General features: G+C 42.5%; 2 protein-coding genes across 2 annotated transcripts; one reads left to right on the forward strand and one right to left on the reverse strand.

The window, feature by feature from the left end:
- Positions 1 to 42,947: 42,947 nt before the first annotated feature.
- Positions 42,948 to 53,136, reverse strand: LOC142674894 (gastrula zinc finger protein XlCGF66.1-like). The gene is made up of 6 exons (XM_075847223.1): positions 52,992 to 53,136; positions 52,343 to 52,510; positions 52,135 to 52,258; positions 44,589 to 44,648; positions 43,819 to 44,176; positions 42,948 to 43,184 (listed from the first exon to the last, which is right to left on the reverse strand). Exons 1-4 carry the CDS (start codon positions 53,067 to 53,069, stop codon positions 44,641 to 44,643), a joined length of 378 nt encoding a protein of 125 aa, XP_075703338.1. The 5' UTR covers positions 53,070 to 53,136; the 3' UTR covers positions 42,948 to 43,184; positions 43,819 to 44,176; positions 44,589 to 44,640.
- Positions 53,137 to 55,227: 2,091 nt separating this feature from the next.
- On the forward strand, positions 55,228 to 113,573 carry LOC142657031 (uncharacterized). The gene is made up of 9 exons (XM_075832110.1): positions 55,228 to 55,322; positions 72,217 to 72,371; positions 72,852 to 73,031; positions 73,108 to 73,231; positions 80,196 to 80,293; positions 80,460 to 80,574; positions 82,582 to 82,679; positions 82,845 to 82,959; positions 111,244 to 113,573. Exons 2-9 carry the CDS (start codon positions 72,294 to 72,296, stop codon positions 113,058 to 113,060), a joined length of 2,625 nt encoding a protein of 874 aa, XP_075688225.1. The 5' UTR covers positions 55,228 to 55,322; positions 72,217 to 72,293; the 3' UTR covers positions 113,061 to 113,573.
- The last annotated feature ends 30,606 nt before the right edge of the window (positions 113,574 to 144,179 follow it).

A 144,179-nucleotide genomic window follows, 5' to 3' on the forward strand; every position in this document is an offset into this window, starting at 1 on the left:
TGTAATAATTTATACGCAATTTTTAATAAAGTTTATTAATAAAGTTTATTATTTTATTATTTAAAAAAATAAAATAATTAAAAAACATTTTTTTTCAACTGAACCACAATCCTTATCCCCCTTTGCCCTTTCCCGAATCATTATCAGAGATCAGTAGAGAACATACACATACTTGTATTCCTGTACTCAATACTAACTATACAATAAATATCACATAAGACAGTGATCAGTAGAGAACATACACATACTTGTAGTCCTATACTCAATACAAACTATACAATAAATATCACATAAGACAGTGATCAGTAGAGAACATGCACATACTTGTATTCCCGTACTCCTCCTTCTATACAATAAATATCACATAAGATAGCGATCAGTAGAGAACATACACATACTTGTATTCCTGTAATCAATACTAACTATACAATAAATATCACATAAGACAGTGATCAGTAGAGAACATGCACATACTTGTATTACTGTACTTACATCTAACTATACAATAAATATCACATAAGACAGTGATCAGTAGAGAACATGCACATACTTCCCGTACTCAAACTTACTACACAACCAAGTTATGGTATCAATGTTAATTGCAACCCCTAAAAAACGAATCGCATTAAAAACAGGGCCTTTAAATATCTAAGTAGTCTAAGGCCCTATTCACACAACAGTTTTTCTCGAATGTCACATGGCTGCATTAAAAACTGCTCACCCCAACAGGGCTATTCATACGGCCAGTTTTTGTGACGATCCATATTATTACCATGCCGTCAAAAAATGGAAATTGCCCTATTTCTGGCCGTTTCAATGGCCACACAGCTCCCATACAACTCTATGGGGCCGTGTAAAACACGACCGTCACTTGGATGTCATCCAAATGACGGGCGTTAAAATGGTTTCCTGCCCTGGAGTCCCCGAGCAGAGCATCAGCTAGTGCTGTGCCCCGGCACTCCTGTACTGCCCCTGACATCACTGTCCTTTTATGGATAGTTATATATAAACAAAAAAGAAACACAAAGCCCATATAGTGCTTCAAACGATACAAAGGTGGAGGTGTTCAAGGGTGGTCAAATCTGCTGACCTGGTTGTGTTGTGCTGGGAGCACAACATCCAAAGGGACCGAGAGTATATTAACTTGATGAGTTGTCGGTCTTGGAGATTTGCAGCCTAGGCTCCGGACTGGATCAGGAATTGGTCCAGAATCAGCATAGAGAAGAGAGAGGCAGAAAATCTGGATGATCGTGCTGGTGCAACCAACAAAAATTCTGATATCCGAAGAAACAAATGAAAAGGCTTTGTAATAGTTAAGATAATTGAATGAGTATTGTATATAAAAACAACACGTCCTCTTCCTCAGGTAAAGTACAAAGGATGGAGCAAATAGAAATATAAGCTGATGAATACCTATAAAATGATAGACCATTGGCATTCGCCAAAAAAATAATGCGTCCACACAGATCACGAGACAGAACTCAATACCTATAGAAGACTGTGAAGACAGCTGTAAAGGATCTGCCAGGCACAGCTTCGGGGTTAACTCCCAGAACTAATCAGTCAGCACCTGAGAATACATCCCTGAGACTGACTCCTGCTTCCACCATTCAGGCTGGCAGGCTTAGGAGTGGGAGAACCTATCGTAACCTGGCCAGACTCAGCTGGCTCCCGCCCTCGGTCTATTTAAGCCTGCACTTCCTGTCCCTCGGTGCTTGTGATTCTTTCCTTGTGGTTTCCTGGCCCAGCTACAGCTCCTGCTATTTTTGATCCTGCTCCATACAGACCCTGGCTTACCGACTACTCTTCTGCTTTTCGTTTTGTACCTCGCACACTCCTGGCTTGACTCGGCTCGTTCACCACTCTGGTTGCTCACGGTGTTGCCGTGGGCAACGGCCCCTTTTTCTTGCTTGTGTTCCTTTGTATGTTGTCGTGTTTGTCGTGCACTTACTGAGCGCAGGGACCGCCGCCCAGTTGTACCCCGTCGCCTAGGGCGGGTCGTTGCAAGTAGGCAGGGACAGAGTGGCGGGTAGATTAGGGCTCACTTGTCCGTCTCCCTACCCCCTGCCATTACAACAGCTAGCATATCCATAAAATAAGCGACACATAGCACAAATTATGTACCATGACAATAAAAAATAAACTTTATTATATTGCACATAACAGCATATTGGCCATCACAAAGATAAAAACAATAATACACAAAATTAAAAAGGAAAGTGTGGAGAAACAGCGTAAATAGTCCCAGTTATATGTTAACACAATATAAACATCATGTGATGTGGTATAGTACAGAAATCACTATCCAAAAGGATATATCATAAGCCAAATAATAAAACTAAAGAACAAAAAAAGGTTCTAGATGTATTATACACCTGGCCAGAAAGCACAAAATTGTGCCCACCTATGCACAGATAGACCAAAAAATGGCCCTATTTAATGGGCTAAGAGAACTGCACAAACCCGTGGATTGCATGATGGACCACAAACGAGATATCTCCACACAGACCGCCCCCAACGCGCGTTTCGCTGTCAGCTTTCTCAAGGGGTACTGACATGATGGAATAATGGTCACTTTAAGTATAGAACACAAGGGGAGGGGATTATAGCAACATCCAATGGATGCACAGTATACATAGCCTCTGAGTATTATAATCACAAAAGAGGATATCCGCCTACCATGCTGCAGAAGTCCAGGGATGTAAACAAGTAGCAGTAGTAGTAGTTCATATGTAATCTACTTAATGGAATGTACCTGCCAGTTGCAATATATAGGGAGAACTACACAATGTTTGCGATCTAGACTGAACAAACACAGATTTAATGTGAACACAGGCTTTCTAAAACACAGTGTGTCCCGTCACTTCACCCAGGTACACAATTATCAATTTAATCAAATTAACATCACACCAATTGAGGACATCCATCCAGATGTTCCCAACAGATTTAATAAACTCAAACAGAGGGAAAACTATTGGATTTTTAAATTACAAACATTACACCCAGGGGGTTGTGGCGGAACGGGTGACGGTTACAGGCATTGTACCCAGATAAAGGTTAAGACTGCCGCAAACCGTCGCACTCCCGCCATCCGGGTGCCATAGCTTAGATGGCGCCCGGTGCTAGATGGGGATATGTCCCCTAAAACTGCATTACGCTATGTTTGATAACCAGTTGTTTTATATTGTATTGTATTCAGTGCTGCTTCACTGTCCTCCCCCTCTAGGGTTAATCTTATACTGAAGGAGAATGAGTCACAGGCTGAGAGCGGGAACATGTGTAATGTAAATAAGAAAAAGGAGGGGGCCTGTTTCCTGAGTGAGGGATATAGCTGTGCTGGATGAGTTCTCAGTTGAGTTGCAGCCCAGGAGAGGATGAGATAGCAGTGTGAGCTGCAGGCAGGGGCTGTCTACCTCAGAGATGGTACCTGACCTAGGGACAGTAATAGAGGACAAGTGCTGGAGTCCCATCTAACTAAGGAGGATCTGGAGACACCCCAAAGGATGAAAGGTACAGTGGAGAGACCCCATAGTGAGGTAGCCTGTCCCATCCAGCCCAGAGGGGAGAAGCAGCGATGCATTGGTTCTGTGTGTGTCTGTCCCTGTTAATAAACGTGCCGCTGTGGCTTGTCCCCTGTTAATCTGTGTCGCCTGAATCTATCGCCCACATTCTCTTGGCGTAAACCGACCCCCACTGACCCGGTTTCGCCACAGGGGTCTTAACGACATCTCTGAGTCCACTTTAGATTAAAACATCCCGATTTCAGTGCGATCACCAAAAGCCACTGATAACATGATAATATATTCATAACATCCAAAATGAGAGTTAAACGAAAATAAGATCAATATTGTCTATGATGGGTATTCTTATTATTATAGGAAATCCTTGTATTCCACATAAAGTCTTTGCGTACCCAGGACTAATAGACAAATGCGTGTTACCATTCCCTTTGTCAGGAGTATGTGTCCTTACACAGTGTAATTCAGTCAGCGATGGTTGGAGACTGTCAGTATGTAGGGACACAGCCCTTTGACAAGAGGAATCGTAACACCCATTTGTCAATGCTCATACAAAAAGGTGGTGTTCACTATAGACACATCAGAGCGACGGTGGGGAAGGGGGGCACCAGTTTGTGGAAGAGCCCAGGGCCTATGGTCTACCTAATCCCCCACTGGTCACAGACATTAGGGCATGATCGTGGAGAGCCAGATTGGCTACATTGAAACAAATGGTAAAAATTGGTAAAAAAAACTTTAAAATGTAGCTGTTTGTCTCGCATAGCTAGGAGAATTGGAAGCAAAGTATGAAATAAAAAAAATAAAAAAACCAATTGAGCAAAGGGTTAGAGCACACTCTCAGAGGTAAGTGAGCCTGTACAGAGGGGTTCTGTTTATCTATTTTAATTGATGTAGAGTGGTGCATTCACCCCTCCCCCCCATATAAAAATAACAAAGTGGGATCAGTTTCCTGGAAAGTAAAAAAATAGTAAAAATACTTTCAAATGTGGTAGTTTTTCTCGCATAGCTAGATGAATTGGAAGAAAGGTATGAAATAAAAAAGAATTGCAATAATTATTTGGATATTAGGAAAATTTATGCTTCTGTTTGCAGCGAGTTTTGGGAAATACAATTGAGCAAAGGGTTAGAGCAAACTCTTAGATGCAAGTGAGCCTGTACATAGAGGGGTTCTGTTTGTCGATTTTAATTAATGTAGAATGGTGCATTCACCTCTATATAAAAATAAATATAAAAAAATATTTTTCCTCTTTTAAAGAAGATACCCCCTTCACTACTGAGTGGGAAACATATATGGAATTATGCACCAGAGGGATGATAGAGCGACTTCTATCAAAAAGACAGCAACTCTGTGACACTTTAACATCCCAAATCGAGTCTATAATCATTAGTCTGACAGAATTTAATCAACATCCCGACTTTCATTTTATCAACCAGAAAATCACTAATCGTATTTTTAAACTAGAAAAGGACCTAGTTGAGAAGAAAGCACTGAAATTAGCCAGAGACAGATTAGACTACCTCACCAACCAAATCAGATCATGAACAAATCCGACCTCCCCAGAAACAACCCACCCAAACCAAATACGCAACTACCTACACCCTCCCGTAGTAAAACTACACACCAACATCGGACAGAATCTATAACCCATACATACAGGAACAAACACAATGACCCTGGGTTTGAGCACAACAGACAGAAAAGGCTTTTTCTCAATAGCAAATATAAAATCTAAGAATGAACACACTAACCCGTCTGAACCAGTTCAAGCAGCCCCTCACACTCCTCTCCTCCACCTAAGCACCCTACACCCCTGACAGACTACATTTTACCAGAAACTTCAAGCCCAACTAATTTATCTATTCTTACGGTACATGACATTTTCCCCACTCAACGACCCCTAACCCCCGGCATCCACGAGGACGTCAGCTGCTTAACACATGCCCTCAAGTCCCTTGCCCTTCTCCCTGAGCTTACCCACCTCTCCAACCACTACTATAGATAACACCTTAGCTGGCAACAATGTCTCAGTACCCTTTCTAAATTCAATACTACAATCCACACCCCCAAAGGATAATTTTTGTTATGGCTCATCCGAAGTATCCCTCCTAAAAAAAATGGTGATCTTTCTGCCCCACTGCTACAGCCAAGTGCTTTGATTTATTTCTGCACCGATTTACAAGAAAACTTACACTCAAGAGACATTTTTAACTACTAGCAGGGAATACAAATATAAGTATAAACACCGTATCATAGACCGATCCACCAGACCCCTTTAATCACACTGATCTCAAACCCCCATCTAAATTTTATCCCCTTGCCAATCATGGGAATTTCATCAGTACATTCCACCATCTAGTAATCAAAGATCTAGAAACACTAGCTTGGTGGTTTAAGTGGCTTGTGAACTAAGTGGAGTTCTAAAACCGGATTGTGTTGCTGTACTTCTGTATTGTGTTGCTGTATTTCTGTGTTTGTGAATCTGTTTTGATTGCTAGCAAATAGAAGATAGCAAAAACTCACACAATTTAAAAAAAAAAATTTGTAAATTTTTTTTTTTTTTTTTTTTCCCTTGCAGATTCGTTCCAGCTGAACAGCTGACGAGGGGGAAGGGGTTAACTGGACACAGATTCGTTCCAGCTGAACAGCTGACGAGGGGGAAGGGGTTAACTGGACACAGATTCGTTCCAGCTGAACAGCTGACGAGGGGGAAGGGGTTAACTGGACACAGGTGGTATAAATTAGTCAGCAGACCTCATTTTGAGCTTGCTCTTTCTGAGCTTGGTGGTTTAAGTGGCTTGTGAACTAAGTGGAGTTCTAAAACCGGAGTTGAAAAGAGGAGTTGAAGCCCCAGTAAGTACTCTTCTTTTTCTTTGACAATTGTTCGCTGTTTTGGTGTAACTTGGATAATGGATAGCAAGATTGGAGGTTTTCTTCAGTGCACAGTTTGTCATATGTATACACGACTGGAGCCGGAGTTCCAGGGTGAATATCTCTGTGGCAGATGTGAGCATGTTGTTCACCTGGAAGCTCGTATTAGAGATCTGGAGGAGCAAAATGCAACACTGAGGAGGATAGACAATTTTGAGCGGAGCTTGCTGCTCACAGAGCATGCAGTTAGTGGGTTAGAACTGGAGGGTGAAGACATGGGTGAGCAGGATCAGGTAAGTAGCTGGGTTAATGTAGTTAGGGGCAGTAGAAAGGGGTCAAAGACAAGGAAGGCCGATCCGGTTTCTGACATTCCAGGTAAAATTGCCAAGTTGGGTGATGATGCAAGGGTGTCAGTCTCAGAAAAGGCAGCCCTAGTGGATACTGATCTCCCTAACAGCCGGGAGAACAGCCCAGCTAGTAGTCGGCGGGATGGTAATGCAGGCAAGCCAAGACAATTGATAGTTGTAGGGGATTCTATAATCAGGAAGACGGATAGAATAATTTGTCGCCAAGACCGCCTCAACCGAATGGTTTGCTGTCTCCCTGGTGCCAGGGTTCGGCATGTGGTGGAACGGGTGGACAAATTGCTGGGAGGGGCTGGTGATGATCCAGCTGTCGTGGTCCATGTCGGTACCAACGACAGAATAAATGGTAGGTGGAGGAGCCTTAAGAATAATTTTAAAGAACTAGGCTACAAGCTGAAGGGAAGGACCTCCAAGGTTGTATTCTCAGGAATACTGCCTGTGCCATGCGCATCACAGGAAAGACAGCGGGAGCTTAGGGAGTTAAATGCATGGCTGAAGTCTTGGTGTAGAGGAGAAGGATTTGGGTTCCTAGAGCACTGGGCTGACTTTTCATTGGGGTACAAACTGTATTCTGCAGATGATTTGCACCTAAATGGAAGGGGGTCCGCTGTGCTGGGGGAGAGAATTCTAGCTGGGGTGGCGGAGTATTTAAACTAGGGCTGAGGAGGGAGGTCAATGTAGAAAAAAAAGGGGTAGCCAGGTTAGAGAGGGGTCAGACTATATTGGTGGGGGGAGAAACAGAATGTGGGGAGAGGACTAGACAACAAGATAAGGAGATCCTTTCGTTACAAAACATCAGTGTAAATAAAAAGGACCGATTAATGTCAAATCACATTTCTGATAATAAAAGTGAACAACTGACAGGCAAGTTAAAGTGTATGTTCACAAATGCCAGAAGTCTAGCAAGCAAAATGGGGGAGCTGGAGGCCTTGATACTGGAAGAAAATATAGATATAGTTGGTGTTGCTGAAACATGGCTGGACTCTTCACATGACTGGGCTGTAAATCTACAGGGTTTTACACTTTTTCGGAAAGACAGGACAAATAGGAAAGGTGGTGGTGTATGTCTGTATGTGAGAAGTGATATGAAGGCGAGTGTGAAAGAGACAATAGTGGGTGAAGACTGTGAGGAGGTTGAAACCTTGTGGGTGGAACTAGAAAGGGAGGTAAACACTGAAAAAATTACTTTTGGTGTAATCTATAGACCCCCCAATATAACTGAGGAGATGGAAGGTCAGATATATAAACAGATGGAGCGGGCTGCACAGGCGGGTACTGTAGTGATAATGGGAGATTTTAATTTCCGGGATATTAATTGGTGTCATGGTTCGGCTTCAACTGCAAAGGGGAGACATTTCCTCAACCTGTTGCAGGAAAATTTTATGGGCCAGTTTGTGGAAGACCCGACTAGAGGTGAAGCTCTGTTGGATCTGGTCATTTCTAATAATGCAGATCTTGTTGGGAATGTCAATGTTCGTGAAAACCTCGGTAACAGTGATCATAATATAGTTACATTTTACCTATACTGTAAAAAACAAACGCAGGCTGGGAGGGCAAAAACATTTAATTTTAAGAAAGCCAATTTCCCCAGGATGAGGGCTGCAATTCAGGATATAGACTGGGAAGAACTAATGTCAAATAATGGAACAAATGATAAATGGGAGATTTTCAAATCTACTTTGAGTTATTATAGTGCAAAATTTATTCCTACAGGTAATAAGTATAAACGACTCAAATTAAACCCCACATGGCTTACACCTTCTGTGAAAGGGGCAATACATGACAAAAAAAGGGCATTTAAAAAATACAAATCTGAGGGTACAGCTGTAGCCTTTGTAAAATATAAAGAGCTTAATAAAATCTGTAAAAATGTAATAAAATTAGCAAAAATACAAAATGAAAGGCAGGTGGCCAAGGATAGTAAAACAAATCCTAAAAAATTCTTCAAGCATATAAATGCAAAAAAGCCAAGGTCTGAACATGTAGGACCCCTAGATAATGGTAATGGGGAGTTGATCACAGGGGATCAAGAGAAGGCAGAGTTACTAAATGGGTTCTTTAGCTCTGTATATACAACTGAAGAAAGAGCAGCTGATGTAGTCGGTGCCAGTGCTGTTAATATATCAGTTGATATACTGAATTGGATGAATGTAGATATGGTCCAAGCTAAATTAAATAAAATAAATGTGCACAAGGCTCCGGGACCAGATGGGTTACACCCTAGAATTCTTAAAGAGCTTAGTTCAGTTATTTCTGTCCCCCTTTTCATAATATTCAGAGAATCTCTAGTGACTGGTATAGTGCCTAGGGACTGGCGCAGGGCAAATGTGGTGCCTATTTTCAAAAAGGGCTCTAGGTCTTCCCCGGGTAATTATAGACCAGTAAGCTTAACATCAATTGTGGGGAAAATGTTTGAGGGGCTATTGAGGGACTATATACAGGATTATGTGACAATAAATAGCATTATAAGTGACAGCCAGCACGGTTTTACTAAGGACAGAAGTTGTCAAACTAACCTAATCTGTTTTTATGAAGAGGTGAGCAGAAGTCTAGACAGAGGGGCCGCTGTGGATTTAGTGTTTTTGGACTTTGCAAAGGCATTTGACACTGTCCCCCATAGACGCCTAATGGGTAAATTAAGGACTATAGGTTTAGAAAATATAGTTTGTAATTGGATTGAGAATTGGCTCAAGGACCGTATCCAGAGGGTTGTGGTCAATGATTCCTTCTCTGAATGGTCCCCGGTTATAAGTGGTGTACCCCAGGGTTCAGTGCTGGGACCACTATTATTCAACTTATTTATTAATGATATAGAGGAAGGGATTAATAGCACTATTTCTATTTTTGCAGATGACACCAAGCTATGTAATATAGTTCAGACTATGGAAGATGTTCATGAATTACAGGCAGATTTAAACAAACTAAGTGTTTGGGCGTCCACTTGGCAAATGAAGTTTAATGTAGATAAATGTAAAGTTATGCATCTTGGTACCAACAACCTGCATGCATCATATGTCCTAGGGGGCGCTACACTGGCGGATTCACTTGTTGAGAAGGATCTGGGTGTACTTGTAAATCATAAACTCAATAACAGCATGCAGTGTCAATCAGCTGCTTCAAAGGCCAGCAAGATATTGTCGTGTATTAAAAGAGGCATGGACTCGCGGGACAGAGATGTAATATTGCCACTTTACAAAGCATTAGTGAGGCCTCATCTAGAATATGCAGTTCAGTTCTGGGCTCCAGTTCATAGAAAGGATGCCCTGGAGTTGGAAAAAATACAAAGAAGAGCAACGAAGCTAATAAGGGGCATGGAGAATTTAAGTTATGAGGAAAGATTGAAAGAATTAAACCTATTTAGCCTTGAAAAAAGAAGACTAAGGGGGGACATGATTAACTTATATAAATATATTAATGGCACATACAAAAAATATGGTGAAATCCTGTTCCTTGTAAAACCCCCTCAAAAAACAAGGGGGCACTCCCTCCGTCTGGAGAAAAAAAGGTTCAAGCTGCAGAGGCGACAAGGCTTCTTTACAGTGAGAACTGTGAATTTATGGAATAGCCTACCGCAGGAGCTGGTCACAGCAGGGACAGTAGATGGCTTTAAAAAAGGGTTAGATAATTTCCTAGAACAAAAAAATATTAGCTCCTATGGGTAGAAATTTTTCCTTCCCTTTTCCCTTCCCTTGGTTGAACTTGATGGACATGTGTCTTTTTTCAGCCGTACTAACTATGTAACTATGTAACTAGAGACATACCGACTCCCAGTGAAAATAAATTATCCCACAATGAAAATTCAGCCTTAAAATGTCTGAAACAAAACAAACAAATTGTGATCCGCTCAGCAGACAAGGGTGGAGGTACGGTGATTCAAAATATTAATGACCATCATTCCGAAGCACAAATCTGAGGGTACATCTGTAGCCTTTTTAAATTATAAAGAGCGTAATAAAATCTGTAAAAATGTAATAAAATTAGCAAAAATACAAAATGAAAGGCAGGTGGCCAAGGATAGTAAAACAAATCCCCAAAAATTCTTCAAGTCTATAAATGCTAAAAAGCCAAGGTCTGAACATGTAGGACCCCTAGATAGTGGTAATGGGGAGTTGGTCACAGGGGATCAAGAGAAGGCAGAGTTACTAAATGGGTTCTTTAGCTCTGTATATACAACAGAAGAAAGAGCAGCCAATGTAGCCTGTGCCAGTGCTGTTAATACATCAGTTGATATAATGAATTGGATCAATGTAGACATGGTCCAAGCTAAATAAAATAAAATAAATGTGCACAAGGCCCCGGGACCAGATGGGATACACCCTAGAGTTCTTAAGGAGCTTAGTTCAGTTATTTCTGTCCCCCTTTTCATAATATTCAGAGAATCTCTAGTGACTGGTATAGTGCCAAGGGACTGGCGCAGCGCAAATGTGGTGCCTATTTTCAAAAAGGGCTCTAGGTCTTCCCCGGGTAATTATAGACCAGTAAGCTTAACATCCATTGTGGGGAAAATGTTTGAGGGGCTATTGAGGGACTATATACAGGATTATGTGACAATAAATAGCATTATAAGTGACAACCAGCACGGTTTTACTAAGGCCAGAAGTTGTCAAACTAACCTAATCTGTTTTTATGAAGAGGTGAGCAGAAGCCTAGACAGAGGGGCCGCTGTGGATTTAGTGTTTTTGGACTTTGCAAAGGTATTTGACACTGTCCCTCATAGACGTCTAATGGGTAAATTAAGGACTATAGGTTTAGAAAATATAGTTTGTAATTGGATTGAGAATTGGCTCAAGGACCGAATCCAGAGAGTTGTGGTCAATGATTCCTACTCTGAATGGTCCCCGGTTATAAGTGGTGTACCCCAGGGTTCAGTGCTGGGACCACTATTATTCAACTTATTTATTAATGATATAGAGGTTGGGATTAATAGCACTATTTCTATTTTTGCAGATGACACCAAGCTATGTAATATAGTTCAGTCTATGGAAGATGTTCATGAATTGCAAGCGGATTTAAAGAAACTGAGTGTTTGGGCATCCACTTGGCAGATGAAGTTTAATGTAGATAAATGCAAAGTTATGCATCTGGGTACGAACAACCTGCATGCATCATATGTCCTAGGGGGAGCTACACTGCGGGAGTCACTTGTTGAGAAGGATCTGGGTGTACTTGTAAATCATAAACTAAATAACAGCATGCAATGTCAATCAGCTGCTTCAAAGGCCAGCAGGATATTGTCGTGTATTAAAAGAGGCATGGACTCGCGGGACAGGGATGTAATATTGCCACTTTACAAAGCATTAGTGAGGCCTCATCTAGAATATGCAGTTCAGTTTTGGGCTCCAGTTCATAGAAAGGATGCCCTGGAGTTGGAAAAAATACAAAGAAGAGCAACGAAGCTAATTAGGGGCATGGAGAATTTAAGTTATGAGGAAAGATTAAAAGAATTAAACCTATTTAGCCTTGAAAAAAGACGACTAAGGGGGGACATGATTAATTTATATAAATATATTAATGGCACATACAAAAAATATGGTGAAATCTTGTTCCATGTAAAACCCCCTCAAAAAACAAGGGGGCACTCCCTCCGTCTGGAGAAAAAAAGGTTCAACCTGCAGAGGCGACAAGCCTTCTTTACTGTGAAAACTGTGAATCTATGGAATAGCCTACCGCAGGAGCTGGTCACAGCAGGGACAGTAGATGGCTTTAAAAAAGGGTTAGATAATTTCCTAGAACAAAAAAATATAACTCCTTTGTGTAGAAATTTTTTACTTCCCTTTTCCCCATCCCTTGGTTGAACTTGATGGACATGTGTCTTTTTTCAGCCGTACTAACTATGTAACTATGTAACTATGTAACCTTAACTGGCAACAATGTCTCAGTACCCTTTCTAAATTCAATACTACAATCCACACCCCCAAAGGATAATTTTTGTTATGGCTGACCGCTACACAGGTTCCCCCACCATCAATAATAATGGATTACTTCTATCCCACAAAAAGAAAAAACCTTACAGAGGTACCAGGGCAGGCAAAAAAAAAGAAAATAATGAAAACCACTACCTGACACCTCTATTTTTAATCTTTCGAATTATGCCCTTAACTCATCCAAAGTATCCCTCCTAAAAAAAAATGGTTATCTTTCTGCCCCACTGCTACAGCCAAGTGCTTTGATTTATTTCTGCACCGATTTACAAGAAAACTTACACTCAAGAGACATTTTTAACTACTAGCAGGGAATACAAATATAAGTATATACACTGTATCATAGACCGATCCACCAGACCCCTTTAATCACACTGATCTCAAACCCCCATCTAAATTTTATCCCCTTGCCAATCAAGGGAATTTCATCAGTACATTCCACCATCTAGTAATCAAAGATCTAGAAACACTAGAGACATGCCGACTGCCAGTGAAAATAAATTATCCCACAATGAAAATTCAGCCTTAAAATGTCTGAAACAAAACAAACAAATTGTGATCCGCTCAGCAGACAAGGGTGGAGGTACGGTGATTCAAAATATTAATGACCATCATTCCGAAGCACTCAGGATATTACAGGATAATAATTACTATATCAGTTTAACTGATAACCCTCTTACCAAAATTATAGAGGAATTACAAGCCCTAATCAACATAGCTCATAAAGCACTTATCCTCAATAAAAATGAAAAAAATTATCTAACACCTAAAAACATCCATATACCCTTTTATCATTTACCCAAAAAACACAAAGACCTCATGAACCCCCCCAGGAAACCTATCATCTCAGGTATGCAGACCCCCACATGTTACCTTTCACATTACTTATATCTAATACTACAAAAATACGTCATTAATCTTCCCAGTTACCTTAAAGAGGCTCTGTCACCACATTACAAGTGTTTGTTTTTTAAAAGAAAAAAACTGTATATTCCGAAACGCGCATCGGGGCGCTGTCTAATTCTTTCTGGGCCATATGACGACACCCATAGGTAAGGCATGCTTTATGCTGTGTTATCATTATTTTTCCACCCCTGTTTCTGGGGAGTGTTTGACACATGGTGTCTATTAGGCTAGTTATGCCTGGCTATTATGCTAGGTTCTATCCCTCTAGTCTATGAGCATACTCCCCATATACTGTTGTTGTAGTGGGTTTGAGAATGCACACTGTAAATACTCAGTCACTTAGACAGATACGCAGCATGTATTTAAGTCATTGGTATTTGCACTTTCAAACTATACTAAATGCTTGTTTTACCACTGTTAATTACATGGACTGTGCATTTCTATACTAAAAACATGTGTGGTGTTTATACTATTATATATATTTGGCCCTTATACAGCTCTGATTTTTGTTCCTCTGTAGTTTTTTATATGTCCTCATTTTTAAATTGATATAATAAAATTGATATTTTCTACTTTTTCAATAGTAGTGTTCGACTCCTTTTTCTCTGTGTTAATATACAGTATGTCATTGTGGAGTTTCTATTCCTGTAAGATTCTTTCTGAGACATTTTGGAGGTGGTAAACATTACATTGGTATCACCTAGCCATTCACTTGACCTGTGAGATTTGTTGTCTTTGTAATATACAGTACGTAGGAAGAACAATCCAGTGATTACACTATAGTTTGAATAAACACAGGTCGAATTGCCACAAAAAGCTTCCCCTACACAGTATTTCCAGACATTGCACTACAGCACACAGTGGTGTCTTCAAATGTTACACCCTTACACCTATCGACTCGATAGAAGAAAATTGCCCAGACAGATATAACCTTCTCTGTAAAAGAGAGGTATTTTGGATTTACAAACTGAATACACTTTATATTTTGGGTCTGAATAAAATAACAGAGGCGATTATTTGAAACTAGGTAAACAATACCTCCTAAGAATAATTTTGCCAACTTTGTGAACAACCATACCACAAAGAAAATACCATCACTCTCTGCCCCTATTTTAACCTACTATTAAAGAACTGTCATAGAATTCTTCTGTAATGATGGAGGTAGGGAAACGGACAAGTGAGCCCTAATCTACCCGCCACTCTGTCCCTGCCTACTTGCAACGACCCGCCCTAGGCGACGGGGTACAACTGGGCGGCGGTCCCTATGCTCAGTAAGTGCACGAGACAAACAGACAAGGGTACACAAAGCTAAGGGAAATGGGGCAGTTGCCCACGGCAACACCGTGAGCAACAAGAGTGGTGAACGAGCCGAGTCAAAGCAGGAGTGAACGAGGTACCAAACGCAGAGCAGGAGAGTAGTCAGTAAGCCAGGGTCAGTATGGAGCAGGATCAAATAGTCAGAAGCTGTAGCTGAGCCAGGAAACCACACGAGAAGAATCACAAGCAAAGGAGGAACAGGAAAGGCAGGTATAAATAGACAGAGGGCGGGAGCTAGCTCCGTCTGGCCAGGCTGCGATAGGCTCTCCCACTCCTAAGCCTGCCATCCTGAGTGGTGGAAGATGGAGTCAGTCTCAGAGGCATAGACTCAGGTGCAGACTGATTACCTATGGGCGTATACACAGAAGTTGTGCCTGGCAGATCCTTTACAGTACCCCCCCTTTTATGAGGGGCCACCGGACCCTTTCTAAGTGGACCTGGTTTATTGGGGAAACGAAGGTGGAACTTCCTGACCAATACCCCAGCGTGAACATCCCGGGCGGGTACCCAAGTCCTCTCCTCAGGCCCGTATACTCTCCAATGGACCAGGTACTGAAGGGAGCCTTGGACCATCTTGCTGTCCACAATCTTGGCCACCTCGAATTCCACCCCCTCAGGGGTGAGAACGGGAACAGGAGGTTTCCTCGAGGGAGCCAAGGACGGGGAGCAGCGTTTAAGGAGGGAGGCATGAAACACGTCGTGTATTCAAAAAGATGGGGGCAACTCCAGTCGGAAGGAGACAGGATTGAGGACTTCAATGACCTTATACGGCCCAATAAACCGGGGAGCAAACTTCTTGGACGGGACCTTAAGGCGCAAGTTCCCAGATGATAACCACACCAGATCCCCGACCATAAACAAGAGGTTAGCAGAACGTCTTCTATCAGCCTGAGTTTTTTGTACGCTCTGGGACGCCTCTAGGTTCTTCTGAACCTGGGCCCAGACTGTGCACAGTTCCCGATGAACGACATCTACCTCGGGATTGTTGGAACTACCAGGTGAAACGGAGGAGAACCGTGGATTAAACCCAAAATTACAGAAAAAGGGGGAGACCCCTGACGAGTTACTGACCCGGTTATTAAGGGAAAATTCGGTGAGGGGAATGAATGAGACCCAATCATATTGACAGTCAGAGACAAAACACCTTAAATATTGTTCTAGAGATTGATTAGTCCTCTCCGTTTGGCCATTAGTTTCAGGATGGAAGGCAGAGGAGAAGGACAGATCAATCTCCAACTTTTTACAGAAGGCTCTCCAAAACAATGAAACAAATTGTACCCCTCTGTCCGAAACAATATTGACAGGGGCCCCATGGAGACGCAGGATGTGTTTGACAAACAAGGTAGCTAACGTCTTGGCATTGGGTAGTTTCTTGAGGGGCACAAAGTGGCACATCTTACTGAAGCAGTCTACTACAACCCACACCACCGACTTGCCTTGAGATGGAGGCAAATCGGTGATAAAATCCATGAAGATATGGGTCCAAGGTCTCTGGGGAATGGGCAAAGAACGTAGTAAGCCTGCTGGTCGGGACCTGGGAGTCTTGGACCTAGCACAAACCTCACAAGCGGCGACGTAAGCCTTAACGTCTTTAGGCAACACAGGCCACCAATAGTTTCTGGCAATGAGGTGTTTGGTACCCAGGATGCCTGGATGACCCGATAGTGCGGAGTCATGATTCTCCCTAAGTACCCTTAGCCGGAATTGCAGGGAAACAAACAGCTTGTCCTCAGGAAGGTTCCCGGGAGCTGAACCTTGATCGGCCGCAATTTCAGAGACTAAATCAGAATCAATAGAAGAAATGATTATACCAGGAGGCAAAATACAAGCAGGATCCTCCTCCGAAGGAGGGCTGGCCATGAAGCTACGCGACAGAGCATCGGCCTTAATATTTTTAGACCCAGCCCTATAGGTAACCAAAAGTTGAATCTTGTAAAAAATTGCGCCCATCGAGCTTGTCTCGGGTTTAGCCTCCGGGCAGATTCTAGGAAAACCAGATTCTTGTGGTCGGTAAGGACCGTTACCTGGTGCCTAGCCCCCTCCAGGAAGTGGCGCAACTCTTCAAATGCCCATTTAATGGCTAAGAGTTTGCGGTTGCCAATATCATAGTTACTCTCAGTGGGCGAAAACTTCCTGGAGAAGTAGGCACAGGGACGGAGATGGGTGAGGGACCAGGTACCCTGGGACAAGACAGCCCCCACTCCCACCTCGGATGCGTCAACTTCCACGATAAATGGCTCCATTTGGTTGGGCTGAACCAGCACCGGGGCCGAGATAAAGCACTTCTTAAGGACCTCAAAAGCCTGGATAGCCTCAGGAGGCCAGTGGAGGAGATTAGCACCTTTGCGAGTGAGGTCCGTAAGAGGCTTAGTGATGACCGAGAAGTTAGCAATAAATCTCCTGTAATAATTAGCGAACCCCAAGAAACACTGTAATGCCTTCAGGGAGACAATACGTAGGAAGAACAATCCAGTGATTACACTATCGTTTGAATAAACACAGGTCGAATTGCCACAAAAAGCTTCCCCTACACAGTATTTCCAGACATTGCACTACAGCAGAAATAGTAAAGGGAGGAAACCTCCAGCTCACCAGTTTGATGCGTCTCCAGACTCTCCGCTCGGATCCCCGCTACGGCTGGCGGTATGTAATGGAAGAAACAGAAGAAATGATCCTACGCGTTTCGAGCACGTCCTGTGCTCTTAGTCATGGCAAAGAAATGTGTCACACATTTCTTTGCCATGACTAAGAGCACAGGACGTGCTCGAAACGCGTAGGCCAGGGCAGAACCGCCTACTACTCACATTCTTCTTGGGACTGCGTCTCCCTAAAATTTTAATCTACATCACCCCAATAAAGGTGGGAACATCGCTTCTTTTTTAACTCAATACACGACTTAGCGCTGGATCATTTCTTCTGTTTCTTCCATTGCACTACAGCACACAGTGGTGTCTTCAAATGTTACACCCTTACACCTATCGACTCGATAGAAGAAAACTGCCCAGACAGATATAACCTTCTCTGTAAAAGAGAGGTATTTTGGATTTACAAACTGAATACACTTTATATTTTGGGTCTGAATAAAATAACAGAGGCGATTATTTGAAACTAGGTAAACAATAGCTCCTAAGAATAATTTTGCCAACTTTGTGAACAACCATACCACAAAGAAAATACCATCACTCTTTGCCCCTATTTTAACCTACTATTAAAGAACTGTCATAGAATTCTTCTGTAATGATGGAGGTAGGGAAACGGACAAGTGAACCCTAATCTACCCGCCACTCTGTCCCTGCCTACTTGCAACGACCCGCCCTAGGCGACGGGGTACAACTGGGCGGCGGTCCCTACGCTCAGTAAGTGCACGAGACAAACAGACAAGGGTACACAAAGCTAAGGGAAATGGGGCAGTTGCCCACGGCAACACCGTGAGCAACAAGAGTGGTGAACGAGCCGAATCAAACCAGGAGTGAATGAGGTACCAAACGCAGAGCAGGAGAGTAGTCAGTAAGCCAGGGTCAGTATGGAGCAGGATCAAATAGTCAGAAGCTGTAGCTGAGCCAGGAAACCACACGAGAAGAATCACAAGCAAAGGAGGAACAGGAAAGGCAGGTATAAATAGACAGAGGGCGGGAGCTAGCTCCGTCTGGCCAGGCTGCGATAGGCTCTCCCACTCCTAAGCCTGCCATCCTGAGTGGTGGAAGATGGAGTCAGTCTCAGAGGCATAGACTCAGGTGCAGACTGATTACCTATGGGCGTATACACAGAAGTTCTGCCTGGCAGATCCTTTACACCTTCTATCTTACTCTTGGTACGTTTTAAAGCATTTTTACTATCTTTTACCATTTGTTTTGCTGTAGCCGATCCGGCTTTCCACGATTGTATCTAAATGTCTGTGAACCAGTCCAGTTACTATAGCAACAAATTAAATCCAATCGGCTCTCTGCCACTCTACTTTCCAGGATATTGATTCCACTTTGATGGTTTTTTTTTGTTTTTGTTTTTAATTTATTTTTATAGAGAGGTGAATGCACCACTCTACATGAATTAAAATAGACAAACAGAACCCCTCTATGTATAGGCTCACTTACCTCTGAGAGTTTGCTGTAACCGTTTGCTCAGTTGTATTTCCCAAAACCCACTGCAAACAGAAGCATAAATGTTCCTAATATCCAAATAATGAATGCAATTTTTATTTTTTATTTCATACCTTGCTTCCAATTCTTCTAGCTATGCGAGACAAACTGCTACATTTTAAAGTAGTTTACTAATTCTTACCATTTGTTTCACTGTAGCCAATCTGACTCTCAACGATTGTGCCCTAATGTCTGTGACCTGTGAGCCAGCAAGCCACACACCAATGATCGACTTATTCTTTCACCATTATAATCTGCTATTTAAACTGCTTATATTTCTAGTTGCTCCAGCTTTTGTACTTTACCTGAGGAAGAGGCCAGTTCGGCCTCGAAACACGTTGTTTTTGTGTACAAATACTCATTAAATTATCTTAACTATTACAAAGACTTTTCATCTGTTTCTACGGATTTCAGATTTTCTCAAAGTTGGTTGCACCAGGGCGATCATCATTATTTTATTACTCTCTCTTCTCCATATATGGATAGTGACGTCAGGAGTTTCCTATCGCTGGAGTTCCAGAGCAGAGCGTGAGCTAGCGCTCTGCCCGGGACTCTGTCGCTGGGGAAGCTACTGATGTCACTATCCATATTTGGATAATGACTTCAGTGGCTTTCCTAGCGCTGGGGTCCCGAGCAGAGCATCAGCTATCGCTCTGCCCTAGGGCTCCAGCGCTAGGGAAGCTCCTTAAGTCACTGTCAATATATGTACAGTGACGTCAGGAGTTTCCTGGCCCTGGAGTCCCTGAGCAGAGCATTAGCTAGCGCTCTGCCCAGGAACTCCAGCACTTCTCCTCATATCGCTGTCCATATATGGACAGTGACGTCAGGAGATTTCCCTGGACCATAGTCCCAAGACAGAGACTCTACTAGTGCTCTGCCGGGGGACACCAACACTGCTGCTGACGTCACTATCCATATAAGGGCAGTGACCTCAGGAGTTTCCCATCGCTCCAGTGCTGGACCCAGGAAAGGGAAGTATAATAATTGTTTTGCTTTATTATATGTTACTAATTATACATTTTTTTTGTTTTTTTTACAGGCTCGGTGATTGACTATTTTGGATTCGAGGACTACTTCGATGACGGCTTTTTTTAATTCTAAATAAAATGGTTAGCCTCTTGGCGCTCCACGACGTACTATTCCGTCGTGCTAAGTGCATCATTCGTGCTCAGTGACGTAATAGTACGTCACGGGAGGAACGTTCATTTCGGCCGTCCTCCTGACACATTCAGGTGCTGTGACAGCTGCTGTCTCGTACAGCAGTTGCCGCAGCTCCTTCAGCGGGGACCGGTTGCGGTGTCCCCGCTGATTAACCCCTTAGAAGCCGCGTTCAATAGCGATCACGGCTTCTTAGGGGTTAAACCACCATCGACGGCCCGCTAAATGATCGTGGGCGGTGATTGTTGCTATGGCAACCAGATGCCTAATAATGGCATCTGGCTATGCCATCTACGGAAGCCTAGTCAGGACACACTATGCTTGCTGTCAGCGAGCAGCTGACAGCTCTAATACACTGCAGTACGCATGTAGTGCAGTGTATTAGAATTGCGATCACGACCTCCTACCCTCAAGTCCCCTAGTGGGACAAAGTAATAACATTAACAAAAAGTAAAAAAAAAGTTGTCTAAAATTAAAAAAATAAAAGTTCTAAAAGTAATAAAAGTAAAAATCCCTTAGTCTTTTATTATTAACCCCTTTAGGACACAGCATGTTTTGGCCTTGTGGACACAGATGATTTTTTCAAATCTGACATGTGTCAATTTATGTGGTAATAACTCCGGAATGCTTTTACCTATCCAAGTGATTCTGAGATTGTTTTCTCGTGACATATTGTACTTTATGTTAGTGAAAAAAATGTGGTCGATAAATTCAATATTTATTTGTGAAAAACTTCAAATTTTAGCAAAAATTTGCATTTTTTTAAATGTATTTGCTTGTAAAACAGATAGTAATACCACACAAAATAGTTACAAGTTAACATCCCCCATATGTCTACTTTATGTTTGCATTGGTTTTTTCACGTCCTTTTATTTTTCAAGGACGTTACAAGGCTTAGAACTTTAGCAGCAATTTCTCATGTTTTCAATATGCAATGTTAAATACTTTTGTGTCAAAAAAGACAAAAGTATAGAAGGTATGATACCTTTATTGGCTAACCATAAAAGGCAGTGAATGGGTTAAGGGAGTCAGGAGGGGTGGTTAGGAGGTAGTAGGGGCGGAGGTTAGTGGGGCGAGGCATGGCATATTTAAGGGTGGGGAGAGAGGAAAGACGCCATTGCTGAGCAGAACAGTGCAGCTTGTCCCGCCCACCCTCCCTGAAGAAATTGTTATTAGTTTTGTATGTTTATCAAGTCGGTGATTTCTCTTTGTTGCTCGTTGTTTTTGCTTTTTTTGCAGGTCCAGGAGGATGCTGAGGAGCTGTTTTTGCAATGTCGCAGCAATAGCGGGGCGGATTGGGAGTCCTTGGAATTGGTTGGTATCATACCTTCTATACTTTTGTCTTTTTGACACAAAAGTATTTAACATTGCATATTGTTTCTGGCTAACACGGTACTACTACACTATTTTTTACTGTACCTCATATTTTCAAGAAAGTTTCAAAATGCTATATTTTCAGGGACTAGCTCAGTTCTGAAGTGGCTTTGAGGGCCTTCTATATTAGAAAGTCCCCATAAATCACCCCATTTTGAAAATTGTACCCCTCAAAGTATTCAAAACAACATTCAGAAAGTATTTGAACCCTTTAGGCGTTTCACAGGAATTAAGGCAAAGTTGAGGTGAAATTTGCAAATGTCATTTTTTTTGCCGAAATTCATTTGTAATAAAAAAAATTCTGTAACACAGAAGGTTTTACCAGAGTAACGCAACTCAATATTTATTGCCCAGATTCTGCAGTTTTTAGAAATATCCAACATGTGGCCCTAGTATCCTAATGGACTGAAGCACCGACCTCAGAAGTAAAGGAGCACCTAGTGGATTTTGGGGCCTCCTTTTTTAGGAATATATTTTAGGCACCATGTCAGGTTTGAAGAGGTCTTGTGGTACCTAAACAGTCGAAACCCCCCAAAAGTGACCCCACTTTAGAAACTACACCCCTCAAGGCATTTTTTTAGGCGTATAGTTAGCATTTTGACCACACAGTTTTTTGGCAGAATTTAGTGGAATTAGTCTGTGAAGATGAAAATCACCTTTTTTCTGTGGAAACATAGAATTTTTTCATTTTTACAAGGAATAAAGGAGAAAAAGCACCCCAACATTTGTAAAGCAATTGTTCCCGATTATGGCAATACCCCATATGTGGTAATAAACTGCTGTTTGGTCCCACTGCAGGGCTCAGAAGGGAAGGAGCGTCTTTTGGATTTTGGAGCGCAGATTTTGCTGGATTGGTTTTCAGTACCATGTAGGATTTACAATGCCCTGGAGGGGCCAAAACAGTGGAAACCCCCCAAAAGTGACCCTATTTTGGAAACTACAACCCTCAAGGAATTTTTCTAGGGCTATAGTGAGCATTTTGACACCACAGGTTTTTTGTAGAATTTTGTGGAATTAGGCCGTGAAAATGAATATCAACATTTTTGTCCAATAAAATGTTGATTTTTTAAATTTTCACAAGGGATAAAAGAGGAAAAGCACCCCAGCGTTTGTAAAGCAATTTCCCCCGATTACGGCAATACCCCATATGTGGTCATAAACTTTTTTTTTTATTAGAAGTTAACCCCTTCAGGACTGATCCTTTTTTACTTTTTCATTTTCGTTTTTCACTGCCTGCCTTGCAAGAGCCATCATTTTTTTTATTTTTCCTTCAATAGAGTGGTGTGAGGGCTTATTTTTTTTGGGAAGAGTTGTAGTTTTTGGGGTTTTGTTTTTAAGTCTTTCACCGTGCGGTAAAAACGACAACTTTATTTTTATTCTGCGTCTTAATACGATTACTGTGATACCAAATTTATATAGTTTTTTTTTTATATTTTACTACTTTTACAAAGAAAAGACTATTTGTTAAAAAAAGTTATTGTTTTGTATTATCACATTCTGACATCTAGAACTTTTTTATTTTTTGGTTGATTGAGCGGTGTGGGGCTTATTTTTGGCGGGACGAGCTGTAGCTTTTTTTGGTACCATTTTATGGTACATACATCTTTCTGATCACTTTTTATTACATATTTTTTAGCACTAAGGTGACAAAAAAACTGCGATTTTGGCGTTTTAAATTCTTTATTTCTTACAGCGTTCACCACGCGCAATAAATTACATTTTACTTTATTCTGCGGGTCGGTACGATTACGGCGATACCGTATGTATATAGTTTTTTTTAAGTTTTGCAGCGTTTGCACAATGAAATTACGTTTCTATAAAATAATTTATTTTCTGAGACACCATATTCTGAGTCGTAACTTTTTTATTTTTTAGTCAAAAAAGATGTGGGAGGTCTTGTGTATTCCGGGACGGGTTGTAGTTTTTATTGGTACTATTTCGTGTAAATGCGACATTTTGATCAGTTTTTATTCTATATCTTGGGATGGGTGGTGACCAAAAAATAGCGATGCTGACATAGTTTTCCGTTTAGTTTGTTTGCGGCGTTCACCGTGCGGAAAAGGCTTGAGAAAGGCTCTTGTGTTGAGATGAAACGTTGCACTGATGGACCAATAAACACCACCACTGTTTGTGCTTATACCTTGGAGTGCTGCCTGATTTTAGATCTATCTATCTCATATCTATCTATCAAATTCAAAGAAGCTTTATTGGCAAGACCAAATACATATTAGCATTGCCAAAGCAAGTGAGAATGAGGGATAGGGACTGAGAGGTTGGGGGGATAGGGACACATATATGGTCGGGGTATACAAGTCCATGGCATATCATGTCTCTCTCAGTCTGTGGCATGCAGTGACATATTGTACCGCTATGCCCACTGTTTTCCTCTTCACCCAGCAGGATGTACAGTTTCTCTTCCCCTTCCATGGAGCTGAAGTCTGGTAAGAGATCAGAGAGTGTCCTGAAGTGAGTGTCTCTCACTGCTGAGTATTTGGAGCAGTGTAGCAGGAAGTCGGCCTCATCCTCCACTGCCTCCTGGTCGCACTGTTGGCACAGTGTGTTGTCCATGGGCTCGTAAGTCTGTCTGTAGCGCCTGGATTCGATGGCCAGGTTGTGGGCGTTCAGTCTGTAGCAGCTCAGGATCTGTCTGTCTCTGGGGTTTGGCAGTTTCTCCAGATATGGCGCCAGTTTATATTCCCGCTGTAGACTCCGGTATATTGTCAGTTTCTGGGATGTCTTTATGTCGTTCCTCCAGTCACTGATATATTCCTCTTGGCCCTTGTTTATTGTCTTCTTGATTTCGGCTTTTGTGAGGCCACGCTGAGTGATATTTTCGTCAGGCTGGGTCAGGGTGAGATGGTTTACCTGGGACCCCTTGGTGCAGTAAGGCTTTATAGTGATAAGTACTTTGCCTGCTGCTATGTAGGTGGTCCCAGAATGATAGCGCCCTCTTCTGGAGGTGTAGTGTGAATCTGCCCAGTTCGGCTCGACAGGAACTATTTGAGGTACTCCGATGGACTTGGAGGTGTTTGCAGAATCCCAGGTGGAAAATTTCTGTTGGACTGGAATCCCACCTTGACCAGTCTGGGTATATCTCATATCTATCTATCTATCTATCTATCTATCTATCTATCTATCTATCTATCTATCTATCTATCTATCTATCTATCTATCTATCTATCTATCTATCATCTCATAACTATCTATCTATTATCGATCTACGTATCTATCCTCATACCTATCTCATATCTATCATCTCATATCTGTCTTTCATCACATAACTATCTATTATTGATCTACCTATCTATCTAATATCTATTATTGATCTACCTAACTATCCATCTCATATCTATTTTAAAACGATCTATTATCGATCTACCTATCACATATCTATCTATCTATCTATCTATCTATCTATCTATCTATCTATCTATCTATCTATCTATCTATCTATCTATCTATCTATCTATCTATCTATCTATCTATCTATCTATCTATCTCATATCTTTCTATCTTCATATGTAGCTGTCTATATCTTCAACTTTATCGCATTAAATACACAGTGGCAAGATCCTTTATCTTGACTTTTTCAATGTCTTTTGTTGTTTGATATCACGCTGCATCAAATTATCACAGTCAAGATAAAGACGGCTACATCCGTATCTATTATCGATCTACTTATCTAACTGATATCTATGTAAGGCCGGTGTCGGGCCCCACAACTGACACCGGTCCTCACCACCAGGTCTCATATCTCGCTCAGCGGCCTCTGTCTTTTGAAGCTCACGGCCAGTAGATCCCTAGTTCGCGTGTGCTCTGGCCGCCTTTTGAAATTCAAAAGATACCCAACCACTCCTGCTGCTTCCCAGGACTACTTAAGGCACCTTCACCATCTCCCAAGTGCCTGAGCAATGTTTTACTAACCCAGCATTAGCCTGCAAAGGTTCCTGTGTCCGGGACCAGTCCTGTATTCTGCATCTTGAATGCTGTGTCTGTGACCAGTCCGGTATCCTGCATCCTGTGTCTATGACCAGTCCGGCAGCTTGCTTCCAGTAATCTGACACCAGACTGCTACCATTAATCCGGCACCAGCCTGCTTTCAGTATTCTGGCACCAGCCTGCTTCCAGTAATCCGGCACCAACCTGCTTCCAGTAATCCAGCACCAACCTGTTACCAGTAATCCGGCACCAACCTGTTACCAGTAATTCGGCACCAGCCTGTATCCACTAGCTGCTATCTGTGTCCAGCTGCCACCAAGGTACCATCTATCAGTGACTGTATTACATCTGTTTGGCCAGCAGCTACTTTGTTGCGGCTGAGTAGCCGACTGGTTCCACAACCCCATTGGATGTTACTATCTATAAATCTCATATCTATTTCGTCACTATGACCTTCTTCAGACTAATAAGGACAAATAATAACACTGAAATTTATGTCCTACCATCTAGATTTATACATAAATCTCTGTACTGTACATAAATCTCATGGTACTTAATTCCTGCAGAAAGTGTTGTGTATGTCATCCTGACCCGTGGTTTGTCTATTTTAGTGTTTTATAGTGGTGCTGCACTTCTTCCTGGGTTAAAGGGGTTCTCCAGCCCCTAAAAATTGATGGCCTATCCATAGGATAAGCCATCAATAGCTGATGGGTCGAGTCCGACTCCCAGGACCCCCGCCATTCAGCTATTTTGAAAGGGATGCAGCGCTCATACAAGTGCTGCTTCCCCTTCATGTCTTCTTGCTCACTGTGAATCGCCGACACGCATTTAGTGGCGATTCACAGGTGCTGCAGCCTTCTTCTTCCATTCACTTCAATGAGAGAAAAGGCTACAGTACCTGTCAATCGCCACTAAATGCGTGACGGCGATTCACAATGAGCAAGACATGAAGGGGAACCAGCATCCCCTTCAAAACAGCTGAATGGCGGGGGTCCCGGGAGTAAATTTTTAGGGGCTGGATAACCCCTTTAAGCAGGTGTCATCTGTCATTACATTTCCCTGTGTAACTACAGTAGTGAATAAGACATTTAATAACTTGACCTTTTCTTCATCCTCCTCCACCATTACACAAGATTATTTGTGAGAGGACAACACTGTCAGTTTTAGGTTTCTTATTATTTATGCAGTTGGTTTTTTGACTTTCTGTGGTAATAAATCTCTGTTTCAATCTTTGCTCCTTTATTCTTCTTTCATACAATGTGTTTTTTTCTTTAGAATTATTTTATGCCTTTTAACCATCTTCTTGCTTTAGTGGTGTAAATGTTTTCTTTTTATCATTTATTCCCCCCCCCCCCCCTTACAGTTTAATTTAACCACATTGGTTTCCTCCTGTTTGTAACTCGCTCCACCTACAGTATATGACGGGGCCTGACGGGGCCTATTTTAAGCGTATTATTTATTCATTTTATCGTAAAATATATATATATATATATATATATATATATATATATATATATATATATATATATATACACTACCGTTCAAAAGTTTGGGGTCACCCAGACAATTTTGTGTTTTCCATGAAAACTCACACTTATATATATCAAATGAGCTGCAAAATGACTAGAAAATATAGTCAAGACATTGACAAGGTTAGAAATAATGATTTTTATTTGAAATAATAATTTTCTCCTTCAAACTTTGCTTTCGTCAAAGAATGCTCCATTTGCAGCAATTACAGCATTGCAGACCTTTGGCATTCTAGCTGTTAATTTGCTGAGGTAATCGGGAGAAATTTCACCCCATGCTTCCAGAAGCCCCTCCCACATGTTGGATTGGCTTGATGGGCACTTCTTGCGTACCATACGGTCAAGCTGCTCCCACAACAGCTCTATGGGGTTGAGATCTGGTGAATGCGCTGGCCACTCCATTACAGATAGAATACCAGCTGCCTGCTTCTTCCATAAATAGTTCTTGCATAACTTGGAGGTGTGCTTTGGGTCATTGTCCTGTTGTAGGATGAAATTGGCTCCAATCAAGCGCTGTCCACAGGGTATGGCATGGCATTGCAAAATGGAGTGATAGCCTTCCTTATTCAAAATCCCTTTTACCTTGTACAAATCTTCCACTTTACCAGCACCAAAGCAACCCCAGACCATCACATTACCTCCACCATGCTTGACAGATGGCGTCAGGCACTCTTCCAGCATCTTTTCAGTTGTTCTGCGTCTCACAAATGTTCTTCTCTGTGATCCAAACACCTCAAACTTCGATTCGTCTGTCCATAACACTTTTTTCCAATCTTCCTCTGTCCAATGTCTGTGTTCTTCTGCCCATATTAATCTTTTCCTTTTATTAGCCAGTCTCAGATATGGCTTTTTCTTTGCCACTCTGCCCTGAAGGCCAGCATCCCGGAGTCGCCTCTTCACTATAGACATTGACACTGGCGTTTTGCGGGTACTATTTAATGAAGCTGCCAGTTGAGGACCTGTGAGGCGTCTATTTCTCAAACTAGAGACTCTAATGTACTTGTCTTGTTGCTCAGTTGTGCAGCGGGGCCTCCCAGTTCTCTTTCTACTCTGGTTAGAGCCTGTTTGTGCTGTCCTCTGAAGGGAGTAGTACACACCGTTGTAGGAAATCTTCTGTTTCTTGGCAATTTCTCGCACGGAATAGCCTTAATTTCTAAGAACAAGAATAGACTGTCGAGTTTCACATGAAAGCTCTTTTTTTCTAGCCATTTTGAGAGTTTAATCGAACCCACAAATGTAATGCTCCAGATTCTCAACTAGCTCAAAGGAAGGTCAGTTTTATAGCTCTTCTAAACAGCAAAACTGTTTACAGCGGTGCTAACATAATTGCATAAGGGTTTTCAAGTGTTTTCTAATCATCTATTAGCCTTCTAACACAGCTAGCAAACACAATGTACCATTAGAACACTCGAGTGATGGTTGCTAGAAATGGGCCTCTATACACATATGTAGATATTGCATTAAAAACCAGATGTTTGCAGCTAGAATAGTCATTTACCACATTAACAATGTATAGAGTGTATTTCTGATTAATTTAATGTTATCTTCATTGAAAAAAACTGTGCTTTTCTTTCAAAAATAAGGAACTTTCTAAGTGACCCTAAACTTTTGAACGGTAGTGTATATATACACATTATACTTTTTATCTGTTTGAGTTTATTTAATGTGTTTTACGTATTTTATTAGTTCCTCTGAACTGCTGGCCACTCCCAGTTATGGCAAGAGTGACACCTGTAGGAAGCTGTTTTTGGTACCTTATCCTCTTTAAAGGAAATTATTTATATTTTTTTTACCTAATTAAAACATGAAACATTATTTTTTCTAATCTGTTTTATTTTTTTATTCTAGATTTTTTTTATTCTACATTCTGTACATGATTATGTGCAGCCATTCATAACCTTATTGATAGCATGCCAAGGAATGTTAGTGAGTGTATTTTTGCACGTGGGGCTCTTACTCGCTACTGAATAAATCAAGATGTTTGGTATTGATACTTGTTTCTACTTTTTCATCATTGGCATAGCCTTAAATTGTCTATCGATCCTGTGATTCAATATGGCTTTTATGCCCCTCCCACAGATTGGAGTTAGGTGCTTGAAAATTTTATCACCTGCAGATCTTAGAGACACCTGCTACTTCCTCGATTTGCATAACCTTATGGCTCCATTCTTGTTGCAATTTGAATGCTGAGGAGTGTATATATGTGTTACCTGACTTGACTGCTGAGAAGTGATCCCTACAGAACAGGAAGGATCTGTCTATTATGGATGGTGGATCCTGTGTGATCTATACTCCTCAACATTGAACTTGCAACATCAAGAAGGACACCATAAGGTTATGCAAATCAAGGAAGTTACAGGTGTTGCTAAAATCTGCAAATTATCAAGCACCTAGCTCCAATCTGTGGCATGTGGAAGGGGCATAAGTGTCAGATTGAACACAACATTTTTCAGCCACATGAAACCTCAAAAATCGGATAAAGTGATGCGAAATGATTGTGTGATGCCCCCAATTCGTCTAAGTGCCAATTATCGCCACTTGTTGCAAACTGAGAGGGACAAAATCCCTAAACCGACAGACCTTGGCACCTAGGCCGAGATGTCATAACTGTTTAATGTTGCGTGTCACGGAGGTTGGGGAAACAACGACAAACGGTAGTAACAGAAAGAGGTGCGCGGAGGCAACCCTCTCCACGGATGGATCGTCTGATTGGAAGAATAGCGCATAGTCAAAGGCTATAATGGTGCACAGCAAGATGGCAATGGAGGCTGGATGGCAATCTTCAGTGACGAGTCCCGCTTTTATCTCACACACAATGATAGTCAGAGATTGGTATGGAAACCACGTAGGCAATGCCATAAAGAGGCCTTCACAAGGGAACATCACACTGCTCCTACTCCTGGGATTATAGTGTGGGGTGGCATAACATACCGTAGCCAGACCCCTCTAGTCTTCATTTCATGTACACTAACAGCTTGGCGTTAGGGTACCTAAATGTACCTAATTTTAAACAGGATGCCAGGCCGCATGTTGCTCGTGCTTGTCATTGTCGTTCGCCTGCAGCGACTTGCTCTTATAGCATTTCCCACTTTCTAAAAAATATGGTTTCTATTGGATGTGAATTCTATGCAGAGTACCAAAATTAGATTTCTTTGTAAAACATCTTCCACATATAGAACTTCAAAATGGTTTCTCGCCTGTGTGGTTTCTTTGTTGAGCCCTAAATTTGCCTTTAGCAGCAAAACAATTCCCACATTTTGAACATAAATACGGCTTCACGCCTGTGTGAATTCTCTCATGTATAACAAGATATGATTTATCTATATAACATTTCCCACATTCTGAACATGAATACGGCTTCTCTCTTGTGTGACTTCTCTCATGCATAAAGATGCGATTTATCTATAAAACATTTCCCACATTCTAAATATGAATATGGCTTCTCCTCTGCGTGACTTCTCTCATGTGCAACAAGACTTGATTTTTGTGTAAAACATTTCCCACATTCTGAACATGAATATGGCTTCTCTCCTCTGTGACTTCTCTCATGTCTAACCAGATTTGATTTTTGTGTCTAATATTTCTCACATTCTAAACATGAAAATGGCTTCTCCCCTGTGTGTATTCTCTGATGATTCCTAAGTTTGGGTTTAGTAATAAAACATTTCCCACATTCTGAACATGAATATAGCTTCTCTCCTGTGTGAATTTTCTCATGTATAACTATATTTGATTTTCATGCAATACATTTCTCACATAGTGGACAGGAATACGGTTTCTCCCCTGTGTGAATTCTTCTGTTTGTAAAAAGACTTGAGATTTTTCTGAACTGTTTACCACATTGAAACATTTTACCACCTTTCTGAGCTGTACTTGTGGTAACAATCTGGGATTGGTCAGGAGAAGGATCCCCATAATTAGTGGAATTATATGCTAGATTTTTCTAAATATGCTAATTTGGCTCTAATTGCCAAATAGGAGATGACTCTTTCTTTTCACTCTGGGCAGTGTAATGTTTTCTGTATCACGCTGTCCCATCATCATACAGCTTCTCCGTCCCAGCAACACAACGTGATCATATAGAATACAGCTTCTATAACCGATTGTGTGTTTAACTGACGATATCTCGGGTTGTGGCACAGCGGTCCTGGTGTCATATGAAAGACTAGTATATCCTCTTTCATATGCCACCAGAAGCATTGGAGAGATGGCTGTTTGAAGTGATCCCCCTTCCCTCCAGCTTTAGTCATTTACACTATGTGCACTTACACATTTACACTTCATTTACACTTCATGCCGATAGGACAGTGTCAGAGGCTGTGAGGTAGCTCCACCTCAGGAGAATCGCTGGTGTTACCACCCAGTTGTCTAATAAAGGCTCATTTCCACATTTAGAAAAAAAAGCTCATAACTTTTAAGTTAATAAACCAGGTATTAGAAAACGTTCTTAGAAAATTCATTTCTCCCTTGCAAGATGATTGGACTAATCTCCTTCCATGGGCAGAATTTGTCTATAATAATTATACTGGGAAATCTACACAATCTTCTCCTTTCTTTCTGGTCTATTGGCAACATCTGAAAGTTGCTCTACCAGTCCCAACTTTATCTGAGGTCCCAGCAGCTAATCTGTCCCATGCTGACTTCCTGCGCATTTAAAAGGAGGCAAAGGAGGCTATTGTCAAAGCTGAAAGTCGCTTCAAGACAAACGCAGACAAATTTAGCAAAAAATTGCAAAAATTTGCATTTTTCTAAATTTAAAGCGTAACTAAACGTTCGATCAACTTTTTATTTTCTATCAGCACGTGTAATATAAATATATTTTGTAATATACTTTATTAATGAATTTGGGCTCCTTTTTGTGTTATATCTGTTTTAAATGGCCACTCTGACACTTTTCTACCACATTTTATTTCTTGTATTTCTCCTGTTGCTAGCAGAAATCCGTACACCGTTTGAATATATCGGTGTACAGATTCTGCTGCCTATGAGTACGGGTGGGTGGTGGCCCCATCCTGATGTCAGATGTGCACGCCCCCATCGTGACGTCAGGAAGGTCTCTCTGTCTCTATACACTACACAGTTCTCATTAGTGTAACCGTCAGTAGCAGAGCGCATAGAAGAGACTGTGATGAGCTCTGCTGCTGTCCGGACTATAGTATGTGTGAGGCCCCCCACTCCCTGTCCCCTCAGGGGACAGGGAGGGGGGGACAGAGCTGCTCTTCTGCTACTGAAGAGCCTCTCACACATACCATACATCGGACAGTAGCAGAGCGCAGGAAGGGGAATGACAGCTCTGTTAGTGTATGTGCACACGATAACTGCAATTACGTCTGAAATTACGGAGCTGTTTTCAGGAGAAAACAGCCCCTGAATTTCAGACGTAATTGCATGTACTCGCGTTTTGCGGGGCATCTTTTACGGACGTAATTTGGAGCTGTTCTTCATTGGAATCAATGAAAAACGGCTCAAATTACGTCCCAAGAAGTGTCCTGCACTTCTTTTGACAATGCTGTAATTTTACACGACGTCTTTTGACAGCGACGCGTAAAATGACAGGTCGTCGGCACAGTACATCGGCAAACCCATTGAAAGTAATGGGCAGATGTTTGCCGACGTATTGGAGCCATCTTTTCAGCCGTAATTCGAGGCGTAAAACGCCTCCATTACGTCTAAAAAGAGGTCGTGTGAACCCAGCCTTACTGTCCGGTGTATGGTATTTGTGAGAGGCGCTTCAGTAGCAGAAGCGCAGGTCTAGCCCCCCTCCCTGTCCCCTCTTCCCCCTGTGCACTGTACTATAACCGGCAGTAGCAGAGCGCAGGAAGGGGAACGACAGCTCTGTTACTGTCCGGTGTATGGTATGTGTGAGAGGCGCTTCAGTAGCAGATGCGCCTCTCACACACACTATAGTCCGGACAGTAGCAGAGCTGTCATTCCCCTCCCTGCGCTCTGCTACTGCCGGTTATAGTAGGAAGGGGAATGACAGCTCTGTTAATGTCCGGTCCATGGTATGTGTGAGAGGCGCTTCAGTAGCAGAAACGCCTCTCACACACACTATAGTCACACACACTGCCAGTTATAGTACAGTGCACATGGGGAAGAGGGGACAGGGAGGGGATGCCAGACCTGCGCTTCTTCTACTGAAGCGCCTCTCACACATACCATACACCGGACAGTAGCAGAGCTGTCATTCTCCTCCCTGCGCTCTGCTACTGCCAGTTACAGTACAGTGCACAGGGGGAAGAGGGGACAGGGAGGGGGCACCAGACCTGCACTTCTTCTCAAAGAGCAGTGCGCGCCTTTACAGCTCGTGCGCCCGCTGTAAAGAACCTGCACACATAGCAGGTTACAATATTTCAAATTGTACTGCTATACTCCTTCCAAATAGTCACAGCTCCCACAAACACTACAGTAGGTTATGAGAAATATATATATTTGTGTGTGTTTTATAGTGTGTGTGTTTATATATGTGTGTGTATATATATATGTTTGTGTATATGTGAATGTACAGTATATATATCTACATATATACACTACTGTTCAAAAGTTTGGGGTCACCCAGACAATTTTGTGTTTTCCATGAAAACTCACACTTATATTTATCAAATGAGTTGCAAAATGACTAGAAAATATAGTCAAGACATTGACAAGGTTAGAGATAATGATTTTTATTTGAAATAATAATTTTCTCCTTCAAACTTTGTTTTCGTCAAAGAATGCTCCATTTGCAGCAATTACAGCACTGCAGACCTTTGGCATTCTCGCTGTTAATTTGCTGAGGTAATCGGGAGAAATTTCACCCCATGCTTCCAGAAGCCCCTCCCACAAGTTGGATTGGCTTCATGGGCACCTCTTGCGTACCATACGGTCAAGCTGCTCCCACAACAGCTCTCTGGGGTTGAGATCTGGTGACTGCGCTGGCCACTTCATTAGAGATAGAATACCAGCTGCCTGCTTCTTCTCTAAATAGTTCTTGCATAATTTTGAGGTGTGCTTTGGGTCATTGTCCTGTTGTAGGATGAAATTGGCTCCAATGAAGTGCTGTCCACAGGATATGGCGTTGCAAAATGGAGTGATAGCCTTCCTTATTCAAAATCCCTTTTACCTTGTACAAATCTCCCACTTTACCAGCACCAAAGCAACCCCAGACCATCACATTACCTCCACCATGCTTGACAGATGGAGTCAGGCACTCTTCCAGCATGTTTTCAGTTGTTCTGCGTCTCACAAATGTTCTTCTGTGTGATCCAAACACCTCAAACTTCGATTCGTCTGTCCATAACACTTTTTTCCAATCTTCGTCTGTCCAATGTCTGTGTGCTTTTGCCCATATTAATATTTTCCTTTTATTAGCCAGTCTCAGATATGGCTTTTTCTTTGCCACTCTGCCCTGAAAGCCAGAATCCCGGAGTCGCCTCTTCAGTGTAGACGTTGACACTGGCATTTTGCGGGTACTATTTCATGTGAGGCGTCTATTTCTCAAACTAGAGACTCTAATGTACTTGTCCTGTTGCTCAGTTGTGCAGCGGGGCCTCCCACTTCTCTTTCTACTCTGGTTAGAGCCTGTTTGTGTTCTCCTCTGAAGGGAGTAGTACACACCGTTGTAGGAAATCTTCAGTTTCTTGGCAATTTCTCGCATGGAATAGCCTTAATTTCTAAGAACAAGAATAGACTGTCTAGTTTCACATGAAAGCTCTTTTTTTCTAGCCATTTGGAGAGTTTAATCGAACCCACAAATGTAATGCTCCAGATTCTCAACTAGATCAAAGGAAGGTCAGTTTTATAGCTCCTCTAAACAGCAAAACTGTTTACAGCGGTGCTAACATAATTGCACAAGGGTTTTCAAGTGTTTTCTAATCATCCATTAGCCTTCTAACACAGTTAGCAAACACAATGTACCATTAGAACACTGGAGTGATGGTTGTTGGATATGGGCCTCTATACACCTATGTAGATATTGCATTAAAAACCAGACGTTTGCAGCTAGAATAGTCATTTACCACATTAACAATGTATAGAGTGTATTTCTGATTAATTTAATGATATCTTCATTGAAAAAAAACTGTGCTTTTCTTTCAAAAATAAGGAAATTTCTAAGTGACCCTAAACTTTTGAACGGTAGTGTGTATATATATATATATATATATATATGTGTGTGTATGTGTGTGTGTGTGCGTGCGTGTGTGTGTGTGTATATGTAATAGCAAAAAAGGGCAGCATTCACAAAGAAGGCATGTGATGTCTGGGTGCCAAGCCAGTAATCCCGGTCCTAGGGATGATATATATACATGAAGAAAATCTTGCAGCACTCCAAGTTCAAAGTATAAAATTGGTTTATTCAGACAACTTCAAAAAGGTGCAACGTTTTAATCCCACATTGCTTGAGAAAGATCCCAATGTGGGATTGAAACGTTGCACCATTTTGAAGTTGTGAACATGTCCTATCTTTTCCACAGATCATGAACGGGACTCATGCAGCACACACGGTTGTGTGCATTAGGGCTAAGGGCACATTCAGACGTAGTTTTTCCGCTGCAAATGTTGGTGCAGATTTGGGGCAATTACTCAACGAATCTGCACCAAAATTTGCATATTTGACAGGTAATTCAGATGCAGATATCACAGCGGACTTGCCACATATTTCAGTTTTTGCATTGCAAAGGCTGAAATACGCAGTGAAATTCCGCTTCTTCTCCGCAACAGACCGTGCATGTTGCGGACTGAAAATTCTGCATCGCAACCTATGGTCCGCATTGGAGTTTTCCACAACGTCTGCACTAACTTTCCTAAAAATTTATAGATACGAATGTAAAAAACGGCCGATGCAGAATTCCATTGCGGACTGTCCGCAGCGGAATTCAACAGCAATTCCGCCACGTGTGAACGTGCCCTTAGGGTACCTCCACACACAGTGTATTTAGATGTGGAGACTCCACATCAAAATTCACAGGTATACACACTGAAATCTGTGCATAAAATCTGCACGGACCCTTGCATATTTTAGTTTGGATTTCAGTGCGTGGATATGCGTTTTTTGTGTTTATGTTTGACAGAATTTCAGCCTTTGCATTGAAAGAGGTGAAATACACAGGGAACATCCGCACAAAAAATTGGCATGCTGCAGATTGTAAAATCTGCTGCTTGTCAATTTACGCGCGTACAAAACAGCAGCGTGTACATGAGATTTTGAAAATCTCATGATCTAAAATGCTACTGTACTACGCAGTTGGTTTTCAAAAAGAAAATCCACATGTAATCCGCTACGTGTGCGTTTACCCTAGAGAGGGGGGGGGTGTGTGTGTGTGTGTGTGTGTGTGTGTGTGTGTACATACCCTATGGCATTTATATAAATATTTATTACAATCTGGAGCATGACCTATAGTTTAATAGACTACTAAATTATCAACTATTAAAATATTTCTGGCGCATCCCTAGGTCCTGTGCGCCACAATAGAAACTACAGTTCATCGACCTCTAGTTTCTATTGCAGCGCAGGGGAGAAGAAAGATGTAGGTGAGTATACGTTTTTTCCATACTGCTACCTTTTTGTTGTTTGTTTTGCAGGTTCCGCTGTATTGTTTGGACTACGTTGTAGATTTGGTGGATTACTTCAATGATCAGCGTTTTATTATGTAAATAAAATGGTTAAAAAGGTTTTTTTTTTATTTCAATAAAGTATTTTTATCTTATGTCTCTGTTGTATTTTTAATACTTTATTAGCACCTTAGTAATGGCTGCGGTCTCATTGACAGTGTCCATTACTAAGGCGGAGCTTAGCCAATGAAAAGGATTGCACTAACCCCCCATTATTACCCCGGTACCCACCACCAACAGGGGTACTGGGAAGATCTGGGTACGATCCAGTACCTGACAATCTAAATTGGGGGTCGGGTACAGGGACAACTGCAGACTGGTGTTATTAGGCTAGGAAAAACCATGGCCCTTCCCACCCTGGTAATGCTAGGCTGTGGCTGCTTTATTGTATCTGGCCGGTTGTGAAAATGGGGGAACCCCGAGTTTTTAAAAAAAATACAAATATTATTATTTGTTTAAAAAACAAAAAAATAACAATGAGTAGTCGCCCAGTTTTTCAGAACCAGCCTGATACAATAAAGCAGTCGCAGCCGTTAATGCGGTTGGAAGGGGCACGGTTTTTGTCTCTTTCCAGCCTAATAGCAGCTTGTGGCTGTCCCAGTACCCAACCGTCACTTCAGATGGTCGGGAACTGGATCATAACGGACTCTTCCTGCTACCCCTGGTGTTGGTGGGTACCAGGGTAATAATGGGTGGGTTAGTGCTAGCCTTTTTATTGGCTAACACTAAGCCCCGCCTTAGTAACGGACACGGTCAATGAGACAGCAGACATTACTAAGGCGCTAATAAAGTATTAAAAATAAAACCGAGACATAAGATAAAAATACTTTATTGAAATAAAAACACAACCCTTGTTGACAATTTAATTTAAAAAAAAAATAATCCAAAATAAACATTGATCACTGAAGTAATCCACCGAATCTACGACATAGTCCAAAGAGTCCAGCAGAACCTGCAAAACAAAAAATGTTGCAATATGAAAAATATTATATGCTATTAACCCCAAAGTGTTAGGTAGCAGTTGGAGCAGGAGGAGACAGCAATTCAAATTAATTGCCAGATGGTACTACATTCACAATGCGTGGGGATAGATTATATATATATATATATATATATATATATATATATGTCATTCTACCGGTTATGTTATACACTATATGCTATATAAATGTTTCAAAATAGTAAATAAAATAAAAAACAAAAATCCAACTTCTTTCATTTCAAAATACTTTAGGCTATGTTCAAATCCACATTCAGAAGGCTGCGCTATTGTCTCCAGTAAAATCACAGACACCCCGACGGAAAGCCTACATAACCCATTAAAGTCAATATGTTCCGTCGGCAACTGGCGGTATTCGTTGTGCAACGGAACCGTTGGTTCTGTCATTTCCTTGTTTTACTCCTCTGATCGAGCAGAACAACGGAACACACCAACGCAGGTTTAAACCCAGCCTTATTATATAAAAAAAAAAACGATGTAAAAAACAATACATACTTGCAGTGCTGCATCTGGTGTGTTGTTGTTTGGCAAAGCAAGCAGGGTAGCCCGCTCTATGAATTATCAAGGCGTCACAAATAGGCTTTTACCTGGCTATACACGTTGCGCCTCATGACTAACACACTATCCCTCCATGTTTCACACACTTGCACCCCATTATTCATTTATTTTTATTGAGGCACTTTACTCATTACTGCCCCCTATATTTCACTTATATTATTACACTTGCACATACACCATTTATTATTTTTTACTACACATCCCATGCACCACACGCACCTGCTCACTCTCCTTCATCAGTGTTTCTGACCTGGCTGTGTCCATTTGTAAGTATGGCCTTTTTCGGTGTTTTTGTATATATGTCCCCTTGCTTTTATCTGTTTTGTATTTTTCATACCGCAGCATGTCAATTCCTGCTGCATAAAGTGGCCTGAATTGTTGCGTTTTTCGGAGGAGATGTCACCATCTCCCAACTTTGAGAAAAAATCATTTAAATCCACACCATTTTCTGCAGTAAAAAGCTTAGGAAATGTTTTTTTTGCTGCGGAGTTGCTGCAGAAATTTTCTTCAGCAAATCTGTTATGTGTGGACAAGCCCTTATTTATCTGGCTTAATAAATGCTGTATAAAAATAGTCATATGTATCCCAGTAAGCTACACAGAAATTTTGGACATGTTGGGAGTTGCACAACCAAAGATTGCTTTGATGCCCTGTGACACCTGAACTAATGCAAATGAATGGAGTCTCATTGCAACCCCATGGTCGACATGACTGCAAATCGCAGTCTTTAAAAAAAATGGAGACATGCTCTGCACTGATTATTTGCGACTGAGAGATGCACTCACAGCGACCTGCATTAGTTCAGGGATGCAGGCCGATTTTTGTTCACGCAACTCCCATCTTGGCCAAAATCGCCATGTAGCTCCAGCCTAAGGCCCCATTGAGACGGCTGTGTTTGATCTGTGATATACATATATATATATATATAAGTTGATTAGAGCATTTTTTTAAATTATTATTATTATAGATCGTTTGGAATATCGAATACGATTCCATGTAAAATTGATAGATGTAATGGATTACATTTCTTTTACTAGGATGCCTTCCTGTGTTGTGCAAGGATGTACTTCTGGAAGTCGCTATAAATCACCAGGTGTCATTCTCCATGTGTTTCCAAAAGACAGAAAAAATTTGACTCGTTGGCTCTTGCAAACGAAGCAAGATTTTGGAGACCTTGACAAGTTTGCAAAAATTGTACACGAATCCCAAAAATTTGATATATATTGTATGTATTCCAGACATTTTAGAGAGGATTCATATGTTCTTAACCCAATTAAGCGAAAGTGTCTGCGAAAAGATGCTTTGCCAACAATTTTTAATAATACAGCAGCATCTACATCTACTGAGTTGCCATTACGCAATAGAAAGCGCAAAGGTTTTCAGCAAAAACTTGGGTAACACCGTCTTACAGGCTGGATTGCATTGTCCGACTTGTGGCCGCAGTTTTGATGTTGCAAGCACACCTTTGCCTGAGAGTCACAGGAATGAGGCTGGCGTAGAAGAAAGGGATGCTGTATGTCAAACTGACCGCAAATACTTCATGCGCACAAAATACACCCAATCCCGGGTTTCTAAATCAAATGTTAAAGTGCAATGTAGAGGATAAGACCAAAATGTAAAAAAAAAAAAAAAAAATAGCACACAAACCTGCACATTCATCTGTTCAAAAAAAAACAAAAAACGTGCTGACAACTGTTTTGACCCAAATCCTGCATACCAAGATATAAACAGTACTCTTGTAATCGAGCTGGATCTATTGTCACAAATTGTTGATTCTGTCCCAAACAATATGGAGATACAGTGTCATCTGGAGTCGGATAATTTTTCCTTTGATGGTGACTATGAAATGGCTTTACCTAACATACCATTGTTCCCATCAATCCAATCCATCCACACCCAAATCTTTGGAGGTATGTTCATCTCAGGAAAGTTCCATCACCACCCTGATAGATGAAGATTCCTCCTTTCACATCTCTGGTATGATTGGATCCACTAATGAAAGCGAGAATGACAGTTAATCTTGAAAATGATCTTACAACTGAAGAGTTACTCTCTGAAAGCTTATTCGAGGTAGAGCAGACCACTGATTGCCATCCAGTGCGAAGACAAATTCATTGTATTTGTGAGCTGCCCCAATAAACTTATTATGCAAGTTCAGTGTAAACGCAACTGCGGCCAGCCGTGGAAAAAAATTCTGAAAAAAAACGAGTCGGCACTTATATAGCAGTGTATGTCGAGTGTGCCAGTGGACATTATTATAGGCTCTGGGAGAGTCAACCAAAAATAAACAGAAAGCCATTGGGAAATTTGGTCATGTCAAGTGCAGTGCTAACCATATACTAAAACAAATAAACTATTCTTCAGGCATAATATTTATTTCCCATACTACTTTTTATCAGTATCAAAAAACAAGAAAAACATTTTCAGGCATTTGACCAGTCCCCTATTTGTGTGGCAGGTGATGGTCAATGTGACTCACCCGGCCACAATGCCAAATATTGTTGGTATACCTTTATGGACATAGACACTAACAAGATTTTGAGCTTTGATATCCAGCAAATTTGATCACGTGTATCCTCTGTCAGTTTTGAGAAAATTGTCTGTAGAAAAGCCCTGGAATAATTGATTTCCAAGAACGTAAATGTGGGTATCGTCTGCACCGACCGTCACCTGGCTATCCGCAAGATGCTAAAAGAAAAGTACCCAAATGTCAGCCACAAATTCGACGTCTGGCATGTGGCAACATCCATTGGAAACAAAATTGTTACTTTAAGCCACAAAAAGAACTGTGAGGGGTTATCAGATTGGGTTGGAGCCATAAAAAACCACCTGTGGTGGAGTGCCAGCACATCTGAACATGACCCACAACTCCTGAAAAATAAATGGAGCGACATACTATACCATCTGATCAATGTGCATTCGTGGGAGGATCCAACTTCTAACTACCTAAAATGTCAGCATGATGATCTGTCAGCAGACGTTGAACTTCGTCGAATGTGGCTGCGAAAAAAATTAAGTCTGGCTTACGAGGAAGTGAAAAAATTGGTCATGAATCCAAGACTGCAGAAGGATTTGTTACATCTATCCAACTTTTGCCATACAGGCAATCTTGAAGTTTATCACAGTGCTCTACTTATATATCGCACCAAAAGACAGCACTTTTTCATAGATGGCATGTATGCCAGGACGCAACTAGCTGCCATGGACCACAACTTTAATTCAGCCAAAATACATGCTCTTGTCAAACGTTGCACAACTGAGGAAGACAGAGTTGGTTCACCACGCTTTAACTTTGCGTACTCAAAAGCAAAGAGACTCGTGCAATTTATGAGCCGTCAAGTCAGATATTCCTTATTGATATAATTGAAGAGGCAGCGGAATTTGCAGCTGGGAATCGTTCCTTTGAGTGGTCAAGTCTAAAGGAATCCGTGTCAGAAAACATTGCTTCCGTTGAGAGACCAAGTAGAGAAATCTTGTTAGAAAGGCACCACTCACATTTCATAGTTCACTAAATATGAATTAATTACATGTAATCGTACTACGCTGGCTGACCCATTGCAATCAGATTGATGGATTTGTTGTCTCTTCCTTTTACAACATAGTAAAATTTGTTTGTTGTAGACATTTGTTTGCCATTTAATTTCTGCTTATTTTATGCAGGCCCTTTAGTTATTTATATCTTCCAGGTACCATATACTGTAGTTCATCTTTAACTTTTGACTGGCCTGTAAGGTTGCCCTTAAATGTTTTTTTCCCATGTGTATCCACCATGCGATAATGCTCGGTCTTTGCATCATTATTATGCTTGAATACAATAAAAGCAAACTGTCAGATGGAATGGTGCTGAATGCTATGTTTATCTGTGATAAACTTTAGGCCCTTTTACACTGGCCAATTATCGGGCAAACGAACGTTCACAAAACGCTCGTTCCTGATAATTGTAACCAGGGCAACGATCAGCAGATGAACGAGCGAATGTTTTAAAAACAAACTATAAGGGTATGTGCACACGATAACTGCATTTACGGCTGAAATTACGGAGCTGTTTTCAGGAGAAAACAGTTCCGTAATTTCAGACGTAAATGCTCGTACTCGCATTTTGCGAGGCATCAATGACGGACGTAATTTGGAGCTGTTCTTCATTGGATTCAATGAAAAACGGCTCCAATTATGTCCCAAGAAGTGTCCTGCACTTCTTTGCCGAGGCTGTTATTTTACGCGCCGTCTTTTGACAGCGACGCGTAAAATTACAGGTCGTCGGCACAGTACATCGGCAAATTCATTCAACTGAATGAGCAGATGTTTGCCGACGTATTGGAGCCGTGTTTTCAGGCGTAAAACGCCTAGTTTGCGCCTGAAAATAGGTTGTGTGAACCCAGCCTTATTGTTGTTGGCAGCACATCTCCCTGTGTAAAGGTAGACGTGCTGCTGCCACTATAGTAATGAATGGGGACTAGCGATCGGAGTAACGAGTGCTCGTCCCCATACTAGCTCCTTCTAAAAGGATTACCTTCAGAAGTCATTCAGAATACAGTGTTGTGGATCAGAGACCAGATACATGTGATGGCCAAAGTTGACATTTGTGTTTTGCAACAGTGATGGGAAGCCAAACCAGGATTGGGTCGCAAACACCAAGGAGGTCAAAATCGTTCCATTATATCTTATTTCTGTGTAGCATACGCTACTACTTTTAGCTTATAATCAATGATTGAAAACACTGAGCAAAACACTCACATAAGAATAAGGCGTAATTCGAAGTCTCATAGTGCATTGAAAACATATTTATTAATTAAGGGAATGGATGCAAAGATTAGACATCAAGCACCATGTCAGCAGCTCCATAATCTTCATCCCAGAAAAACCCCATGTATCTTTCATCTGGATCTGGAAACTTGGTCCTGATGAAGGATACAATGCACGACGGTATTGGGATACGTTTTTTCGGACCTAATGCCCCATGTACAAAAAGACTGATTGTTCGATAACAAGCTTTTCTACGGACCCTGTTGGAAAAAAGCAAGAAAACGTAGTCAACGTACAGAAATATGTCACACTAGCATAACTGTTATGGTGTGTGTGCGGGGGTTTGTGGACATGATGCAGACAAAAACATTCCTTTACTTCTATAAACAATACCATGTCAAAAGAAGGCAGTTGTTCATACCTTCTTACATAGACATACATACTTACTAAGGCGTCGTTCACATATGCGTCAGGGCTCCGTTCAGGCGTTCCGTCTGAGCTTTGCGACGGGGGAATCCATGAACGGAACCCTGACAAACAAACGGAAACACCAGGTTTCCGTTTGCATTACCATTGATTTCAATAGTGACGTATTCGATGCAAATGATTTACGTTTGTCTCCATTGTGCAAGGATTCCGTCGTTTTGACGGAATGAATAGGGTAGTAGACTACGGTATTACTTCCGTCAAAGAGACGGAACCCTTAAACACCGGTGACAAACGGAAACCATTTGCACCGGATCCGTCACCATTGAAATCAATGGTGATGCAAACGGAAACCTATGGTTTGTTTCAGTCAGGGCTCCATTCATGGGTTCCCCTGACAATGTTCCGACAGAACCCATGAACAGAGCCCTGAGGCAGATGTGAACGAAGCCTTACATACATACTTACCTATTTCTTTGTTTAGTCAACTCCCGTTGGGAAATTTGCGCTCTAAATTCAACCATAAGATCGATGATTTTTTTCTAAAAATCATTCTTCAGCAAGTTCCTCTATTTGCAAATTACAATGGATCCCCCGATCAAAAAATTGGTTGAGGGCATCTTCCTCCTGGCAGCATTTACTTTCGCCACGTGTCGACATTGGAACACAATTTCCATTTTTACACCACTGATTGTTTCCTATCCGCTCATGTGTATAATTGGTATTCTATATTTGGCCATTCAGGGTCGTTTTGAAAACACTGGATGCTATAGTTTTCTCATTCCCAAACTTTTTTCATTAATTTTTCCCGCAACAGTTGGATTTCCTATGGCAAAAAATACAAAACATTGTAATAATTATGCAATACAACATTACATCAGGCTATACCAATAGAATATGTATGCGATAAACTGTTTGCTTTTTGCTGTTTGTTGGGCCGAACATTGGGAGATGAGGATTGTTCAGTTAACAAGCTTGATCCATAGCTACTTTTGTAGATAAAGGGCTAACATACTGTTGAAGCCTAAAAGCGTCTTTGTAACCTCTTAAAAGTGAGAAAGGCCAAGCGTGTATGCGTGTGTAAGCTGTAGGTAGCCAAGATATCTGTGGGTTAAACAGATGTCCAAAGCAACAGATATGTATTTAGCCGTTTGTAAGCCAGGGTGTGTAAAAAGCTATTTGTAAAGTGTTGTGTAAAACTTAGATGGAATAATGATACTTAGCGGGTTAGTAGTAACCTTATTGGGCTCCTCATCTTCAGACTTGCTGCATTCAGATTGGGAGTATGCATCACTGTCCTGTTTCACATACAAAAAAAGCACATTAGTAATATTTATAATTAGGACATCCAGTTCTTAAAATTGTTTCAATAGCCTGTCTGGTAATAGTGAATTAGATTTATTATTGTTGTTACAGCTCGACTGTGGTGTAAGATGCAGCAATATTTAGCAGATCTTGGTGCCCAATGTGCATCAAATTGGAACAAACTGTTCTCACTAGACTAAAAAAAGGGGGGCATGTGGATAAAGAGGCCACAATCTGTGACAACAAAAATGTTATGCCATTTGTGTCAAATGCTAGCTCAAAGGCCTTATTCACACGAAAATCATTTTGCGAGGCGTCAATGACGGACGTAACTTGGAGCTGTCCACAGGTACGTTGTAGGCACTCTTGACTAGACAGTCAGAAGATGTAACAGAGTAAAATTCATGTCCAATTTGTAATTAAAAATGTATATATAATATGAACATGTTATATGTATCTTAGATGTAATGAGGTAGGAGTTAATTTTATAATAACTATTTATACAACTGGAAGAAAACATATCTTCTATTTCCGCATAGAGGAGTGCAGAATTAGCTGTATGGGCAGCCTAGTTTACAGAGAAAATATAAATGTCAGAAAAACGTTTTTTCAGACATTGCGAATAAGTAGTCAGTAGGGGACAGTCAACCAAATAAGCAGGACATTATTTTGAAGATGACTCTGAGAAACATTATTGTCAGAGGAGCATGGCAGCAGTAAGACAGCGTGTATATAGTGTTGTCCTTATAGTATATGTATTGTATACAGTGCTGTACACTGCTGTCCTTATAGTATGTAGTGTATACAGAGCTGTCTTTATAGTATATATACTGTATACAGTGCTGTACACTGCTGTCCTTATAGTATATAGTGTATACAGAGCTGTCTTTATAGTATATATACTGTATACAGTGCTGTACACTGCTGTCCTTATAGTATATCGTGTATACAGAGCTGTCTTTATAGTATATATACTGTATACAGTGCTGTACACTGCTGTCCTTATAGTATGTAGTGTATACAGAGCTGTCTTTATAGTATATATACTGTATACAGTGCTGTACACTGCTGTCCTTATAGTATGTAGTGTATACAGAGCTGTCTTTATAGTATATATACTGTATACAGTGCTGTACACTGCTGTCCTTATAGTATGTAGTGTATACAGAGCTGTCTTTATAGTATATATACTGTATACAGTGCTGTACACTGCTGTCCTTATAGTATATCGTGTATACAGAGCTGTCTTTATAGTATATATACTGTATACAGTGCTGTACACTGCTGTCCTTATAGTATATCGTGTATACAGAGCTGTCTTTATAGTATATATACTGTATACAGTGCTGTACACTGCTGTCCTTATAGTATGTAGTGTATACAGAGCTGTCTTTATAGTATATATACTGTATACAGTGCTGTACACTGCTGTCCTTATAGTATGTAGTGTATACAGAGCTGTCTTTATAGTATATATACTGTATACAGTGCTGTACACTGCTGTCCTTATAGTATATCGTGTATACAGAGCTGTCTTTATAGTATATATACTGTATACAGTGCTGTACACTGCTGTCCTTATAGTATATAGTGTATACAGAGCTGTCTTTATAGTATATATACTGTATACAGTGCTGTACACTGCTGTCCTTATAGTATATAGTGTATACAGAGCTGTCTTTATAGTATATGTACTGTATACAGTGCTGTACACTGCTGTCCTTATAGTATATAGTGTATACAGAGCTGTCTTTATAGTATATATACTGTATACAGTGCTGTACACTGCTGTCCTTATAGTATATAGTGTATACAGAGCGGTCTTTATAGTATATATACTGTATACAGTGCTGTACACTGCTGTCCTTATAGTATGTAGTGTATACAGAGCTGTCTTTATAGTATATATACTGTATACAGTGCTGTACACTGCTGTCCTTATAGTATATAGTGTATACAGAGCTGTCTTTATAGTATATATACTGTATACAGTGCTGTACACTGCTGTCCTTATAGTATGTAGTGTATACAGAGCTGTCTTTATAGTATATATACTGTATACAGTGCTGTACACTGCTGTCCTTATAGTATATCGTGTATACAGAGCTGTCTTTATAGTATATATACTGTATACAGTGCTGTACACTGCTGTCCTTATAGTATGTAGTGTATACAGAGCTGTCTTTATAGTATATATACTGTATACAGTGCTGTACACTGCTGTCCTTATAGTATGTAGTGTATACAGAGCTGTCTTTATAGTATATATACTGTATACAGTGCTGTACACTGCTGTCCTTATAGTATATCGTGTATACAGAGCTGTCTTTATAGTATATATACTGTATACAGTGCTGTACACTGCTGTCCTTATAGTATATAGTGTATACAGAGCTGTCTTTATAGTATATATACTGTATACAGTGCTGTACACTGCTGTCCTTATAGTATATAGTGTATACAGAGCTGTCTTTATAGTATATATACTGTATACAGTGCTGTACACTGCTGTCCTTATAGTATGTAGTGTATACAGAGCTGTCTTTATAGTATATATACTGTATACAGTAATGTGCACTGCGGTCCTTGTAGTATATAGTGTATATATACTGTATACAGTGCTGTACACTGCTGTCCTTCTAGTATATACTGTATAATGTATACAGAGCTGTCTTTATAGTATACTGTATACAGTGCTGTCCTTATAGTATATAGTGTATACAGTGATGTGCACTGAGGTGAGAGCAGGCAGGAATTAAAATGCAGGAATATGGAGGCAGAGGAGGATGCTGGAAGATGAGGTATTTATCCAAGTGTCAACAGATACTTAAATTGCCGCGAGTAATGTATTCACATAGAGGGACAAAATAGCAGTTTACATTTATGTTTTTTCTCGAAAGTTTAGCTACGCTTTAAATGTATCTGCTTGTAAGACAGGCAGTTATAACACACAAAATTGTTGCTAATTAATATGTCTACTTTATATTTGCATAGTTTTTTGAACATCATTTTATTTTTCTAGGACGTTACAAGACTTAGAACTTTAGCAGCAATTTCTCACATTTTTAAGAAAATTTCAAAAGGCTATTTTTACAGAGGCCAGTTCAGTTGTGAAGTGGCTTTTAGGGCCTTATATATTAAATCCCAAAAAGTCACCCCATTTTAAAAACCTTCACCCCTCAAAGTATTCAAAACAGCATTTAGAACGTTTCTTAACCCTTTAGACGTTTCACAGGAATTAAACCAAAGTAGAGGTGAAATTAATTTTTAATCCATTCTTTCTGTAACAAGTTTTACCAGAGAAATGCAACTCAATATTTATTGCCCAGGTGCTGCCGTTTTTAGAAATATCCCACATATGGCCCTAGTGTGCTACTGGACTGAAGCACCGGCCTCAGAAGCAAAGGAGCACCTGGTGGATTTTGAGGCCTCCTTTTTATTAGAATATATTTTAGCCACCATGTCGGGTTTGAAGGGCTCTTGCGGTGCCAAAACAGTGGAAATCCCCCAAAAGTGACCCCATTTGGGAAACTACACCCCTTAAGGAAATTATCTAGGGGTATAGTGAGCATTTTGACCCTACAGTTTTATTGCAGAAATTATTGGAAGTAGGCCATGAAAATATAAATCTACATTCTTTCAAAGAAAATGTTTATTCTCATTTCCACAAGGACTAAAGGAGAAAAATTACCGCAAAATTTGTAAAGCAATTTCTCCCGAGTAAATCAATACCCCACATGTGGTAATAAATGGCTGTTTGGACACACGGCAGGGCTCAGAATGGAAAGAGCGCCATTTGGCTTTTGGAGCTCAAATTTAGCAGGAATGGTTTGCGGAGGCCATGTCGCATTAACATAGCCCCTGAGGGGACAAAACAGTGAAAACGCCCAAAAAGTGACTCCATTTAGGAAACTACACTCCTTGAGGAATTCATCTAGCGATCATTTTGACCCCACAGATGTTTCATAGAATTTATTAGAGTTGGGCAGTAAAAATAAAAACAATCCTTTTTTTCCAATAAGACGTAGCTTTAGCGCAAAATTTTACATTTTCTCAAAAAAAAAAAGGAAAAAAAAAAAAGAACCCCAACATTTGTAAAGCAACTTCTCTGAAGTATTGAAATACCCCATATGTGGTCATAAACTGCTGTTTGGGCACATGGCAAGGAACAGAAGTGGCATTTGGCTTTTGGAGAACAGATTTTGCTGGATTGGTTTTTCTGCACCATGTCGCTTTTGCAAAGCCCCTTAGGTACCAGTACAGTGGAAACTCCCAAAAAGGGACTCCATTTGTGATACTACACCCCTTGAGGAATGAATCTAGGGGTGTAGTGAGCATTTTGACACCACAGGTGTTTCATAGATTTTATTTGAATTGGGCAGTGAAAATAAAAATGACATTTTTTTTTCCCAATAAGACGTAGCTTTAGCGCAAAATTTCTCATTTTCTCCAAAAAATAAAGCCAAAAAAGAACCACAACATTTGTTAAGCAATTTCTCCCGAGTACGGCAATACCCCATATTTGGATATAAACGAATTTTTGGGCAAAAGGCAGTGCTCAGAAGGGAAGGAGCGCCATTTGGCTTTTGGAGTACAGATTTTGCTGGATTGGTTTCTGGTCGCTACGTAGCATTTGAAAACCCCACCAGAAGTGACCCCCATTTTGGAAACTACACCCCTCAAGGTATTCACCTAGGGGTGTAGTGAGCATGTTAACCCCGCAGGTGTTTTGCATAAATTAGTGTGCACTCGATGTTGCAGAGTGAAAATTGGATTTTTGCCATAGATATGCCAATATGTGGTGCCCAGCTTGTGCCACCATAACAAGACAAGCTCTCTAATTATTATGTGGTGTTTCCCGGCTTTAGAAACACCCTACATGTGACCCTAATCTTTTGCCTGGACATTTGACAGGGCTCAGGAGTGAGAGAATACCATGCGAAATTGAGGCCTAATTTGGCAATTTACAAAGTATTGGTTCACAATTGCAGGGGCTCAGATGGGAAATAATAAAAGAAACCCCTGAGAAGTGACCTCATTTTAGAAACTGCACCCCTCAAGGCATTTATTAAGGGGTGTAGTGAGCATTTTCACCCCGCAGGTCTTTTCCATAAATAAATGCGCTGCGTATGGTGCAAAGTAAAAAATGTAAAATTTTCCCCAGATATGCCAATTCAGTAGCAAGTATGTAGTGCGCAGCTTATGCCACTGGAGACACACACCCTAAAAATTGTTAAAAGGGTTCTCCCGGGTAGGGCGGTGCCATATATGTGGAAGTAAACTGCTGTTTGGGCACACTGTAGCGCTCAGATGGGTGGGAGCGCCATTTGGCTTTTAAAGCGTAGATTTTGCTTGGTAGTAGTTTTGTTTGAGTATTGCTGATATTTCCATTTATAATGTGGGGGTACATGTAAGCTGGGCAGAGTATATAAGGGGCATAGTCAGGTGGTATAATAATGGGGTAAACAATAAAATAATCCATAGATGTGTGTTACGCTGTGAAGCATTCCTTTCTGCACAGGCCGGTGTCGCACTGATAAATGGTGTCCTTTCTTATCCCCCTTTTGGTCCACACTCTGCACCTTTGCAGTTTGGGGAATTTTGCTAGAAAGTGTTGTCCTGGTATAATGCGGGCACCCTCACTTCCAACGGATATGTTTGGGCCCTCCCCTTCCTGGTTCCCTAATTTTAGGGCCCCGATAAATCACCTCTTGAAACAGACAAAATGTTCCCCTCTGATCTGCACAACCGCATATTTTTTTATTTCCTGACTTATTGGAGCCATAACTAATTTTATTTTTTCATAGACGTAGTGGTATGAGGGCTGGTTTGTTGCGGGACGAGATGTAGTTATTATTGGTACCATTTTGGGGTACATGCAACTTTTTGATCACTTTTTATACTATTTTTTGGGATGCCAGGTAAACAAAAAAACGCAATTCTGGCACAGCTTTTTTAGGGGTTCTTTTTATACAGCGTTCACCATGCGTTATAAATGACATGTTAACTTTATTCTGCGGGTCAGTACGATTCCGGCAATACCTAATTTATAGGACTTTTTTATGTTTTACAACTTTTTGCACAATAAAATTACTTTTGTAAAAAGAATGGATTTTTTCTGTCGCCAAGTTGGGAGAGCCATAACGTTTGAATTTTTTCGTTGACGGAGCTGTATGAGGGCTTGTTTTTTGCGGGACGAGATATAGTTTTTATAGGTACCATTTTCTTTTTGATCACTTTTTATTTCAATTTTCGTAGGGCAAAGTGACCAAAAACCAGAAATACTGGCATTATTTTTTACGTTTTTTTTACGCCGTTCACCGCGTTGAATAAAGAACATAATATTTTTATAGTTTAGGCCGTTACGGTTGTGGCGATACCAAATATGTATAGTTTTTCTTTTTCAATAATAAAGGACTTGATAAGTGAAAAAGGGCGATTGTGTTTTATTTTATTACTTAAAACTTTTATTATATTTTTTTACAAATTTTTTTTCACACTTTACTTTAGTCCCACTAGGGGACTTGAAGGTCCAACTGTCTGTTTTTTTTCCTAATACATTGCACTACCTACGTAGTGCAATGTATTAGATCTGTCAGTTAGTCACTGACAGCAAGCCGATTAGGCTTCGCCTCCGAGTGGGACCTAATCGGATTCCGTAATGGCAAACAGGAGGCCATTGTTAGGTCTCCTGGTGTCATAATAGAAGTCGGCAGTCGTACGATTGCAGGGCACAGCTGGCCATCTGCTAGCAACCACAAAGATGCAGCGATCGCATCCGATCGCTGCATCTGAGGGGTTAATGGCAGGGATCAGAGCTAGCTCCGGTTCCTGCCGTTTCAGGTGGATGTCAGCTGTAACATACAGCTGATATCCACCGCTGGGGCTGGAAGTTTTCCGTGCTAGGCACAACGGGAGGCCAGTATTAGGCCTCCGGTTGCCATTGCAGCCACCGACACCCCAGCGAATTCACTGGATCCATCTGTAGGAAACACAGATTCCAGATGTGGGCGGGGGATGCAGGACTCACAGGATTTTCCTAGGAGTCCTGGCAGCATTTAGAAGGGAACCTGTCACAAGGTTTGCAGCCACTGAACCCCCAGCATGTTGTTACTTAGATGAAGTTTAGTGTTCCAAATCTGCCCACGTCAAAACCGTCAAATTCAGCAAAAGAACTTCCAAGTTACTGAGAGGAGTTCAGGAGAGGAGTCCGGCGGGAATGAGCATTACATACAAAAAGCTGAACATTTGTGGCAAAGGACACTTTTATAATCTGTCTGGTGAATGGAGCGCTGTGGATTGTTTGGACATATACAGAAAACGTAGGGATCTAACGTGAGCTGAAATTGCGGAGCTCCTACATTACATGTCATTGTACACACGTGTATATGTACTGCACATGACGCTATTAAGGCCTCAACATGGCGCCAGTGCCAGCCTGTGCCCACAGTAATGCCAAATATATCCGTCTCTTCTCACCTTGTGATGTGCGGGGCCGGTAGTCCTCCATCATGATCTCCTCGTACAGATCCTTGTGTCCTTCTAGATACTCCCACTCCTCCATGGAGAAATAGACCGCGAGATCCTGACACCTTATAGGAACCTGACACACACAATGATACAGTCATCACCCAGACACCTCCAGTGCTGTTACTGTAGAATTTCCCAGCATTCCCAGCAGTGTCACCTCTCCAGTCAGCAGCTCAGTCATCTTGTAGATCAGTTCTAAGATCTTCTTCTCATGTATCCGGGAGTGAGGGGGAGGCTCTGTGATGGGACTACTGCTCCATCCTCCTGACTCATGGATGATGGGAGTCGTACAGTCACCCGATGTCTTCTTCACTATTGTGTACTCCTGTGTATGGAGAGAGACACTTAGAGAACTGAACACAGTATTCCCCCCTCAGTAGAAAGAGGGAGATTGTGACCCCGCTGTATAGAGCTCTAGTGACCCCACATCTGTAATACTGGAGACCTCACCTACAAAAAGACATTGAGAAAATAGAACGAGGCCAAAACTAAAAAGGAAATAATATTGGGGGGACTAGATGGACCATGTGCTCTCCTCCTGCCGTCATCTTCTATGTTTCTATATAGATGTCATCCTGATCCTCCTGGTTCCTTGTCATTCTCATTGCTCTACAACATTACTATTGCTGCATTGGTGACATGTCACATAACGGACCATATTGGTGGCTGATCTTCAGATTTTCTGCTGTTGGATTCTTGACGTCACTTGGAAGGTCTGGACGCTGTTATACAGGACACTGGATTCTTCCTATTATGTATTGTCCCTTCCCTATGAGTGACTTGTTCTATAATGTAGAAAAGTTTACCTCTCCGCTCAACAGGTAGATGATCTCCAAGGTGAAGCCTAATATTCTTCTGCTCGTCTCATTCCTGTCCTTGTCCATCCTTGGTGGGTCATTCAGGAGAAGGAACGTTGTGGGGGAGAAGATGAGAAAACTGGAGGATCTAGTACTGCAGACGTCTTTATGAAGAAAGGAGAAGATGGAAATCATACAGGGGACAACATCATGTGTGACATACAGAACCTCACTTATTCATCATTGAGAGAAACATCTTCTCAGAGCCGTCACCACATGGAATAAAGGGGTATTCCCAACACGGACATTTCTCCCCAGGATAAGCCAGGAATGTCTGATGGATGCGGCTCCACCTCTGGCCGTGCTCGGCTGTTTCTGGACCTCCTATACAAGTGAATGGAGAGAGTCGTGCACATGTGTGGTCACCTCTCCATTCATTCTCCACCTGGATGTAGTCATCACCTCACCAGGCGGGTCGGGGGACCCCCGTTCTCCACATAGAGGTGGGACCCCCATATATCGGACATTTATGGCATATCTCTCAGGTGAGAAGACATTTCCCCCCAGACAATGAAGACCTGACTTCTGACAACCTGACACATGGCGGATACTGGGGAGACATTGCTGACATCTCACAAGACATGGTGTACGGGTAAAGTTTTTAGTCATGAACAAAAAATAAACACGATAAAAAAAAAAACTGAAAAAGGGGACGACAAGCCGTAACTCCGCTCCATCCACGGAAAATAAAAAAGTTCTGGCTGAGAATTTGGCGACACAAAACAATTTTTTTTTTAACAATTTGTGTTTTCTTTGTAAATGCCGCACATCAAGAAAAACTATAGAAATTTGGTGTCGCCGTAACCGTATTGACCTGCAAAATAATGAAAATGACGTTTTTACCAACACTGTGAACGCTATAAACTCTAAGGGTATGTTCACACGCTGAGAGGCAGTTACGTGTGAAAAGACAGACTGTTAACAGCTGCCTCGTTTCACACGTAAAAGCTCCTCCTCGTAATTTACGAGGCGTCTGAGACGCTCGTAAACCTTGAGCCGTGCTTCATTGATTTCAATGAAGAACGGCTCAAATTACGTGGCAAAGAAGTGCCCTGCACTTCTTTGCCGAGGCAGTAAATTTACGGGTCGTCGTTTGACAGCTGTCAAACGACGACTCGTAAATAACAGGTCGTCTGCACAGTACGTCGGCAAACCCATTCAAATGAATGGGCAGATGTTTGCCGACGTATTGTAGCCCTATTTTCAGACGTAAAACGAGGCATAATACGCCTCGTATACGTCTGAAATTTGGCCGTGTGAACATACCCTAAACCGAAAATACATTGGAGGAATCCCATTTCCCCCACATAGAGGTTTTGCAGTTGCAGTGAGATTATGTGATACTTTATATGACGCCCCGAAAAACTACAACTCGTCCGGCAGAATCTAATCCTCGCACCGCGAGACTGACAGAGAAACCAGAACGTTATAGATCTGAGAAGACGGAGAGGGAAACTAAACTGTCCTGGTGGTGAAGGGGTTAACCTGCGGTGCGGATTATAGACACGCAGGATATCGCATTGTTCCCAGAATCCTCTGCGGCTCCACCACGTGTTCACAGCAACGCTGCAGGTTACACATATATAAAAGAAGGCGTCATGTGACCCCTGCAGCCAATCACAGGCTGGAGAGGTCACATGTCATTATAGGGGTCACCTGGACACAGCTGGAAGAGCAGGGACGTGTTGCTATGGTAACGCTGGGAGAGGTGAGGATCGGCCTGGTTGTATTTCTGTAGTAGATATTCGGGAGGATTATACGTCCACCATTTTGGGTGAACATTCGGCCAGATTTCCTTGCTCAATGATTGACAGCTCTCTGTATACACACTCATACAGGGGTGACTGTCTGATAACAGAGAAAACACCCGACCAACACTGCTCTCAACCTCATACACGGCAATAGCGGAAGTACCTGTGATGACGTCACCACCACGTGACCAGGGCACGAGGGGTGGAGCTTATCAGTGGAGAGAAGTAGTGGATGAAGGACCTGTGACGATGATCACATGACATGGGGGCGGAGCTCCTGTTCTGCATAAAATTATGATGAACACGTTGCATTGAGGGGCGGAGTTCTATGAGGGGGCCGGGCTATTCATCCTCTCAACTGATAATCTTCTCCCCATGTCACATGGTGGTGACGTCATCATAGGTCCTTCAGCTGTTGCCGTGTATGAGGTAGAGAGCAGCGCTGGTCGGGTGTACATGACTTCCGGTCACCGCTGTTGTTTAGTATTCGCTCTATCAGTCAGGAGATTTCCCATGATGCAGTAGTAAGGTAAGGTTACATGAGGTCATTTCTGTCCGGTTTTGGTGCGTTTTTGTCCGGCACAGTGTTGGTGATTATTATTATTTATTTTAAGGGCTGTAAGTATGAAATACAGGAGGGTTTAACCCCTTGGTGACATCAGATCTATAGTATTATGTTGTACGTGCGCCGTCACACTAGAAGGAGCGGAGCCTGCACCGTACACGACTTCTCACAGCCGCCGGAAACTGCCAAGATCGGAGACGGCGCAAGCCCGGCAGCTTAACCCCTCAGATGCCGTGATTAATAGTGACCACGGTATCTGATCAGTTATAGATAGCGGCTTCCTCTGTCCTCCGAAGAAACTGTGCGATGCCGACCGGTTACCATAGTAATAAGTTTTTTTGTTTGTTTACAATAAGTGATGTAACCATTAAAAATAACGTAATCGCTACATCAGTTAATGTCCAAATTATTAAAATACCAAGTTATAACCCACATGTAAACGTCTCTGTTTTTGGTCGTCGCGCTTCTCCAACTTATGGAATAAAATGTCCCCAACAAAATCCACATCTCGCTCCATAAAACCCCTCACACCGCGCAATCACCGGAAATATAAACCCCCCTCACACCGCGCAATCACCGGAAATATAAACCCCTCACACCGCGCAATCACCGGAAATATAAAACCCCTCACACCGCGCAATCACCGGAAATATAAACCCCTCACACCGCGCAATCACCGGAAATATAAAACCCCTCACACCGCGCAATCACTGGAAATATAAAACCCCTCACACCGCGCAATCACCGGAAATATAAACCCCCTCACACCGCGCAATCACCGGGAATATAAAACCCCTCACACCGCGCAATCACCAGAAATATAAACCCCTCACACCCCGCAATCACCGGAAATAAAAAACCGCGCAATCACCGGAAATATAAACCCCTCACACCGCGCAATCACCGGGAATATAAAACCCCTCACACCGCGCAATCACCGGAAATATAAAACCGCGCAATCACCGGAAATATAAACCCCTCACACCGCGCAATCACCGGAAATATAAACCCCTCACACCGCGCAATCACTGGAAATATAAACCCCTCACACAGCGCAATTACCGGAAATATAAACCCCCCACACCGCGCAATCACCAGAAATATAAACCCCTCACACCGCGCAATCACCGGAAATATAAACCCCCCCACACCGCGCAATCACCGGAAATATAAACCCCTCACACCGCGCAATCACCGGAAATATAAACCCCCTCACACCGCGCAATCACCGGAAATATAAACCCCTCACACCGCGCAATCACCGGAAATATAAAACCCCTCACACCGCGCAATCACCAGAAATATAAACCCCTCACACCGCGCAATCACCGGAAATATAAAACCCCTCACACCGCGCAATCACTGGAAATATAAAACCCCTCACACCGCGCAATCACCGGAAATATAAACCCCCTCACACCGCGCAATCACCGGGAATATAAAACCCCTCACACCGCGCAATCACCAGAAATATAAACCCCTCACACCCCGCAATCACCGGAAATATAAAACCGCGCAATCACCGGAAATATAAACCCCTCACACCGCGCAATCACCGGGAATATAAAACCCCTCACACCGCGCAATCACCGGAAATATAAAACCGCGCAATCACCGGAAATATAAACCCCTCACACCGCGCAATCACCGGAAATATAAACCCCTCACACCGCGCAATCACCGGAAATATAAACCCCTCACACCGCGCAATCACCGGAAATATAAACCCCCTCACACCGCGCAATCACCGGAAATATAAACCCCCCCACACCGCGCAATCACGGGAAATATAAAACCCCTCACGCCGCGCAATCACCGGAAATATAAACCCCTCACACCGTGCAATCACCGGAAATATAAACCCCCTCACACCGCGCAATCACCGGAAATATAAAACCCTTCACACCGCGCAATCACCGGAAATATAAACCCCTCACACCGCGCAATCACCGGAAATATAAAACCCCTCACACCGCGCAATCACCGGAAATATAAACCCCTCACACCGCGCAATCACCGGAAATATAAAACCCCTCACACCGCGCAATCACCGGAAATATAAACCCCCTCACACCGCGCAATCACCAGAAATATAAACCCCCCCACACACCGCGCAATCACCTGAAATATAAACCCCTCACACCGCACAATCACCGGAAATATAAAACCCCCCACACCGCGCAATCACCGGAAATATAAACCCCCTCACACCGCGCAATCACCGGAAATATAAACCCCCTCACACCGCGCAATCACCGGAAATATAAAACCCCTCACACCGCGCAATCACCGGAAATATAAAACCCCTCACACCGGGCAATCACCGGAAATATAAACCCCTCACACCGCGCAATCATTGGAAATATAAAACCCCTCACACACCGAGCAATCACCGGAAATATAAACCCCCCACACCGCGCAATCACCGGAAATATAAACCCCCCACACCGCGCAATCACCGGAAATATAAAACCCGTCACACCGCGCATTCACCGGAAATATAAACCCCCTCACACCGCGCAATCACCGGAAATATAAAACCCCTCACACCGCGCAATCACCGGAAATATAAACCACTCACACCGCGCAATCACCGGAAATATAAATCCCCTCACACCGCGCATTCACCGGAAATATAAACCTCCTCACACCGCGCAATCACCGGAAATATAAACCTCCTCACACCGCGCAATCACCGGAAATATAAAACCCCTCACACCGCGCAATCACCGGAAATATAAACCCCCTCACGCCGCCCAGTCACCGGAAATGTAAAACCCCTCGCACCGCCCAGTCACCGGAAATGTAAAACCCCTCGCACCGCCCAGTCACCGGAAATGTAAAACCCCTCGCACCGCCCAGTCACCGGAAATGTAAAACCCCTCGCACCGCCCAGTCACCGGAAATGTAACCCCCCCCCCCACACCGCGCAATCACCGGAAATGTAACCCCCCCACCCACACTGCGCAATCACCGGAAATGTAACCCCCCCCCACACCGCGCAATCACCGGAAATGTAACCCCCCCCCCCCCACACCGCGCAATCACCGGAAATATAAAACCCCCTGTTCTTTCCTCGTAGAAGATAAATATATAAATTTGTTGTTGCCGTAATCGCCGGAGAATAAAGGTAATAAGTCATTTTTATCGCATGGTGAACGCGGCAAAATCGCGAAACCCAAAAAACAACAGGAGTCGCTGTTTTTTCCGCTGTTCCACCCCACAGTTTTTTTTGCTGTTTCCCAGTACATTATAGGGGACATAAAACGGGTTTTCTACGATCGGACAACTGATGACCTCCACCGGGTAGGTTATCAGAATATGATCTGTGGGGGTCCGACACCCGGACCCCGCACCGTACAGCTGCCTCCGGGCACCAGACATCCATGCTGAAAGCAGATTCTCCGGTCACGGAATAGCCATTCGCTTCCGGCTCCAACTACTGTATACCGTTCAAAACATCCGGCAGCCGGAGCAGCTGGTCGGTGCGGGGTCCGGGTGTCGGACCGCCGCAATCATATACTGATGACCTCATATCCCGCACAAGACTTGTACTCATACGGCTATGTCAAAATAAAAAAAAGTTCTGGCTTTTGGAAGGTGGGAGGGAAAATGAAAATTGGCTGTGTGTCCAAGGGGTTAAGTATATAACAAGAGACCATAAACATTAATGAATGACAGACTGGTTTAGAAGGAGAGACCCTGCCCGCGTAGACTACACTCTACAAGAGAAGGAGAGACCCTGCCCGCGTAGACTACACTCTACAAGAGAAGGAGAGACCCTGCCCGCGTAGACTACACTCTACAAGAGAAGGAGAGACCCTCCCCGCGTAGACTACACTCTACAAGAGAAGGAGACAGTAGGTGAGGGTAGAAGCTGGTCATCCGGTGGAGTAGTGGCAGCTGGGTTATTTCAGGGTGTAAGCTTTTCTGGAGAGGGGGTGTTCAGGTTACTAGTGAAGGTTTGGATAGTAGGAGAGATCTGCTGTGTTTATTTAAAGAGTACCAGAGTATGGGGGATGCACGGGAGAAATCTTCTCGACGATGATGTGAGGAACAGATAAAAGGCGAGCAAAAAAGATCTTGTGGGGACCGGAGATTAGGTGTGGGGAGGTGTCGGGAGATGAGGGCAGAGATGTATGGAGGGGACAGTTTCTGCATCTAATGTTTTCTGGTAGATTAGGGCACAGGTGTAAGGAGGGGACAGGTCGTGAACAGGAGATTACTTGTGGGTAGGTAACTGGAGATTAGAGCAGAGCTGTATGGATGGGCACATGTAGTGGACCGGAGATTACATGTGGGTAGGTATCGGGAGATTAGGGCAGAGATGTATGGAGGGGACAGGTTGTGGACAGGATATTACGTGTGGGTAGGTATCGCAATTAGGTCAGAGATGTATGGTGGGGACAGGATGTTGACAGCCTTGCATGTAATTTTTAAGATTTTGAACTTCATTTAGTAGGCTTTGGGTAGCCAGTGACCACAGAGGTGGAGTGAAGGGAGATGTAGATTTACCCTTAGGCTGGGTTCACATACCCTATTTACGGACGTAATTCGGGCGTTTTAGCCTCGAATTACGTCCGAAAATACGGCTCCAAAGCGTCGGCACACATCTGCCCATTCATTTTAAATGGGTTTTACGATGTACTGTGCCGACGGTCATTTTTTTTTTACGTGCCTGCGTCAAAGAAGTGCCTGTCACTTCTTGAGACGTAATTGGAGCCGTTTTCCATTGACTCCATGGAAAAACAGCTCCAATTACGTCCGCAATGGACGCTGCGAAAAACGCCTGCACATGCCATTACGTCTGAAATTCCGGAGCTGTTTTCTCCTGAAAATCGATTCGTAATTTCAGGCGTAACGGAGGCTGCCGTGTGAACGTACCCTTACAGCAAATTTGAGAATGGGCAGTGGTGCAATAGTGTTAGATGGGAAGCCACAGAGAAGGATGTTGAAGTTGTCTAGACAGTAGATGATGAGGGCATATATACTAGCATTTTTGTCTGTTCGAGGGTGAGGAAAGACTGACACCGACAGGGTTTTTGAGGTGGAGGCAGCAAGAAGTCGTATGCCCTTGGCTGTGCCGTTTGAAGTTAAGGGTTATCCCAATACAGCGGACCTGTGAGACGGGGAAAAGTGTGGAGCCATTAACGGTGATTGATAGTTCTGGTAAGGGTATGTGCACACGGTAGCAGGCTTTTACGTCTGAAATGACAGACTGTGTTCAGGAGAAAACAGCTGCCTCTATTCAGCCGTAATTGCTCCTCCTCGCATTTTGCGAGGCTTCTCTGACAGCCGTAAATTTTGAGCTGTGCTTCATTGAGTTCAATGAACGGCTCAAATTACGTCTGAAAGAAGTGTCCTGCACTTCTTTTGACGAGGCTGTATTTTTACGCGTCGTCGTTTGACAGCTGTCAAACGACGACGCGTAAATGACAGGTCTGTACGTCGGAAAACCCATTCAAATGAATGGGCAGATGTTTGCCGACGTATTGTAGCCTTATTTTCAGACGTAAAACGAGGCATAATACGCCTAGTTTACGTCTGAAAATAGGTCGTGTGAACCCAGCCTAAGAGGGTTGAGTGAAATGGGGTAAAGATGCGGTTTTTTTTCATGTTGATATTTAGGAAGCGGGAGGTGAAGGAGGAGATGACTGTTAGGGTATGTGCACACACACTAATTACGTCCGTAATTGACGGACGTATTTCGGCCGCAAGTAGTGGACCGAACTCAGTGCAGGGAGCCGGGCTCCTAGCATCATACATATGTACGATGCTAGGAGTCCCTGCCTCTCCGTGGAACTACTGTCCCGTACTGAAAACATGATTACAGTACGGGACAGTTGTCCTGCAGAGAGGCAGGGACTCCTAGCATCGTATATAACTATGATGCTAGGAGCCCGGCTCCCTGCACTGTGTGCGGTCCGGTACTTGCGGCCGAAATACGTCCGTAACTTACGGACGTAATTAGTGTGTGTGCACATACCCTTATACTCTCTAGTTAGCAGGGAGGTCACCAAGACCAGAAAAGTAAATCTGACCAAAGATACTGAGAACATTGAGGACACTAACAGAGGGAGGGTGGGACGAGGAGGAGGAGGAGGAGGTGGTGGTGTGTGAGTGGGAGATACTAAATAGTAAATAAAGATAATATTTGTTATTACAAACAGTAATCACTCTTAGGCTAGGTTCACACAGAGTTTTTTGCAGGAAGAAAATCTGCCTCAAAATTCAGTTTGGAATTTTGAGGCAGATTTTGCTCTGCCTGCACGCCGATTTTTCGCGTAGTTTTTCGCCCGTGGCAATTGAGCGCCTCTGGTAAAAAACGCTGCAAAATACACTTTCTCTGCCTCCCAATGATGTCAATGGGAGGTCAGAGACGTAAACGCCCGAAGATAGGGCATGTCGGAAAAAACGGCTCGCGGGAAAATCAAAATGGGAGGCATTTTCGGATGTTTTTTGACGCCTTTTCCGACGCAGTTTCCGTGTCAAAAAACTCAGTGTAATCTGACCCTAACATATAAAATACACCAAACACCTTAAATAATCACAGTATAATAGTGTATCCCAATACACATAACTTAATGTATACTAAATACACTGACACTACACATGGTACAGTATAAACAAGGTATTACAATCCTAATCTATACCACCACCTACTTACCTAAACATTACATATATACGTTGCGTTACAATACATACACAAGTTACGTTGTAATTCTTACACGCTAACTATTTCTGTCCCACTCCCTCCTAATATAACTGGCCCTGTACACTAAGCGTTAATCAGGTAAAGGGTTAACATTGGGAAGGGTTAAACGTAATGTGAGGGTTCAAGGGTTAACCAGGGATACAACGGGATGAGCAGGTCAGCAAGGGTTAAGTTAGGGACTTGGGGAAGCAAGGGATAACTCAGGGACTGCAAGGGTTATTCGGGGACAGCAAGGGGAGACGGAGAGAGAGGGTTAAGTGTAGCTATTGCTACACTTGATACTTAGTGTGTTATTGGTGAAGCAGGAGCCGGAGACTGGAGCAGGTGAGCTGACGGTGGTGTGGGAGGCAGGCAGGTCCCAGCTGCTCCTCGTCGGTGGAGTGGTGAGGTAGTTTGCTTTCGGTGGTATGGTAACAGGACCCAGCTACTGAGCGCACCGACGCAGGGCTATTTAAACCCTGCCGGTACACTCGTAGCGGGGCGAGAGGCGCTCGTACCCGGCTAGCATGGGTCGGCATGGTGATAACATCACACGAGAGCGCGTGTGCGGCGTGTGGGAAATTTAAAATCGACAGGAGATCAAAGCACTACCTCATGTTTCCATCACTTCCAAACAAAGCTGGACAATAACGAATTGTCCTCCCTTGTTGTGAAGCCGGCGCTCATGACCAGGACTGGCTCATGAGAAACGAAAACACACACACACACACACACACACACACACTGTTGCTCGCTAGCAGTGTGAATATAGTAGCCAAGGACACAGGGTAGCTTCAGTTGTCAAGGCTTAGTTTATTTAAGAAACCAGAAAAATAAAGTCCAACTTAAAGCAGCTTTCTTCATTAGAATATCATAAGCAGTAAATCATAACACAAACATCCTCACTCAGGCAAGCGGTTATAAATAAACCAGGTTGGTCTCACTGTTTGTGTGGTAGGGGTATAGCAGAAGTTCTCAGCTACAAAGCTTGTCCAGCCTGCAGCCAGCATAACATGTGCAGCTCTAGTACAACACACTCCTCCCTGTTACTCAGCTTCCAGTCCTCTCTCTCCACCTCACACACCATGCTCTATCTGTTTTCCTAGATTGAAGACAGGTGGAAAACCATCAATGGAGTATGGGATTGACCTTCCTACCCAAGTCAAACTTAAATCCTGGACCCCAAATACCAGGATCTACATCACTGAAGCAATCAACCTAAGTGACACATACACATTATCCAGGACTTTTCCTCCTGGATTATTACAATATATTAGGGGACAATTCCCTTTACAATCCCCCTTTTGTTGGGGACTCGACATTGCAATTTGGGGAAGTGTTTGTGTGGTTGTATTTACCCCCCTCAACCTCCCTGGTTACTGGTAATGGTCTGAGATTGAAGTAAGTATACTTTTGGACTTAGGTACTCGACATAACACATCCTCAAGCACACCCTCCTGCCAGTCCTCAGACTCAGGAGTCTAGTGTCCAAAGAAACTGAACCTCATAATAGTCCATAGAACGAAGTTGAAACAAAACCTCAAAGTCTGTAACAAACTCAAAGTTCTGGATCTTCTTCTTTCTTAGATCTTGATCTTTCTTTATGGATATTTTCCTCTTTAGCGGCGTCAGCAGGTCTTTCCAGATTCCGATCCAATTTTACCATGCCGACCCGTGTAAGGCTACTTGTGCCCTCACACGGTCAGCATTGGAATGGCTTAGCCCGCTTTTCGACAACTTTTGTATGTAATCCGTTACTTTTCCAAACCTTTCTAACATCTTAATTGAAGACAAAACAATCTTTGTGGGCCGATATGCAGATCTCTATCATGACAGGTTAACATCCCTGAGAGAGAGGTGATGTCTCAGTACCCAGGAATCTAATTATGGGGCGGAGCATCGCCTTCCATTTCCCCTCTAAAATTCAATCCATCATCGAATGGACCATACCAGTTCCAAGTTTGAGGTGGCAATTACCTACAAGGATGTGTGTGTACCTTACCTGTCCCTAAGGGTTCCTACACACTACCCTATCATACAAACAAAGTGTAAAATAACCAAACATACAAAAATATTCCCCCCCAAACCATAGGTATATGTACATATAGAGATTCATGCTCAAACAGCATCTCTCAGTACTCCTCCATAAACACATGTAACGTACACATGTAAATGGGGTGACTACAGGCTGTAACTATATACCCACCTACACGTATATAATCACTCATTGTGGGACAGGCATGTCCTCGCTGAGTATGCCTGTTGCGGACACATATCAACACCTAGCATGTCTATATGTACACCTTGAAAGTTTTTGTACGACCCATTGATTCAGATTTGCACTTTACAAATACACATATATACACACACACACACGATAAACAATTCTGGGTCGCAGGAGTGTATTATTATGTCATTAAAGAGGCTCTGTCACCACATTAGAAGTGTCCTATCTCCTACATAATCGGATCGGTGCTATAATGTAGATAACAACAGTGGTTTTTATTTTGAAAAATGATCATTTTTGAGCAAGTTATGAACCATTTTAGATTTATGCTAATTACTTTCTTAATAGACAACTGGGTGTTTTTTAACTTTTTACCAAGTGGGCGTTGTAAAGAGAGGTGTCTGATGCTGACCAATCCGTGTCATACACTTCTCTTCGTTCATGCTTAGCTGTACTCACAGCACAGCGTGATCTCACGAGATCACGCTGTGCTGTCACTTACTCCCACTTTAACTTTACCGAAGTGTCTTGAGAGTGAATAGACATTGCCTCCAGCCATGATGCGATGTCTATTCACACTCCCGACACTTCGGTAAAATTTCTGTGGGACTTCCAGCATAGCGTGATCTTGCGAGATCACGCTGTGCTGTCACTACAGCTAAGCCTCAATCAAGAGAAGTGTATGACGCTGATTGGGTAGCGTCATACACTTGTCTTTACAACGCCCACTTGGTAAAAATTAAAAAAATGCCCAGTTGTCTATTAAGAAAGTAATTAGCATAAATCTAAAATTGTTCATAACTTGCTCAAAGATGATCATTTTTCAAAATAAAAACCACTGTTATCTACATTGCAGCGCCGATCAGATTACGTCGGAGATGGGGCACTTCTAATGTGGTGACAGAGCCTCTTTAAACCCCGTCTATGAATATATTCATGGCTTTCTGCTTGACCTCGTTGTGCTTGGTCGACCAGTCCTTTCATTGGTCTGTACACGACTAACAGTCCATGAGTACTACGAGAATGAGAAGGATTATCACCAGCTGGATGACCAAATTAAAGAAGGAAGTGGCCTTGATGGGAGAGCTTGTTTGGATATAGTCCCAAGACACTTCTGAGTCCGTCTCAAGGCTGTTTACAATTCCTGTGACCTTCATTGTGTCATGTTCCAACTTAATGGTGGCTCGATGTTGGAAATCTTCAGTTTCTCCACGACATCCTCTTCCTCACTGAAGTCTAGCAGGAGCTTTCTCGGTTCGATGCCAAACCCAAGAGGAATTGTATGGAGTCTCACAGGGGTGTATAGACTGATGTCAAGCCTCTTTTCAGGAGTCACTGGAGTTCTTCCCTTCTGATCGACCACATCAATGCCTAATAGGGGATTAATGGTACAATATGCTCCTGGGAGAAGTATGCCTCTTTCGGTGCAGTTATTCGCGTGGATGGTATATGAAGCATTCTGCATTTGATACCAGCACCAATATCCTTGACCCATGTCTTGAGGAGGGCTTTGGATTAGCCTTCATATCACAGGACCGCCCTGGGTATCCCAACACTGGTGTAGGTCAGGATATCAGAGGGGAGCTATGGATGAAGTACTGTTTTTGTGGTTCTTAGATTTGTGGAACTATATCCCTGTCTTACCAAACCCATTATCTTAAAATCAAGATATTGTTGTAATGCCAGGGGTTACCTCCCCGTGTCCAAATTTTCCTAAGGGAACACTCCAGTTAACACAAAAGAATCAGCCATACTTTTATTCACTGTATTTAATTGCACTCGCATTAGGCCTCAGATGAAGTTGTTACCTGTCTGAACCCCCCAGGTCTAGGTGCACAGTATAACATAAAACACTACACCGTGAACTTATGTTACCTGCCTGCACCTTTCTACCTGAGTTAATAGTATAATAACAATTTCAACAATATCCTAATAGAGAGCAATTAAAACATTGGGCGCAAATACACAACTATCCAATGGTTGATTCTCCAGTTGTTTTTCTGGTGTGGTTTTCTAATTATGCATTATAAATACTGGCAACGCCTATATAGTATAAATATCCAGGATAGCTCGGGATACAGGTAGCAGGAACGGGAAACACTGGGAACTGGAAGACACTAGGAGACCATTTGCAGAGACAAACTAGGGTAACGACAACAAAGCACAGGCAAGGCAGGAAGGGGCTGGGTCGTCCTTATAGTCCAGGGTGCTCATGGGCTAATTTGGCACTTAACTCAGGTGCGCTCGCTGGCCCTTTAAGAGCGGGCACGAGCGTACCCTATGGGACCCGGCCAGAAGAAGCGGAGGTGAGCGCTGGCGTCTCCTGAGGAGGAGATGGGGGCCAGCACTCATAGATCAATGGCTGCGCCCGTCAGGAGATGAGTGAGCCTGACGACCCGCAGCCATGGGCATGACAGTATTCCCCCCTCTTACACCCCCTCCTCTTGGGGCCAGATCGAGAGAGAAACTTCTTCAGGAGGGTAGGGGTATTGAGGTTCTCTCCTGGCTCCCAGGACCTCTCTTCAGGACCATACCCCCTCCAATCCACCAAATAAAAGGTTCTTCCAGTTTGGAACTGTTTCCCCAGCGGAGGATTCTTCTTCTGTCAGCCAAACGCACAAAAGTCCTCCCTGGGGGAATGTCTCTAAGGGTATGTTCACACGCTTAACAAAAAACGTCTGAAAAATACGGAGCTGATTTCAGAGAAAGCCGCCTCTGATTTTCAGGCGTTTTTGAAGCGGAGAATGAAATTTGGAGCTTCTTTTGAGGCTTCTTTTCAGACGTTTTTTGAGGCGTTTTTCATAGTGTTCAATCAGCTCCAAAAAACGCCTCAAGAAGTGACCTGCTATTTTGCATATTTTTACGCTCCGTTTTTTGACAGCGAATCGTAAAATAAATGCTCGTGGGAACAGAACGTCGTAATTCCCATTGAAAGCAATGGGCAGATGTTTGTAGGCATATTAGGGGTGTTTTTTCAGGCGGAATTTGAGGCGTAAAACTTCCTCCTTGAGGCCTTGATCCGAGATGATGTAACCCAGGAAGGGTAGAGCATCTCTTTCAAACACGCACTTCTCCAACTTGGCGTACAGGTGATTCTCCCTTAACTGCAACAAAACTTGACGGACGTGTCTCTGGAGAAAAAATCAAGATGGACCACAACACAAACATAGAGGAGGTCACGGAAGATGTCATTAACGAACTCTTGGAAAACCGCGGCAGCATTACACAGGCCAAAGGGCATTACTAGATATTCATAGTGTCCGTCATGGGTGTTAAATGCCGTCTTCCATTCGTCACCCTGGATCTGAATTAGGTTGTAAGCACCCGTGGGTCTAGCTTCGAAAAAATCTTAGCTCCTTGTATATGATCAAACAGATCAGAAATAAATGGCAATGGATATCTATTTTTTACAGTGATCCGGTCGAGACCCCGGTAGTCGATGCAAGGACGCAGAGAACCATCCTTTTTTCTTGACTATGTAGAACCTGGCTCCAGCCCGGGAGGAAGACTTCTGTACGAAACCACAAAGTTCTCCTTAACATAGGCGGACATGGACAGAGTCTCTGGCAAGGAGAGAGGATGTACCCTTCTACCACGGGGAAGGGATGCACCAGCTCGATAGGACATTCATACGACCGTTGTGGGGGCAGCGTCTCCGCCTCTTTCTTGCTGAAGACATCCGAGAATTCAGAATAATGACAAGGCAATCCTGCCAAGGACTGAGGCTGAGCCGAACGAATCTGTACCAGGCAGCGGATGAGACACTCGGAACCCCACTGGAGAACCTCTCCAGAATTCTAGTCCAGGACTGCGGCATGTAGTCGGAGCCAGGGCAGGCCCATCAGCACAGGGTTGATGGCTTTAGCCAGGACAAAAAACGAGATGAGCTCGGAATGGAGGGCTCCTACTTGGAGCGTCAGTGGCTTTGTCACAGCTACAACTGGGTCTGGCAGAGGTAGTCCGTTCACAGAGGCAACCATCAAAGGCCTCTCCAGAGGGATTGTGGGCAATTGGAGAAGATCCACCAGGTCTCTTCAAATGAAATTAGCAGCAGAGCCAGAGTCCAGATAAGCAAAGACCCGGTGTGTTTTTTCGCCGGACACTATGGTCACGGGAATGTACAATTTAGACAAAAGTCCTTCTTTACCCAGGGTTGTCTCTCCCACCAACCCTAGGTTCTGGGGCCTTTGGGGGCACAGACGCACAAGATGGCCTCTGAGGCCGCAATATAGACAGAGTCCTGAGGTGCATCTGCGTTGTCTCTCCTGGGTAGACCGCTTAAACTGGTCCATCCTCACAGACCCCTTTGGAGGATCAGCATATGAGGACAGCAGGGGTTGCTGCAAAGTAGGAACCGGGCTATGGATTTGTCCCTCCTGACGATATTCTTGGAACGGTTCTCGGATCCTTCTATCAATCCGGGCGGCCAGAAGGATGAGGTCATTCAGGGTAGACGGTAGATCTCGGGCAGCAAGCTCGTCCTTAATCTCAGGAGACAGTCCCTGCCAGAATATAGCCACCAGGGCCTCATTGTTCCACAGCAAGTCTCCCACCGGGGTGCGGAAGTGGATGGCGTACTCTCCCACGGGGGTGTCCCTCTAGTGTAGATTCAGCAAGGAGGCGGCTGCAGACGAGTCTCGTCCAGGCTCCTCAAACACCGTACAAAATGTCCGTAGGAACCCCTGGAAGTCACGGGTCTCTGGTCCTGGTCTCTCCCAGACAAGGTTCGCCCATGCAAGGGCCCTGTCAGTGAGGAGAGACACTTGCGGTGTCAGACAAAAATGCCCTTGCCTATAGACTAAACTGGATCTGGCACTGGTTCAAAAATCCATGGCAGGTCTTGGCGTCTCCATCATAGCGGTCAGGAAGCGGCAAAGATAATCGAGGATCATCACTGCAAGGAGGTGTAGTCTGAGGATCTGTACTGCCAGAAGGTGTCGTAGGAGGAATGGCAGCTTGCACATCCAGCCGATGTGCAATAATGTTCAATGCATGGAGGAGTTGGTCCAGTCGAGACAGGAGGTCTAGCATATCCACCCACATCTCTTGTGACGTCATCATGGTCTTGGATTGAGCAGCGGGGTCCATGGCCTGAGCTTACTGTTAAGTTAGGTACGTGGACCCACTGGACCGTACCGCCTTAACGGTATGGCAGCTGGCCAACAGGACACAAGTCAAGGTCTTTAGTTCGTATAGGTGTACCTGAGGTAGCTTCGGACAGTAGCAAGGCAGGCTCGAAAGGGACTTTGGCAGCAGGCAGACACCAGGCGTGTGTAACAGGACAGGTGTGGTAGACGGCACAGCACGACTCCAACTTGATACAGCACTTGACCAGGATAGTACAGGATACAGGTAGCAGGAACGGGAAACACTGGGAACTGGAAGACACTAGGAGACCATTTGCAGAGACAAACTAGGGTAACGACAACAAAGTTCAGGCAAGGCAGGAAGGGACTGGGCCCTTCTTATAGTTCAGGCTGCTCATGGGCTAATTTGGCAATTAACTCAGGTGTGCGCACTGGCCTTTTAAGAGCGGGCACAAGCGTGCTCGCGCACCCTACGGAACCTGGCCAGAAGAAGCTGAAGTGAGCGCTGGCGTCTCCTGAGGAAGAGATGGGGGCCAGCGCTCACAGATCCATGTCTGCGTCCGTCAGGAGATGAGTGAGCCTGCGGCCATGGGCATGACAGGTTCGCTGTTCTCATTTCTATCCTGTATCAAGCCTTAAATAAAATTGTGTTACTCGTCTGAACTTCAATAGTTCTAGGCGCACAGAATAACCCAACACTATACCGTGTCCGTACGTTACCTGTCCACGCCTATCTGTAATTCACGTTTTAACACAATTTTATTGTACAAAACACAGAAATAAATTGAAAACAGTTTGGGCTTGCTCGCCATAGGTACAGGGGTGGAGTAATAGCGGAGTTCACATACTCGTGTCACCCACTATTGCTAGCTCCTTTTTATATCAGGATCACTTGGGTTATGCCTAGTTCCCCTACCTTTTTCTTATAGTAACGTCGATCTAATTGCTTTGCTGCTAGGGAATAAGACCGTTTAGTAAATAAAGATATTTATTATTACAAACCGTAATCACTCTTACATATAAAATACACCAAACACAGTAAATAATCACAGTATAATATCAGTGTATCGCAATACACATAACTTAATGTGTACTGTATACACGGACACTACACGTGGTACAGTATAAACAAGGTATCACAATCCTAATCTATACCACCACCCCCTAACCTAAACATACATACATACGTTGCGTTACAATACATACACAAGTTACGTTGTAATTCTGACACGCTCACTATTTTTGTCCCTCTCCCTCCTAATATAGCTGGCCCTGTACACAAAGGGTTAATCAGGTAAAGGGTTAACAATGGGAAGGATTAAACGTAATGTGAGGGTTCAAGGGTTAACCAGGGATGCAACAGGGGATGAGCAGGTCAGCAAGGGTTAATTTAGGGACTATGGGGAAGCAAGGGTTAACTCAGGGACAGCAAGGGTTACTTAGGGACAGGAAGGGTTACTCAGGGATAGCAAGGGGAGACGGAGAGAGAGGGTTAAGTGCCGCTGTTGCTACACCTGATATTTAGCGTGTCGTTGGTGAAGCAGGAGCCGGAGAGATTCGCAAGGCAGGAGACTGGAGCAGGTGAGCTGACGTTGGTGGTGTAGGAGGCAGGCAGGTCCCAGTTGCTCCTCGTCGGTGGAGTGGTGAGGTAGTCTGCTCTCGTTGGTGGTGTAATGGCAGGACCCAGCTACTGAGCGCACCGACGCAAGGCTATTTAAACCCTGCCGATACGCTCGTAGTGGGGCAAGAGGCGCTCGTCCCGGCTAACATGGGTCGGCATGGTGATAACATATCACCGGCTGACTTGTGTGCGCCTGCGCGAAATCCCGCAAGATTTCATGCGCGCGAGAGAGCTCCCGTGCGTGTGGGAAGTTTAAAATGGAGACATGAGATCAAAGCAGTATCTCCTGTCTCCATCGCTTCCAAACAAAGAAAATAACTAATTATTCTGCCTTGTGAAGCCGTTGCTCATGACCAGTGCTGTTTCTCTACAGCCCTGGCTCATGAGACATTTTATATATATATATATATATATATATATATATATATATATATATATATGACACTTCCCTTTACAACAGGTCTAGAAGGCGGAAGACAGGTGTAGAAGAAGCACAGAATAATGTAGAAGTGGAGGAACAAGTTTAGAAGGAGTAGCACAGAGTAATGTAGAAGGACAGGTCACACTTTACAGAAGTCTGTGTAAGATGTGACTTCTAAGTGATCAGATAATACAGAGCTCCTGCACACACAGCACAATACATGATGCTTCCTCACGCCTCACTGACTGGAGCTTCCGTACATACGCACTGGACTGGCGGGACCTTCCGTACATACGCACTGGACTGACGATTTCCATGAACCATGGTTGGTGTCTGTTTAACCAGATAGTAACTTTGCTCACATCTGAATGACCATCTACAAGAAATAGGTGAATACCGTAATAAATAAGAATTTTAGATGTCTCTGAAAATCCAGGATCTCTGAGGTAACTTCTAATATCTGTAAAAACGTATATATTGGGTGTATTAATTCATAAAGGGAATCTGTCACATTGAACACGAGTCTGATCTGTTGGCAGCATATTATATAGCAGGAGGACCTGAGCAGATAGTGTCTCTCCATTCAGTTACGGGAACCGCCTAACAAGGCCACCCAGAGGTGGAGCCGCATCTATCAGACATTTCTGGCATATCCTGGGGAGAGTTGTCCGTGTTGGGAATACCCCTTTATTCCATGTAGTGACGGCTCTGAGAAGATGTTTCTCTCAATGATGAATAAGTGAGGTTCTGTATGTCACACATGATGTTGTCCCCTGTATGATTTCCATCTTTTCCTTTCTTCATAAAGACGTCTGCAGTACTAGATCCTCCAGTTTTCTCAGCTTCTCCTCCTTAACGTTCCTTCTCCTGAATGACCCACCAAGGATGGACAAGGACAGGAATGAGATTAGCAAAAGAATATTAGACTTCACCTTGGAGATCATCTACTTGTTGAGCGGAGAGGTAAACGTTTCTACATTATAGAACAAGTCACTCATAGGGAAGGGACAATACATAATAGGAAGAATCCGGTGTCCTGTATAACCGCGTCCAGACCTTCCAAGTGACGTCAAGAATCCAACAGCAGAAAAGCTGAAGATCCACCACCAATATGGTCAGTTATGTGTCATGTCACCAATGCAGCAATAGTAATGTTGTAGAGCAATGAGAATGACAAGGAACCAGGAGGATCAGGAAAACTTCTATATAGAAACATAGAAGATGACGGCAGGAGGGGAGCACATGGTCCATCTAGTCCCCCAATATTATTTCCTTTTTAGTTTTGGCCTCGTTCTATTTTCTCAATGTCTTTTTGTAGGTGAGGTCTCCAGTATTACAGATGTGGGGTCACTAGAGCTCTATACAGCGGGGTCACAATCTCCCTCTTTCTACTGAGGGGGGAATACTGTGTTCAATTCTCTATGTGTCTCTCTCCATACACAGGAGTACACAATAGTGAAGAAGACATCGGGTGACTGTACGACTCCCAATATCCAAGAGTCGGGAGGATGGAGCAGTTGTCCCATCACAGAGCCTCCCCCTCCCTCCCGGATACATGAGAAGAACAATAAGAAGAAGATCTTAGACCTGATCTACAAGATGACTGAGCTTCTGACTGGAGAGGTGACACTGCTGGGAAATTCTACAGTAACAGCATTGGAGGTGTCTCGGTGATGACTCTATCATTTGTGTGTTTCAGGTTCCTATAAGGTGTCAGGATGTCACTGTCTATTTCTCCATGGAAGAGTGGGAGTATCTAGAAGGACATCAGGATCTGGACAAGGAGGTCATGACGGAGGACTACCGGCCGCGCACATCACAAGGTAAGAAGAGACATATTTATATATATATATATATATATATATATATATATATATATTTGCCATTATTGTGGCTATAGGCTGGACTGGCGGCCATATTGAAGTCTTAATACCATCATGTGCAGTACATATACACGTGTGTACAATGACATGTAATGTAGGCGTTCCACAATATCGGTCTTTTTTCACATCACGTTAGATCCCTGTGTTTCAGGTATACGTCCAATAAATCCATAGCACTCTATTCACCAGACGGATTATAAAATTGTGTCCTTTGGTACAATTGAAGCCAAGAGCAGTACACTGTATGAGCGCAGTGAATCGAGGTGTACCGTCCTCTGCTTCATGTGCGTAATGCACATGCGCTCATTCCCAGTAAATTGTAAGCTCTTTTGCTGAAACAGGGTTTTGAAGTGGGCAGGTTTAGAACACTAAACTCTAGTGACATGCTGGGAGTCTAATGGCTCCAAGTTCAGTTCCCTTCTAAATGCTGCCAGGACTCCTAGAGAGAGCCTGTGAGTCCTGCTTCCCCTACCCACACAGCATGAGTGACAGCTTTTCCTTTGTGATCCTGCTCATAAAATCTGAGGGTGTGACAGACGTTCTTGATGGGGCCGATGCCTGAGCTCCAAACACACGTTCCTTGCTTTACCTCCTGTCCGTGCAGAACATGTAGGGAGCGATGCTGGAAGGGGTTAATATCAGCCCCCCACAGACATTGAGAGCTGCTGTAAATCTGTGATGTGGGGCCATTAGTTTACACATCTGTGCACATTTGTGGGGAGGGAAAATCATATTCTGTGACATACCGCTCATTTGTAGTGGGGAGGATGGGCAGTCGTACCAGGTGTATGTTACTGCCAGTCATCAATCTCCGCCAGTGTGCTAAGCTGGTCATACACATTCGAAGTATATGGCCGGACCTGCTGATTTTTCTAATGTGTATGGCGTCTTACCAACTCTCCCCTCACAGCAGATGTCACAAGAGAGAAAGATCGGGCTGTGGAATTTCGACATGTCGGATCCTTTTGTTAGTAGATCAGTCACTTTCAGAGGAGTGCGGCAGCGGCTTTCTCCCTTCTTCCTATTGAAGATACATAAACACCCGACCGGGCCTTCATGTATATGAAGGAACGAAGGAAGGAACGAACGAAGGAAGGAACGAAGGAAGGAACGAAGGAAGGAACGAAGGAAGGAACGAACGAAGGAAGGAACGAAGGAAGGAACGAAGGAAGGAACGAAGGAAGGAAGGAACGAAGGAAGGAACGAAGGAAGGAAGGAACGAAGGAAGGAAGGAACGAAGGAAGGAAGGAACGAAGGAAGGAAGGAACGAAGGAAGGAAGGAACGAAGGAAGGAACGAAGGAAGGAACGAAGGAAGGAACGAACGACCGAAGGAACGAACGACCGAAGGAACGAACGACCGAAGGAACGAACGACCGAAGGAACGAACGACCGAAGGAACGAACGACCGAAGGAACGAATGATTCAATAAACTAATTTTGATCGATGCTCTTTAACCACTTGCTGCACCGTTACGACACTGTACGTCATGGAGCGGGGGAGACGTGTGGAGCGGGCTCACAGACTAGAGCTGCTTCATATGCTGCCAAAGTCAGTTGTGTATAAGGGTATGTTCACACGAGGGCGTCCGTAACGGCTGAAATTACGGGGATGTTTCAGCCTGAAAACATCCCCGTAATTTCAGCCGTAACGGCATGTGCAGGCGCTTGAACGCCGCGTCAATTACGGGCGTAATTAGCGCTGCTATTCATTGGAGTCAATGAATAACGGCTCTAATTACGGCCAAAGAAGTGACAGGTCACTTCTTTGACGCGGGCGTCTATTTACGCGCCGTCTTTTGACAGCGGCGCGTAAATTACGCCTCGTGTGAACAGACAAACGTCTGCCCATTGCTTTCAATGGGCAGATGTTTGTCAGCGCTATTGAGGCGCTATTTTCGGACGTAATTCGGGGCAAAAACGCCCGAATTACGTCCGTAAATAGGCCGTGTGAACATACCCTTACAGCTGACACCACGCACTAATGGCCAGGATCAGAGAGCACTCTGATCCTCTCTGTTTAACCTCTTAGATGCCGCAATCAATAGCAGCTACGGCATCTAAACCGTTAGAAAGTGGTGGGCAGCCCCTCCGTCAGTCCATCTACCCCTCGCGACACGATTGTGGGGTGCTGATGGTTTTCATGGCCGCTCGGGGGTCTCATGAAGGTCTCCAGATCTGCCATCTTTCTGATTCTATTAGGCCCTACGAAAAAATTATGGACAAGCAACATTAAAAGTTCCAAAAAAGTACCCTTTTCCCATTTTTCCTTAAAGTAATGTAAAAGATAATAAAGTAAACATATTTAGTACAGCCGCGTACGTACAATTAAGAAATATTCGAATATCACTGTATTTAACCCACAGGCTAAAATAAAAATTCACAATGTCAGAATTGCTGTTTTATGTTCCTTTGGCTCCCCCAAAAAATGTAATAAGTGTTAAATGCAAATACACCCCAAAATAGTTCCAATAAAAACTACAGCTCGCCCGCAGAACACAAGCCCTCACACCGCTCCACCATCAGAAAAATATATTTTCAACAGTTTATCTTATGTCAGATTAGTAAATTATAAATAAATCTATATAAATTTGGTATCGCCGTAATCGTGTTAACCCACAGAATAAAGTTAATATGTAATTTTTACCGCACAGTGAACGCTATGACAACGAAATCCAAAAAATAATGGAGGAAAAGTTGTTGTTTTTTTCCAATTCCAACGCACAAAGAATTTTTTTTCAGTTTCGCAGTATATTCTATGGCACATAAGTGGCAATACAAACTAAAACTTGTCTCGCAAAAAACAAGCCCTCATACCGCTATATCGGCGAAAAAATAAAGGAAGGTGCGGAGGAAAAGATGAAAAAATTAAAAATGGCTCCTGTGCCAAAGGCTTAAAGGGGTTATCTGGGCACCAAAGTTTGCATTGGATTAATATTTTTTATGTGAAAAGAAGTCACTAATGTACTTTAATTTTTATTTCAGTACTAAATCGTGAGGTGCAAATCCGGTCAATTGTTCCTGGAAGTCCTGTAGCTTTCCTTATATTGATGATGCGCCGACATGGCCCCACGTGACTGAGGGCTTACTTCCTGTGCTGTTCGTGTCGGCATGTTATCAAGCACATGACCGCAAGGGGCTGTAACATTGCCTATTGCTGGCGTACCGGGCAGAGTGCTAGCTGATGCTGTGCATATTAGAAAATCTACAGGATTTCCAGGAAAATTCACCAGATAAACGTCAGATAGATGCTCATGACAAGAACTTAGTTTTGCCTCTATATAAATCACTAGTCAGACCACACGTGGAATATTGGGCACAATTTTGGGCACCTGTGTAAAAGAAGGACATGGCTGAACTAAAACGAGTGCAAAGAGGGCGACCAAGACAGTCTAGGGAATTAGTGGATTGCAGTACCAGGAAAGGTCATCAAACTTGGGGCTATTCAGTTTAGAAAAAAAGACAGCTTAGGGGCGATCTAATTACAATGTACAGATATATAATTGGACAGGACAGATCTTTCTAATGATCTTTTTACACCTGGGTCTGTGACATGGACAAGGGGACATCCTCTACATTTGGAGGAAAGAAGGTTTCTGTGCCAAAATAGGCAGGGATTCTTTATAGGAAGAGCGGTGACACTTCGAACTCACTGCCACAGGATGTTGTGATTGTTGGTTCATTAAGCAAGTTCAAGGAGGACCCAGATGCCTTTCTTATAAATATTGTAAAGTGCCTCCAGTTATACTGAAATTATATAGAAAAACTATTATCGTGCAGGAGTGTGGCGATAATCGTCTTTCTAAATTACTTGTATTACCATTTTGTCTATAGTCCGCGTTGCCGGCTGTTTATAACTCTGCATTAGATGTCACATTACATTGTACAGCGCTGGTGGCCGTTCTGGATACGGGAGTCATAGAGACTATTAGGACACGCTGACTCCTTATTCAGAGTTATGAGCAGCCGGCAGTGCGGACTATGGGCAGACGTTCGAAGTAAACATGGTAATACAAGTAATTTAGAAAGGCAGGCTATTATTGGGACTCTGGCAGTATAATAGTTTTCTATATAATGTCAGTATAATCGGAGGTTCTCTTTAATTTTACAAGTTATGGGTACTAGATTCTGGAGATGGGACGATGATCCAGGGATTTATTGTGATTTCAAGATTTGTAGTCGGGGAGGAGTTTTTCTCCTAATGAGAAAATTGTCATCCACCTCATGGGGGGTTTTATCTTAAAAAAACCAACAGTATTCCCTGGCTCTATGACTCACAACAGACTACAAAACCGATAAAATATACACACAATTAATTTATGTAAGGCAGGGTGATGTCCTGAAACACCCAAACAGTGTAAGATAAAATATATCAAATAGTTATTACCGCTCAGACGGCACAGAAAAAAAGAAAATCCAGCTTATACTCGATCATAAGGATGTGTGTCCCAAACTCCCTGCGAATGGATAAGTCCACGATCCAGTGTAGGTGCACAAGGTTCCACTGATCCCTGTAGTTCCACAAGGTCGTTGCTGGTCTCCCAACCTTGACGATACAGAGGAAGCCGGAAGTGCGAAGCGGAGGGACGAAACCCAGGGTCTGGCAAGAGCATTGCCCCTGGGTCAGGCCTTTGAACCATTGATTTTACGTGATTTGAACAGTCGAAGGGTGTTGCACTATGTCCCTTTTTCATTCCACACTGGAGTTTTAGGCTGTTGCCACGATCGTCGACGTTGGGAGGCCAGCAACAACCTTGTGGTACTACAGGGATAAGAGGAACCTTCTGCACCTACACTGGATCATGGAATTATCCATTCGCAGGGAGTTTGGGACACACATCCTTATGATCGAGTATAAGCTGGATTTTCTTTTTTCTTTCTGTGCCGTCAGAGCGGTAAAAACTTTGATTGGTTTTATCTTCCTCTGGATCAACCTGGTCGGATTATAGTTTGGACTTGATAGACTTGTCTTTTTTTAATCCTTATTTATTACATAACACATAATGTATGAAGCAAAATTTACCACTGATATAAAGTACAATGTGTTCCGAAAAAACAATCTCACAATGACTTGGATAAGTAAAATCTTAATCACACTTATGGTACGTCCACACACGGCGTGAACACTGCGGAACGTCCCACCAGATTTTTTGTGTGGAAATTCTGCAGCGTTTTCACAAGAGAAATCAACATTCTGCAGATTGAGAATCAGAACTGCACTTCTTCTTTTCTGTGTATTGTTAAATCCAAAAATGGTTTGGTCCTTAAAGGGGTTTTCCCATGAGGTACATTTATGACATATCCACAGGATATGTCCTAAATGTCAGATAGATGCGGATCCCACTTTTGGGACCCGCACCTATCTCTAGAATGGGGTCCCCCTAAACCCCATTCTAGCTTTTTGTGTTCACGCTGCCTCCCTCCCACTTCCTGTTTACATGGTCGGGAGTTACGGAAACAGCATAGTTTGCTGAGCAACGCTGTTTCCGTAACTCCCATAGTAGTGAATGGCAGTTATGGAAACAACGTAGCATGCGAGCTTCCCTGTTACCGTAACTACTATTCAGTTCTATGGGACTTACAGAAACAGCGTAGCTCAGCGGGTTACGCTGTTTCCATAACTCCCGACCATGTAAACAGGAAGTGGCCGGGAAGCAGCGTAAACACAAAAAGCTAGAGCGGGGTTTAGAGAACCCTGTTCTAGAGATAGGTGCGGGTCCCAGAGGTGGGACCCACATATCTCTGACATTGGTGACATATTCCGTGGATAAAGCGTGGTGAACAGCAGCACACGTCTCCCAAGTTTCAATTAATAAGTTCTTTTATTGGTCAAACATCCAGTAAAAAAATGACAACGTTTCGACCCGTGACAAGTGGAGGGTCTTTCTCAAGGCTTGAGAAAGACCCTCCACTTGTCACTGGTTGAAACGTTGCCATTTTTTACTGGATGTTTGACCAATAAAAGAAGTTATTGATTGAAACTTGGGAGACGTGTGCTGCTGTTCACCACGCTTTTTCTGAAGATTACATTACGTCAGACTGGGATTGTCTGATCTTACAGCGTGACACCGCTCCTGATATCGGGATTTGTGCTGCTTAATGTCTCTGATGGGGAAAACGCCTTAAAAGGCTATGTAAAGCTCGGTAGGCAATTTTTTTAAAATTAAATATTTGTTTTTGTTCTTTTATTTGATTTTAATGAAACCTCATTCGCGATCAGCCAAATCTGTAAGTGAAATGAACGGATGACTCGACTGAGAGCAGGTCCTTTATCTCGAACACACAGGATCACAATAATATTGATTGCATCTAAGGTGATGAACATGGATACACAGGACCCACTATCAGCCGAGTCGTCCATTCACTTCACTTACGGATTCGGCAGATAGAGAATGTCCAGCTTCTGTGTATGGAGGAGACATAACGGCTGTATCATAAAAACTAAAAAATAAAGCGTTTTACTAAAAGTAAATTCAAAAAAAAAAAAGTGTTTAATAACATATATATATATATTTAAAATAAAATATTGCCTACAAAGGCGTACATATCCTTTAAGAGGCTAACAAGCAGTCGATGCCCTGACACTCTATTTGGTTGCAGGGCACTCTTAAAATAGAAGCGCCCTGTGTGCTGCCACTTTCAAATGTATCCACAGACCGCAGATACAGCTAAATACTATGGCTGAGCAGGGATCCGTCTGTGTCCCGCTATTCGATTTGGTAGGCTACAATCTGCTTTAGGCCTGCGGCTTACAAGGAGCAGGGACCTCGACACAGGTAGTGAGGACCTCAACATTGTAATATAGGTCCTGATTAATAAACGTAGAATTGATGGTTTTGGGAGAAGTATCTGATATATAGACAGATATACAGTAGTCATGTATTCAGTCACTGTGTGTTTCCTACAGATGGTTCCAGTAGAAGAAATCCACCAGAGAGATGTCCCAGTCCTCTGTATTCCCAGGACTCTCCAGAGGAAAATCACCATGTCCCAGAGAATCATCAGGTAGATGAAGCTGAGCCCTATACCAGATCTATATAGGGGGGTGCGGAGCTTTTTGGTCCTGCGGTCATAGATGGGGTCATAGAGTTTGGTGGTTTCTTATATTGATCTGTTAGATTCTTCGCACTCTCTGCTGTATTGTACTGAATTGTTACATGTGTGAAATCAGGGGGAAGATCTGACTAATAATAAAGCGGAGGATGAAACAGAAGAAGAGCAGATGAGGGGCGATCAATCGTGTAAGAGTGAAGTGGAGGAGGAAATTCCAGGAGGTGTTGCCAGAGGTAAGTAATAATGAATTTAGAAAGTGAATTGGGAGGTTTGTTAAGGTGGGGTTCCTCCTTAGTTCTACATTACAGTAACACTTCAGACATAGTGCAGGACCTGAGGGAGCTGTGACTGCACATAGAAGTTTCTACAAGGTGTTCTATGAATCTCTGCACTGGGCTTCGTATCAGATTTTGAGGGAGGGGCAGCTGGGATTTAATAGGTGCACTAACAGCCGGGGGAAAACTCATTTTAAAGACTTAAAGGGAATAAGAAAAAGACCTATTGTGTAAATCAAGTTTTCATGGTTTTTTTTATCGATTGAGCGGTGTGAGGGCTTATTTTGTTGCGGGACGAAATAATTTTATTTTTTACATTGTGCTTGGGGAAAAATGGGAAAAGGTTTTTTGTTTTTTTTATAGTCCTAAAAATGTATCTAACATTTTTTTTTTTTTTCCCACATTTTATTAGTTCCCCTAGGGGACTTGAACCAGCGGCCACTTGGTTACATGTGGAGTTACTGAAACAGCGTAACTACGCCGTTTCCCTAACTCCCATAGTAGTGAATGGCAGTTACGGAAGCAGCGAAGTATGCGAGCTACGCTGTTTCCATAACTACTGTTTAGTTCTACTGTTCAGTTCTATGTTAGTTACGGAAACAGCGTAGCTCCGCGAGTTGCACTGTTTCAGTAACTCCACATGTAATCAAGTGGCCGGGAGAGCACAGAAAGCTAGAACGGGGATTAGGGGTCCCAGAGGTGGGACCCGCATCTACCTGACATTTATGACCTATCCTGTGGATATGTCATAAATGTCCTTCAAGGAAAAACCCCTATAAATGCCACAGTCACTATTGACCACGGCATTTAACTAGTTAAAGGGGTTTGCCATAAAACACATGTATCTACAGGACAGGGGATACATGTGAGATCGCTGGGGGTCCAACCGCTGGGACCACCAGCAATAAGGAGAACAGGGGAGCGAAAGTCACCCAGAGCGCTACATGAGAAGCCTGGACTTCCAGGTTCTGTGTCCGGCTTATCTGTTCCGCAGCTCCATAGAGATCAATGGAGAGCCGCTCGCGCGTGCGCAGAAGAATCCCATTGATCTCTCTGAAGCTGCCGGACACAGAACGCGTAAGTCACAGCTTCTCATGCAGCACTCTTGGTAACTTTCGGTCCCCATTCTCCTTATCGATCACACATGTATCCTCTATCATGTGGATAGGGGATACATGTGTTTTATGGCACAAGCACTGCCAGGAACAGCGAAATTGCTGTTTCTGGCCGTTCTAGCAGCGTGTCAGAAGCGGACACCTGCAGTGTATGGAGCGGGCTCAGTGCATGAGCCCGCTCCATACATCATCCCCCTCCAGCTCCATGATGTGCCGGCACGTCATGGGTCGAGAGAGTTCAGTAATAAAGCGGTCATGGCGCCCGGCGATGCCGGGTCCCTTGACTGCGGACTATAAGACGCAGCAACTTTTTAGCAAGATTTATTCTTGCTAAAAACTGAGTCTTATAGTCCGAAAAATACGGTTTATATATTTGAAAATTAATCCTAAGGCTGGATTCACACGAGGTCAATACGTCAGTAATTGACGGACGTATTTTGGCCGCAAGTCCCGGACCGAACACAGTGCAGGGAGCCGGGCTCCTAGCATCATAGTTATGTACGATGTTAGGAGTCCCTGCCTCGCTGCCGGACAACTGTCGCGTACTGTAATCATGTTTTCAGTACGGGACAGTTGTCCGGCAGAGAGGCAGAGAGTCCATCAATTACGGACGTAATGACCTCGTGTGAATCCAGCCTAAAAGCTTGCAGTTCCCGCCGTTCGATTTGGTAGGCTACAGTCTACTTTAGGCCTGCGGCTTACAAGGAGCAGGGTCCTCGACACAGGTAGTGAGGACCTTAACATTGTAATTTCGGCTCTAATCCGTAATTATAGAAGTGTAGAGAGAAGTGTCTGATATATAGACAGATATACAGTAGTCCTGTATTCAGTCACTGTGTGTTTCCTACAGATGGATCCAGTAGGAGAAATCCACCAGGGAGATGTCCCAGTCCTCTGTATTCCCAGGACTGTCCAGAGGAAAATCACCATGTCCCAGAGAATCATCAGGTAGATGAAGCTGAGCCCTATACCAGATCTATATAGGGGGTGTGGAGCTTTTTGTTCCTGCGGTCATAGATGTGGTCATAGATTTTGGTGGTTTCTTATGTTGATCTGTTGGATTCTTCGCACTCTCTGCTGTATTGTACTGAATTGTTATATATGTGAAATCAGGGGGAAGATCTGACTAATAACAAAGCGGCGGATGAAGCAGAAGAAGAGCAGATGAGGGGCGATAAACTGTGTAACAGTGAAGTGGAGGAGGAAATTCCAGGAGGTGTTGCCAGAGGTAAGTAATAATGAATTTAGAAAGTGAATTGGGAGGTTTGTTAAGGTGGGGTTCCTCCTTCGTTCTACATTACAGTAACACTTCAGACAATGTGTTATACATAGTGCAGGACCTGAGGGAGCTGTGACTGCACATAGAAGTTCTCTACAAGGTGTTCTATGAATCCGGTCATTTTACAGTGGCGTAACTACCGCTATAGCAGCCGTAGCGGCTGTTAGGGGGCCCATGCCACCCGCTTGCACGGGCCCCCCTGATGGCCGGAGGCACCGCTAGCAGTTGCTACAGCGCGATGCCACTGAAGGGGTTGTTCCTACAAAAGACATGCATCCCCTATACATAGGATAGGGGATGCATGTGTGATCGCTGGGACGCCCAGCGATTAAGGAGAACAGGGGACCGAAAGTCCCCTGAAGTTCTCCATGACAAACCTCGGACTTCCGGGGTCTGTATGGCGTTATCTACAGGGGGGGGTCTGTATGGTGTTATCTACAGGGGGGGGTCTGTATGGCGTTATCTACATGGGGGATTTGGGGCTGTAAGACGTTATCTACAGGGGGTTGTGTATGGTGCTATCTATAGGGAGGCACTATCTGCAACGGGGGGGGTTGTGTGATACCCAGCGGAGGGGGGGGGGGCCCCAGTCAAAAGCTTGCTATGGGGCCCAGTCTTTCCTAGTTACGCCCCTGTATGTATGTGTGTGTGTGTGTTTGTATATGTGTGTTTTGTTTGTGTGTGTGTATATATATATATATCGTATTTTTCGGACCATAAGACGCACCCAGGTTTCAGACCATTTTTTTTATCGATTGACCGGGAAAAATGGGAAGAGGTGTTTTTTTTTTTTTTACACTCCTAAAAATGTATCTAACTTTTTTTTTTATTTTTTACACATATTTTTAATTCCCCTAGGGGACTTGAACCAGCAGCCACTTGGTTACATGTGGAGTTACTGAAACAGCGTAACTACGCTGCTTCCCTAACTCCCATAGTAGTGAATGGCAGTTACGGAAGCATGTGAGCTACGCTGTTTCCATAACTACAGTTCAGTTCTACTGTTCAGTTATATGGGCGTTACGGAAACAGCGTAGTTCCGCGAGTTGCGCTGTTTCAGTAACTCCACATGTAATCAAGTGGCCGGGAGAGCACAAAAAAGCTAGAATGGGGTTTAGGGGTCCCAGAGGTGGGACCCGCATCTACCTGACATTTATGACATATCCTGTGGATATGTCATAAATGTCCTTCATAGAAAAACCCCTATAAATGCCACTGTCGCTATTGACCACGGCATTTAACTAGTTAAAGGGGTTAGCCATAAAACAGATGTAACCCCTATCCTCAGAATAGGGGATACATGTAAGATCGCTGGGGGTCCGACCGCTGGGACCCCCAGCAATAAGGAGAACAGGGGAGCGAAAGTCACCCAGAGCGCTACATGAGAAGCCAGGACTTCCGTGTTCTGTGTCTGGCTTATCTGTTCCGCAGCTCCATAGAGATCAATGGAGAGCCGCTCGCGCATGCACAGAAGAATCCCATTGATCTCTATGAAGCTGCCGGACACAGAACGTGGAAGTCACAGCTTCTCATGCAGCGCTCTTGGTAACTTTCAGTCCCTGTTCTCCTTATTGATCACACATGTATCCCCTATCCTGTGGATAGAGGATACATGTGTTTTATGGCAGAAGCACTGCCAGGAACAGCGAAATTGCTGTTCCTGGCCGTTATAACAGCGTGTACGAAGCACGCGCCGAACCCGCTCCATACATCACCCCCCTCCAGCTCCATGATGTGCTGGCACGTCATGGGTCGAGAGGGGTTAAGTAATAAAGCGGTCATGGCGCCCGGCGATGCCGGGTCCCTTGACTGCGGACTATAAGACGCAGGGATTGATGCTTGCTAAAAACTGCGTCTTATAGTCCGAAAAATACGGTATATATATATTTGAAAATTAATCCTAAAAGCTTGCAGTTCTCCCCCTTGCCACTGAGTCTCATAGTAGACTGACCCTTCCTGTTTTATAGAGTTCACTTCTCAGCAGTCATCTCATTATCATCACAGGCAGGATTACAATGACCGGTTACTCCAGGGGTCTCAAACTCGGCTTGGTAAATGGGCCGCACATAGAAAAAATTTGAAGTTGACGGGCCGCATTACTTTAAAATTTGATACAAAACAAAATTATTGTTAATCAATTGGTTATTTGAACTACTATAATAATACTACATTACAATAATAATACTAATATACTATAATACTACATTACTATAGTACTACATTACAATAATAATACTAATATACTATAATACTACATTACTATACAACTACATTACTATAATACTACATTACTACATTACTATAATAATGCGATACAGGTAAATACTATGGCTGAGCAGGGATCCGTAGGCGTCCCGCCGTTCGATTTGGTAAGCTACAGTCTACTTTAGGTCTGCGGCTTACAAGGAGCAGGGACCTCGACACAGGTAGTGAGGACCTCAACATTGTAATTTAGGTCTTCATTAATAAACGTAGAATTGAAGGTGTTGGGAGAAGTATCTGATATATAGACCGATATACAGTAGTCATGTATTCAGTCACTGTGTGTTTCCTACAGATGGTTCCAGTAGGAGAAATCCACCAGAGAGATGTCCCAGTCTTCTGTATTCCCAGGACTGTCCAGAGGAAAATCACAATGTCCCAGAGAATCATCAGGTAGATGAAGCTGAGCCCTATACCAGATCTATATAGGGGGTGTGGAGCTTTTTGGTCCTGTGGTCATAGATGTGGTCATAGATTTTGGGGGTTTCTTATGTTGTTCTGTTAGATTCTTCGCACTCTCTGCTGTATTGTACTGAATTGTTACATGTGTGAAATCAGGGGAAAGATCTGACTAATAACAAAGCGGCAGATGAAGCAGAAGAAGAGCGGGTGAGGGGCGATGAACCATGTAGGAGTGAAGTGGAGGAGGAAATTCCAGGAGGTGTTACCACAGGTCAGTAATAATGAATTTAGAAAGTCAATTGGGAGGTTTGTTAACGTGAGGTTCCTCCTTCGCTCTACATTACAGTAACACTTCAGACGATGTAGGACCCGAGGGAGCTGTGACTGCACATAGAAGTTCTCTACAAGGTGTTCTATGAATCCGGTCATGCACTAGGCTTCGTATCAGATTTTGAGGGAGGGGCAGCTGGGATTTAATAGGTGCACTAACAACCGGGGGAAAACTCCTTTTAAAGACTTAAAGGGAATAAGAAAATGACCAATTGTTTAAATCAAATTTTTATGTTTTATATATTTGAAAATGAATACTAAAAGCTTGCAGTTCTCCCCCTGGCCACTTAGTCTCATAGTAGACTGACCCTTCCTGTTTTATAGAGTTCACTTCTCAGCAATCATCTCATTGTCATCACAGGCAGGATTACAATGACCGGTTACTCCAGGGGTCTCAAACTCTGCTGGGTAAATGGGCCGCACATAGAAAAAATTTGAAGTTGGTGGGCCGCATTACTTTCAAATTTAATACAAAACAAAATTATTGTTAATCAATTAGGTATTTGAACTAATTAGATATTGCTACAGCCCCCTCTGTAGATCTTGCCACGGCACCCTCTGTAGATCTTGCCACGGCGCCCTCTGTAGATCTTGCCACGGCGCCCTTTGTAGATCTTGCCACGGTACCCTATGGGGAGCTCCTCGCCCCTCAAATATTGACCTTGTTCAGGCCTATTTTCAGAAATAAATAAGCCCTCCCAGATTTGGTGTGATGCGACCATAGTGGTTTTGTTAAAACCTGGTAAGAAAGCAGAGGATTATAGGTCATATAGACCCATCTCGCTCCTTAACCCCTTAAGGACGCAGCCTTGTTTTGGCCTTAAGGCTCAGAGCCCATTTTTCAAATCTGACATATTTCACTTTATGTGGTAATAACGTCGGAATGCTTAAACCTATCCAAGCGATTCTGAGATTTTCTCGTTAGACCTTGGGCTTCGTCTTAGTGGTAAAATGTGGTTGATATATTCAGTGTTTATTTGTGAAAAATTGCAAAATTTTGAAAAAATAGAATTTTTCTGAATTTAAATGCATCTGCTTGTAAAAAAAGATGGTTATACCCCCCAAAATAGTTACTAGTTCACATTTCCCATATGTCTACTTTAGATTGGCATTTTCTTGGACGTTACAAGGCTTAGAACATAAACAGCAATTTCTCATATTCTTAAGAAAATTTCAAAATCCTTTTTTTTAAGGTACCTGTTCAGTTCTGAAGTGGCTTTGAGGGGCCGATGTATTACAAACCCCCATAAAACACCCCATTTTAAAAACTAGACCCCTCAAAGTATTCAAAACAGCATTTAGAAAGTTTTTTAACCCTTTAGGCATGTCACAGGAATTAAAGCAAAGTGGAGGTGAAATTTTCAAATTTTTCTTGCTGAATTTCAATTTTATTCCATTTTTTTTTCTGTAACACAGGTTTTACCAAAGAAACACTACTAAATATGTATTGTCCAGATTCTGTAGTTTTTAGAAATGTCCCACATGTGGCTCTAGTGCGCTCGTGGACTAAAACGCAAGCCCCAGAAGCAAAGAAGCACCTAGTGCATTTTGGGGCCTCTTTTTTATTAGATTATATTTTAGGCAGCATGCCAGGTTTGAAGAGGTGTTGAGGTGCCAAAACAGTAGGAATCCCCCAAAAGTGACGCCATTTTCGAAACTACACCCCTCAAGGAATTCATGTTTGGTTGTTCCCATTTTGGCCACAGATTTTTTTCACAGCACGTATTTGAATTGGGCTGTGAAATTAAAAAAATGTCATTGTTTCCAATAAGATGTCAGTTTTTTTTATCAAAATTTCTTATTTTCACAGCGAACAAAATACACCATTTTGTTGCCCAATTTCTCCTGAGTGCAGCTATACCCCGTTTGTGGTGATAAACTGCAGTGTGGGCCCATGGGAGGGCTCAGAAGGAAAGGACCACCATTTGGCCTACTTGAGCTTTTCTTGTGCGAAGTCATGTATGCAGAAGCCCCTGAGGTACCAGTACAGTTGAAACCCCCGAGAAGTGACCCCATTTTAAAAACTACACCCCTTAAGGCATTCATCTAGTGGTGTAGTGAGCATTTTGACCCCACCGGTATTGTGTAAAAGATAATGCGCAGCAGATGGTGCAGTGTGAGATTTGCAATTTTCTATATATCTATGCCATTTCAGTGTCCAATATATTGTGCCCAGCATGTGCCACCGGAGATATACACCCCATAAACTGTAATGTGGGCTCTCCTGGGTACGGCAATACCCTACATGTGACCTCCTGCCTGGGCACACAGCAGGGCACACAGCAGGGCTCAGAAAGGAATGATGAGGGGGATAAGTTGTGCGGAGTGCGTCAGGGTAGATTAAAAATCTAAGGGATCTATGATCAATTTTAAAACCCTTTCATACAGAGCCCTGGTTTTTCGGGACACGTGTCACATTGATATATTGTGTCCTCCCTTATCCCCCTCTTATAGCAGACTTTGCACCTCTTTTGACTTTTTCCCTTCTTGCCAGTTTGGGGAACTTCTTCTGGAAAGTGTTGCCCTGGTACGATGCCTATGGCCTCGCTTCCAGAAGTACTGGGTGCCCCCTTCTTGGTCCCTAAAGATTAGTTTCTTGATAATGATGTGCACGGCCATCTTCTTATACCACACCGCATGGCGCTGTAGGGTTTCAGGACTTGATATGACAAGTCCACCCCTCCCATGTACCTATTGTAGTCCAGGATGCAGTCTGGTTTGGGGTCTCTGTGCTGGTACCTTGTACAGGTACATGGGTACTGGTGTGACCATGTATTGTTGTCAATACAAGGACTTCTCTCTTGTACTTGACACACAATATGTTGCTGCTAGATTTTGCCCTGCTCTCACCCCTTCTGAGTGTTTGCCCAAGCAGAGTCTTAGGGAGGCCTCTCAGATTTCTTCTAGCAGTGCCGCATGCCGCAGGACTTCTGGAAGCGAGGCACTTGAAGAGTGGGACGCTGGTATAAAAATTATCCAGGTAGAGGTGGTAACCCTGGTCCAGCAGTGGGTGCTCCAAATCCCACACAATTTTTGCATTCACTCCCAGTAAGGGGGGGCATTCTGGGGACTGAATACTGGTGTCTTTTCCTACATATATCCTAAATTTGTAGGTATACCCTGATGCACTCTCGCACAACTTATACATCTTCACGTCATACCTTGCCCTCTTACTCGGCAGGTACTGGCGGCATTGAAGCCTCCCTTTAAAATCTACCAAGGACTCCTCAATAGAAATACACTTCTTGGCGTGTATGCTTGGGAAAACCGGGCACTGAAACGGTCTAATAGGGGTCTCCGTTTATACAAACGGTCAAAACTGGGGCCATCTCAAGGTGGGCACTGCTCAAAGTGAAGTATTGCCTAATTAATTTTTTTTAGGTTCCAGTTCAGTTCTGAAGTTGCTTTGAGGGGCCTATATATTAGAAACCCCTATGAAACACTCCATTTTAGAAACAAAACCCCTCAAACTACACAGTGTTCCAAATTATTATGCACATTGGATTTAAATGTCATAAACACTTAAAAACTAATAATTCAATTAAACTCATGGATGGTATTGTGTCTTAGGGCTCTTTGCATCATTGTAATCAATCTCAGACACCTGTGATAATTCGTTTGCCAGGTGTGCCCAATCAAAGAAACTACTTAAGAAGGACGTTCCACATTATTAAGCAGGCCATAGGTTTCAAGCAATATGGGAAAGAAAAAGGATCTCTCTGCTGCCAAAAAGCGTGAAATAGTGCAATACCTTGGACAAGGTATGAAAACTTTGGATATTTCAAGAAAAATTAAGTGTGATCATCGTACTGTGAAAAGATTTGTGGCTGATTCAGAGCACAGAGGGGTTCATTCAGATAAAGGCATAATGAGGAAGATTTCTGCCATACAAATTAATAGGATTAGGAGAGCAGCTGCTAAAATGCCATTGCAAAGCAGCAAACAGGTATTTGAAGCCACGGGTGCCTCGAGTCCCGCAAACCTCAAGGTGTAGGATTCTCCAGAGGTTTGCAAGTGTGCATAAAGCTATTATTCGGCCACCCCTAAACAATGCTCACAAGCAGAAACGGTTGCAGTGGGCTCAGAAATACATGAAGACTAATTTTCAAACCGTGTTGTTTACTGATGAGTGCCGTGCAACCCTGGATGGTCCAGATGGATGGAGTAGTGCATCGTTGGTGAATGACCACCATGTCCCAACAAGGCTGCGACGTCAGCAAGGAGGTGGCGGAGTCATGTTTTGGGCTGGAATCATGGGGAGAGAGCTGCTAGGCCAATTTAGGGTCCCTGACGGTGTGAAAATGACCTCTGCAAAGTACGTAGAGTTTATGACTGACTACTTTCTTCCGTGGTACAAAAAGAAGAACCGTACCTTCCGTAGCAAAATTATCTTCATGCATGACAATGCACCATCTCATGCTGCAAAGAATACTTCTGTGTCATTGGCTGCTATGGGCATAAAAGGAGAGAAACTCCTGGTGTGGCCCCCATGTTCCCCTGACCTCAACCCTATTGAGAACCTTTGGAGCATCCTCAATCAAAATATCTGAGGGTGGGAGGCAGTTCACATCAAAACAGAAGCTCTGGGAGGCTATTATGACATCCTGCAAAGATATTCAAGCAGAAACTGTCCAAATACTCACAAATTCAATGGATGCAAGAATTGTGAAGGTGATATCAACGAAGGGGTCCTATGTTAACATGTAACTTGGCCTGTTAAGTTTTTTTTGATTGAAAAAGCTTTTGATTTCTGTAAATATGACCTCCTGGTGCTGCAAATTCAACAAATGACCATTTTAGTTCTCTTTACAACCTTTAAAATGTTTTGATCTCTGTTGTGCATAATAATTTGAAGCATTTTGAGTTTTTTACTTCAAAAACAAAATCTGTTATTATTAGATTTGTTCAATAAAATTTGCATTATTCTCCAACGGTTGATGGCTTGAAGATTATACTGACTGTCATTTTCATCGTCTATTTAGGAAAATCAGCGAAAAATAACATTTGCATAATCTGTAACGCTGTGTATTCACAACAGCATTTAGAAAGTTTATGAACCCTTTAGGTGTTTCATGGGAATTAGCAGAGTAGAGGTGAAATTTACATATTTATTTTTTCTTGTCAGAAAATCCTTTTTTTTTTTTTTAGACAATTTTTTTCTATAGCACAAAAGGTTTTACCAGAGAAACGCAACTCAATATTTATTGCCCAGATTCTGCAGTTTTGAGAAATATCCCACATGTGGCCCTAGTGTGGTAATGGACTGAAGCGCCGGCCTACGAAGCAAAGGAGCACCTAGTGGATTTTGAGGCCTCCTTTTTATTAGGCACCATGTCCGGTTTGAAGAGGTTTTGTGGTGCCAAAACAGTGAAAACCCCCAAAAAGTGACCCCATTTTGGAAACTAGACCCCTTGAGGAATTCATTGCAGTTTTCATGGGGTGCATGCGACTTTTTGATCAGTTTTCATTCTATTTTTAAGTGGCGTGGTGACTAAAAAACAGCAATTCTACGATTTTATTTTTTTTATTACATTTTTTTTTTTTTTGCAGCGTTCACCATGCACTATAAATTACATTCACTTTATTCTGCGGGGCGATACCATATGTTTATAGTTTGTGGTTTTTTGTTTTTTTTGTTTTTTTTTTTGTCTTATGGCGTTTGCACAATAAAATACATTTTGTAAAAAATCATTTACTTTTTGTGTTACCTTATTCTAAGAGCCAGAAGTTTTTTCTTTTTCCATCAATAAAGCCGTGCGAAGACTTATTTTTTGCGTAATGAACTGTACTTTCGATCAGGACCATTTTTAGGTACATGCGACTTATTGATCTATTTTTATTCCATTTTTTGGGAGGTGAAGTGACCAAACAATTGTGATTCTGGTTCGGTTTATTATTTTCTTTTACGGCGTTCACCGCGCGGGATGAATAACTAAATATTTTTTTAGTTCAGGCCGTTACGGACGTGGCGATGCCAATTATGTATAGTTTATTTGTTTATATATTTTTATTAATAATAAAGGCCTGATAAGTAAAAACGGGGATTTTTACTTGGATCACTTTTAAAACTTTTATTTTCTTATTTCTACACATCTTCTTCTTTTTTTTTTATTTTTTACTTTATTACTTTGTCCCACTAGGGAACTTGAGGTCAGGAGGCCCTGATCGCTATTCTAATACACTGCACTACATGCATAGTGCAGTGTATTATTGCTGTCAACTACTCACTGACAGCAAGCATAGTGAGTCCTGACTTTGTCAGGACTCACTAGGCTTCCGTCTATGGCATAGCCGGACGCCATTGTTAGGTGTCCAGTTGCCATAGTCCCCATCGCCGGCCGCTATCGTGTAGCAGGCCGGCGATGGTAGCTTAACCCCTAAAAAGCCGCGATCATATTGAACACGGCTTTTAAGGGGTTAATCAGCGGGGACACAGCGATCGGTCCCCGCTGTAGGAGCTGCGGTAACTGCTGTACGAGACCACAGCTGTCACAGCTCCTGCATGTGTCGGGAGAAAGGCCGAAATGGCCGTTACTCCCGTGACGTACTATTCCGTCATGGAGCGCGAACGGGGCGGTTTCCATGACGGAATAGTACGTCACTGAGCGTTAAGGGGTTAATGTTGATTATAAAATTTTTACAAAGATGTTCGTTAATAATGCAGATCTTGTTGGAAATGTCAATGTTTGTGACAACCTTGGTAACCGTGATCACAATTACATTTTACCTATACTGTAAAAACCAAACACAGGCTGGGAGGGCAAAAACACTTCATTTTAAGAAGGCCAATTTCCCCAGGATGAGGGCTGCAATTCAGGATATAGACTGGGAAGAACTAATGTCAAATAATGGTACAAATGATAACACAGATTTTCAAATCTACTTTGGGTAATTATTGTGCAAAATTTATTCCTATAGGTAACAAGTATAAAAGACTAAAATTAAACCCCATATGGCTTACACCTTCTGTAAAAAGGGCAATACATGACAAAAAAAGGGCATTTCAAAAATACAAATCTGAGGGTACATCTGTAGCCTTTTTAAATTATAAAGAGCGTAACAAAATCAGCAAAAATACAAAATGAAAGGCAGGTGGCCAAGGATAGTAAAACAAATCCCCCAAAATTCTTCAAGTATATAAATGCAAAAAAGCCAAGGTCTGAACATGTAGGACCCTTAGATAGTTGTAATGGGGAGTTGATCACAGGGGATCAAGAGAAGGCAGCTACTAAATGGGTTCTTTAGCTCTGTATATACAACAGAAGAAAGAGCAGCTGATCTAGCCGGTGCCAGTGCTGTTAATATATCAGTTGATATACTGAATTGGATGAATATGGTGCAAGCTAAATTAAATAAAATAAATGTACACAAGGCCCCGGGACCAGATGGGTTACACCCTAGAGTTCCTAAAGAGCTCAGTTCAGTTATTTCAGTCTCCCTCTTCATAATATTCAGAGATTCTCTAGTGGCCGGTATAGTGCCAAGGTACTGGCGCAGGGCAAATGTGGTGCCTATTTTCAAAAAGGGCTCTAGGTCATCCCCAGGTAATAATAGACCAGTAAGCTTAACATCCATCATGGGGAAAATGTTTGAGGGACTATATACAGGATTATGTGACTAAAAATTGTATTATAAGTGACAGCCAGCACGGTTTTACTAAGGACAGAAGTTGTGAAACTAACCTGATTTTGTTTTTATGCAGAAGTGAGCAGAAGCCTAGACAGAGGGGCTGCTGTGGATATAGTGTTTTTGGACTTTGGAAAGGCATTTGACACTGTCTCTCATAGATGTCTAATGGGTAAATTAAGGACTGTAGGTTTAGTTTGTAATTGGATTGAGAATTGGGTCAAGGACCGTATCCAAAGTTGTGGTCGCTGATTCCTACTCTGAATGGTCACCGGTTATAAGTGGTGTACCCCAGGGTTCAGTGCTGGGACCACTATTATTCATCTTATTTATTAATGATGTAGAGGATGGGATGAATAGCACTATTTCTATTTTTACAGATGACCCCAAGCTATGTAATATAGTTCAGTCTATGGAAGATGTTCGTGAATTGCAAGCAGATTTAAACAAATTAAGTTTTTGTGCATCCAGTTGGCAAAGTATAATGTAGATAAATGAAAAGTTTTATGCATCTGGGTACCAACAACCTGCATACATCATATGTCCTAGGGGGAGCTACACTGGGGGATTCACTTGTTGAGAAGGATCTGGGTGTACTTGTTAATCATAAACTAACTAACAGCATGCAATGTCAATCGGCTGCTTCAAAGGCCAGCAAGATATTGTCGTGTATTAAAAGATACATGGACTTTCAGGACAGGGATATAATATTACCACTTTACAAAGCATTAGGGCATGACCACACATGGCGGAATTCCTCCGCAACTGTCCGCATCAATGCCGCACCTAATCCGGGTTGCGGATTACGGCTGCGGATCTGCACAAAATGTGCAGAAAATTGATGCGGACTAGCTGCTGCGGACTGCGGGAAAAGTGCTTCCCTTCTCCCTATCAGTGCAGGATAGAGAGAAGGGACAGCACTTTCCCTAGTGATAGTAAAAGAAATTCATACTTACCGCCCGTTGTCTTTATGACGCGTCCCTCCTTCGGCATCCAGCCCGACCTCCCTGGATGACGCGCCAGTCCATGTGACCGCTGCAGCCTGTGCTTGGCCTGTGATTGGCTGCAGCCGTCACTTACACTGAAACGTCATCCTGGGAGGCCGGACTGGAGACAGAAACAGGGAGTTCTCGGTAAGTACGAACTTCATTTTTTTTTACAGATACATGTATATTGGGATCGGTAGTCACTGTCCCGGGTGCAGAAACAGTTCCTGCCGATCGCTTAACTCTTTCAGCACCCTGGACAGTGACTATTTACTGACGTCTCCTAGCAACGCTCCCGTCATTACGGGAGCCCCATTGACTTCCTCAGTCTGGCTGTAGACCTAGAAATACATAGGTCCAGCCAGAATGAAGAAATGTCAAGTTAAAAAAGCAAGACGTATCCGCAGCACACATAACATGTGCATGACAGCTGCGGACTTCATTGCGGAACTTAGAATCTCCATTGAAGTCAATGGAGAAATTCCGCCATGAGTCCGCCACTGCTCCGCAACAGACAGAGCATGCTGCGGACACCAAATTCCGCTCCGCAGCCTATGCTCCGCAGCGGAATTGTACGCATCGTGTAAACGAACACTGCTAAATTAAAGTGAAAGTCAATGTAGAAACGGCTCCGCTGCGGATTAACGCTGCGGAGTGTCCGCAGCGGAATTTAAGTGAAATTCCGCTATGTGTGAACCCGCCCTTAGTGAGGCCTCATCCAGAATATTCAGTTCAGTTCTGGACTCCAGTTCATAGAAGGGATGCCCTGGAGTTGGAAAAATACAAAGAAGTGCAACGAAGCTAATAAGGGGCATAGAGAATCTAAGTTGTGAGGAAAGTTTAAAAGAATTAAACCTATTTAACCTTGAAAAAAGACGACTAAGGGGGGACATTATTAACTTATATAAATATATTAATGGCACATACAAAAAAATATGGTGAAATCCTGTTCCATGTAAAACTCCTCAAAAAACAAGGGGGCACTCCCTCCGTCTGGAGAAAAAAAGGTTCAATCTGCAGTGGCGACAAGCCTTCTTTACTGTGAGAACTGTGAATTTATGGAATAGTCACCGCAGTAGCTGGTCACAGCAGGGACAGGAGATGTCTTTAAAAAAGGCTTAGATAATTTCCTAGAACAAAAAAATATTTGCGCCTATGTGTTGAAATGTTTCCCTTCCCTTTTCCCATGCCTTAGTTGAACTTGATGGACATGTCTTTTTTCAACCGTACGAACTATGTAACTATGTATGTAGTTAACCGTCTTTGTAAGGTGATGCATGATATTATACACTCGGAACAGTGCCATTTATACCGGATAAATCCACTTCTGAAAATATACAGCTGGTACAGGTCGCATCGCAGATTGAATGGTGGGAGCAGCAGGATTGGGCCTTGGCTTCATTAGACGTGGCCAAAGCATTCAATTCAGTGGAATGGCCTTATCTACTAGCAGTTCTGTGCAAACTTAGGTTTGGATATCGGTTCATTCAATGGGTGTCTATACTATATCAATTACTAGGTCCTGGACTTTGGTGAATGGATTACTATCTCTTGCCTTCGGCCTCCATAGGGGCACAAGGCAGGGGTGTCCACTTTTGCCACTCCTCTTTGCAATTGCAATAGAACCTCTAGCTCTTAGAATACAGCAAGACACTGCATACTAAGGCATTCGGATAGGTCTTCGTGAAGATCGCATAGGCTTATATGCAGATGACATGGTCCTATTCTTGGTTAATCCTACCGCTACCCTTCCTAGAGCTATGTCATTTCTCAGTACATTTGGAATATACTCAGGTTTATTTATTAATTAGCAGAAATACTTTTTGTTGCCACGACATGGCGAGAATTGTGGCTGAACTTCTGAGTTTTGCAGATTGAAAGTAGCCCCTTACTTTAAATATCTAGGTAATTATATTGGTATGGATAGTACACATCTAATGATCTAAATATTCCACCTCTCTTACAATATCTCAGAGGCAATTTCCAGACGTGGAAACTTCTGTCTCTCTGTAGCTGGTCGGATAAATCTTTTAGATCATTTATACGGGATAGTTTCTTGGAGCTTCTTTTAAGATGGTAAATTCTTTGGTTGCGCCATTTTGAAAGAAAGTGTTTTTTACTGTGTAAAAGTAGTAAAAAAAAAACAGATCTATATTTATTTGGTATAGCTGTAATTGCAACGACCCGTTAAAGTTATTGTGTTTATACCACTAGGTAAACTGCGTAAATTTAGGATGCAAAAAAAGTGTGGTGAAATTGCTGGTTTTTTTTTCTATTCCCCCCCCCCTCAAAAAAAAGGTTAATAAAAGTTAATAACCTCTATGTACCCCAAAGTGGTGCTATTAAAAATTACAACTTGTCCTGCAAAAAAAAAAGACCTCATACAGTTATGTCGACGCAAAAATAAAAAAATTATAGATCTTTGAATGAGACGATGGAAAAACTTAAAAAATAACTTGGTCATTAAGGTCTAAAATAGGCTGGTCATTAAGGAGTCAACAAACTTCTGACATGTATAGTATTGATTGGTGGGGGTCCGAGCACTGAGACCCCCAACAATCGTGTGAGCGCTCAGCCGCTTCCTGGCTGTTTGGAAATTAATTTATAGGAGTACAGAATCAATAGAAAATCTGTGAGCATATACACCGATACATTTATTTCCGGAAAAAGCCGAACAGACACGAAGCGGCTGAGCGCTCACACGAGCCCTTCAGCTATGTCACTATGACATGTCAGAAGTTTGTTAAACATTTAGCTACACTTTAAGGACTTTGTGGCTGATATTGGAACCATATGATTATTGCCACGGTCACCTATTACCTATACACAAACTGGTATGGCAACAAGCTAAATTTGTAACTCACTTTACAGATAAAGTGGCAGACATTCCTTTATGGAATAATCCTAGCCTCTCCCACTTGCTGCGACTACCTGGCGTCAATTATTGGTCAGCTGATGTCAATGATGTGTCACAGCTAGTGACAGCTGACAATTCCTTTGTCAGTAGGTGAGATTCAAGAGTACTTTACAGTACCTCAGAAAGATATATTATACTGTATGCAACTTCATCATGCAGTAATAAATCAGTTTCCACCAGCCTCCACTTAAATCTCCCCGTATCCTCTAGTGGCCCTCCTGCGTTCCCAAGCACCATAGAGTTATGTATCTACAATTTATTCTCATCTGAATACTAAGAATCGGCACGAACCTCTTATAGCAGAAACTAAGTGGAGGGAATTCCCTCAATGACTGACTGATGATTGGAAAGAAGACTTGAGTTAACATTTATTACTTTCTCCTGCTGCTAATAACAAGTTGGTACAACTCTATATTATATATTAATGTTATCTTACACCGATCAGACTTCAACACATGGGCAGAATTAAAATCTCCAGATGCCATAGATGTAGTGCTAGTAGAGCAGATTTTATTCATCTAATGTGGCAGTGTCCTTTGATATCTGCCTTTTGTAATGAATTTGTGGCATTATTGACAGGGGTTACGGGGAAAGTGGTAGCACCAACATCTGACATGTTTGCTGGCACTGATGCCGGGAGATGAGTGGTCATCTCATTAACAGGTTTTCCTAAGGGAGGCCCTGTTCATGGCAAGGAAGGCCGTAGCTATACGTTGGATGGCGGACGGGACACCAACGCTGGCCCAGTGGTGTAAACTGATTTATATTTTGCCTTTTGAGAAAATCGTATAGAAGAACCGTAATTGGAGCTGCTCTCCGCTCACACATTTTACAGTTAGAGGTTTACGTGATTTATTGACTAATGCTATTAATGTGTTCCACTAATGTATATATTACTGCTTCAGTATAATGCTAACATGTCCTTTTTCCTGCCTGCGTGCAGAGTAAACGATGTTACCATTTTTGCATGTTACCATTTTTGAATTTGAAGAGCTTGAGATTTTTAACCCCTATCCGCACGAGGACGTAACTGTCCGTCGTTGCTGGAGGTTACTTCCTGCACGAGGACGTACAGTTACTGAGTTTTTCCCGGTGCACACTGTCGGTGACAGTGTGCACCGGGAACCGGGAAGTCAGCTGTCGCCGACAGCTGACACTCCCCTCTTGCCGGCCAGCGGTCCTTTGCCGCTGATTTCGGCGAATTAACCCCTTAAATTCGGCGATCGGTTGCAATCGCCGAATTTTAGGGGGGTCTGCCGATAGTATGACAAACGGAAGCACCGAAAAAGGCCATACTTGCAAATGGACACAGCCAGGCCAGAAATGCTGATGAAAGGGCGAGCAGGTGCTTTAAATAATAATAGCCACTCCCACTAGTCTTGAGGGGAGTGGTGTGTGGTGCATGGGATGTGTAGTAAGAAATAATAAATGAATAGTGTGTGTGCAAGTGTAATACTATAAGTGAAATATAGGGGGCAGTAATAAATGAAGTGCCTCAATAGAAATAAATGGATAATGGGGTGCAAGTGAGTGAAACATGGAGGGATAGTGTGTACGTCATGAGGCACAACGTGTATAGCCAGGTAGAAGCCTATTTGTGACGCCTTGATAATTCATAGAGCGGGCTACCCTGCTTGCTATGCCAAACAACAACACACCATGCTCTCCCAGCATCAAAGACCCGGCTGTGTCCAAGAGAAGCGAATATACATAATAATGAAAAATACCTGGGGTATTGGTAATCATTTTGGCCAAAAGGACGCAAGCTCGCAATCCACGACAAGGATCCCCAGACTTGCGAGTCCCTAAATCCTAAACTGGAACAGAACGTTCCTGATGCACAAACAGAACCGATAAAAACACAGGGACATATACAGAAACACCGAAAAAGGCCATACTTGCAAATGGACACAGCCAGGCCAGAAATGCTGATGAAAGGGCGAGCAGGTGCTTTAAATAATAATAGCCACTCCCACTAGTCTTGAGGGGAGTGGTGTGTGGTGCATGGGATGTGTAGTAAGAAATAATAAATGAATAGTGTGTGTGCAAGTGTAATACTATAAGTGAAATATAGGGGGCAGTAATAAATGAAGTGCCTCAATAGAAATAAATGGATAATGGGGTGCAAGTGAGTGAAACATGGAGGGATAGTGTGTACGTCATGAGGCACAACGTGTATAGCCAGGTAGAAGCCTATTTGTGACGCCTTGATAATTCATAGAGCGGGCTACCCTGCTTGCTATGCCAAACAACAACACACCATGCTCTCCCAGCATCAAAGACCCGGCTGTGTCCAAGAGAAGCGAATATACATAATAATGAAAAATACCTGGGGTATTGGTAATCATTTTGGCCAAAAGGACGCAAGCTCGCAATCCACGACAAGGATCCCCAGACTTGCGAGTCCCTAAATCCTAAACTGGAACAGAACGTTCCTGATGCACAAACAGAACCGATAAAAACACAGGGACATATACAGAAACACCGAAAAAGGCCATACTTGCAAATGGACACAGCCAGGCCAGAAATGCTGATGAAAGGGCGAGCAGGTGCTTTAAATAATAATAGCCACTCCCACTAGTCTTGAGGGGAGTGGTGTGTGGTGCATGGGATGTGTAGTAAGAAATAATAAATGAATAGTGTGTGTGCAAGTGTAATACTATAAGTGAAATATAGGGGGCAGTAATAAATGAAGTGCCTCAATAGAAATAAATGGATAATGGGGTGCAAGTGAGTGAAACATGGAGGGATAGTGTGTACGTCATGAGGCACAACGTGTATAGCCAGGTAGAAGCCTATTTGTGACGCCTTGATAATTCATAGAGCGGGCTACCCTGCTTGCTATGCCAAACAACAACACACCATGCTCTCCCAGCATCAAAGACCCGGCTGTGTCCAAGAGAAGCGAATATACATAATAATGAAAAATACCTGGGGTATTGGTAATCATTTTGGCCAAAAGGACGCAAGCTCGCAATCCACGACAAGGATCCCCAGACTTGCGAGTCCCTAAATCCTAAACTGGAACAGAACGTTCCTGATGCACAAACAGAACCGATAAAAACACAGGGACATATACAGAAACACCGAAAAAGGCCATACTTGCAAATGGACACAGCCAGGCCAGAAATGCTGATGAAAGGGCGAGCAGGTGCTTTAAATAATAATAGCCACTCCCACTAGTCTTGAGGGGAGTGGTGTGTGGTGCATGGGATGTGTAGTAAGAAATAATAAATGAATAGTGTGTGTGCAAGTGTAATACTATAAGTGAAATATAGGGGGCAGTAATAAATGAAGTGCCTCAATAGAAATAAATGGATAAAACGGAAGCCAAACAATGGCTTTCGGGTCTGCCATGGACGGAAGCCCATCAGGACCAACCTTCGGCTGGTCCTGATAGGCTTCCTGTCAGAGTGACAGGAAGTCACTGTGTCGTTCCCGATGCACACTGTCGGCGTCAAGGTGTGCATCGGGAACTTGGAGATCAGCTGTCCCCGACAGCTGACACTCCAGTGATGCCGATCAGCGGCTCATCGCCGCTGATTTCGGCAATTAACCCGTTACATGCGGGGCTCGATTGCGATCTCCGCATGTACAGGGTTTGTACCACATCAGCAGCCCCCATCCAATTGTGGGGGCTGCTGATGCTTGTAATGGCATCCGGAGGCCAGGCAACGGCCTCCGGGTCTGCCATGTATGGAAGCCTATGAGGATCAGCCTCTGCTGATCCTCGTAGACCAACTGTCAGAGTGACTGTGACGTCACACTGACAGTTGGAAATCGTTACGCTAACTAGGTAGTGTAATATATTCTAGCAGCGATCAGAGCTGCAGGTCAAAAAGATAAAGTGTAAAAAAAAAAGTTAATAAACAAAAATATAAAGTGTAAAAAGTTAATAATGTTTTATAAAAGTGTAAAAAATAAAAGGTTTTGTTTTCCTATAATAAGTCATTTATTATAGGGAAAAAATGAAAACTTTAAAAAAAAAAAAAGTACACATATTTGGTATCACCGTGTTCGTAACGACCCAAACTATGAAACTATAATGCTAATTTTTCCGCACGGTGAACGCCGCAAACAAAATAAACGGAAAACTGTCAGCATCGCTATTTTTTGGTCACCACCCCTCCCAAGATATAGAATAAAAAGTGATCAAAAAGTCGCATTTACCCCAAAATGGTACCAATAAAAACTACAACCCGTCCCGCAAAAAACAAGACCTCCAACAGCTTTTTTGACGAAAAAATAAAAAAGTTACGGCTCAGAATAGCGTGTCTCAGAAAATAATTTTATAGAAACGTAATTTTATTGTGCAAACGCTGCAAAACTTAAAAAAAACTATACACATATGGTATCGGCGTAATCGTACCGACCGGCAGAATAAATTAACACGTAATTTATTGCGCACGGTGAACGCTGTAATAAATAAAGAATTTAAAGCGCCAAAATCGCTGTTTTTTGGTCACCTTAGCACTAAAAAAGATCCTGAGGGGCCAAAATGCTCACTATACCCCTAGAAAAATTCCTTGAGGGGTGTAGATTCCAAAATAGGGTCACTTTTGGGGGTTTTCCACTGTTTTGGTCCCTCCGGGGCGTTGCAAACCCGACATGGCACTGAAAACCAATCCAGCAAAATCTGCGCTCCAAAATCCAAAAGGCGCTCCTTCCCTCCTGAGCCCTGCTGTGGGTCCAAACATCAGTTTACCAACACATATGGAGTATTGCCGTAATCGGGAGAAATTGCTTTACAAATGTTGGGTGGCTTTTTCTCCTTTATTCCTTGTAAAAATGAAAGAATTCTATGTTTCCACAGAAAAATAGGTGATTTTCATCTTCACTGACTAATTCCACTAAATTCTACAAAAAAATGCTAACTATACTCCTAGAAAAATGCCTTGAGGGGTGTAGTTTCCAAAATGGGGTCACTTTTTGGGGGTTTCGACTGTTTAGGTACCACAAGACCTCTACAAACCTGACATGGTGCCTAAAATATATTCCTAAAAAAAGGAGGCCCCAAAATCCACTAGGTGCTCCTTTGCTTCTGCGGCCTGTGTTTCAGTCGATTAGGACACTAGGGCCGCATGTTGGATATTTCTAAAATCTGCAGAATCTGGGCAATAAATATTGAGTTGCGTTTCCCTGGTAAAACCTTCTGTGTTACAGATTTTTTTTTTATTACAAATGAATTTCGGCAAAAAAAAAAATTTGTACATTTCACCTCTACATTGCCTTAATTCCTGTGAAACGCCTAAAGGGTTAAAATACTTTCTGAATGTGGTTTTGAATACCTTGAGGGGTGCAGTTTTCAAAATGGGGTGATTTATGGGGACTTTTTAATATATAATGCCCTCAAAGCCACTTCAGAACTGGTCCGTGAAAAAACGGCCTATTGAAATTTTATTGAAAATATGAGAAATTGCTGCTAAAGTTCTAAGTCTCGTAACGTCCTAGAAAAATAAAAGTACGTGAAAAAAAATGATGCAAACATAAAGTAGACATATGGGCAATGTTAACTAGTAACTATTTTGTGTGGTATTACTATCTGTTTTACAAGAAAATACATTTAAATTTAGAAAAATGCAAATTTTTGCTAAAATTTTACGTTTTTCACAAATAAATATTGAATTTATCGACCAAATTTTTTCACTAACAAAGTACAATATGTCACGAGAAGACAATCTCAGAATCGCTTGGATAGGTAAAAGCATTCCAGAGTTATTACCACATAAAGTGACGCATGTCAGATTTGAAAAAATCATCTGTGTCCTAAAGGGGTTAATACCTTTTAGAAACCTGTATGTATAGCAAATTCTTGTTATATAGTTCACTTTATTATGTATAACCTAAATATTACTCCTTATGGTCTCTGAGTATTTTTGCTAATTATACTGATGTCTTTTGTATTCGTGACCCTGTTGATTTAACTTTTTAATAAAACGAGTAAAAAAAAACCTGCTCGCTACACCCCTTAAAAATTGCATTGAGGGGTGTAGTTTCTAATATGGCGTCACTTATGGGGGGTTTGTTTATACTAATTCACCTTGGAGCCCTGCAATTGTGGGCCAATGCTGTGAAAAATCACCAAAATAGGACTCAAATGGGCATGGTACTCTTTAACTTCTGAGCCCTGTCATATGTTCAGGCAAATTATAAATGCCTTGAGGGGTGTAGTTTCCAAAATGGGGTCACTCCTCGTGGGGGTTTCCACTGGACTCTGGTACCTATGGGGCTTTATAAATGTGGCATGGCGCTCAAACTGCAATCCAGCAAAATCTTAGCTCCAAATGGCGCTCCTTCCTTTCTGATCCCTGCCATGTGCCCAAACAGCAGTTTACGACCACATATAGGGTATTGCCGTACTTATGAGATATTGAATGGAAAATGTTGTGGTTTTTTTTTCTCCTATTACACCTAGTGAAAAGGAACATTTTGGAAATAAATCTACATCCTTTTGGAAAAAAACTTTTTTTAATTTCATTTTTCACTGCCGAATTCTAATAAAATCTTTGAAACACCTGTGGGGTCAAAATGTTCACTACAACCCTAGATGAATGCCCTGAGGGTGTAGCTTTCCGAAATTGAGTCACGACTGAGGGGTTTCTACTATACTGGTACCCCAGAGGCTCCTCAAATGTGACATGATGCCTAAGAAGCAATCCAGTAAAATCTGAATGCCAGATCCTGCCTTTCTGAGCCCTGCCGTATGTGTTCAAACAGTGGTTTATGACCACATATGGGGTATTACCATACTTGGGAGAGATTGCTTTACAAATGTTGGGATTCTTTTGCTCCTTTATCCCTTGTAAAAATGGAAAAAATTCTACAATTTAGTGGAGAAAAGTGTCGATTTTCATTTTCACGGCCTAAGGCCTTATTCACATGAACGTGTTATACGTCCGTGTGATGGCCGTTAAAACAACGGCCGTCACACGGACCTGTGTAATTCAATGGGACCGTTCACACGGCCGTTGTTTCAAAAGACTGTGTGAAGGGTTCGTGAGAAAATAGGACAGATCCTATTTTTTCACGCTGCATTCATCCCTCCATAGACTCTAGTCTATGGGGGATGCGTGATGACTCCTCCTGCAGCGCAGAGAACAGATGCACCTCGGATGTAAAAAACATCCGTTTCTCACGTCCGTGATGCGTTGTGTGAATCCGGCCTAACTCCAATAAATTCTTCAAAAGACCTGTGGGGTCTAAATGCTCAATATACCCCTAAATAGATTCCTTTAGGGGTGTAGTTTCCCAAATGGTAAAACCTTCTGTGTTACAGAAAAAAAATGGATTTTCTTAAAAAAAAAAAGATTTGAAATTTGTAAATTTCACCTCCATTTGCTTTAATTGTTGTGAAACATGCTGTTTTGAATACTTTGAGAGGTGCAGTTTTTAAAATGGTGTGACTTTTGGGGTGTTTCTGATATATAGGGCCCTGAAAGCCACTTCAGAACTGAAATGGTGCCTAAAAAAATAGGTTTTGGAAATTTTCTTGAAAATTAAAAAAAAAACTGCTGCCAAAGTTCTAAGCCTTGAAACGTCCTAGGGAAATAAAAGAACGTTAAAAAAACGATACCAACATAAAATAGACACATGGGAAATGTTAACTGGTAGCTACTTTGTGTGGTATTGCTATCGGTCTTACAAGCAGATGCATTTAAATTTAGAAAAAAAAATTTTATTGCAAATTCTCAATTTTGTTGTTTTTTTTTTTTTTTACAAATAAACACTGAATTCATCGACCACATTTTTCCACTAATATAAAGTACGCTTGGATAAGTAAAACAATTGCAAAGTTCAAATTATTATGCACAACAGAGATCAAAACATTTTAAAGGTTGTAAAGAGAACTAAAATGGTAATTTGTTGAATTTGCAGCATCAGGAGGTCATATTTACAGAAATCAAAAGCTCTTTCGATCAAAAAAAACTTAGCAGGCCAAGTTACATGTTAACATAGGACCCCTTCTCTGATATCACCTTCACAATTCTTGCATCCATTGAATTTGTGAGTATTTGGGCAGTTTCTGCCTGAATATCTTCTCAGGATGTCCGAATAACCTCCCAGATCTTCTGTTTTGATGTGAACTGCCTCCCACCCTCATAGATATTTTGCTTGAGGATGCTCCAAAGGTTCTCAATAGGGTTGAGGTCAGGGGAACATGGGGGCCACACCATGAGTTTCTCTCCTTTTTATGCCCAAAGCAGCCAATGACACAGAGGTATTCTTTGCAGCATGAGATGGTGCATTGTCATTTATGAAGATAATTTTGCTACGGAAGGCACGGTTCTTTTTGTACCACGGAAGAAAGTGGTCAGTCATAAACTCTACGTACTTTGCAGAGGTCATTTTTACACCGTCGGGGACCCTAAAGGGGCCTACCAGCTCTCTCCCCATGATTCCAGCCCAAAACATGACTCCGCCACCTCCTTGCTGACGTCGCTGCCTTGTTGGGACATGGTGGCCATTCACCAACCATCCACTACTCCATCCATCTGGACCATCCAGGGTTGCACGGCACTCATCCGTAAACAACACGGTTTGAAAATTAGTCTTCATGTATTTCTGAGCCCACTGCAACCGTTTGCTTGTGAGCATTGTTTAGGGGTGGCCGAATAATAGCTTTATGCACACTTGCAAACCTCTGGAGGATCCTACACCTTTCGGTTCGCGGGACTCCAGAGACACCAGTGGCTTCAAATACCTGTTTGCTGCTTTGCAATGGCATTTTAGCAGTTGCTCTCCTAATCCTATTAATTTGTCTGGCAGAAACCTTCCTCATTATGCCTTTATCTGAACGAACCCGTCTATGCTCTGAATCAGCCACAAATCTTTTCACAGTACGATGATCACGTCTACGTTTTCTTGAAATATCCAACGTTTTCATACCTTGTCCAAGTTATTGCACTATTCCACGCTTTTCGGCAGCAGAGAGATCCTTTTTCTTTCCCATATTGCTTGAAACCTGTGGCCTGCTTAATAATGTGGAACGTCCTTCAGTAGTTTTCCTTTGATTGGGCACACCTGGCAAACTAATTATCACAGGTGTCTGAGATTGATTATAATGATCCAAAGAGCCCTAAGACACAATACCATCCATGAGTTTAATTGAAAAACTAATCATTAAATGTTTATGACACTTAAATCCAATGTGCATAATAATTTGGAACACGGTGTAGTTAGTACAGTTGAAAAAAGACGTGTCCATCAAGTATAACCAAGGGATGGGAAAAAAGGAAGGGATGAAACAAAAATTCTACACATTGACACAGGAGCCTGATGGCTTAAAGAGGCTCTGTCACCAGATTTTGCAACCCCTATCTGCTATTGCAGCAGATAGGCGCTGCAATGTAGATTACAGTAACGTTTTTATTTTTAAAAAAACGAGCATTTTTGGCCAAGTTATGACCATTTTTGTATTTATGCAAATGAGGCTTGCAAAAGTACAACTGGGCGTGTTGAAAAGTAAAAGTACAACTGGGCGTGTATTATGTGCGTACATCGGGGCGTGTTTACTACTTTTACTAGCTGGGCGTTCTGATAAGTATCATCCACTTCTCTTCAGAACGCCCAGCTTCTGGCAGTGCAGACACAGCCGTGTTCTCGAGAGATCACGCTGTGACGTCACTTCCCCAGGTCCTGCATCGTGTCAGACGAGCGAGGACACATCGGCACCAGAGGCTACAGATGATTCTGCAGCAGCATCAGCGTTTGCAGGTAAGTAGCTACATCGATTTACCTGCAAACGCTGATGCTGCTGCAGAATCAACTGTAGCCTCTGGTGCCGATGTGGCCGACACGATGCAGGACCTGTGAGTGACGTGTCAGATCTGCACTGCCAGAAGCTGGGCGTTCTGAAGAGAAGTGGATGATACTTCTCATCAGAACGCCCAGCTAGTAAAAGTAGTAAACACGCCCCGATGTACGCACATAATACACGCCCAGTTGTACTTTTACTTTTCAACACGCCCAGTTGTACTTTTGCAAGCCTCATTTGCATAAATACAAAAATGGTCATAACTTGGCCAAAAATGCTCGTTTTTTAAAAATAAAAATATTACTGTAATCTACATTGCAGCGCCTATCTGCTGCAATAGCAGATAGGGGTTGCAAAATCTGGTGACAGAGCCTCTTTAAAAAAAAGGTTAGATACTTTCCTGGAATTAAAAAACTATCTACTGTCCCTGCAGTGACCAGCATCTGCGGTGGACTATTCCATAGATTCACAGTAAGGAAGGCTTGTCGCCTTTGCAGATTGAACCTTCCCAGGAGACGCCAGCACTCTCTTCCGCCCTAGTCCGCAGTGTCCCGTAGGGTGTGATCGCACGCTCGTGCCCGGCCTTAAAGGGCCAGTGCGCGCAGATGGGAATCGTCATCATCAATTAGCCCATGATTCCCCTGGACTATAAGAAGGGCCCTGCCCCTTTTCTCATTGCCTGAGTGTTGTTAGCATTCTCATGTCAGTCTTGGAAATGGTCCCTTAGGGTTATCCTGTTCCCGTTGTTTCCCGTGCCCTGCTTCCTGTATCCTGTGCTGTGTCCTTGTTCCTTGGTCTGTTAATGTTCGAGTCGTCTCCTACTGCACCTGCTGCCTTCTGCCTCGTCCAGTGTCCTCTACCATATCCAGCGTCATCCGCCACATCTGGCGCAACCTGCTGCACCCACCTCCATCCATGCTAAAGCCTTGGCCGGTGTCTGGACTATTCAAGTACCCTAGTGCAGGACTTTGTATTGATTGGGTGCTCTGTTGCTTGGCCAGCTGTCTCCCCGCTACGGCGGTGCAGCCTAGTGGGTCCACATACTCACAGACCTTGACAATATGCCTGTCCCGCGAGTCAATGCCTCTTTTAATACACAACAATATGTTTCTGGCCTTAGAAGTAGCTGACTGACCCTGCATGCTGTTATTTAGTCTATGATCTACAAGTTCACCCAGATCCTTCTCAACAAGTGACTCTCCCAGTATAGCTCCCTTTAAGACATGAAGCATGCAGATTATTGGTACCCAGATGCATAACTTTACATTTATCTACATTAAACCTCATCTGCCAAGTGGATGCCCAAATACTGTGTGTCTGAATCAGCTTGTAATTTATGAACATCTTCTTTACACTGAACAATACTACATAGCTTGTTGTCATCTTCAAAAATAGAAACAGTGCTATTAATCCCATCCCCTCCCCTATATCATTAATAAATAAGTTGAAAAATAGTGGTCCCAGCACTGAACCCTGGGATACACCACTTTATAACCGGTGACCATTCAGCATAGGAATCATTGACCACAACTCTCTGAATACGGTCCTTGAGCCAATTCTCAATCCAATTACAAACTATACTGTGCAAAGTCCAAAAACACTATCCACAGTGGCCCCTTTGTTTAGGCTTCTGCTCACCTCTTCATAAAAACAAATCCGGTTTGGTTTGACAACTTCTATCCTTAGTAAAACCGTGCTGCCTCTCACATATAATACTATTTTTTGTCACATACTCCCGTATATAGTCCTTCAATAGCCCCTCAAACATTTTCCCCACGATGGATGTTAAGCTTACTGGTCTATGATTACCCGAGAAGACCTAAAGCCTTTTTTTTTTAAATAGGCACCACATTTGCCCAGCGACAGTCCGTTGTCACTATACCAGTCACTAGAGAATCTCTGAATCTTGTGAGGTAAATTGTGATCAGGGCTAGCGTTACAACAATGATTAGCGAGGGGCGTGTTTTTTTTTTTTTAGGGGGGTTTTATGGGTAATTTTTTATTAATTTTATTTTTGTGTTTTTTAACTTTTTTTTATTTTTATGACCTTTCCATCAGAAAAGATATTTGGGGAACTTTATTTTATTTTTATAAATACATTTTATGTTATTTTTCACACTATACTTTTTCTCTGTAACTGGCTCTGCACAGCAGGGGAGATCAGCCCTGTCATAGTAACTATTGTCACTGATAGGGTGGTGCTTGGTCTAGTTAAACCCAACAACAGCCTTCTACTAATGGTATCTCGATACAGAGGTCATTGAGCAATGTGTACGTCCGTACAGAGAAGACAGAAGTGGGGAAAAACACTATTGTCCTCTTTCCAGGGTCTCTCGCAGTCTCTGATGGCTGGGCACCCGACACTCAGCTGCCCAACCGCTTGGGCAGCAAGCTTAAACCGGACAGTATATATACAGTGGGCAGTCCTCAACCGGTTAAAGAGGCTCTGTTACCAGATTATAAATGCCCTATCTCCTACATAATCTGATCGGCGCTGTAATGTAGATAACAGCAGTTTTTTTTTATTTTGAAAAATTTAATTTTTTTGAGCAAGTTATGAGCAATTTTAGATTTATGCTAATTAGTTTCTTAATAAACAATTGGGCGTGTTTTTAATTTTGACCAACTGGGCGTTGTGAAGAGAAGTGTATGACGCTGACCAATCCGTGTCATACACTTCTCATTGTTCCAGCCCAGCTTCTTTCACTGCACACACAGAAATACAGTTGATCACAAACATTTGTCAGTGAAACTGATGTTTCGGCAGTGGAACACACCGAAACATAACTTTCACTGACAAATGTTTGTGATCGCGTTCTCACTCCTAATATTAATCCTAATGTTATTATAGCGATCATTGTATGTGCTGCTCACTCATTTTTTAATGCTCATACACGGTTTCTCAACAACTGTATTTTCTGCATACTGTTATTAGCTACTGCAATGTTATTTTATTACTTTGTTTACACCTCTCTGACTACAGAGTGTGACGTCAGAGTTGACTCTGACCCCTAATTTGGCGTTTTTTTTTCAAAACCCTGGGGTTTGTGATCACACCACCTACATATAAGGAGACCTTTTCTTAACGTTCTGTATACTTGGCCTGATGATGACACTGGTTCAGCGTAGAAACGCGTAGCCTCTTGCAATAAAGCTTTTGCTATCTTAATATCTCTTATTTCCTTCCACCCTTACACCTGCAGCGCCGTTTATGGTTCACTATTTTTTATAAATGTTTTTTTTTTTTTCACATTTAATCCCAGCGGTTTCTATTTCTAGTTCGCAGTTTTGAACCAGGCTGCAGCGGTTTTATGGTCCTGTCTTACTCCATTATAGAGTTGTGTTTATGGTTGCACAACCTCAAGAGGTCAGCTCAATCACTCCTGGTGATCTGCATTATATGGCGCAGTGCTTCTTTTTTTTTTTTCGTTTTTTATTTCCAGATTAGGATATTCAGACCTCAATGTCATATCCGTGAATTCAGCCTGAGATGTGTGCTTCGTCTCATGACGCATTATCTTGTTAAATATAGACTGTGGCCAAGATTAGATTGTCTGTAACAATATTAAGTTCAAATGTTGTATGTCTAATTAATATTAAAGGGCCAAACGTGTTGGCAGATGACAGGCGTAATTGCCGGACAAAATTCTGCTTTTAAAAAAAATAATTGTTTTATGAAGTCAAACTTTATGTAATAAAAGTGGAGGACGGGGTGTATACCAGAATCCTGGACTTTGTCATGGATATATTTTAAAGGGTTACACACAGTTTTTAAGGCCAGTTTTTGAGCTGAAGCTAGAAATGGATTTAAAAGGCATGGCTTAAACGTCTCCCTCCTGCTTGATCCACTTCTGGCTTTGACTCAAAACACCATGTGTGTGTTCACCCTAATATAAATGCTAGAAGTTTGTCACATTTTTGTGTTCTGACATAAAATACATTTTTAATCCTAACAGAAAATTCCAGTAAGAATTCTGATGGAAACTTCATGTTATCGATAAATTCTACAGCAGAAGATTACGATATCATGCAGAAGTCTTCAGGAGAAGATCTTATTACCCTTAATGTACATCCAGGACTTCACAGTACAGATCTGTCATATAATTTCCCTAATCATGAAGAATCTTCTCCTGACCACTCACAGATTGGTACCACAAGTACAGCTCAGAAAGTGGGTAGATTGGCTCAATGTGGTCAACAGTTTACAAAAAGCTCAGGTCGTTTAACACACAGAAGAATTCTCACAGGGGAGAAGCCGTACTCCTGTTCAGAATGTGAGAAATGTTTTATTTCTATAGCCCAACTTAGAAATCATCAGAGAATCCACACAGCAGGGAAGCCATATTCATGTTCAGAATGTGGGAAATGTTTTGTTTCTAAAGCCCAACTTAGAAATCATCAGAGAATCCACACAGCAGAAAAGCTATATTCGTGTTCAGAATGTGGGAAATGTTTTATTTCTAAAGCCCAACTTAGAAATCATCAGAGAATCCACACAGGAGAGAAGCTGTATTCATGTTCAGAATGTGGGAAATGTTTTACACAAAAATCACATCTTGTTACACATTTGAGAATTCACACAGGAGAGAAACCATATTCATGTTCAGAATGTGGGAATTGTTTTATTACGAAAGCCAAACTTAGAAATCATCAGAGAATTCACACAGGAGAGAAGCCATATTCATGTTCAGAATGTGGGAAATGTTTTATAAATAAATTAAGTCTTGTTACACATGAGAGAAGTCACACAGGAGAGAACCCATATTCATGTTCAGAATGTGGGAAATGTTTTAGTACTAAATACAAACTAAATAATCATCAGCGATTCCACACAGGGGAGAAGCCCTTTTCATGTTTAGAGTGTGAAAAATGTTTTTCACAAAAATCAAATCTTGTTGCACATGAGAAAATTCACACAGGAGAGAAACCATATTCATGTTCAGAATGTGGGAAATGTTTTATTACTAAAGTCAAACTTAGAAGTCATCAGAGAACCCACACAGGGGAGAAACCATTTTCATGTTCAGAATGTGGGAAATGTTTTACACAAAAATCACTTCTTGTTACACATTTAAGAATTCACACAGGAGAAAAGCCATATTCATGTTCAGAATGTGGGAAATGTTTTACACAAAAATCACTTCTTGTTACGCATGTAAGAATTCACACAGGAGAGAAGCCACATTCATGTTCAGAATGTGGGAAATATTTTATTTCTAAAGTCAAACTTAGGAATCATCAAAAAATCCACACAGGGGAGAAGCCATTTCCATGTTCAGAATGTAGAAAATGTTTTTCACAAAAAACAAATCTTGTTGCACATGAGAGAATTCACACAGGAGAGAAGCAATACTCATGTTCAGAATGTGGGAAATGTTTTATTGATAAATTAAGTCTTGTTACACATGAGAGAAGTCACACAGGAGAAAAGCCATATTCATGTTCAGAATGTGGGAAATGTTTTATTGATAAATTAAGTCTTGTTACACATGAGAGAAGTCACACAGGAGAGAAGCCATATTCATGTTCAGAATGTGGGAAATGTTTTTCACAAATATCAAGTGTCGTTGCACATAAGAGAATTCACACAGGAGAAAAGCCATATTTATGTTCCGAATGTGGGAAATGTTTTTCACAAAAATCACATCTTATTACACATGAGAGAAGTCACACAGGAGTGAAGCCATATTCATGTTCAGAATGTGAAAAATGTTTTACAGATAAATCAAATCTTGTTAGACATGAGAGAAGTCACACAGGAGAGAAGCCGTAGTCATGCTCAGAATATGGGAAGTAAAGGCAAACTTAGGGTTCATCAGAGAAACCACACAGGGCAGAAGATAATCTGATTTTATGCGGAAGATGTTTTAAAAATAAATACAATTTTGGAACTCCTCAGAGAATTCACATATAGCTTTTCCCACATTCTAAACTAGGATATGGTTTATTTTCTAAGAGCAAAAAAAGATTTCAAACAGATCAGATTATTCAGACATTAAACAGCCAATAAGAGTCTTTGTTCATTTACTACAGTATTTAGTGGCAATATCGTGTGTCCATTTGTCACTTATGTGAGTAGGGTTGAGGCTGCCTGTCCATGTGTTTTTACCTTCAGGGTAGATGCACTTGTGGCAGATTTGTAGCAGAAATTTCTGAAACTTAAAATTGTTCCATACATCTGAGTGGGGTTGTTTCTGCAGCACGCACATGGATTCTGAAAGCCCAATTCAGATAAATGGGACAGCCGCAGACATGTCTGAAACAAAACTGTTAGTGTATGTTCACACACACTTTACGGACGTAATTCGGGCGTCTTTGCCCTGAATTACGTCCGAAATAGTGGCTCAATAGCGTCGGCAAACATCTGCCCATTCATTACAATGGTCATTTTTTTTACGCCCCGCTGTCAAAAGGCGGAGCGTAAAAAAGACGCCCGCGTCAAAGAAGTGCCTGTCACTTCTTCAGACGTATATGGAGCCGTTTTCCATGGACTTCATGGAAAACCAGCTCCATTTAACGTCCGTAATGGACGCAGCAAAAAGCGCCTCAACATGCCGTTACGGCTGAAATTACGGTGCTGTTTTCTCCTGAAAACAACCTCGTAATTTCAGCCGTTACGGACGCTGCCGTGTGAACATACCCTTATCTGTGAACTGGAATTACACATGCAGTTTGGCTAAAAAGAAAGCCGCATGAAAAACGGTCACCTCAAATACAGAAGTGGATCCAGCCGGAAAGTGAAGTAGAAGTCCTTCATTTATTTTTCCTATTTCTTTTTAATCCGCTCTTGACTTTGGTTAAAAAAAAACCTGAATGCGTGATTCCAGTCTTAGAGAGGAACTTGGAGGAACGTGTCTCATTTAAACCTCTGAAGTTTGGTTTACCCTTTCATTGTTGAAATGTGTGGTATCACCATGATGAGGTCCAGAGCAATCTGAGGCCTTCAAAAAGCTTATGGATGTTTATGATTCAGGAAAGGGAAGATGGTCAAACTATAAGGCCTCATGCACAAGAACTTCTGCAGGCGAATTGCGGTCCAATTCCTTTCTATAGGCCCATGCATATGGCTGTGTTTTCCACGTGCATTACCTGGGAACATTGACCGCAGAAAGATAGGACATGTCCTACATGGGCTGCATTTTGCGGTACGGGCTCATTAAACAAATGTGTCCGCAGTCCGTGATTTGCGGGCCACCCGCGGATGACATGCCGCGGCCGTCCAAGCTGCAAATCATGGGCCGTGCACACCACTACGGTCGTGTATATAAGGCCTAAGACTACAATCACACGACAGTGAAAATAAATGGCCATTAAAATCTGATGAAATGTCAGTCTTTCATGGCCATTTTTTATCAGTGTGATACCAAATTTTGATCCAACTCCGGTCCGTTTGCCATCCGGTTTTCATGGCCGTAAAAAAAAAACGGGTGGATTTAATTTGTCAGGTTTTTTTTGTTCCATCCATCTGAAAACACCACCTTGCCCATGTAGATAGTGCCATGGTGTGTACTATAAATAATGCCAAAATAGGGCCAGTGCCCGTATATTATCAGTGCCACAGTGCCCACTGTAGATAGTGCCACAGTGCCCACATATAAAGTGACAGTGCCCACATTGTTCCACAGTGGCCACATAGTACCACACTGCCCACATATAAAGTGTCAGTGCCAACATATAAAGTGCCTGTGGCCACTATAGATGTCAACATATAAAGTGACATAGTGCCCACAGCCAGAGCCCACATATGGCCTATGTAGATAGTGCCACACCCACTGTAGATCGCACCACTCCCCCTGTACATAGCACCAGCCCTGTAGATAGGACCACCCCCCTGCAGATAGCACAAACCCCTGTAAATAGCACCCCCCTGTAGATAGCACCACTGTAGGTGCGGAATCCCTCTATCCGGGGATTCCTCTAATAGACGGAGCCACTAACGTCTGTCAGGGGCTCCCTCTAAGAGCAGAATCCCCTGCCAGAGCATCAGTGGCGCTCTGGCCGGGGATTCCACTCGAGGAGTAGCCCTTGACGTCACTGTTCATTTATGGATAGTGACGTCAGGGGCTTTTCTTGGAGCGGAATCCCCAGCCAGACCACCGACGGCACTCTGGCAGGGGATTCCGCTCCAGGAGTAACCCCTGACATCGCTGTCCATATATGGATAGTGATGACGGGGGCTTCTGGAGTGGAATCCCTGGCCAGGGCGTTGGCAGTTCTCTGGCCAGGTATTCTGCTCGAGGAGTAGCCCCTAGCGTTACTGTCCATATGGAGAACCAGCTACGGTAGGGGGTGCTATCTACAGAGGGAGCACCTGACGTCACTATCCATATATTGACAGTAACGTCAAGGGTTTTCCCAAGACAGAAGTCCCCGGCCATTGATCTTGCAATGCTCTGGCCAGAGCCTTAATAGTTGAAAGCCCTAACTTCACTGTCCATATATAGATGTTAATGGGCTTCCCTGGTCTCGGCTCTCAAAGTAGCGCTGTGTCCGGGAGTCCTCCACCAGGATCAGTTTTTACCAGCCGTTACAAGGATTGATTCCTGAAAAACAGCCAACAAAAACTGACCTGTTAAGTTCTATAGAAGGCGTCTGGCCGTGAAAACGACCAAAAATAGGATACGTCCTATTTTTTTGACGGCTAGTATTCACGGCTGTGTGAATACACCCATACAACTTTATAGTTCTGAAAACGGACGTGTCACACGGCCGTTTTATGCTGTCATGTGAATGTAGCCTCAGGTGTCAATCATTCCGCTGTCTAGAAAACCATCTACTTGTGGAGATTTCGAATAGACTGCATTTCACTAGAAACATTTTTTAAATGACTAACCAAAATACGGAAGTGTGCCTAATAAAAAACACCTGCTGGAGGTTGTTTTTCCAAAGAGGCAGCACAGGGTATTTGAGCCTTCGAAGTAAGTGGCATATCTATGACATTTCTTTTTTTTTTGTGTAAAAAGTTATTGCAAATTCAATTTATATATTTTTTTCAATTACCTTTTATCTTTTTATACTCTATAATTTGTAACGTCCACTGGGGATGTAGAACCACTGGGCTGCTCCATCGTAACGGAGTAGATGGTACTTTGATGGCAGGCTGGACACAGTCAGATTGCAGTAATGGAATGGAGAAAGAGAAGGCTGGCACTACCCTATTTCATGGACAATACAATCACTGCACAAAGTTCCTTGTTAGGTTAGCACATGTGGGGTACATCTGTCAAGTTGCTGCCCACGGGGTGCTCATCGCCAGAAAACAGCACGTATATAACTTGAATGAAGATAGTAGAAATATAGGCTTTTCGTGCTCAAATTTAGCAGGAATGGTTTGTGGAGGCCATAGCGTTGTACCTACATGGTTGTACACCTAAAGGTAAGCCCCCACACCCACTGATTTTATTGTTTATGTGTTAAATGAACTTACTCTATATAAGGCCGTTTTGATCATTTGTTGGACCATATTACTTTTTTCAAAATGAAAAAAGTAAATGAACAAAACCGCGTTATATCAGTGAGTGTGGGGGCTCACCTATAGGTATTTTATTAGAGCATGTATGTAATGAGGATACTTCCAGTACTCCTTGTGTGCAATGCCCATCTCGCCGGGGATTTTTGGAATCAGACAACTGGACAGGATTCCATGTCCAAAAGAAAAGGGGCACTCATCTGGCACAATCCTTGTCTGGATAAAGAAGCAGCGGAACGTTTCTTAAAGCTTTATTGGATATCTCATATATACAACATTGCAGCCATCAAACATTTAGTCCGGGTTTTCACAAAACAGAAATTTCCACTGTGGGTTTTTTGGCACAAATCCGTGGTGAATCCTTAGAAAAATACACTTGTGGATTTTGCTGTGGATTCACCTTGGATTTCAACTCTTCTTTATTGAAATGGGTGAAATTCGCAAAAATTCCAGAACACATTATTTGTATGCTGCGAATGTAAAAATCAGCATGTGAAGATTTGTAAAATCATATCCACTTCCCTGCTACTGTTATCCACTGTGGATTTTACCTGCGCAAATGCAACTCATATCGATTTATTCTTAAAGGGAATGTATCATCAGAATATGACCCACTGTTTAACCCCTTCCCTCTTTGGCCACTTTTGACTTTCCTGACAGAGCCTCATTTTTCAAATCTGACATGTTTCAATTTATGTGGTAATAACTATGCAATGCTTTTACCTATCAAAGCGATTCTTTTCTTGTGACATATTGGACTTTATGTTACTGGCAAAATTTGCTCGATACATTCAGTATTTAATTGTGAAAAACACAAAAATGCAGCGAAAAATTGCAAAAATGTGCATTTTTCTAAATGTAAATGTATCTGCTTGTAAGACAGGTAATTATACCACACAAAATTGTTGGTAATTAACATCCCCCATATGTCTACTTTAGATTGGCATAGTTTTTTGAACATCCTTTTATTTTTCTAGGACGTTACAACGCTTAGAACTTTAGCAGCAATTTCTCACATTTTCAATAAAATTTCAAAAGGCTATTTTTACAGGGTCCAGTTCAGTTGTGAAGTGGCTTTGAGGGCCTTATATAGTAGAAACCCCCAATAAGTCACCCCATTTTAAAAACTTCACCCCTCAAAGTATTCAAAACAGCATTTAGAAAGTTTCTTAACCCTTTAAATGTTTCACAGGAATTAAAGCAAAGTAGAGGTGAAATTTACACATTTCATTTTTTTATTACAGAAATCCATTTTTAATCCATTTTTTTTGTAACAGAAAGTTTTACCAGAGAAATGCAACACAATATTTATTTCCCAGGTTCTGCAGATTTAGGAAATATCCCACATGTGGCCCTAGTGTGGTAATAGACTGAAGCACCGGCCCCAGAAGCAAAGGAGCACCTAGAGGATTTTGGGGCCTTCTTTTTCTTAGAATATATTTTAAGCACCATGTCCGGTTTGAAGGGCTCTTGCGGTGCCAAAACAGTGGAAATCCTCCAAAAGTGACACCATTTGGAAAACTCCACACCTCAAGGAAATTATCCGGTTCATTGCAGAAATTATTGGAATTAGGCCGTATAAATTGAAATCTAAATTTTTTTCAAAGAAATGTAGGTTTAGCTATTTTTTTTTTCATTTCCACAAGGACTAAAGGAAAAAAAGCACTCAAAAATTGTAAAGTAACTTCTCCCAAGTAAAACAATACCCCACATGTGGTCATAAACGGCTGTTTGGACACATGGCAGGGCTCAGAAGGGAAAGAGCGCTATTAGGCTTTTCGTGCTCAAATTTAGCAGGAATGGTTTGTGGAGGCCATGTCAAATTTGCAAAGCCCCTGAGGGGACAAAACAGTGGAAATCCCCACAAGTGACTACACCCATTTAGGAAATTATCTAGAGGTATAGTGAGCATTTTGGCCACACAGGTTTTTTGCAGAAATTATTGGAAGTAGGTTTAGCTAAGTTGTAAAACAATTTCTCCTGAGTAAAACAATACCCCACATGTGGTCATAAACGGCTATTTAGACACGGAAGGGCTCAGAAGGGAAAGAGAGCTATTTGGCTTTTGGATATCACATTTAGCAGGAATGGTTTGTGGAGGCCATGTCGCATTTGCAAAGCCCCTGGGGGGACAAAACAATGAAAACGCCCAAAAAGTGACTCCATTTAGGAAACTACACCCCTTGAGGAATTCATCTAGGGGTGTAGTGAGCATTTTGACCCCACAGGTGTTTCATAGTGGCTTTAGCTGAAATTTTTTTTTGATCAAGTAAAGAAAAAAAAAGAACCCCAGCATTTGTAAAGCAATTTCTCCTGAGTACGAGAATACCCGATATGTGGTAAAAAAAAAAAAAAACCCTGCTTTTTGGGCACACAGTAGGGCTCAGAAGGGAAGGAGTGCCATTTGGCTTTTCGAGTGAAGATTTTACTGGATTAGTTTCTGGGTGCTATGTCACATTTGCAAAGCCCCTGTGGGACCAAAGCAGTGGAAACCAGTAAAATAATCCATAGATGTGTGTTACGCTGTGAGGCAATCCTTTCTGCACACGCCAGTGTCGCACTGATAAATGTCCTTCCTCATCCCCCTTTTGGTCCACACTCCGCACCTTTTCAGTGTAGGGAATTTTGATGGGAAGTGCTGTCCTGGTATAATATGGGCACCCTCGCTTCCAGCAGATATGTTTGGGCCCTACCCTTCCCGGTTCCCTAATTTTAGGGCCTTGATAATTTGCCTCTTGAAATTAAAGAAATGTTCCCCTCAGGCCGGCACAACTGTATATTTTTTATTTCCTGACTTATGGACGCCTTAACTAATTAGATTTTTTGATAGCTGTAGTGGTATAAGGGCTGTTCTTTTGCGGGACGAGCTGTAGTTATTATTGGTACCATTTTGGGGTACATGCAAGGTTTTGATCACTTTTTGTCCTATTTTTTGGGAGGCAAGGGCCTAGAAAACTGCAATTCTGGCATAGTTTTTTTTATACAGCGCTCACCATGCGTTATAAAATGCATGTTAACTTTATTCTGCGGGTCAGTACGATTCCGGCGATACCTAATTTATATCACTTTTTTATATTTTACAACTTTTTGCACAATAAAATAACTTTTGTAAAAAGAATATATTCTGTTGCCAAGTTGTGAGAACCATAACGTTTTAATTTTTTTCGGTGACGGAGCTGTATGAGGGCTTTTTGTTTGCGAGACAAGCTATAGTCTATATAGGTACCCTTTTTGGATACAGGCAACATTTTGATCACTTTTTTTTCCGATATTTTTAGGTCAAAGGGACCAAAAAACAGAAATTCTGGTATAGTTTGTAAGTTGTTTTTTTTACGCCGTTAACTGCGTGGAATAAATGACATAATATTTTTATAGTTCAGGCCGTTACAGACGCGGTGATACTAAATATGTATGTTTTTTTTTTTTCAATAATAAAGAACTTAATAAGGGAACAGGGCGATTGTGTTTTATTTTATTGCTTGAAACTTTTATTACCATATTTTTTGGACTATAAGATGCAGTTTTTAGCAAGAATAAATCTTGCTAAAAAGTCCCTGCTTTGTATCGTTTATAGTTCGCTGTCAAGGGACCCTACGGCAACTAATAAAATGTGTAAAAAAAAAATGTTAGATAAATTTTCAGGAGTGTAATTTTTTTTTAGATATTAAAAGTTGAAAAAAAATAACACTACACTATTATAACAATACTACACTACTGTAACAATACCACATTGCTATAATAATAATACTACATTACTATAATAATACTACATTACTATAATCAGTGGCGTAATTACCGCAGTAGCAGCCGTAGCGGCTGTTACGGGGCCCGCAGCATGAGAAGCTGTTCTCCGATTCGGCCGGTTAACCCCTCAAATGCTGCGCTCAATAGAGTGCAGCTTCTGATTGGTTTTAACCCGACCGGCAACCCAGGGACACAATCGCTGGGTTGCTATGGCAATCAGAGACCAAATAATGGCGTCCGAGTTTGCCTTGTACGGGAGCCGATAAGGACCCGCCTGCGGCGTGTCCTCATAGGTTTGCTGTCAGTGAATAACTGACAGCGCTAATACACTGCATTAAGTATGTAGTGCAGTGTATTAGAGTAGCGATCGGGGCATTAGAGGGGGATTAGATCGGGGGATTAGAGTAGCGATCGGGGCATCATGCCCTCAAGTGCCCTAGTTGAACAAGTAAAAAAGTTAATAAAAATTTCATAAAACAATAAAAACACACAAGTTTCAAGTAAAAAAAAAAAAGCTAAACAGCCTTTTTTCCCATAATAAGACTTTTATAATGGGAAAAACCATAAGAAATAAAAAAAAAACTATATATAATTGGTATCGCCGCGTCTGTAATGACCCAAACTATAAAACCATTATATAATTTATGAAGTACTATGCACACCAATATGGAATTATTTATCCAAGTAATTTATTTATTTGTAGCCAGTGACCTCACACAGCGGTTACCCGCCAATCTTACAGCGCCAGCCACAGGACCAGCATTGACTAAAGTGCCTGAGGAAGGTCAATGTTTTGACCGAAACGTCGCACGCACTGTCACTGGCTACAAATAAATAAATTAATTACTTGGATAAATAATTCCATATTGGTGTGCATAGTACTTAGTTTCTTTACTGGATCGGGTTGGGCCCCTACTCATGCACCCACACCATTACCTAGTGCTATCCGAACCTTGTAACCATTATATAATTTATCCCACACGGTGAACGCCGTAAGAAAAACCATGAAAAACAACGCCAGAATCTTTGTGTTTAGGTAACATCTCCTCCCAAAAAATGCTATAAAAAGAGATCAAAAAGTCACATTTACTCCAAAATAGTACCAATAAAAACAACAATCCGTCCCGCAAAATATAATCCCTGACAGAGCTTTGTCCACGCAAAAATAAAAAAGTTATGGGTCTTAGAATATGGCGACACAGAAAAGAAATTATTTTATAAAAAAAAGTGATTTCATTGTGCAAAAACTGCAATTCATAAAAAAACTATATAAATTTGGTATTGCCGTAATCGTATCGACCCACAGAATAAAGTTAACATGTAATTTATGGCGCACGGTGGATGCCGCTTGTTTTTGACAATTTCCTATACCAAAAAATGAAATAAAATGTGATCAAAAGTCGTATGTGTTCCAAAATGGTTCCAATACAATCTACAGCCCGTCTCGCAAAAAATAAGCCCTCACACAGCTCCATCAACCGAAAAGTAAAAAAGTTATGGCACTAGTAATTCGGTGATGAAAAAACATCTCAATGTGCAGGCCGGAGGGGAACATTCCTTCAGTTTCAGGGTCCTAGTATTTAGGAACTAGGAAGGGAAGGGACATAGCATATCCGCTGGAAGCGAGGGTACCCGTATTATAGCAGCGCAAAACTTTACCAGCAAAATTTCCCAAATTACGAAGGAGAAAAAGTCCCCAAAATGTGCATAAAAGGGGGATAGGAAAGAATACTGTTTATCAGTGTGACACCAACCTGCGCATAACGGATTGCTTCACAGCGTAACACACATCTATGGATAATTGTATTATTTACCCCATTATTATACCCTCTTATTATACCCCGATGTACTCCGCACAGATTACATATGTCCCCAAATTATAAACTGAAATACCAGTAATACTCAAACAAAACTACCAAGCAAAATCGATTCTCATTTTATGTTCACAAGTAAGGCATTACCATACCCGGGAGAACCCGCTTAAAAATTTATGGGGTAAGATTCTCCAGTGGCACAAGCTGGGCACAATAACTTGGCATCCGCAAACCATTCCAGCAAAATCTACGCTCCAAAATTTAAATACCGTTCCTTTTCTTCTGAATGCTCCCATATATGTAAACAGCCGATTATAACCACATATGGGGTGTTACCGTACTCGGGAGAAATTGCTTTACAAATGTTGGGGTGCTTTTTCTTCTTTATTCCTTATGAAAATAAAAAATGTTGATCTAAAACTACATCTTATTGGGAAAAAAAATATTTTTCATTTTCATTGCTTAATTCTAATTAATTCAGCAAAAAACCTTTGGGATCAAAATTCTCACTATACCCCTAGATCATTCCTCAGGGGGTGTTTCCCAAATGCAGTCACTTTTGTGGTGTTTCCACTGTACTAGTACTACAGGGACTCAGCAAATATGCCATGGCGCCCAGAAACAATTCCAAAATCCAAATGGTGCTCCTTCCCTTCTGAGCCCTGCCGTGTGTCTAAACAGCAGTTTATGACCCCATATCGGGTATGGTTTTACTCAGGAGAAATTGCTTTACAAATGTTGCGGTGCTTTTTCTCCTTCAGTCCTTGTGAAAATGAAAAAGAATTAGCTAAACCTACATTTTCTTTGAAAAAATTTAGATTTTCATTTTCACGGCCTATTTCCAATAATTTCTGTAATACACCAGTGGGGTCAAAATGCTCACTATACCACTAGATAGTTTCCTCAAGGGGTGTAGTTTCCTAAATGGAGTCACTTGTTGGGGGTTTCCACTGTTTTGTCCCCTCAGTGGCTTTGCAAATGCGACATGGCCTCCGCAAGCCATTCCTGCTAAATTTGAGTTCCAAAAGCCAAATGGCGCTCTTTCCCTTCTAAGCCCTGCTGTGTGTCCAAACAGCCATTTATGAACACATATGGGGTATTGTTTTACTCGGGAGAAATTGCTTTACAAATGTTGTGGTGCTTTTTCTACTTTAGTCCTTGTGGAAATTTAAAAAAATTAGCTAAACCTACATTTTATTTGAAAAAAATTTAGATCTTCATTTTCATGGCCAAAAAAATTTCTGCAAAAAATCTGTGGCGTCAAAATGCTCACTATATCCCTAGATAATTTCCTCAAGGGGTACAGTTTCCAAAATGGGGTCACTTGTGGGGGTTTCTACTGTCTTGTCCCCTCAGGGGCTTTGCAAATTCGACATGGCCTCCGCAAATCATTCCTGCTAAATTTGAGCTCCAAGAGCCAAATGCCGCTCTTTCCCTTCTGAGCCCTGCCGTGTGTCCAAACAGCCGTTTAGGACCACATGTGGAGTTTTACTCAGGAGAAACTGCTATACAAATGTTGTGGTGCTTTTTCTCCTGTAGTCCTTTTAGAAATTAAAAAAAATTAGCTAAACCTACATTTTATTTGAAAAAATTAAGATTTTCATGGCTTCCAAAAATTTCTGCACAAAATCTGTCAGGTCAAAATGTTCACTATACCCCTAAAAAAATTCCTCGAGGAGTGTAGTTTCCCAAATGAGGTAAATTTTGGGGGGTTTTCACTATTTTGGTACCACAAGACCTCTTCAAAGCTGACATGATGCCTAAAAAATATTCTTTTTTTAATCAGTTCAAGTTTATTAAACAAACAACAACATTATACAATCTGAAATGCTTTTAAATCAGAGCCTCAAAGACCCAAAAATGTATTACCATCAAAACAGTTCAACCTACCCCCAACTCCCCCCTCCCCAAACCGCAACCCCTTAGTCGTCCTTCTTGCCACAGGCCTCCATATAATATCTCCTTTTCCTCCATATTTCAGCTCCCCACCTCCCTCAAGCCCATCATGTGCATACCCCAGTCATTTTACCAGATCCAAAGTGCAGAACACCTCCACCCCTGCGGAAAAGCTGCATTGCCCAATGTCACAGTATTATCCCCTGGAACCTCAGGACATTCCACTCTCCCTCCTGCCGTGTTAAACTGGAACAACCGAGCGGAGTGCCAGGATTTCCGAGGAAGCGCAACCAGACTGATCAATCCACCTAGCCCATTTTTTCTCAGATTTGTTACCGGACCCCCTCTTGGAATATATCCTATATTCCATAAAAATCTGGAAGTTAAGTGTACCTATAATTTCTCGCTTCGAGGGTGGTTCCGCGTCCAGCCAGTGTTTTGCTATACCCTTCCTAACTTGGTACAACATTTTCGCAATTGCCAAACATGTCATCCGATCCCCCTCCAAATCTCCAACATATCTCAGCAGCATTACCATGGGATCCAATGGAATCTGCACCTCAAACACTCGTCCCATTAACTCTGACATCTCTTTCCATAGGGTCCCCAAAATCCTGCAGGACCAAAACTTGTGAAAAATATCCGCCTTTTTCTTCCGGACACCGAGATCACCTGGCATCCGCCCACAATCCCATACATTTCAGAACCCAGGGGGTCCTATATACCCTATGTATCAGAAATAGTTGGGACCTCCTTTGCACTACATTAATAGACAGAGTACATGGTGACGCCAAGACAGCCTCTTAGTGGTCCTTGGGAATAGGACCCACATCTCTTTCCCATTTAGCTTTAAGATCCCACTGATGTTCCAGATAGTAACCTGCAATAGACCAACGAGATCAACCCTCTCGATGTAACTGCTTTCACAATATGTTCCAACACTCCCGTTGCATGTATAGTCAGGTCCACCCTGGTAGATTGTGTCTGTACAGCATGAAGAGTCTGTAGATACTGATAAAACATGTGGGAATCCAGCTGAAACCCATCCCTTAGTGTCTGAAAGGATTTTAGTGTGTCCCCCTCGTACAACTTACTCAGTTTGATAATGCCTCGCTTTTCCCACCCCTGCATCCCTTCCAATTTGTACAATTCCCACATATACGGATTCCTCCAAAGTGGAGTATATTTATTGCATTCCCCTGTCCCCAACAATTGCTTACATTGCCACCACACCTTATGTATGAGACGCAAAGTGGGTCGATTACTCGCTAGCCTCTTATAACTGTGTGCTTCCAGTCCTGCCAGCGGATTGTCCCCTCCCTCCAGATATGCTAGAATATGTGCACTGTACCCCCATGTTTCCACCCACTCCCACCCCCAAAAATGCTGGCACTAAGCAGCCAAGTAATACACCCATGCATTGGGCAGAGCCAAGCCCCCCTCTTCCTTAGGTAATTGCAGCTTCTCCAGTTTGATCCTGGGCACTCCCCACTTCCACACTAGGTCTCTAAAAAGGTTATGCAGCCTCCTAAACCAATATTTGGGGATCCACACCGGGGAGTTATGGATGATGTACAACACTTGAGGCATTAGTCCTACCCAGAGCAGAGAGTGGGAGCTTGTTCCAAGCCTCCACTTTGGCCTTTATCTTTGGTAACATTGGCACAACATTAGGGGACATATAATCCGCCACTTTCGCCATCACCCGAACCCCCAGATATTTAAACTCTGTGACAACCGGTATCGCAACGACCCCATCCCCAGTCTGGATAACCCCCGGATCCATGAACATAAGAGCAGATTTCGACCAATTTATTAATAATCCAGAGTAGTTCCCAAAGCGTTTAATCAGGGCCATAACGAACGGTAGGGTGTGCTCTGTATCTGCCATGAACAACAGCATATCATCCGCATATAATGCAATTCGCTCCTCCACAACCCCCAATTTCTCCACCCCTGTATGTCTTCATGTTGGCGGACCGCACATGCCAATGGTTCCACCGCTAGAGCAATTAACAGCGGTGACAAGTGACAGCCCTGGCGTGTTCCCCTAGACAGCACAAACCGATCAGAGAAGGCACCATTCACACTTATCCTTGCAGTTGGGGCCACATATAACAGCTTTATCCATTTTATAAATTTAGGACCGAACCCCATTTTATCCAGGACTGACCATAAATATCCCCACTCCACACAATCAAAAGCTTTAGCAGCATCTAATGAAAGAATGGCTCGTCCCATAAGATTATCCGAAAGCACCTGTAAATTCAAGAACAACCGTCTCAGATTTACTGCCGTTGACTTTGACGGCATAAAGCCGGCCTACTCTCCATGTACCACAACAGCCACTACTCTGGAAAGCCTAATCGCCAAAACCTTTGCAATAATTTTAATATCCGCCGTCAATAGGGACACTGGTCTATAGGATTCCGGCATCTGAATATCCTTACCCTCCTTAGGCAGAACCACTATTGTAGCCTCATACATTGAAAGCGGGAGCCGTCCCCTATCAAAACCTTCCAGCAGAGTAGCTAGTAACTGAGGTGTTAGCTCCTCCCCATATTCCTTAAAACCTCAACCGGAAGACCATCCGGCCCTGGAGCCTTTTCGTTTGCTAGTATCCCTATGGCTGCCTGGAGTTCCTCCATAAAAATAGGCTCCTCCAATGCCGTTCTCTCCTCCACTCCCAATCTGGGAAGACAAACCTCCCCTAGATACTCCTCCAACTGTTGAGGTGTGTGCTCTGCTCTAGAGGCATATAAATCTGAATAAAACTTCTGAAATACTTGTAATATCCTCCCTGTATCAGTCTCTGGCCTATCCCCCCTCCCCCTTATGGTATGTATATAATTATTCTCCCTCTGGGCCTGTGCCATTTTGGCTAACAACTTTCCTGTTGTTTCCCCTTCCTCATAATATTGGCGCTTCAGAAACATCCTCGTTATCTGCCCTCTCCAACTGATGCTGTTTTAACAACCTCTGTGCCTCCACCCAATTCCTCAAAGTATCCGGCGTATTATCAGCGATATGCAACCGTTCTGTCTCTGCCACCCTTTCCAATAATGTGTCGCCTAACTGTCTAGACCTGGTTTTTACTGCATTAATGTGCTGGATGAACACCCCTCTCAACCATGCCGTCATTGCGTCCCACAGTATCTCCTGTGGCACTGTACCGGAATTTAACTGAAAGTATTCCTTTATCAGTTCTAAAATCTTTTCATTATCTTTCAACTTCAGCCAAAATGCATTGAGCTTCCAGCACCCCTGACCCCGCCCCGTCCTCCCCTCTGTCTCCACCTTAATTAACATAGGAGAATGGTCCGATAAAGCTCTCTGTAGGTATTCTATCTGAGCAACAAAGGGTACCGCTGTAGGCGAGCAAAATACCAAGCCAATCCTGGAGAGAGACTGATATGTTGAGGAAGCACATGAGTACTGATACCGTCCTGGATGCTTATCTCTCCATATATCCCGCCAACCCATCTCAGCAATAAGACGGCCAAACGTTGTTATCCCTCCCCCCACCATACCAAATTTATCCATACCAGTATTCATCACAGCGTTAAAAATCCCCCATCAAAAGTAAGGGCACCTCCGGGAATCTAGACAGTTCTTCCACAACTTTTCCTAAAAAAAATAAAAATATTCTAATAAAAAGGAGGCTGCAATATCCACTAGGTGCTCCTTTGTTTCTGAGCCCTGTGCTTCAGTCCAATAGCGCACTAGAGCCACATGTGGGATATTTCCTAAAATTGCAGAACCTGGGCAATAAATATTGAGTTGCGTTTCTCTGGTAAAACCTTCTGTGTTACAAAAAAAATTGATTCAAAATGAATTTCTGCAAAAAAAAATTAACTTTGTAAATTTCACCTTTACTTTGCTTTAATTCCTGCGAAATGTCTAAAGGGTTAAGAAACTTTCTAAATGCTGTTTAGAATACTTTGAGGGGTGCAGTTTTTAAAATGGGGTGACTTATTGGGGTTTTATAATATATAAGGCCCTAAAAGCCACTTCACAACTGAACTGGCCCCTGTAAAAATAGCCTTTTGACATTTTCTTGAAAATGTGAGAAATTGCTACTAAAGTTCTAAGCCTTGTAACGTCCTAGAAAAATAAAAGAATGTTCAAAAAACTATGCAAATATAAAGTAGACATATGGGGGATGTTGACTAGTAACTATTTTGTGTGGTATAACTATCTGTCTTACAAGAAGATACATTTAAATTTAGAAAAATGCCAATTTTTTTAAATTTTTCGCTAAATTTTGGTGTTTTTCACAATTAAATACTGAATGTATCGACCAAATTTTACCACTAACTTAAAGTCCAATGTGTCACGAAAAAACAATCTCAGAATCGCTTGGATAGGTAAAAGCATTCCAAAGTTATTACCGCATAAAGTAAAACATGTCAGATTTGAATAATGAGGCTATGTCAGGAAGGTCAAAAGTGGCCAAAGCGGGAAGGGGTTAAGGGTCACTAAATGCAGTCTGGCTGCTCAGTTGGCAGCGTTTGACAGACACAAGAATGTCAAGATTGGGCAGCCCCTTTTTAGATAGTGCCACAGTGCCCTCTGTAGATACTTTCACTGTGCCCTCTGTAGATACTGCCACAAACCTACCCATAGATAATGCCACAGTGCCCTCAGTAGATAATGCCACAGTGCCCTCTGTAGATAATGCCACAGTGCCCTCTGTAGTTACTGCCACACACCCACCCATAGATAATGCCGGAGTTCCCTCTGTAGATAATGCCACCCCCCCCCCCTAGATAATGCCACAGTGCCCTCTGTAGATAATTGCAAGCAAGAGGAAACAAAGAAAAAATTGATGCAGTCTCTTGGTAACGGCGCGAGGCTAGTAAGTACAAATGAGATGTATAAAATGAAGTTATTTCTTTATTCAATTAGACTATGCGTTTCTCAACCGAACCAGTCCCTTCGTCAGGTCGGGTATAATGATTATGCCTGACCTGACGAAGGGACTGGTTCGGTCCAGAAACGTGTAGTCTAATTGAATAACAAATTCATTTTATACATCTCATTTGTACTTACTAGCCTGGCGCCGTTACCGAGAGTCTGCATGAACCTTTTCTTCGTTTCCTCTTGCTTGCAATTTTATCCCCACAATAAGAATTCATCCTTCCAGGGATCGCAGTAGGGGGCTGCCGGCATACCTCGATATCACAGAGACTCACGGCTGCAAGATTCTCTGGTCGTGTGCCCACTACCAGAGAAAAGGCTTTCCGCTGAGTCCTTTGATAAAGGACTACTTCCAGGGATCGCAGTAGGTGGCTGCCGGCATACATCAATATCACAGAGACTCACAGCTGCGCGATTCTCTGGTCGTGTGCCTACTACCAGAGAAAAGGCTTTCCGCTGAGTCCTTTGATAAAGGACTACTTCCAATTGTACAAACCGTACACAAGAGGACATCGCCTCAGAGGAGCACCAGCTTTTTCCATATTTTTTTCACTTTTAGCATCCTCTGCAGATAATGCCACATTGCCTTCTGTAGATAGCGCCATATTTCCCTCTGCAGATAATGCCACAGTGCCCTCTGTAGATACTGCCACCCACCCACCCAACCGTAGATAATGCCACAGTGCCCTCTGTAGATAATGACACAGTAGATGGTGCCACACACCGCCCCCCCCCAGTGGATTGCTCCATTGGGGCTCCCTCTAGGAGTGGAATCCCCAGTCAGAGCGTTGCCTGGCTGGGACTCCAGCTCTGCTCCTGACATCACTGTCCATATATGGAAAGTGATGTCAGCACCAACCCCAGAGCCGGAGTCCGCTCTGCCTGGGAGTCCAGATCTGCAACTGACATCACTGTCCATATATGGACAAAGATGTCAGGGGCTTCCCCAGAGCCGGAGTCCCTGAGCAGGGCCGCTTCTAGCGCTCTGCTTGGGACTCCAGCTCTGCTCCTGACATCACTGTCTATATGTGGACAGTGATGTCAGGGGATTAGCCGTTGTCCCAGAGCAGAGCCGCTTCTAGCACTCTGCCTAGGACTTCTGCTATGCTTCTGACATCACTTTCCATATATGGACAGTGATGTCAGGGACTTTCCCAGTCAGAATCCAGGAGCAGAGCTGATCCTAGCGCTCTGCCTGGGACTCCTGCTATGCTTCTGACATCACTATCCATATATAGACAGTGATGTCAGGGGCTTGCCCAGGGCCGGAGTCCCGGAGCAGAGCCGCTTCTAGCACTCGGACACTCCTCCTTTGGCCTGCTTTCTCCTTTCCTGAGGGAGCTACGGTGCCCCACAGACAGCAGATGATAGCCTCTTGGGCCGCATGCGGGCTGTGTATTTAAGACCCCTGGTCCAAATCATGTTTTTATGTGAAGTTAATTTTTTTTTTCTGTGTCATTATCTATATTAATAATCCTAAAATCTTTTAGTTTTCATCCTGTCCTCTTTGCCTTAAAATAGACTGAAACTTCCTGTTCTATAGAGATCACTTCTCAGCATACATTTCGTTATTATTACAGGCACGATTACACTGACAGCTAACACATACAGTGAAGGAAATAAGTATTTGATCCCTTGCTGATTTTGTAAGTTTGCCCACTGTCAAAGACATGAACAGTCTAGAATTTTTAGGCTAGGTTAATTTTAGCAGTGAGAGATTGATTATATATATATAAAAAAAAAAAAAGAAAATCACATCGTCAAAATTATATATATTTATTTGAATTGTGCACAGAGAAATAAGTATTTGATCCCCTACCAACCATTAAGAGTTCAGCCTCCTCCTGACCAGTAACACGCTCCAAATCAACTTGGTGCCTGCATTAAAGACAGCTGTCTTAAATGGTCACCTGTATAAAAGACTCCTGTCCACAGACTCAATTAATCAGTCTGACTCTAACCTCTACAACATGGGCAAGACCAAAGAGCTTTCTAAGGATGTCAGGGACAAGATCATAGACCTGCACAAGGCTGGAATGGGCTACAAAACCATAAGTAAGACGCTGGGTGAGAAGGAGACAACTGTTGGTGCAATAGTAAGAAAATGGAAGACATACAAAATGACTGTCAATCGACATCGATCTGGGGCTCCATGCAAAATCTCACCTTGTGGGGTATCCTTGATCCTGAGGAAGGTGAGAGCTCAGCCGAAAACTACACGGGGGGAACTTGTTAATGATCTCAAGGCAGCTGGGACCACAGTCACCAAGAAAACCATTGGTAACACATTATGCCGTAATGGATTAAAATCCTGCAGTGCTCACAAGGTCCCCCTACTCAAGAAGGCACATGTACAGGCCCGTCTGAAGTTTGCAAATGAACATCTGGATGATTCTGAAAGTGATTGGGAGAAGGCGCTGTGGTCAGATGAGACTAAAATTGAGCTCTTTGGCATTAACTCTACTCGCCGTGTTTGGAGGAAGAGAAATGCTGCCTATGACCTAAAGAACACCGTCCCCACTGTCAAGCATGGAGGTGGAAACATTATGTTTTGGGGGTGTTTCTCTGCTAAGGGCACAGGACTACTTCACCGCATCAATGGGAGAATGGATGGAGCCATGTACCGTGAAATCCTGAGTGACAACTTTCTTCCCTCCATCAGGACATTAAAAATGGCTCGTGGCTGGGTCTTCCAGCACGACAATGACCCGAAACATACAGCCAAGGCAACAAAGGAGTGGCTCAAAAAGAAGCACATTAAGGTCATGGAGTGGCCTAGCCAGTCTCCAGACCTTAATCCCATCGCAAACTTATGTAGAGAGCTGAAGATCTGAGTTGCCAAGCGACAGCCTCGAAATCTTAATGATTTACAGATGATCTGCAAAGAGGAGTGGGCCAAAATTCCATCTAACATGTGTGCAAACCTCATCATCAACTACAAAAAACGTCTGACTGCTGTGCTTGCCAACAAGGGTTTTGCCACCAAGTATTAAGTCTTGTTTGCCAAAGGGATCAAATACTTATTTCTCTGTGCACAATGCAAATAAATATATATAATTTTGACAATATGATTTTCTGTTTTTTTTTTTAGATAATCTATCTCTCACTGGTAAAATTAAACTAGCCTAAAATTTTTAGACTGTTCATGTCTTTGACAGTGGGCAAACTTACAAAATCAGCAAGGGATCAAATACTTATTTCCTTCACTGTATATATAGATAACATAGGATCCACCATTCATAATAGACTGACCCTTCCAGTTCTGTAGAGATCAATTCTCAGCTGTCATCTCAGTATCATCACAGGCAGGATTACACTGACAGGTAACACCTATATATAGATAACACAGGATCCACCATTTATAATAGGCTGAGCCTTCTTACACCTATCTATAAGGCAAAGGGTGGTCACAACAAATATTGAGTTGATTTAGATTTATCTTCTGTTAATTCACTTTGTATTTTGTTAATTGATAGAAAAAACGATCAGCCTAAAACTTTTGCACAGTACTGTATACACACACACACACACACACACACACACACACACACACACACACAAACACACAATGATATGAAATATATTGAAGATTTCCTATAAGGTGTATCAGGATATAAAAGATTTAGCGGAATAACAAGTATCTCAAGTTACTTCAGGAGAAGGAATTTCTGGTTCTCTTTATATAAGTAACTTTGGTCGACAGATGTACAGAATTAACTATCTCTCCGAGTCAATTTTGAGAAATGTCAGTGTCAATGGTAAAAGTGAGTCAGTAAATAGAATAAGATATTATAATGCAGTGGTTATCCATACTAGATATTGTAAATAGTATGTTGTGGTTTTACTCTAATATCTTTTAAATGAGTAAAACAAATCGGGTGTATATAACTTGACATCTAATATGGGAACGCTGATATTTAATGAGTTTTTAATATTAGGGAATTGCTTTATTAAACACTTGCGGACCGCCCATAGACTATAAACGTCCGGGCGGTCTTCGATTAACTCTGCAGGGACGTTCCAGAATGTCCTGCAGATATACACTGTTTGCCACACTGTAGCGGCATTTAGCTCTGAAATACAGCTGTCTCTAGACACCTGACATCATGGAGCTCTGCCAAGAGACAAATCATCGAGGTATCTGTGCATGTGATCACAACACTTTCCCCCTCGGTGCGCACCCCAACCCCATCTATCTATCTATCTATCTATCTAAAAAACACAAAAATTTGTACAGCACACTCCAACAAAATGAAACAAAACGTGTATACAGGTGCAATAACGCCTGTGACTGCAAATTTATACAGCACACAAGAAAATGGCGACAGCACGCTGCAAACACGAATGCCACCTAAGCCACTAAATATAAATAAATATGCATTACTGCTAAATCTACTTACAATAGGGAGGTTCTTAGCGCACATTTTGATCAAATTGTATGAGCCCACCTGCCATGACAAGCCGACCTCTATGAGGTGGGAACCTATGCTGCACATACACCCAGAACTGAGACTAAGCCTACATATACTTGGGGATGGTAGGAATCATTAAAATCTCCCAGGGCAGAATGGGGGGGAGTACAAGAACAAAAATGGAGGCAGTCACTAACCCGACATATATGAATCACATAAACAACACAAAAAGTAGATTTAGCAGTAATGCATATTTATTTATATTTAGTGGCTTAGATGGCTTTAGTGTTCGCAGTGTGCTGTCACCATTTTCTTGTGTGCTGTGCTGTCACTCCCACAGTAACTTTACCGGAGTGTCGGGAGAATGAAAAGACATTGCCTCCTGGCTGAAGGCGATGTCTGGTCATTCTCCCGACACTCTGGTTATAGGCGATGTTTTTTGATTCTCCCGACACTCCGGTAAAGCTACTGTGGGTGTAAGTGACAGCACAGCGTGATCTCGCGAGATCACGCTTTGCTGTGAGTACAGCTGGACATGAATGAAGACAAGTATATGATGCTGATTGGTCAGCGTCATATACTTCTCTTTACAACGCCCACTTGGTCATAAGTCAAAAAACGCCCAGTTGGGCATTTAGAACAAATTAGCATAAAACAAACTATCGTCCTAACCACGTCAAAAATAAATGGTTTAAAAAAAAATAAAACCTGTTATCTACATTACAGTGCCTATCAGATTAGGTAGGAGATAGGGCACTTATAAACTGTTGACAAAGCCTCTTTAAACACTATGTGCTCACCGATTTTGCCCCTTAGGTCCTTTGAAACCATTTTTACAGGTATACATTTTACATTAATTATAAAAAACACAAAGTAAAAAAAAATTACCCTAAAATAGACATGTAATATTGCAAAATTTACGAGAGACAATGGCGATCACCAATAAAAAGTCTAGTTTATGTTAATACAATATTATCAATAATACAATAATACCAGAAAAAAATTAGCTACTAATGGCAGGCTGCTGTGGCTTAGATGGTTAAAGTGCCTGTCTCGTAGACTGGAGATCCTGATTTTAAATCTCAGCAGTGACTTGTGTTTTTAAGGTGCTCATTGGTGGACTGGCTTAGTATATAAAACCCAAAACCATAAAAAAAAGTTCATGATGAATCAACTACTTTATAGTAGATTAAAAAAAATGGTTGCAGTGTATGAACTGACTCAAAAATTGTGGCTTCATATGACTTTATTTAGAAAAAAACAAACTATGGCAAAAGCAGAAAAGTAAACCGCCCCTTCGGAGGCTGCGTGACAGGCGTGAGCGCTCACCACTATGCTGACGAGGAATTGCTATACCCCCTGCCCACATGCTAATCTTAAAGGGGAACAGCAGAGATTCCCACACAAACTATTCATTGTGGAGTCCTAAGAAATCAGGACTAAGTTTTGCTAAAAAGCAGCTCATGTATATTGGATGACAATACAATGTATTTACAGTCAGGATGTAGATATTGAAAAACCTACAAAAAGAGACATCAAGAAAATCTCATACTGTTGCTCTGCGCCCAATGAAAAGCAGGTATACAAGAAACCACTGAACAGTATTATCGGAAGTAAAGCTAAGCACTCAAGCTGGCACATAGTTGCTTTATTTTCAATATTCATATCAAACCCTGGGGAGAAGGTCCATAATAATCACAAAAGTGCATCCATGACTCCTATAGACCCCCCTAGGAGCTCACTGGCCAAGTAATATGATAGACATGATTAAAAGAATTAATCGTCTCATGGAAAAGTTGTCGCCGGCACCGGACTCTAGTTTCCTATATCTAATATTGCACCAAATATTGTCATATTGTTCTGCGTCCAGCATTTATACAGCGCCGTTATACTTCAGTCTTTGTCCAAGTGATAATTATTTCTCCCCTAAATAGATTTGACTTTAAATGTAAATCCTGGTGCTGATACAGGACGTGATGTCACCCATTATTTCATATATCTAATTGTTAATCGTGTCACCTGAATTTTATATATTGTTCTACGTCCCACTTATAACAATAGTAGCAGCAGCAGCAGCAACAATCAGCAATACAGTGACTTTTATTAGATAGATGGTATGACTTCTGGAGGGTTTTATATTGGCGCTGTGACTTAGTTGGATAAAGCGCCGGTCTAGTAAACGGGATCCTGAGTTCACGTCTTAGCAGTTTCTTGTCTTTTCCATATGGTAAAGATGTTCCAGTAAATAGATTGTCACCTCTGATATTGGGCTCATGTGACATTTGTCAGTTCAATGTTTACATGCCACAGGTTCATTGTCCGACAAAATAATCATGTGATGGGAAAACCTCCTGGAATTGTGTTAGAAATTATAAAGACATTTCATTACTTATTCAGGGGACGTCTTCAGTTGTACTAAATTGTAGTAAAGGTTTATCTGGAATTTATCTGCACACATGTAATAAAAACCCTAATTTAATGGGGTCTTCTTGAAAAGGGGTTAAAATTGTGCCAACTTTATTTAAAGATTTAAGATGTAATGTTAGTGATCTCCATGCAAGATACCGGCGGGGCAGGCAATTTGTTTTATCTTGGGGTACCCCAATGATTTCCATTAAGACGTCACATAAGGTTATTGTACACTTTCACCATTTCTTACCCCTCTCGTTATTAGAGATGTCCGGCTTTATTACATGGATTGTTTCCGGGCTGTAATGGTTCACACTCTGGATTCTCAATTCAATGAAAAATTATATATTTTTAATATTTCCTTATACATTTTTGCTGTCTTCTAAGGGAAGCCGATAGCCCCCTCCCCCCCCCATTAAGAATACAGTTTCTGTTATGTTGAGGAGAATGAATCTTTATTATGACATAAATACGACGCTGTGGACTTATTTGGGTAAAGCACCGGTCTAGTAAACAGGAGAACCTGACTCTCAGCAGTGTCTTGTCCTTTCCATATTGTGAATATATATTCAACTAAAGACATGTGTCATGTCCGTGGCTGCGGGCTGTCAGCGCCATTCTTCCCCTGACAGCTGCAGCCACGAGTCGGCAAGCGCTGGCCCCAGCCTCCTCCTCAGGAGAAGCCAGCGCTCGGGTCTACTCACCAATGCCAGATCCCGTAGGACCTCGTTCCTGAACTTTGACCCGTGAGTACTCTGGACTATAAGAGGGGTCCAGCCAGGGCCGCCATCAGGGGGGTATTAGGGGTAGTGGTGTGAGGGGCCCGGCCAAACCTAATTGAAAGGGGGGCCCGGCAACTGCCTCGACATTCTTTTGGTAGGAAACAACGGGCCCCTGCAATGGGGCCCGTTTTTTTCACCAAAAGAATGTCGTGAGCTGCTGCTGCTGCGGGCCCCCTCCCCTCGTCATGGGGGGCCGTCAAACCGTCCGCCCGCGCGCGCGCACCCGATCGCGCGCACAAGGAAACTCCCGCGCGTGCGCACTCGCGAGCGCGCATCCACGAACACCCGCACTGGAGACCGCCCGCGCGCGCACCCACGATCGACCGCGCGCGCACCCGCGAACGAAGCGCGCGCAGCCGCGGACACACATGGACAAAACTTACCTGGAGCCTGGCTGGAGGTGAAGGACTGGACGTCTGGACCGAAGACCTCCCCTGGAAGACATCGCCGGAAGAGGACTGGAGTGGGAGCAGCTCTTCTGACACAGTGAGTAAATTATCTCAAAGTGTTGTTTATGTATGGCCCTGTTCACACAGTATTTTGCAGGCAAAAAAAAATCTGCCTCAAAATTCCTTAAAGAATTTTGAGGCAGATTTTGACCTGCCCACACTATCTTGCCGCGTTTTTTTGCTGCGTTTTTTGCTCGCGGCGATTGAGGACAGCAGACAAAAAACGCAGCGAAAAATGCATTTTCTGCCTCCCATTGATTTCGATGGGAGGTCAGAGGCGGAACCGCGGCAAGAAAGGACGTGCTGCTTTTTCTTTTTTCCGCAACTGGCTCCCATTGATTTCAGATTAAATCAATGGGAGGCGGTTTTGGAAGTTCTTTGGTGCTGATTCTGACGCAGTGTCCGAGTCAATATCAAAGCCCAAAAACTCTGTGAACTGGGCCTTATTGTTAGGGCTTATTCAGACGAACGTGTAATACATCCGTGCAACGTGTGTGATTTTCACGCGCCTCGCACGGACCTATGTTACTCTATGGGGTCGTGCAGACTGTCAGTGATTTTCACGCAGCGTGTGTCCGTGTGTCCGCTGCGTAAAACTCACGACATGTCCTATATTGGTGCATTGTCCTGCTCTGTGTGTGCAGCTAACGAGGTCGCTCACTCCAGACCCGCTGGTCTGCTCCAGCCATTGCCTGTGCCCGATGCTCCCTTGCAGCATATAGCTATGTACTTTATTACGGACCTGCCTCTATCTGCCGGATGCAGCACTGTCTGGGTGGTGGTGGATCGATTTTCAAAAATTGCCCACTTCGTTCCTCTGACCGGTCTTCCGTCTGCTCCTCAACTGGCCAAACTGTTTATCCAACACATCTTCCGCCTGCACGGCTTGTCGCAGCATATTGTGTCTGATCGGGGGGTTCAGTTCACCTCGAAGTTCTGGAGAGCCCTCTGCGGACTTCTAGGTGTGAAGTTGGACTTTTCCTCGGCCTACCATCCTCAGTCCAATGGACAGGTCGAGAGAATCAAATCTTGGAGAACTACCTGCGTCACTTCGTCTCTAGGCAACATGATGACTGGGTACAGTTGCTTCCGTGGGCTGAATTCTCCTACAACAATCATACCAGCGAGTCCACAAGGAACACTCCGTTCTTCATAGTTCTTGGCCAACACCCACGAATACCTCTCCCGGTTCCTGATTCATCCAAGTTACCAGCTGCTGACGTGGCCTTTAGGGACTTTCTACAAATTTGGCGGCAGACTCGATCTTCCACCCTGCTGGCAGTTGACCATATGAAACGGAGGGCGGACACAAGGAGAAGAGAACCACCTCAGTTTCTTCCTGGCACAAAGGTCTGGCCGTCCTCCAGGAACATTCGACGAAGAGTACCGTCATGCAAGTTTGCTCCCAGGTTCCTCAGACCATTCGAGATCCTACAACAAATCAACCCTGTCGCCTATAAGCTTCGGCTGCCTCCTACCCTCACGATCCCCAACTCCTTCCATGTATCCCTCCTGAAGCCAGTGGTCCTGAACCGCTACACCAAGATTCCTAGCCCTGTGGTTGTCACCAGCGGCCCTTCAGACACCTTTGAGGTTCAAGAGATCCTGGACACCAAAAGAGTGAGAGGAAAGACCTTTTATTTGGTGGATTGAAAGGGATCTGGTCCTGAAGAGAGATCTTGGGAGCCAGAGGAGAACCTCAATGCTCTTGCTCTTCTGAAAAAGTTTCTCTCTCGCTCTGGTCCCTAGAAGAGGGGGCGTAAGAGGGGGGATACTGTCATGTCCGTGGCAGCCACGAGTCGGCAAGCGCTGGCCCCAGCCTCCTCCTCAGTAGAAGCCAGCGCTCGCGTCTACTCACCAATGCCGGATCCCGTAGGGTGCGCGAGCATGCTCGTACCCGCTCTTAAAGGGGCAGGGCGCGACCTGACTTGCTTCTCCACACCTGACGTCCACCTGTTGCCGAGTTCCTGCCTAGCCTGCCTTGCTACTGTCCGAGCTGCCACAGGTACCCTATATGAACTATAGACTTTGACCTGCGTCCTGTTGGCCAGCTGCCTTACCGCCAAGGCGGTACGGCCCAGTGGGTCCACGAACCCCTCGTGACAACATGTTACCCAAACTTTATACCACTGCCCATGTCCCATCACTATTCATATGTATTTTGACTATAGAGACCATAGAGAACATGGAAAGCCAACTGGAAAAGAGTAACACAGCATTTAAAGGGGTTGTCTAGTTTTTTAATAATTCTTTTATTTATTTGTAGAATAGGAAATCATACAGTTTTCTAATATACATGTATTAGAGATTCTGCTCACACACTGTCACAGTAGAATGGCGTAGTCCAGAGATTAGTCCTGTGTAATATATCCACAGGTTAACTGTATATGACTAAACATGGCGTAAGTCATGTGACCCCCCCCCCCCCGACACACACGCATCATGTGACCCCTTGCAGCTTGGTTACATGACATGCTTGTGTTGGGGCCACATAGTGGAGACATCCATGGTCTCTAGATGATTTTTTAAATGTCTGGCTGTCTCCACAGGATGTTGCCATGTTGTTAATAAAGTTAAGTATTAAAAAAAAAAGCACACAGAGGAGACAGGAGACGAATGTAAGAGCGGCTCCTCACAGACCTGACAGACATGAGGAGGAGATGTTGCTGTCGGTAAAAATACTTTATAACTTCTGCTCCTCAATAACCTATAATTCACCTGTCACATGACTGCCGCCATCTTTAGTTCATTCTGTTGTCCTATGGGTGCATTTCTATGGACTAATCTGTGGGCTATAACATTTATTTTAGATAAACACCGCTATAAGAAAGGTATTTGATACGAATTTTAAATACGTATATATTAGAAATCTGTATGTCCTGGGGGAGGAGGGAGCATGTAGGAGCACGTCTGGTGTTCCACCCATTTTTCACCATGTGCTTGTGATTGCTGTGGCTGCTCTCTGTGAAGCTGTGAACACTGATTTCTACCTACCTGCCTGTCTGCTCTGCTGTTACTGGTCACTGGGAGCGTGGTTGTGGAGGACCAGCTCTGAACGCTGATGCCGAACACTGGGTACACTGATTATGCATGGATTAGTATGCACTGATGTGCTGGTATGCATTGATCATGCATCGATTGGTATGGTCTAACTGTGCATCGATTGGTGTGGTCTGACTGTGTGCAGGCTGTTCTGGAGGCTGGATAGGGTGCTCAAGATCCTCCTGGTGTATCAGATGGTCTGCACTAAATGCTGTGTGTTTACCCCTTGCTGGAATTTGAACGCTGCATGAAACCTGAGGAGAAGTTGGAGGAAGGATTTCAGCAGCAGATATCAAGGGCTTGCTGTGCTGTGCTTACTCTGGAAAAACTATAAAGCACAAACTGCAAGTATAAACTTTAGTACAGCCTCAAGTATGACTCCTATATTGCTATTTACTTGCTATTAAAGAGTGATAATACAAGAGCTATATGGTCTATTTCTCCGAAGGGAATTGGTATGATTAAGAAGCTCAGATATTCTTAAGGCATTCTTGGCATCTTTGGAAGGGGGCACAATGAAACTCATCTAGTCAACTGCATATTGCCTGCTGCTCCAGTATATAAAGTACCCTGGTTTTTTTTTTTTGGTTTTTTTTCTGGACCCTCGAACATGTAAGAGACTGAAATCGTAATATGCCAATGGGAAGATTACATTGGAACTCTCTCTCATTTACAAGCTGCTTGAATTGCGGTTTTTGAAATCGGTGGTCTCTGATCAGACTCTATTTCATAACTTTATATTCATATTTTTTTTTTGTCTTGTTTGTTTTTGTGTTTTGTGTATTGTGTGTCTGGAGAGAGTAAAGGGGGGAAGGAAGAATCAGGGTAATGCCAGCTAAAAGTAGAAAATCGTTGAGCCCTAGTAAGGAGGGTAAGAATACAAGCAAGATGGACAAATATATGATGTCCCCCCTTGTAGCAGGGAAAACTAGAACAGCAAATAAGACAACTGGGGAGATTTTGAGCGACCAAGCTCTACCATCATTGACTGAAATTTTAGACGCTATTAATAAAGTATCCTCTCAAGTAGGTAGCATTAGTATAGAAATTGCAATAATAAGAGATGATATGGGTAAAATTAAAGAAATATATACTGAAGTGGAAAATAGAGTGAGTTCACTTGAAGATGAAGTTACTCAATTGAAAAAGGAGATGAAGGGGTTAGTGGAAGGAAAGAGTACACTGAAAAATAAAATGGTTGACATAGAAGATCGCTCCAGAAGGAGTAACATCAGATTATTGGGTTTTCCAGAAGGGAAAGAAAGGGAAGGTGTTGAAACATTTGTCCAAAATTGGATCCAAAACAAAATAGGAATTGAAAATCTGTCTCCTTTGTTTGGCATAGAGAAAGCTCGTAGAGTGCCAGCAAGAGTGCCTATCCCTGGTTCTAGACCTAGAGCTATAATAGCCAATGTTCTAAACTCCCGGGATAGAGATAATATATTGAGAAAGTCAAGGGAGTTACAAAATCTATCCCATAACAATTCAAAAATAGCAATATATCCTGACTAATCATATGACACTCAATTAAAGAGACAAGCTTTTGGTCCAGTCAAGAAAAAACTCAGAGAGGTAGGGATTAAATATTCTTTAATGTATCCAGCTAAATTGAGAACAGAATATCAGGGTAAGGTTAATTTTCATTCGTCACAGGAAGAGACATTTAAGTGGTTAGCAAGTTTGAAATCATTATGAATTAATTACTGGTGTATTAGGGGAACATGCGTTGGTTGAGAAACTTGTTAAAAAAAAATGACAAGTCAAAAGAAGGGAAGGGGAGGGGGGTGGGGCAAGACCGGTCTGGTATTGGAATACATTAAGAATTTTTTACGAATATGTTATATGAAATTTCTAATATTTGTCATTTTTCATTCTGTTAGAACGCACGGATGAACACTAAAATTGTGGTATGGAATATTAGGGGTATGGGGGAAAAATTAAAACCTTTTACTATTAAGAATTATATAAAAAAAACTATTTCCATCAATTACATGTTTGTTAGAAACACATTTGACACCAGAAACAATCCCAAGATTGGGAAATAGGTGGTGGTCACAACAGTTTCATTCTATACACTCCTCCTATTCTAGGGGAGTGAGTGTTCTTATTCACTCGGGAGTGCAATGTGAGATACTTGATAAAAATATAGACAATGAAGGTAGATTCATTTTTATTCATTGTAGATTAAAGGAATTAATTTGTATTTTAGCTTTTGTATACATACTATCTCCGTTTTCATCCGTGGTGTTCAAGAAATTATGTAATTATATTATTAGTAGAAACGATTGTCCTGTAATGGTTTTGGGGGATATGAATTGTGTTATGGACGAGGTAATGGATAGGGTTTGCTCTAAGGGAAGAAATAAAAGCCCAATTAAAACATCATTGGCGAGGATAAGTGAAGAAATGGGTCTAGTAAATATATGGAGATTGAAAAACCCTAAAAAGAAAATGTACTCTTGTTATAGTGGTTCACACCATACCATGTCACGTATTGACTTGGTATTGTGTAGTGAATCACTTGTTACAACTATTGGGAAAATAAAATATGACAACAAAAGCATTTTGGATCATACGCCACTTATTGTGGACATAAAAATAAATGAAAAAAAGGAATTCATTAAGCCTATAAAAATAAATCCACATTGGTTCTCATTATTACAAGACCCTGTAAATATCAAAGTTGAAATTCATAATATTTTGTCACTAAATTGGGAGACTGCCCCAGACTTAATTGTTTGGGAAACATTAAAAGCCTGTATAACCCCTTAAGGACGCAGCCTAGTTTGGGCCTTAAGGCTCAGAGCCCATTTTTCAAATCTGACATATTTCAGCTTATGTGGTAATAACATCGGAATGCTTAAACCTATCCAAGCGATTCCGAGATTGTTTTCTCGTGACACTTTTGGCTTCATGTTCGTGGTAAAATTTGGTCGATATATTCAGTCTTTATTTGAGAAAAATTGCAAAATTTAGAGAAAATTTAGAAAAAATAGCATTTTTCAGAATTTAAATGCATCTGCTTGAAAAACAGACGGTTATACCACCCAAAATAGTTACTAGTTCACATTTCCCATATGTCTACTTTAGATTGGCATCGTTTTTTGAACATTATTTTATTTTTCTTGGACGTTACAAGGCTTAGAACATAAACAGCAATTTCTCATATTTTTAAGAAAATTTCAAAAGCCTTTTTTTTAAGGTACCTGTTCAGTTCTGAAGTGGCTTTGAGGGGCCTATGTATTAGAAACCCCCATAGAGCACCCCATTTTAAAAACTAGACCCCTCAAAGTATTCAAAACCGCATTTAGAAAGTTTTTTAACCCTTCAGGCATTTCACAGGAATTAAAGCACAGTGGAGGTGAAATTTGCAAATTTCGTTTTTCTTTCTGAATTTCAATTTTATTCTATTTTTTTTCTGTAACAAAGAAGGTTTTACCAGAGAAACACAACTAAATATGTATTGTCCAGATTCTTCAGTTTTTAGAAATGTCCCACATGTGGCTCTAGTGCGCTCGTGGACTAAAACACAAGCCCCAGAAGCAAAGAAGCACCTAGTGCATTTTGGTGGTGCTTTTTTATTAGCATATATTTTAGGCAGCATGCCAGGTTTGGAGAGGTGTTGAGGTGCCAAAACAGTAGGAATCCCCCAAAACTGACCCCATTTTGGAAACTGCACCCCTCAAGGAATTAATTTATGGTTATTGTTACAATTTTGACCCCGTAGTTTTTTCACAGCGCGTATTTGAATTGGGCTGTGAAATTAAAAGAATGACAATTTTTCCAATAAGATGTCATTTTTGATCAGAATTTCTTATTTTCACAGGGAACAAAATGCCCCATTTTGTTGCCCAATTTGTCCTGAGTGCGGCAATACCCCATTTGTGGTGATAAACTGCTGTTTGGGCCCATGGGAGGCCTCAGAAGGAAAGGAGCGCTATGTGTTCATAGGAGT

This window comes from Rhinoderma darwinii, chromosome 1, assembly GCF_050947455.1.
Source record: "Rhinoderma darwinii isolate aRhiDar2 chromosome 1, aRhiDar2.hap1, whole genome shotgun sequence".
NCBI lineage: Eukaryota > Metazoa > Chordata > Amphibia > Anura > Rhinodermatidae > Rhinoderma > Rhinoderma darwinii.

Excerpts from the sequence above, each read along its gene's own strand:
- LOC142674894 (XM_075847223.1), bottom strand. The coding sequence starts at position 53,069 with ATGGACAAGGACAGGAATGAGACGAGCAGAAGAATATTAGGCTTCACC. Across the intron at positions 52,511-52,991 it reads TCTACCTGTTGAGCGGAGAG|GAGTACACAATAGTGAAGAA; the intron begins GTAAACTTTTCT and ends CTCCATACACAG. Across the intron at positions 52,259-52,342 it reads CTGAGCTGCTGACTGGAGAG|GTTCCTATAAGGTGTCAGGA; the intron begins GTGACACTGCTG and ends TGTGTGTGTCAG.
- LOC142657031 (XM_075832110.1), top strand. The coding sequence starts at position 72,294 with ATGGACAAGGACAGGAATGAGATTAGCAAAAGAATATTAGACTTCACC. Across the intron at positions 72,372-72,851 it reads TCTACTTGTTGAGCGGAGAG|GAGTACACAATAGTGAAGAA; the intron begins GTAAACGTTTCT and ends CTCCATACACAG. Across the intron at positions 73,032-73,107 it reads CTGAGCTTCTGACTGGAGAG|GTTCCTATAAGGTGTCAGGA; the intron begins GTGACACTGCTG and ends TGTGTGTTTCAG.